This window comes from Asterias rubens, chromosome 7, assembly GCF_902459465.1.
Source record: "Asterias rubens chromosome 7, eAstRub1.3, whole genome shotgun sequence".
NCBI classification, from domain to species: domain Eukaryota; kingdom Metazoa; phylum Echinodermata; class Asteroidea; order Forcipulatida; family Asteriidae; genus Asterias; species Asterias rubens.
Window position 1 is genome coordinate 14,755,880 of NC_047068.1, and position 135,313 is coordinate 14,891,192.

A 135,313-nucleotide genomic window follows, 5' to 3' on the forward strand; every position below is an offset into this window, starting at 1 on the left:
TAAAATTAATACACACCCAATATGTTGCATTGTGGAAAAACATGGCTGCCAAGAAGACGAGTCAAATAATGAGACAAACAGAGTTAAATAACATCAGCATTTATTCTTGCACACATAAAATAACACTCAAAATTTGATTGATGCAAATGTAAGCCTATAGCCTTGATGCATTTTATGGCAAAGTTTGATGAATACGCTAACCTATAATAGCCTTGTTGCATTTTGAGGCAAAATTTGATGAATACGCTAACCTATAATAGCCTTGTTGCATTTTGAGGCAAAACTTGATGAATACGCAAGCCTATAGTCTTGATGCATTTTATGGCAAAGTTTGATGAATACGCTAACCTATAATAGCCTTGTTGCATTTTGAGGCAAAATTTGATGAATACGCAAGCCTATAGCCTTGGTGCATTTTGAGGTAAAATTTGATGAAAACGCCGCAAGCCTATAGCCTTGTTATATTTTGAGGCAAAATTTGATGAATACGCAAGCCTATAGCCTTGTTGCATTTTGAGGCAACATTTGATGAATACGCAAGCCTATAGCCTTGTTACATTTTGAGGCAACATTTTGATGAATACGCAAGCCTATAGCCTTGTTGCATTTTGAGGCAAAATTTGATGAATACGCAAGCCTATAGCCTTGATGCATTTTATGGCAAAGTTTGATGAATACGCTAACCTATAATAGCCTTGTTGCATTTTGAGGCAAAATTTGATGAGTACGCAAGCCTATAGCCTTGGTGCATTTTGAGGTAAAATTTGATGAAAACGCCGCAAGCCTATAGCCTTGTTATATTTTGAGTCAAAATTTGATGAATACGCTAACCTATATTAGCCTTGTTGCATTTTGAGGCAAAATTTGATGAATACGCAAGCCTATAGCCTTGATGCATTTTATGGCAAAGTTTGATGAATACGCTAACCTATAATAGCCTTGTTACATTTTGAGGCGAAATTTGATGAATACGCAAGCCTATAAGCCTTGGTGCATTTTGAGGTAAAATTTGATGAAAACGCCGCAAGCCTATAGCCTTGTTGCATTTTGAGGCAAAATTTGATGAATACGCTAACCTATAATAGCCTTGTTGCATTTTGAGGCAAAATTTGATGAATACCCAAGCCTATAGCCTTGGTGCATTTTGAGGTAAAATTTGATGAATACGCAAGCCTATAGCCTTGTTGCATTTTGAGGCAAAGTTTGATGAATACGCAAGCCTATAGCCTTGATGCATTTTATGGCAAAGTTTGATGAATACGCTAACCTATAATAGCCTTGTTGCATTTTGAGGCAAAGTTTGATGAATACGCAAGCCTATAGCCTTGTTGCATTTTGAGGCAACATTTGATGAATACGCAAGCCTATAGCCTTGTTATATTTTGAGGCAAAATTTGATTAATACGCAAGCCTATAGCCTTGTTGCATTTTGAGGCAAAATTTGATGAATACGCAAGCCTATAGCCTTGTTACATTTTGAGGCAAAATTTGATGAATACGCAAGCCTATAGCCTCGTTGCATTTTGAGGCCAAATTTGATGAATACGCAAGCCTATAGCCTTGATGCATTTTACGGCAAAGTTTGATGAATACGCTAACCTATAATAGCCTTGTTACATTTTGAGGCAAAATTTGATGAATACGCAAGCCTATAGCCTTGTTACATTTTGAGGCAACATTTGATGAATACGCAAGCCTTTAGCCTTGTTACATTTTGAGGCGAAATTTGATGAATACGCAAGCCTATAGCCTTGTTGCATTTTATGGCAAAGTTTGATGAAAACGCAAGCCTATAGCCTTGTTGCATTTTGAGGCAAAATTTGATGAATACGCAAGCCTATAGCCTTGATGCATTTTATGGCAAAGTTTGATGAATACGCTAACCTATAATAGCCTTGTTGCATTTTGAGGCAAAATTTGATGAATACGCAAGCCTATAGCCTTGATGCATTTTATGGCAAAGTTTGATGAATACGCTAACCTATAATAGCCTTGTTGCATTTTGAGGCAAAATTTGATGAATACGCAAGCCTATAGCCTTGGTGCATTTTAAGGCAAAATTTGATGAATACGCAAGCCTATAGCCTTGTTATATTTTGAGGCAAAGTTTGATGAATACGCAAGCCTATAGCCTTGATGCATTTTAAGGCAAAATTTGATGAATACGCAAGCCTATAGCCTTGTTACATTTTAAGGCAATATTTGATGAATACGCAAGCCTATAGCCTTGTTACATTTTGAGGCAACATTTGATGAATACGCAAGCCTATAGCCTTGTTGCATTTTGAGGCAAAATTTGATGAATACGCAAGCCTATAGCCTTGATGCATTTTATGGCAAAGTTTGATGAATACGCTAACCTATAATAGCCTTGTTGCATTTTGAGGCAAAATTTGATGAATACGCAAGCCTATAGCCTTGGTGCATTTTGAGGTAAAATTTGATGAAAACGCTGCAAGCCTATAGCCTTGTTATATTTTGAGGCAAAATTTGATGAATACGCAAGCCTATAGGCTTGTTGCATTTTGAGGCAAAATTTGATGAATACTCAAGCCTATAGCCTTGTTGCATTTTGAGGCAAAATTTGATGAAAACGCCGCAAGCCTATAGCCTTGTTATATTTTGAGGCAAAATTTGATGAATACGCAAGCCTATAGCCTTGTTGCATTTTGAGGCAAAATTTGATGAATACGCAAGCCTATAGCCTTGTTACATTTTGAGGCAAAATTTGATGAATACGCAAGCCTATAGCCTCGTTGCATTTTGAGGCCAAATTTGATGAATACGCAAGCCTATAGCCTTGATGCATTTTACGGCAAAGTTTGATGAATACGCTAACCTATAATAGCCTTGTTACATTTTGAGGCAAAATTTGATGAATACGCAAGCCTATAGCCTTGTTACATTTTGAGGCAACATTTGATGAATACGCAAGCCTTTAGCCTTGTTACATTTTGAGGCGAAATTTGATGAATACGCAAGCCTATAGCCTTGTTGCATTTTATGGCAAAGTTTGATGAAAACGCAAGCCTATAGCCTTGTTGCATTTTGAGGCAAAATTTGATGAATACGCAAGCCTATAGCCTTGATGCATTTTATGGCAAAGTTTGATGAATACGCTAACCTATAATAGCCTTGTTGCATTTTGAGGCAAAATTTGATGAATACGCAAGCCTATAGCCTTGATGCATTTTATGGCAAAGTTTGATGAATACGCTAACCTATAATAGCCTTGTTGCATTTTGAGGCAAAATTTGATGAATACGCAAGCCTATAGCCTTGGTGCATTTTAAGGCAAAATTTGTTGAATACGCAAGCCTATAGCCTTGTTATATTTTGAGGCAAAGTTTGATGAATACGCAAGCCTATAGCCTTGATGCATTTTAAGGCAAAATTTGATGAATACGCAAGCCTATAGCCTTGTTACATTTTAAGGCAATATTTGATGAATACGCAAGCCTATAGCCTTGTTACATTTTGAGGCAACATTTGATGAATACGCAAGCCTATAGCCTTGTTGCATTTTGAGGCAAAATTTGATGAATACGCAAGCCTATAGCCTTGATGCATTTTATGGCAAAGTTTTATGAATACGCTAACCTATAATAGCCTTGTTGCATTTTGAGGCAAAATTTGATGAATACGCAAGCCTATAGCCTTGGGGCATTTTAAGGCAAAATTTGATGAATACGCAAGCCTATAGCCTTGTTATATTTTGAGGCAAAGTTTGATGAATACGCAAGCCTATAGCCTTGATGCATTTTAAGGCAAAATTTGATGAATACGCAAGCCTATAGCCTTGTTACATTTTAAGGCAAAATTTGATGAATACGCAAGCCTATAGCCTTGGTGCATTTTAAGGCAAAATTTGATGAATACGCAAGCCTATAGCCTTATTACATTTTAAGGCAAAATTTGATGAATACGCAAGCCTATAGCCTTGATGCATTTTATGGCAAAGTTTGATGAATATGCTAACCTTTAATAGCCTTGTTGCATTTTGAGGCAACATTTTATGAATACGCAAGCCTATAATAGCCTTGTTGCATTTTGAGGCAAAGTTTGATGAATACGCAAGCCGCCTTGTTGCATTTTGAGGCAAAATTTGATGAATACGTAAGCCTATAGCCTTGATGCATTTTATGGCAAAGTTTGATGAATATGCTAACCTATAATAGCCTTGTTGCATTTTGAGGCAACATTTTATGAATACGCAAGCCTATAATAGCCTTGTTGCATTTTGAGGCAAAGTTTGATGAATACGCAAGCCTATAGCCTTGGTGCATTTTGAGGCAAAATTTGATGAATACGCAAGCCTATAATAGCCTTGTTGCATTTTGAGGCAAAATTTGATGACAATGCAAGCCTATAGCCTTGTTGCATTTTATGGTAAAGGTTTATGAATACTTAAGCCTTGTTGCATTTTGAGGCAACATTTGATGAATACGCAAGCCTATAGTCTTGTTATTTTGAGGCAAAATATAGCCTTGTTACATTTTGAGGCAAAATTTGATGAATACCAAGCCTATAATAGCCTTGTTGCATTTTGAGGCAAAATTTGATGAATACGCAAGCCTTTAGCCTTGTTGCATTTTATGCCAAAGTTTGATGAATACTTAAGCCTTGTTGCATTTTGAGGCAACATTTGATGAATTTGTTACATTTTGAGGCAAAATTTTGTGAATACGCAAGCCTACAGCCTAATTGCAATTTAGGGCAAAATTTGATAAATTCGCAAGCCTTGGATAAATATGCTAGGCTAAAGCCTTGTTGCATTTCCGTGCAAAATTTGAGCAACATCGATAAATATGCAAGCCTTGTTGCACTTTGAGGCAAAATGTGAGAAAACTGGATAAATTTTGAGGCAAAATGTGAGAAAATTTGATAAATATGCAAAAGCCTTGTTGCATTTTGAGGCAAAATGTGAGAAAATTTGATAAATATGCAAAAGCCTTGTTGCATTTTCGTGCAAAGTGTGAAAAACATTCGAAAAACATTTAGAAGAAAAATTGTGAGAAAAATTTGATAAATATGCAAGGCTAAATGCCTTGTCGCATTTTCATGAAAAATTTGAGCAACATTCGATAAATACGCAAAGCCTTGTTGCATTTTCGTGCAAAGTGTGAAATACATTCGAAAAGCATGCAAGGCTAAAAACCTTGTTGCATTTTGAGGAAAAATTGTGAGAAAAATTTGATAAATATGCATTGCTATAGCCTTGTTGCATTTTCATGAAAAATTTGAGCAAAATTCGATAAATATGCAAGGCTAAAGCCTTGTTGCATTTTCGTGCGAAAATTGAGCAAGATTCCTTAAATAAAGCCTTGTTGCATTTTGAGGCAAAATGTGAGAAAAATTTGATAAACATGCAAAGCTAAAGCCTAGTTGCGTTTTGAGGCAAAATGTGATAAATTTGGATAAATATGCAAGGCTTTGTTTATTTTCGTGCAAATTTTGAGCAAACATTTGATTATATGCAAGGCTAAAGCCTTGTTGCATTTTGAAGCAAATTTGAAAAAAAAATTATAAATATGTAAGGCCTTGTTACATTTTTCGTGCAAAATTTGAGCAACATTTGATGAATACACAAGGCCTTGTTTTATTTTGAGGCAAAATGTGAGAAAAATTAGATAAACATGCAAGGTTAAAGCCTTGTTGCGTTTTGAGGAAAAATTGTTAGAAAAATTTGATAAATATGTTGCATTTTGAGGCAAAATAAGAGAAAATTTTGATAAACATGCAAGGCTAATACCTTGCTGCATTTTGAGACAAAATGTGAGTAAATTTAATAAATATGCAAGGCTAAAAAAGCCTTGTTGCATTTTTCGTGCAAAACTTGAGCAACATTCGATGAATATGCAAGGCCTTGATGCATTTTGAGGCAAAATGTGAGAAAAATTTGGTAAATATGTAATGCTATAGCCTTGTTGCTTTTTCATGCAAAATTTTAGCAACATTTGATAAATACGCAAGGCCTTGTTGCATTTTGAAGCAAAATGTGAGAAAAATTCGATAAATATGCAAGGCTAAAGCATTGATGCATTTTGAGGCAAAATGTGAGTAAATTTAACAAATACGCAAGGCTAAAAAAGCCTTGTTGCATTTTTCGTGCAAAACTTGAGCAACATTCGATGAATACGCAAGGCCTTGTTGCATTTTGAAGCAAAATGTGAGAAAAATTCGATAAATATGCAAGGCTAAAGCATTGATGCATTTTGAGGCAAAATGTGAGAAAGTTTGATAATTAATATGCAAGTCTAAAGCCTTATTGCATTTTCGGACAAAATTTGGGTAAAATTTGATAAATACGCATTGCTATGAACCCTTGTTACATAACATCAGTTATGTTCATGTTCAACACCATCTTCACATTTGCTTCACATGTTGATAGTTCCAAGGCTGCAACAGGTGTCAGCCCTCCATTAAGTACAGCTTGAATCTCCCTGGGTTCGTTCATTCAGGCCTTGCTTCGTTCATTCAGGCCTTGCTTATGAACTGACACTGTTAACTTTGGTGCTGCTTCGTGGGTGACAATCGGTCCTTAGGAGATGCAGTTGTTAATACCACCTCGCAGTTGGTTCATATGTAAAATAAAGCAATTATTCTTGCATTAGGCTTGTTTTAATAATCTGATCAATTCAACAAACTTGTGTTTGATGGTTTTTCACAGCATACACTACATGAGGAAAAAATAAACAAAACCGTAGTCAATGGTGTTTATGATTGGTAAAAAGACATTTTTGTTCATTTGGGGGCGGGGGACTCTGATGAGCAACGGGCCAGGGCTCCGCTTAAGCGCTTGAATACAAAGGGGCAAAGACATGTCGGGGGGGGGGGGGGGCTTTCAATGTATCAAACCTCACATTCTACATTGTTCAACCTCATAGAGAAAGGGTTTTAAGCAAGAGTTGGCTCCTACTTAATACTAAAATTAAACACAATGTAAATTATGCTAACTATGCATCAGAATGCTATGAGGGACTTAATATCCCAGCCCTTATACAGGCTCATCACAGCTAAATTTCTTAGTTGTTGTATAAACTCACCTGTACAGTACATGATGGACACATCGAGTTGTCGGTGCCAGCGGTTTTCTTGATAAATGGAAAGATTGGAGCTGTCAGCAAAAGGTACACGTCTGAGAGGAATAAAAATAAGTTAACAAGTTAAAGTTTATTTCAACAAAATTTTGTTCCCTTAGCAGCACTTGACACTATTGGTAATAGTACTCAAAATAATTGCTAGCATAAAAACTTAATTGGTATAAACGACCAATGGAGAGCTGTTGATAGTATAAAACATTAAGAGAAATGGCTCCCTCTGAAGGAACAAAGTATTTGAGACAGAAGTAATTTCTCACTAAAATTGAATTCAAGACCTCAGCTGAGGTCTCAAAATAGCATCCCCAAAGCACACAACTTTGCGACAAGGGCGTTTTTCTTCCACTATTGTCTCACACTTTCGATGACCAAATGAGTTCAAATTTTCACAGGTTTGTTCATTTATGCATATGTTGAGATACACCACATGGGAATTCAAGACTGGTCTTTGACAATTACCAAAGGTGTCCAAAGCCTTTAAGCATCTAAGAGTGAAGCGTTGCTAAGAGAAGCCAACATGGCATCGCTTACTATTAACAATGCATGAATCCATTGATCAGTCCAGTCACTGCTGAGAAATCTCGCTCCTTTGACCAAATGCTGCCCCCCCCCCCATCCGTGCATATTTTAAATCTATTAAAATAGTTTGCTGCTAAAACCTAGGATTCAAACTGTACTAGGGCAATTTCAATGGTCTGTAGCTGTGTTTGAACCCCACCTGAGTAATATGCCTTTTGATTTTTTCCACCTGAGTGCCAGCACACATTTGTATAGGTCAAACTAAAATAATATTCTTCCCAATGGAAAGTTAACACTTTAGCATATAGAATGTTGTTTAAATTGTACCTTTATTTTGTTACTTACCTGTAGATAAAATGGATCAGTCCTTATTTTAACTTACCTTTTTACAAACTTAGTGGAACAGTCTTATTAGCATAACTCAAACTAGTTTTACATACACTCAGCACAGGGAGTGGATTGCCTCATGCACTGTAACCATGTGGTATGTTTCTTTGGTTGAAATTAGCTTTTGTTGCACACACATTACTTGTTGTTGCACCATTCGTTACTTTTTTCATATGGTGGAATGTTTCTTTAAACCTTTAAAGTAGGGTTTCATAAGGCTTAATGTAGCACGTAGAAGTAAAAATAAATTTGAAAACTTGTTATTACAGACCTAATATGGACGAATATTCCCTATCATAGAAAACTCTTTGTGTTTACCTTTTCTTTTAGACCTCATCTTGATTATAACTTGATTGCACATCCCAAGGCAGTAACATGCTTAGTAGAAATGCACCTGTTCTGTAGCACAGTTCTCCTCACTATAAAACACAAACAAGTAAGAAATAAATATGGTAAATTTATCTTCCTCCCAAAGAAATAAACTTTAAGGTCTTCAAATGTTGGTTGGAGTAGACCTTGGGAGTATGCAGCCTGCGAACGCCCCCACCCCCCCCCCCAAATTCCCCCTAAAAAAGGAAACAAAAGTCCACCCCCAAATAGAAACACACCAAAATAAAACTTTAAAAAACAAAAAAATCTGCCCCCCCCCCCTCAAAAAACACAATTTTGTTTTGTTTTCAATAATTAAAAAAAGGCTGCCCCCTCAAACAAAACCCACAAAACATTACAAGATACAATCTGCCCCCCCCCCTAAGAAAAGAACCCCCCCCCCATTTGCCACATATAATGCATGGGCACACTTTTGCGCAACAGCAAACAGCGAAAGTGATGGTGCCCTCTGTTGCCCAGTCATCATATTAAGGAAGTGAGACTTTCAACATGCTTTTTTAATGGGGATATCAATATCATGTTAGGAGGGGGCGATGTTGTCTGCAAATACATTTTGGAAAATGAAGAAGAAAAAACCTATAAACATTAAACAAGTAAATGAAGCCATTAGCACCCCCACAGTACAACAATGAACAAATGAAACTGGGAACATTTTCCCCATGTCGCCACCAATTCATCCGCCCTTAATTAGCTCCAATTCCACTGAATTTTTATAATCTGATTTGAGTAAATTAAATAAGTGTTGGTAGGGTACAGACATTTTTCAAACCCTGTTTGCAATCACTATGTAACTAAAAATAATACAATATTAAATTTCCTAAACATGTCCTTATAATAATATACAGCAAATGTTAAACATGTCGGTCACGTGTGTGTTTCGAAACTGCCGCCGTGTCGAACGGCAAGGACCGCAAGGTCTATTGTTTGGCTTACCCATTGTTTGCCTTATTTTTACCGTTTCAGAAACTCATAAAGAAACGAAAGAAGTATTCTACGAATGCTATAAAGCATACTCTACTCACCTCTTTCATTGTTGTAGTTATTGTGTCGACTTAATTACATGTAAATTGTGAAAGAACATGAGAGAAAATTCTTGAGCATTCAGCCATTTTGTCTTGCAAGCGGGCGAAGTGACGCGCGCGCGCATACACCCACGCACATCACGTGAGTAATTTGCATATCACGAAGGTCCCTGGGATATTACGGTGATACCAAAACAAATTAGACGTTATGAGAGAACTTTATTTTCTTGATAATGAAGGGACGATGTAGAATTAATAATAATCATTTATATATATTATGAACTTTGATAGTTTAGCTAACAGTGGATTTTTGAAACTGTTTTGGAGAGTTTAGGAGCAAGTATTAGGGAAGAAGGAGCTTTGAGATGTTTCAACCCTAAATGAACACCCCTATATTTAATAATAGAACATGCAAGCCATTTCGGTAAGTCCTGGATCCAGGCTAGGGGCGGGGGAAAGGGTGGGGTGGCGGGCAGTAGTAGATTTGATATACACAGTCTAGCCTTTTTGAATTTTAGGGCAAAATTTTCTAAACGCGCAAGGCCTTGTTGCATTTGATAAATAAGCAATGTAGCTTTGTAGCAAAATTTGAGAAGTATGCATTCAAGGTTTATAGCTTTTCAAGATGACTGATATATTATTCCAACACCCCAACCTTCTGATGCAGAAGGCTGTACTGATGATTTCTAATGTAACTTGACCTGCGAAAGCCCCTATTAGCTTTATTTTGAAAAATATAGATACCTGAAAAATTGCCACCCCCCCAAAAAAAAAAGTATCATAAGGGGTTTTTCCCCCTTCAAATTAGGCCAATAGGGCCCTAGTTTTAAGCTCCCATTGTATGATCGAAATTGATGCAGTAGGCTCTAATTGTGCCTTTGAATGTAACTTGACCTTGGATATATACTTTAATTCTTTTACTTCATATGGGGTATAAGTCAAGCATTTTTCTCAAATTTGGGCCGTTTGTTTTATGTTCCGATTTAATGCTAAAAAAAAGATGCAGTAGGCTCTACCTATCGATTGTTCCAATTATTAGTTACTGCTTAAACACCATTTCTTATCTCTTTTTTTATTATTATAAACCTTGTACACTCAATGTAGTTTTGCCATTTGCAACTAAATTTGATGCTTTTTAAAGACAGTGGACACTATTGGTAATTGTCAAAGACTAGTCTTCACAGTTCGTGTACCTCAACATATGCATAAAATAACAAACCTGTGAAAATTTGAGCTCAATCAGTCGTCGAAGTTGCGAGATAATAATGACAGAAAAAACACCCTCGTCATACGAAGTTGTGTGCTTTCTGATGCTTGATTTTGAGACCTCAAATTCTAAACTTGAGGTCTCGAAATCAAATTTGTGGAAAACTACTTCTTTCTCAAAAACTACGTCACTTCAGAGAGAGCCACATCTCACAATGTTTTATACTATCAACCTCTCCCCATTACTGGTAATCAAGAAAGGTTTTATGATGATAATTATTCTGAGATATTACCATTAGTGTCCACTGCCTTTAGTAATTGATGAACAATGAGTGTGACAATAACAGACCATATTGGTGGTTTATTTATATCAATTTCTTTATTTCTGACTCTGATTAAGCAAACACAACACAACAATGATGTGTTTATTACAACTGTTGAGGTAAAACAAGCTGAACCATTCAAAATAAATTTAGTTTTTAACCCTCTACTCCCAAGGGTGTACAAATCTTTTCCTTTCTAACAACCAAGTCCAACATCCATAACATTACAGTACGCCTGCCAACATATTTTTATCAAGCATGATATTTGTTCCTAGGGAAAAAGTAGGAACCTTTTTATTGAGTACAAGGGCTAACCTACATATACGCATGGTGTAGGCTCTAATAGGCCATTTAATCCCATTTTTTCCCTACATTTTCCAAGGAGAAAAAAATGGAAGTCAGACTTAAGTAGAAAAAATATCATGCCTGTTTTATATAAACATTTGAAGACTGCAAATTTGTTGTCACCTGGCTAATTTATCCATTTCTGAGTGTTCGTCTGAATCCCTATTCATCTCCAAAGTTCTCTCATTTGATATCTCTTTATCTTGTCTTAAAGACACCTCTTGAGATGGTGCTTCAGGGCACCATTTTGGGTCCCTTTCTGGAGTGAAGGGATCAGCAGCAGTTACATCGACCACTTCTGCCTTGGTTGGTATGGTTAGTCTCTGGGAGTGCAACATCATGCGGTAAGGTTTGACGTCCTTACGGAAGCTGTACGTGAAGTCCCCAACGACTGGGTGTCCGATACTCCAGCAGTGCACACGCAGTTGATGCCTTCGTCCTACACAGTGATCAATAAAAATTATAAGAACTCCTGTAGAGAAAGGCTTGGAAGAGAAGACTTTACAATGTCTGCCAGGTGGTACTAAAATATTGCAGCCTACACAAATACAACCCAAAAAGTATTCACACACCCCCAACTAGAACACTAGTGCCCATGGAACACTATGACCTATGAAACACCTGCACTTAGGGCCCATGAGACACTGGTGCCTATAGCTTTTGAAGCACTGCTACTTGGAGCCTACAGAACACTGGTGCTTTTAAATTAGGGCCTATGGAACACTGGCACCTAGGGCCTACAAAACATTGGTGCTTAGGGCCTATAGAACAATGGAACTTAGGGCTTTGCAGGACACTGGTGCCTAGGGCCTGTGAAACACTGGTGGTTAGGGCCAATGAAGTACTGCCACTTAGGGCCTACAGAACACTGGTACTTAGGGCCCATGAAGCACTGGCACCTAGGGCCTATGAAACACTGGTGCTTAGGGCATATGAAACAATGGCACTTAGGGCTTACAGAACACTGGTGCCTAGGGCCTAAGAAATACTGGTGCTTAGGGCCCATGAAGCACTGGCACTTAGGGCCCACAGAAACATGGGTGTTTAGGGCCTATGACCACATGACCACTGGAACTAAGGGCACTACAGAACACTGGTGCCTAGGGTCTATGAAACACTGGTGCTTAGGGCCTATAATACACTGATGCTTATGGCACTAAAAAACATAATGCTTATGGCCTATTAAACGCTGGTGCTTAGGCTAATGAAACACTAGCGCTAAGGGCCTATTAAACACTAGTGCTTAGGGCCAACAGAACATTGGTGCCTATTGCCTATGGAACACCACCTGTGCCCATGAAACAGTGATACCTAGGACCCATGAAACACTAGGTCACATCAAATATTGTTGGCTAAGCCCCTTAGTCAGCCCCTACTAGTTACCTGTGACTGGTTTCAGGAGTACTTTACTTGCAGGACTGCCATCATACATCCCTCTCTGTATGACAGACAATTCAGTCATGGCTGACAAGATCTTGACCTCAGATTGACCTCGGGGGAGGTCATTGTCCGCAACACACATCATGTGGGTGAATCCCTCTGCTGGGTTGGGATATACCGGCTTGTCTATCAACAAGAAGTCTGGTTGTACATGACCTCTGACCTTTTTAAAGCACATGGAAAACCATGGTGTTAGAATAAATGTGAGTTTCTATGAAAAATTACTACAACCCAACACTTAGCAGCTGACTCTCTGTTTACAAAAGTACAATGAGCCATTGTAAAAAAGATTGTAAAAGTGTTATTAATTTTAGAGGAGATTCTAAGGACTCATGATTGTCTCACTCATTTACTATGACTCGATCATACTCAATTCATTTGTAAATCTGAAATAGATGACACTATTCGGCAAAAGTGAAACCGTGGGGTGAAAATCAACTGGGACCTCCCCAGGGCTGTTTTCCATGGGGATATTAGAGATTCAGAGTGAAATCAGTTGTTCTGCTATGCAACAAAGGGTGATGTAGCAATACAAATCACTATGGCGATGTTGTCAACTAGACGAATCTTAGCGATTTTTGTAATTTGTTTTAAATTCTAAGTTTTGTGGTTCACTTGAACTATTGTACCATGTATAAAAGGTTAGACTCAGGAAAGATCAAAGCTTGAAAAGGTTGTGGTGGTCATTCAGTGCACATTATTAATAACTTCTTCCTGCTGATGAAATGTAAGTTTTCCTCACTGCTTACTCACCAGAGCATAGTAGCATTTGTTGACCTCACGTTTCTTGAACTGTTTCGTGACATTGGCAGATGCTCTTTTGTTTAATGCAACACAAATAGTGCCACTGGTAGAATAATCCAATCGGTGAACAAACCTGGAAGATGTAATATAAAACAAATAATAAAATTTGTGATAAAATGAACTTTCTTTCTTGGGGTTTGAAACTTGGATGTAGATCCAACCTTGCAGAGCCTCCCCTCAAACTGGTAAGAAATGTCCTTATTTCAGCACATGAAACACTGAATGAAAAATCTCACCTAAATTGGTGACAAATGCTTGCATCCACAAGCTCTGGAAACCGATGAGCAAGTTGAGTGGCCAGCGTTATCTCATCCTGAGGGTCGTTACTATTGATCTTGACATCGTAGTGTTTGTTCACAACGATGTAGTTATTGCTCTTGTAGAGAACTTCTACATCATCGAGGGTGGCAGCCTTGTTCATACCGAGTAGTCTTCTATGCAGCCATACATTCATCAGGTGTAACTTTGCTACAATACTTTGTAGGTACTGACGCATCTTCTTGGTTACAGTGCATCACTTGAATACAGGAAAATAAATAAGTGAATACAAAAAATGGTCAACTTCCTTTTCTTCACTCTTGTCATTTTTAAGCATCTTTTCATTCAAAACAGTTAAAGGCACTGGACACTATTGGTAATTACTCAAAATTAGCATAAAACCTTACTTAGTTTTTAGTAAGCTATACAGTCATTTGACCAGTTCGGGATCATTGACCGGTTCGGGATCACTTCAACTTTGCAATAACCAAATAATTATATCACTTCGCATTATTACCAATTTCTGTTGATAAATGTGAAGATTAACAACCATAAAACCAACAAACCCAAAATAAGATGCCAAACATCATCAGCAAATAAATTACGGCCGTTTTCTTGAAGGTTGTCTGCGAAATTGATCATTTTTTTTTTTTTAAATGTTGGTTGAAAAACACTGTTAAAACTTCTTACCTTTAGAATTGGAGTGCCAGGGCAAAAAATATTAATGTAAAATGATAAGAATGTGTCAAAAAAAAATTCCTGTAAATACTGTGCAGTCATTTTACTTTTTTGAGGAGACGAAGTTACCAAAATCTTCTTTGGGGGGGGGGGGGGGGGGGGGGTCACTCAACATCTCATTGCGTCAAATGGTGCCGCAGTAACTTACTAAGTAAGATAAAATCATACTGCTGCAGTAGAAAGTTTATTGAGTTGATTTTGAGAAACATTACTTCAACAAATTCTTGTAGATTTTTTAAACTTGGAGGGGTCAATAATGCTTTTTAGGTTCGCTTCACTTTTTTATTTGCCTTTGCTGTTGTTTTGTGGTTTTGTCGCTGGGTTTTTGCGCTGCTATTGAAGACACTTGCACGACATTCACTAAAGGAAGGAAGTCCAAGAACATGCCAACACACCCCTGAAGTTTTGTGTCCTTGAGAAACAGTTTTATGAATGGGAGTATCGGTTTGCAATTAAAGTGCACTCTACTGATTCAGAATAGATTGAACTGATCTTGAACTGGTCAAACAGGTGACGATACTTTTCTCAAAGCCTCTTTGAAAGAACTAATATTTTTTTTGTCAGTGAATACTTAGTGAGTTTTATGTCATGTTTAGGTAAACTGATAAACTTTTTTGTTTAAGATATCAAAGAGATTGCAACAAAAAACAATGTGAATTCAAAAAGTGATCCAGAACTGGTCAAACGATTGTACTTGTAATTATGTTGAGCTGTAATTGTAAATGGCTCTCTTTTTATCGGTCTCAGACCCTCATCACACCCGACTGTAGTGTATTGAGACCGATGTTAAAATGCCATATTCTTTTTTCATAGTGTTCTGCTTCAGTGCTTGTAGTTGTTTAATGGTCTATTAATTAAAGAATAAGAATTAACAAGCTCAACAAGAACAAGGACCAATGTGGGCTAGTTTGTTGTCATGGTTCTTGTCGTCTTGGTTGTGCAGGCAAGTTAACCTTTAATGTTTACCTTGTCAATGACAATGACCCAACCCAACATGCCCAATGTCCCACCTTGTAAATATAAAATTAAAATTTGAGTAGGAGGGTCTGCACGTTTATAAATTATAGCCCAGTGGCGGCGGTTTGTGCAATAAAGACAAGACAAGACAATATTCAATGACAGACATGTCATGCCTGTCACTGTCAGTGTGGTGGGGTTTCTACAATAACAAATGCGCTTAAAAAACTGCCAGAATCGATAGTTCTGAAGTGTAAAACTATGACCCTTTTGAGCACATTTTACAGGTTTTAAACTTACTTAGATCATAACGCACTGCAATACTTGACTCTGCAGCTGTCGAAAGAGACCCCGAAAGAGAGTTTCAAACTTTTGGCCATGGAGGCTGCCATCTTGAATTTGACCTATCCATAGAGGGCGCTACACAAATTGTTTAGAGTAGGGGCGGGGTTTGGCTGGTTTTGAAGGGGGAGGGGTTCAGTGAAAAGTGACAACTGCTAAATAAAAGGTTGTTCTTATAATCCCCCACCCTTTTTGGGTGACGTACAGTACAAATAATTTGTCCGCTTTTTCTGTTGAACATGAGAGAAGATAATTGGGGCTATACTACTTTTTTTTATTAGTGGTGGAGGCAATTCGTGCAACATTTAAAAAGTTTGTGATTATTGAAATCAAACTTAAACATGAATTAACTAAACTAATATTGGGGAACTAAATTATGCTGATAAACAAGGAGATAGACGAAGAGCATAATCCTATTTGGTAAAGGTCAACCATCCGATTTCACAAAGCAATAAAATTCATCGCAAGACAATTTTTCAGAATCACCATAGTAATTTGTATTGTGACATCACCATTTTCATAGCAACTACGATTGATTTGCAGTTAAGATCAATCTTAGATCTTTGTGAAATCGACCCCAGGACATTAAATATCTTGTTGCACTTAACCATGAAAGAGGAACATTAACCATGGAAGAGGAACATTCTAAAAGAATAGGAAAATACACATGGCTTTCCACCAGCTGTAGATTAAAGCAAAAACCAACACTCTATTTCGGAACATATAGATTAATTTATTCAGGATATAAATAATTGTAAATATCACATAAATGAATGGAATCAGATAGATTTGTATTCATTGCATTACTTTTCATTACATATTTACACAACTTTCTTGAATCTGACTGGAAGGTGGAATATGACAAGATAATTATTAAACAATTCTAAACTAATACAAATATTCTAATTTAATTGCAAGTAAAACAAAGTTGTCAGTACTGTTTTGTTAAAAGAAGAAAATTGGGTTAGATATAATATGCAGTACTGTAGAGCTTAGTTCCCCCCCCCCCAAAATAACTTAAATATTTATCTTACAAATACAGCTACCACTGTAATAAAAACTAGTGCTTAATAACCGCAGGAATGCAGGGTAGTAAGAGATAAAACAGTTGTCACAAGTTTTGATTTGATTTATTAGAAACATTTTCTTACAGAAGTACCGTTTACAAAGAAACTTTGTACATGTATTATAACTGTTTGGCAACTTTACCATGCTGGGGATCTGGGGCCAAAATGCCAGCAATTTTTGAGAGCAACATTTAACGGGAAACCCAGATGTTCTGGGCCCAATTTCATGGCTCTGCTTACCGTAAGCAAAGAATCACCTCTTACAGGGAAGCAGGGAGTTCCACGCTTCTACGCCAAGCATATTGCACAGGTTATCCGGGAATTTAGGCTCGTGCAGCTTTGTACATTTTGTGCATGCCAATCTTTCTACACTAAAAAGAAGTCCATGTAGGTCCCATAGACCTTATCGCAAATACCAATGCGCAAGCGCAGACTGTTGAATGAGGTGCATTGTGGGATAGATATGGATCAAATTTGGATACCAGCTGGACCACAATGCACCTAATTCCAAGCTTTACGCGCGCGCCCCGGTATTTGCGAAAAGGTCTATGTCACCAGATAGACAAAATAGTTTGATTCTCTATACCTAAACGAGTGTGAGGGTAACAATGAAGATACCCAGGCGTTGTTTCCACTTTGCTTTCTTTTTGGAGTTAAAGATAAAGCAGAGTTTGTCGACAGGCATGTAAATGAAGTTTGTTAAAAACACAGGATCATGCCACTCACAGCAAAGGCACAACGCTGAAGACCCCCAAAGCGAGGAAATCGACTGAAAAGTTGCATGCCGGAAATCAACACGATACACTAAGAGACCACTATTTTACACCAAAACATTCAGACTTAAACAAACTAAGGCATGCTCTAAACATTCAAATTGGCCCAATTTTGTTCTTCTAAATCTAGTTGGTTGCTAAATGTAACCAGCATGAAACGATTCTAGAATCGTCAAACAACTCATTGGTTCAGTTTCACAAAAAATGCAAGATTCATGGTCAGGCCTGATACTTTACAGAGGCAACGAAGGTGATTGCCTCCGTGCCCCCCGATCAATGCCTTGGTGCCCTGGAAATGCTTCAGTAGAAATTTACAATTTTCTCATGAGGTGCCCTTTACTAAGGAGAAAATGCCTTGGTGCCCTTGCCCTTTTAAGAATACAGGCCTGCATGGCACATATTTCGGATCAAGCTTTTAGGTAGTTAAGTAAGGGATGGTGTGTATGGTACAATGATAACAGGGTTTGCTCATCTGGAGGTTGCAATTAAAAAGGCTTGACATAGCAACTTTGCCTATAGTCCGAGGAATTGAAATGTAAGTGGTAACTTGTGCCTAGGCAAGTCAATGTACAAGACTTAATTTAAGTCGCACGTGGCTTATTCAGACATGGCTGAAAGGCACTGGACATTATTGGTAATTACTAAAATAATTGTTAGCATAAAAACTTACTCGGAAACAAGCATTGGTAGAGCTGTTGATAGTATAAAATGTGGCTCCCTCTGAAGTAACGTAGTTTTTGAGAAAGAGGTAATTCTTCAATCCAATACTAAAAGACTTCAGGCCTGAATCCTTTCAAGGCCTGAAGCATTGTAGGCATCTGAAAGCCCACAAGTGTGTGCAACAAAGATATTTTTTCTTTCATTATTCTCTTGCAACTTCAATGTGTCAAAATTTCCACAGCTTTAATATTTTATGCATATGTTGGGATACACCAAGTGAGAATACCGTCTTTGACCAAACGTGTCCAGTGCCTTTAAAGGAACACGTTGCCTTGGATCGGTCGAGTTGGTCTATAAAAGGCGTTTGTAACTGTTTGTTATAAAATGTATATGGTTAGAAAGATGTTGTAAAAGTAGAATACAATGATCTATATATACTATATAATATAATATGCCTCGAAATTGCGTGGTTTTCCTTTTATTTTGCAAACTAACACGGTCGGCCATTTATCCATAAATGGCCGACCGTGTTAGTTTGCAAAATAAAAGGAAAACCACGAAACTTCGAGGCAAATTTGTGTGGATCATTATATTCTACTTTTAAATTATCTATCTTACCATTTCCATTTTATAACAAATGGTTTCAAACGCTTTTCAATGACCAACTCGTCCGATCCAAGGCAACGTGTTCCTTTAAGGGTGGCTTATTGATTAAAACGGAGCTACATTCAGCTTGCAGGTGAGATGAGATCTTCCTCCGCCTCGAGAACAGCATCGACCTCCTCCTCCTCGTCCTCCTCATCATCATCGTTGAACTGATCACTAGTGTCGTAGTTGATGGTGGTGCGCAGGAGATCAACCTCGATGGGGAAGATCTCGGCGACTTTCATCTGCTTGTGGCAGTCTTGAAGATAGGTCGCCATGGCCGAAACGAGTCTCTGGAGTTGAAACACAATATCTTGCACTAAAAGAGAAAAGAGAAGTAATATGAAATGAGAAGTGGATAAATTTGAAACCCAGCATGACAGAAGGATTTTAATGAACTAAACATCATAAATCTAGATTATTGTTTCATGACAATTTCCTGAGATGTCAGCGAAAGTACCCAAAACATATTCAATACAATGAATTTATGAACAGTTACTCGGCGGTAAACATCCACATTCCAAAATTTTCAAAGTATCAAATCATCCTTCTAAGCCTAAACAAACAATACTATAGGAAGGAAGACGTGCGAGTATACTGTTCAAAATGCCGCGACCAAACCTGCTCTTCTCAGAGCCAACACTTGCACAAAAGAGATTTACACATGGTTGGACCCGCACGCTTACGATTTATTTATAGTTTCTTCCTATTTCTCCACACCATGCAAAGCTTCAAACAATACTTAAACAATACTATTTTTGTGCGGGAAAACAAATGATATGTGGGATTTGAGGTATTGCATGGTGACCAAAAGGTGAATAGGACGTAGGGGTTTGTCTGGTTTATCGATCTTTCAAATGATGTTAAAAAGTTACTTTATTCGTATCTACTGATCACTAAAAATCAATAGAGAAAAAAAAAAAAAACAATAACTTACCATGTTTCTGGTCTAGCAGTTCTAGTTTGACCATGACGTCAGATCGCAACTTGGCAAATTTAGCTCGGGCAAGTTGACGGCATCTCAAGATTAACCTGAAGAAGAAAGATTAATCTGTTAGAAAAGTATCTAATCTCCCAAGCGATATAAAAAAAACGTGACCATCTTTTGAAATTAAATTGTCAAATGTTAGTTGTAATCAAACGGTTCCAATAACCATTGATATACTTTGCCTTTGAAATGGACTTCACCATGTACACAGGAAATCAAATTTCACATGACTATGTCAAGACAAAAAAAACAATTTATTTTCTGATCACTACCAATCCAATATTTTGTGTTTCATACAGAGCAAATTTTTCTGCAGACAGGTCTACATAAAACCTATCAGCATATTATTAGTTTCTTACCTGTATTCATAGTTTCCTGTTTCTACTCTGTAGAGTGGTTCCCCTAGTGTTGCATAAGCGTACTCCTCATCATCCATTTCTTTCACTTTCAAACAATATGACTGGAGGGGAGCAATACACGAAAAAAAAATGTTCAACAAGATTTCTTAATTTAGAGTTGACTTTAAAGGCAGTGGACACTATTGGAAATCTCACAATAATTATTGGCATAAAACCTTACTTGGTAACGAGTACTGGGGAGAGGTTGATAGTATAAAACATGGTGAAAAACTGCTCCCTCTGTAGTGACGTGGTCTTGGAGAAAGAAATAATTTTCCACGAATTTGATTTGGAGATCTCAAGTTTAGAACTTGAGGTCTCCAAATCAAGCATCTGAAAGCACACAACTCCGTGTGACAAGGGTGTTTTATAGTTTCATAGTTATCTCGCAACTCCGACGACCGATCGAGCTCAAATTTTCACAGGTTTGTTATTTTATGCATATGTTTAGATACACTAAGTGAGAAGACTGGTCTTTGACAATTACCGATAGTGTACACTGTCTTTAAGACAAATTTAAAAAAAAAAAGGCATTTCTCAAACCGCGTCTTGGGCTCTGGCTCCATGCGCAAACTGATGTTTAAACCACCATCGCGTGCAAAATACACGCTACTCAAAAAATAAGCTTGAAATGCAGTGCTGCGTTTCCACTGTGTTAGCAACGCAGGGAGCCCAAGTTGGAGATTGAACCCAAACCTGTGACCTCCAGACGTACATTTTTAGTGATTGGTCAGCATGACCAGTCAGCATGACCAGTCAGCATGACCAGTCAGTTTGTCATATCACTAGTCCATACATGTACTTCGAAAGAAATAAGGATGCTTTTCAACACTGATGAACCAGCCGGACCACTTGAAGAGAATTTGTACTGGTCCTCGTTAGGGCTCAATTTAATGGCTCTGTTTACCGCCGAATTCTGTGTTTAAGATCATGAAATGCTTGACATAAGTGCGGAACTCCCTGCTTCTGCAACATCCGATTCTTTGCTTACGGTATTGTAAGCAGAGCCATGAAATTGGACCCAGGTGTTTTAATTAGCATTTGGCCAGTGGACCATTGTTAGGGGGAAAAGTCTGCTAAACAACTTGGTCACGACACTCCACACATTTATTCATGCACTAGATCTTAAAAACCAGCAGTAAAAAACAAAAAAAACAAAAAAAAAGATTTACTAAATAAGAGAAGGTTGTACAAACCAGATATTCAAACTTGGCATCGGCGTACTTCTTGATTGTGAGGCGGGTATCTGGAATAGCTTTGGTGAGGAATGTACCCAAGTCTGTCAGCATCTGGAGAATGATAAAATAGTATTTGGGATTAGAGGCATTGCATGGCGAGGTATCAATATACATATGGTTTACGGTAACACCATGTGTGTATCTACTTGCTGGATAAATTATGTCCTTTTCAGAAACTTGTCTTGCTCTGTATTCTACTACCGCGTAGTAGGTTTGCGAAATAAGGGAGACTTTACAGTTCTAAAAAGACCTGTCCTGTTTTTTAACATCTACCTGGGCAGAAGGTAGAAATCAGCCGGGACTACTTCTTTTGCTTTAGTGGATCTAGGGGACTTCTCGTTATTAACTTCACTGCCGCAGAGTGAGTTCTTAAAATAGTCAAAATACTGGAAATCTGAAAGTCTATAGGAACACTTTTTAAGGAGCACCAAGGCCAAGACCAGGGGCAGCAGAGGCCATTGTAGCCATTTCTGTGTAAATCCAAGCCTGTTAAGCAGAGCTCTATGAACTGGGCCCATTCTCTGTGATGTTCAGACTCACTGGTTTGACTGTTCTCAACAGACGGATGCCAAACTTCTCCATATTCCGGTGGGCTTCAGCAAACACTGTAAACGCCTCGCTAGCCTTTGGCTGAGGTTCTCTAGCTCCGATAACAGAAAAGACTTCTCCAAAGGCTAGAAGTGAAACACAGAAACACTCATGAGGAATAACTAAAGATTCAAAATATAGCACATCACTGTACGTGGTTTTTGAAAGAGTAATTTCGTTTTAAAGTTGTAGTTTTCGAGAGACCAATTACAAAAAGGAAAAACTGTTGTTGACAGGATTTATTTTTGTTTCTGTACAAGTCATAATACAAGTCTAACTGATTTTAATTTTGGATTGAACAAAGACAAGTTTACTAGAGGGGGACTTTCGGATTAACGTGCAAGAACTCTTTGAAATGAGTTATCGAACTCTTGTGTCTCCCCATTTTGTCAATATCTTTGTTCCGGGGTGCCAGTCAGAATTAAGCCATACAACCTGTAAATGCACATGGCCACGGATCATATCAAAGTTTAAGAACCTGGGAAGCGACAGCAGAGGGATCAATTTAAAAGGGAATGCCACTTTTTATTTCAAATATCAAGGGAAATTATGTGCATTTTGAACAAGTATTTCTCAATTTGAAAAGAAACCAAACTTACATTTGTGTGTCTGAGAGAGGTCATAGAACGCCTTAAGCATCTTCTTAGCATGTTCCATAAGACCCTTGTACATCACTGATGTTCCTTGGAGTTCATCCATCTTTTTTATCAACACGTCTGCAACAAGTTAGAGAAACATAACAATTTAATGACTAAGTAAGGAAGGGGTCTATATCAGAAGTGCAGAATCCATTGTATGGTCAGTAACAACTCAACTTTAAACCCCCTAAATCTGGGTGTTTCTACTTTCGCAGCTTTCGAAACAAAGGTGGTATTAACATGGGGGTTTAACAGCATTAAAGCATAGAAATGCTTTTTTCAAAACTCTTTAAAATATTTGCTCTCCTTGCACTTACCATAACACTTAGGTCTATTATAGCATTTTCAAATACCTTTTAGCTATTTGGTTAATTTAGGTTTTACCCATATACACCGATGTCTGTCAGTACTTTCCCAAGTCCTTTTCTTTGTATAAACTTCTTTGTTTCGGTTTCTTTTCCTCTCCAGCGCCTCAGATTAGTTTTCTAGATAGATGGCGCTATATAACTGCTTATTATTATTTATATTATTATTAATCTGTGAACAAATCACCTGTACGCATATTCCTTGGTGGGATTCAAAACCACAACCTTTGCAATTCTAGAGCAGTGTCTTACTAACTAGACCACTGAACTTGTCTGGGTTGCTAGAGGCAGTTTGAATCATTTTAGCATCGGGTACCGCAACGCTTTAATAGATTGATATTTGCATTGGGGATAAGAAATGTTGTTGGTGTTACCCATATACACCGTCGTGTGCTAGCACTGTATACTCAGTACCTTCCTGAGCTCAGTGAAAAAAATCTATAAAAGCTATTTTGTTCTTCCTTACCATTGCACAAGATGGCTCTGCTAAGACCCAGGGCGTCGGCGGTAGATGAGCTCATATTCTCCACCATACGATGCTTGGCCTTCTTCAAGACGATGTCCAAACTTTTGCCCTGTTTAGGATCTGCATGCAGCTTGTTATAGTTGATTATCACTTCAGACTTTGGAGAAGAAAATGAAGAAAAAAAACCGGAAAAACTAAGAAAATCATGATCAAATGATTCTAAAATTACTCCATAATGGGGAGATTGCGTAATTCCAAAGAGCTGCGTATTATGCAGAACATATTTTGTGGCAGTTTTCTGCAAAGGCCAAACAAAATTTATGTTTGTGCTTATGGTAACGGTCTGAGAAAAAAATCAAGGTATGTCGAAGGGAAACAATTTTATTTTGCTCATTACTAAGGACCCAAATAGAAATAAGTCTGAGTTATTGGCTTTTTGAGTTATCCTTGGATAAGTTTGTGCAGTATTTCTATCTTGTGTTCTATTTTGGTTTATCTTATTTCATTGTCTTTTTTCCTGTTGTATTTTTGGCATGTTCTTGCTGTATTTTTATCCTAATAAAATCAATCAATCAATCAACCAATCATTTTTTAAGTCAGTATAAGTCGTTGAGCAAGGTGATGCAAAGCTCCTCCTAGAACCACGAGTAGACTTGGTCAGACAATAGGCCTAACAGGTAATGGAAGAATTAGAACAACAGTTTGCCACCATTTTATCTGAAAATGGAATTATAAAACTATTCAAACCGGGCTTGATACTTGGCCCTTGGAGAAAAGTAGGAAATCTAAAAAAATGACAACCCACTTTTGTTGTAGCCTGAGCGACACCGACTTGTGAAAACCTCTTTGGAATTATTCGCTCTTAAAATAATTATTAAGATCAATAAGATGTTTGTCATACACATTTTAAATATTTGTTTTTGCTTAAAAATTAACTGATGCTTTTAAATAAAAACCAATTTACATGTAGCGGCAAATAGACAAACGGAAATCTACCAGGGCGATAAGAAGAGGTGTTACATAATGCACTTTTTCGTGCCGTTATATGACAGCTTGAACAAATTAGTGATCAGCACACAGTGGAAGGACGCTTGTCCTTCCTCATCAAGTATATCAAGTTTGATCATTTCAGATTGTAATATTGTACCTGGTTTCAGCTACGACTGAGGTGCCAATTTACAACCACATCATCACTGCCTGAACAAAGACGCGTCTTCTCTGAGGTTGTGGTGCTCAGTCTGATGACAAACAAACAGGACGCCGCGGTGCATGTGGATGCATTCACTGGACTTAGACATTTCAGTTAGACAGTCTTACACCACAAGAAGCTTTGATTGAGCTATCCTCACGACATGCAGTCTCACTTGTGAGGGATAATTTTACCATTTGGGTTTGACAAGAACTATGGTTGTAGTGAAATGGAAACATTAGAAGAGAGACTTTCCACTTGCAGTGGAGCAAAATAGGCTCGACATACATTCAGTTGAGGTTAATGCATTGAACAGAGCTAAAAACCCTACATAGTACCACAAAGAGCTTGATTGATTGTTATTCGGTTGTAGTTATTTTTTAACTCCACCATGAATTCGACCGAATGCAGTATACAGGATACACTGAACATCACTGAAGAGGAAGTGTCTCAATGGCTTTATAGTTCTATGGAAACAGCCATAATAACCGTTATTCTGCCAATTGATTTGGGTCTGTGTACACTCTTTAACTTAATCTTTCTCTTTGTAGTTTTCCGTGTTCCTGAGACGCGATCAGACACGACTATATACTTGATACACGTGGCATGGGCTGACTTTTTATTCAACGTCAGTTCTGTGTGTTTCTACTTATCCACATTTATACAATCTCCTGTGAAAGGTGATCAATCAATCAGCCATCCAGTGCAGTGTTGGCTATTAGCTTTGTCTATATTGACTGGATATGTTACATCTATTGCATTGGTAACTATGATGTCATTTGAGAGATATCTCGCCCTCTGTCATCCTTTGAAACATCTTAAAATTCGTGGTCGTCGACGAACCCTGAAAATAGCTGGGTTCTGCTGGCTGACTGGGTTAGCCTGCGCCGTGTTGGAAATACCCGCAACTGCGGTTCGTCAAAGACGATGTGTACGTTGGCCCGATGAAGTTACCTACCAGATGCTACCATCATCTTTAAGTTATTGTTCACCTATAAGCCCACAGGTGTATCAATACACCCAACTCCTCATACTTCTTCCGTGGTTCCTATCAATGTTTAGCAGTGTTTACATGTACGCACGCATCATACAGGTACTCAGCAAACGCAGGGAATTCAATGGTAGACGGGAGACAGACAGGAAAGCCGTGCAAATCCGCAACCAGGTCGCCAAAATGTTGATTGCCAACGGTGTGGTTTTCTTCATTTGTCACGCTCCGTACATTGTGTTGGTGTTCACGATCTGGTTCTGTCGTACGGCTCAAATTGACAATCCATTAGAAGGTTTTGTACTCACTGGAGGCACTTGGTTCATGCTCCTGCCTCAGTATGTTAACACCATTGTCAATCCTGTGATCTACGGACTGACAAACAGGGAATACCGAACTGCCTTCTTTCAAGCCTTCCACCTTAAGAAAGCCTCTTGTACGATCAGTCCATGCCAGAAGTAATCCACCAACTGGTGCTATACAGCCAGATGGTCAGCAACAAGTCTTACCATCAGTCCATGCAGTGATTAATCCACCACCTACTGATGAGCCAAATGCTACAACTGAGGAAGGCGACAATGACAATGCACCCATGCAAGGAACCAGACTATGATTTGACAGTGAACCATAACGTTCCGAAACTGATTCATTGTAAACAGTAAACACCATCTTCAATGACTAAAGGACATATGAATGTTTATCACTTCATGGGATTTAGTTGTATTTGCAGTGCTTAAAAGTAAGGTATTTTGTTCTTATGCGTAAATCAGACTGGAACTCAATGTTATCCGTAACATGTCCCAATGTACTGTTATTTTTAACACAAAAATTACACTTTTATCTTAATTTGACTGCCTGTACATTGTAGGTTGTTTTTGTGTATCTTAACAAAAAATAGCTGTGTTAGCCTTATAGATAAAACAAAGAAGGAAATGGTAGCACTTAAAGACTCACTAGCTACATAAAAACTGCATTCATGAGCTTTTGCAGCAACTACATAATTATCTTTCCAAAGTATTTGTTGCCACGAAAGCATATGCAGATTTGATGTAATTAGTTAGGCTTTAAGTGCTACCACTACCTTCCATGTAAGACAAACACATTTAAAATATTTTGCTTAAATAAATAAGCTGTTACTTATGCCCCTAAGGATGATTTGCATTACCTTGATAGCTTGTATCATGCGAGCTACTTCCACTTTAGTTCTCCCTTTAACTGATTTGCCGTTAACTCCAACTATCTCGTCCCCTGATGCCAAAGTACCATCCTTGGTGGCAGGCGTGTTATCAAATACCTGAAGCAACCAAAACAAATAACAGTGCATTATTTTGTCTTTTAGAAGTACCTTCACTCTTAAAGGGTCTGTATACATTTGGTAATGACTCTAAAAATTGATGGCAATAAAAAACTACTTGAAAAAATCACAACATCTTTCGATAATTTAATGTATTTTGAGAAACTTTTCACTTCCATGTACTGCGGTGTATTAATATGGAAAAAGATATCACGTTTGATCTAATAACAATATTGAGTCTGGTGCTCTTAACCACTTGACCAAGACACTTTGCTGCGTGTCGTGGCCGAGCCTTTGTCGAGCGATCCAAGTCACTGTCCAAATCCAAGCTGTGATGTTGTCAGCAGCAGAGTGCTGGTTCGAATCCTGATCTTGACTCTTGTGCCTTTGAGCAAGGCACTTAAAGGAACACGTTGCCTTGGATTGGACGAGGTGGTCTATAAAAAGTGTTTGTAACAGTTTGTTATAAAATGTATATGATTGGAAAGAGTTTTCAAAAGTAGAATACAATGATCCACACAAGTTTGCTTCGAAATTTCATGGTTTTCCTTTTACTGTGCAAACTGACACCATCGGCCATTTATGGGAGTCAAAAATTTGACTCCCATAAATGGCCGCCCGTGTTATACGACGAGGTAAAAGGAAAACCGTGCAATTTCGAGGCATGTTTGTGTGGGTCATTGTATTCTACTTTTACAACATCTGTCTAACCATATGCATTTTATAACAAACGGTTTCAAACGCTTTTTATAGACCAACTCATCCGATCCAAGGCAACATGTTCCTTTAACCACAATTGTTAAATAAAGAGTTGGGAAGGTAGTGCATTTTGCTCTACCGGGCCATGCTACTTGATACCATTCATCCTAACTGACTGTGAAGGGGTAACCCCGTTTCAGACGTAGGAGTAGGTGACAACATGCCCCTGGTTAATGCCTGAAATAGGCTTGCCGTAAGCACAGAGTTCCCTGCTTCATTATGCACAGATTTTACGCTTACAGTAAGCAGAGCCATGAAATTGGGCCCCGTACCCACCTGTACAATGTAGAGGCATGGACACAATGGCGCACCTCCTCCTATGCTGATGCCAATCAGGTTCTGCTTGTCCTTGATGAGGCTCACATTGCCTGGAATTGCATCCATACCCCTAAAGTAAAAAAAGATAAACAAAATCAGACTCTTAAAATATTCTGGAAGATACTTTGCAAAAGCGCACAGCTACAATCATGGCTTCATGGGTACACTTTTTGTTATAAAGACACCAAATAAGCAAAAGATAAACATGGACCTATTGCACATGATGTCATACTCGTATCAGTATGGCGCCTCCACCTGTAGGTAAACAACGGCCATTAATTGGCAAAACCTGAGCGCTGCACATACAAATCTGTGCATTTTGATTGTTTCATCATCATTTTACCTCTAAGAAAGCAGCTGGATGACGTCAATGCATAAGGTTTAGTGGGCAACGGTTGTCCGACGAAACAGCTTGCCATTAGCAGGACTACAAGTATTACACTTGGAATGTTTCGTCGCAAGAAACAGTCACCTTGAATTGGTACACAATGTACATTACATGTACCTTGCTTGAGTAGCATCAGCAAAAGGATTGCGGATAGGGGTTGTAACTGTACATTTCAACCAGATGCTTCTTTACCGTACCAGAGGTAAATATTATGTAGGGCTAATGTTACACACCTTTGTTATTTTTTTGTTATACTTGAGAAGCAATTTTGTTGCTGGTTTACCACGCAATTCATGGCTGACACTACAAAATGCAGAATTCAATATGCCTCAACAAAGACTAAGGTCATTAGGGTTGGTGGTGACAACTAAACAAACAATGCAGAATTGTTTACATTTTTTATGTATTTTGAAGCAGTAAGATTATTCTGTTAATAATAATATAATAATAATAATTCATTTCAATAATTCAATAGGCATAAAATCCTTAACAAAAACTATTAAGGTCATTAGGGTTGGTGTATTCAGACAACTAATCGTACATTATGCAGAAAGTTACACACATTTTTCTACTTTGAAGCAGTAAGGTAAAATCTGTTGCTACTCTGCAATTCATCGCTCCACACCACTCCGCACGCAGAATTCAGTACAGGCCCACAATCCTCCTGGCAAAGGTTGTCAGGCTCCTCCATTCTTCAAGTTCCCAGATCTCAACTCTCTTGGGGTGACTGCAGTTTTGCTCATATTGGGCCTACTATCTGGAACAGTCTCCCACTTGCCATTCAACAAGCCCATCGGCAAGGTCTTCCAAATAAACTCAAAACCCATTCGTTCACACTCTATTTCAAATTGTATGCTTTGCACGTTTTTGTTGTGCACTATAAAAAAGCTCCACTATTTATTTATACAATAACAAAAGCTCCACTATTTTTGTATACAACATAGGACAAACCATGTAGCTACCAAACATACCTAAAAGTGTAGTGAATTGCTAGACTGAACTATACGCATGGATAGTTTCTGTAACTGTGTTCGGGTTTGGGTATGGTATATATGTACAGCAATTCCGTTAACCCTGATAAACTGACCTGCTTTCCCCTAAGTATTACATGACGATGGAGCTCAAAGGAACATTTTTCATAATGGCCTAACTGGGATATTTTGTACTTCTTTGGAATACAGCTTTATGATTTGACCGTGTGTATTTGGTTTGATGGTTTATTCAGGATTGTACCAAAGCTAAACTCATAATGCTTTGCAACTGCATGGCTACTAATTAATTTAATAATATCTAGTTCTTTTTATAGTGCATTAATAAATACCTCGGACAGTTTCGCTATTCCTATTGGTGGAGAACGCGTCACGTGGGTGTGTATAATCCTTTGTTTATGACCGGTAAGAAATGTTGAAACATGGGCGTGACACGCGAGCTTGCACTTGTGCTTATAAGACAGTTTCTTCATTCCTATTGGTTGAGAGTATCGGCTGAAACAGTTGTGCCACATCACAGGATACGCGCGACGCGCACATCATTCCCTTATAAGGAGTTGTTTACCCGAGAGCGGCGGAGGGCCTTACCATTTCATAGCTGGAGGGGTGTTGTGTTAAAAGATATCATTGAACAATTATAATTTTTGCATTTGTTTTACTTTTTGACAAAAACTGTTGATGTTTTTTGACCAAAAACCTATTTATGAATGGGAATCAAAGTGTGTTGAATCGGTTTTCAACAAGTGGTTTAAACCCGCCGAGGCCTGGTTCTTGATAATTTACCTCGACTTCGTCTGGGTAAAATTATCAGGAACCAGGCCTCGTTGGGATTAAACCACTAGTTGAAAACCTCTTCACCACACATTGATTCCCTTATTTTATAATAACGTGTGAATGTGCTTTATATTAGTGCCCTGGTCATTGGGCCAATAACAAACCTGTAATCTTTCTCAGCTCCCTTCGGAAGCATACCAAAACAGTCAAATGGTTGTGGCGTTGAGTTGCAGTGTCTTAACCATGCACTGATTTGCACTTTTGAGTGGAAGACCCTAATACTAGTAGTAAAGACACGTAGACGATTACACCATGGGGAAGAGGATATTGTACTTCATATTACTAAGCCATAATATCTACTCACATGCGATCTTCCAACGCTGAAAAACCATCCCTATCACTAATCAAGTCCAGACTCATGCTTTTCTCCGATACACAATAATCACCTGCTCAAAACTAATCTCATCTTGAGAAAAAAACTTTGACAAAATGAGTTTCGTCCTCCTCACAAACAACCAAGGCAGAAATCATCACATCGGCCATTGGGTCGTCCAGCATGCATTCAGCTCAAACTTGTTGCATCTCCATCATATGGGAAAGTCCAAAGTCGAAATGAAGTCTTCTGATTCTATAAAGTTATCTAGTGGGTAGCTTTACAAGACAATAGCAATTTCATCATTACACTCTAAAAGTCCATGTTCTACATATGTAGCTGATCTTCCCCATCATGGGGACAAATGCACCGAAACACCCCACGGGTTTCCCCTGGTATTGGGTACCTTAGACCAGTAGACCAAACCTGATGCAGCTGCACAGTACACAGCTCTGATAACCTTCAGATACATGTAGCAACACCACTAAACAGCAAGCTTTAACAATAAAATGGCCAACAATGTAAAAAGTAGATTCACTATTGATCTGAAACTGGCCAGGCTGGACACAATCAATCCATGGCAGCCATGTGAATTCCTGTGACTGGTATGTGGAGCTTTTGTCTGTATTGAGTTAATCTGCATTAGCTGCTGATGGATCAATGCTTTACTGAAGGTATCAGTCTCTACCGTGGACTATTGATTGATTCTTCTTTTTTTTGCACCTGCAAAACATGATAAAACCTACAAACTGTGCATGACAAAATGAATGTAGTTTACTGGTGAAAGTGGTGAAAGTAACACTGTACTGGTACTTACAAGTGTCAAGATACTTTGTTCAAAAGTAAATTTTAAAAAAAATCAAGAGTGTGGAACAATTATAAATCAAAGATTGAATGTTAGGAACTTTTGTACTCAATGTCAATAAAAGAAATGACATAGGCCTATATAAAAATGAACATAATCGGTATAAACATAAATTAGTTACAAATCAGAAATTCATTTCAAACGAATGCATTTCAAAAGACTTCATTTACATACAAAAACTACTTTTCCTTCAATAAAAATCATAAATTTATTAGTTAAATCACTTAGTTTAATTAATTAACTAACCAAATAAATTTATAATATAACATTAATTAGACATGACATTAGAAACTGTGCTCTTACCAAAAACATATGTTTTTCTTATTTATTTATTTTCTTTTATATGGGGGGGGGGTGGTGGGTGACCAAGGTGAGGGTATTGTCAGCCATTTAAAACAACATTCTTGAATCTGAACATATACTCAAATTTTTCATTTCATGTTAAAGGATTTGGGTACTTTTTGTGACACAAAACATAATGTCCACAAATTAACATTAAACTTACACCATTTGAAGATAATGATATTAGAAAGCTTGCCTCAAAATATTACTTGCTGAGGTGTTGTACAGTTTTTGAGAAATGAGTAAAACAATGTCATGAAAATACGTTTTTACATGCTAAAATAATTTTCGTCTCATGATCACTGAGGCGAAAATTATTTTCATGACATTGTTTTGTATCTTCCAGTTTGCGCTACTCCACCAATCAGAAGCTCGAACTACTAGGGGGATAAAAACAAATAAATGCTACGACCTCTGTTTTATATCCTACTTCCTATGTTTTTATTACACAGTCCGTATTGTGAATTGTCATTTTGTCACGCTCCGAATACGGACAGTGCAGAAATAACGCTCTGAAATTACTAATTTTGCGCGTTGCAAGTGAGACTGGAAGATAAATTCGTGATCACACGCGCACTCATGAATTACGAAAAAATATAGCTCGCTGCGTCCCATATCCAACTCAGCCTTCATCCTCGTTGGATATGGGACGCAGAAGCGCTATATTTTGTTGTATTCCACTCGCGCTTGTGTGATAACTTATAATACTCATTTCTTAAAAACTCAGCAAGTAATGTTTTCAAGGAAGCTTTCTTTTATTATTTTCAAACTGTTTTAAGTTTAATGTAAATCTGTGGACATTTTTGTCCTACAAAAAGTACATAAATATAGACCCTTTAGGTGACGAGAGAAATTTGGGAGTCATACTTTGCAATTTCCAGCCAATGTTTTAAATCAAGGCACTGGACACTATTGGTGATTACTCAAAATAATAGTAACTAGCGGGATGCGGCGCTTTGCGCGGCATCCCGCTAGATGAGGAGGATTCTAGTATTACAAATGTTGTAAAAGGTAATGTGAGGTAAGGGAGGTGTTCTTACAGGTACTACTCATTTCGTAGGATTGGATTAGAAATTGTATTAGTATGGAAATTGTCATAAATGTTGTATTTTGATAAATGTTGAGCATGCACAACACAGTGTGAAACGTCGCCTCCCCTCCTCACTTGCGTTCTCCAACTAAAGGAATTGGTGTTTGTTTCTGGAATTGAGCTTTAATATTGGGGAAGGGTTTACTTGGCAATGATCGTACTTGGCATGATATGTGGGGGTTTTCGTGAAATTTTAATGTGATCGAGCGGGCCAACGCATTTTTCGTATGAATGTGGATTCTTTTTCGCCTCTTTTACGCATATTTTAATTTAGTCGGCTTTTGTCATTGTATCAATTTTATTCACTGCACTGAGTGTTTCCCAGCTAAGATGACTATAAGGGTAATAACGCGTTGTCGACTAAAAATATAGCACGTACACTGGTATAATGACTCACTTATTTTATTGTGTTGAGCACATTGGGTTTAATTCAATTACCTTTGGCAACATGTACATCCCGAGTTCTGCCGAAACTGCTTTCATAGTTACGAACTGTGTGAAACATTTGCCTTGTTATTTTGAGGGTTTGTAATGTACGTCCAGTTAGACAAATTGTATAAAACGATGAATTTGGAATCAGCATTGGTATTTGGTTCCCTCCGCACAAATCCAAAGTCACCGACAGCCACTGATTTGAGTGGTCTAGGTCTGGTGTCCCCCCTCCCTAACAATAATCACCGCTGCTAATAGAAGACAAGATACCCGACTAAAAAGGCTTATATGAAAGTGGTACCCTTCTTTAAAACAAACTCCTAATAGTTTATCTGACTGAAAATGAAGAAGTTCTGGTAAACAGCAGATAATCTTTGTTTTTTTAATTGAATTCCACAAGGATGCCACTGGACCTTCTAATTTCAATCCAAGATGGCGCGGTTTACGGCTTTAATAGTATAGATTGGCATAAAAACTTAATAACGACCAATAAAGAGCTGTTGGTAGTTGGTACAGTTTTTTAGTATAATACGAAAGTAACACCCAAAGCACATTGCAGCAATTGCCGTGGTGCCCTATGCTTTTGCTGGGGTGCCCTTTGCAAAGTTCCAACTTAAAAAAAGTAACATTTTCCCAAATGCTCCTAATGAATATTTAGAATTACATTACTACAATGTAGCATGCCTCTTGAAGGGCAACTGCATGTTTCCTCTGGTAAAGGGCAAGTCTATGGGAAGTGAAACCAGTTGGCAAATAAAACCACTGAGCCAACTTGTCCTCTTTTTGTGTCACTGACACAGAAAGAGCATCGGGTTGGCTCAGTGGCTTTTTTCTCTGCCTTCACTTCTGTGGACCCGGTTAAAATTGTCCCTCAGACTTGTATGCTAATTGAGTTTTCAGTCCCTACCCAATTGTGTGTGTTTTTTTCCTTGGGGTTTTCCTCCCACCCACAGCTAAAACTGCTAAAAAGAATTAGAAAACTTAAAAAACAAACAAGTGGAAGTTATTAGTAAAAAATCTTCATTTGCTAGCTGGGGTGTGCCGACTATCATTTATTTAACAAAATATACCTAAATGTCAGACCTAGAATTTGATCTTTGAAAGGGTAAGATCATTTTATTTTGCAATGGGTACTTCCATTGAAAAATCTGAATTTTATTTTGAAACTTCTGAAAAGGCACCAAGGCAAAGACAAGGGCTTGCAACAGGGGCAGTTGACCCCATGTAATCCCAGGGGCCGATTTCACAAAGATCTAAGATTGATCGTAACTGCAAATCAATCGTAGTTGCTTAGTAAAACGTGATGTCACAATACAAATCACTATGGTGAGACTGAAAATTTGTCTTGTGATGAATTTTATTGCTTTGTGAAATCGGCCCCAGGCCTACATGTACATGAGCTAACTGTAAGTAATAGATACCTGAATAAAGGAATAAAGGATAAAAAAACTGAGACAAAATCATAAAAATAAAAAGAAATACAATATTGGGCGCCTTTTTTTACAAGAATGGATAATAGTTGTTGAAGTCAATTATACTTTTTTAGGCCAGTAAAACAAAGACCAGTAACACCATCCTTCAAGTGACACTCAAGTTTTATATCAACAACCATAACAGCAAGGCTCTGTCCTTACTCTTACCCAACTTGCTCTTACCTACTCTATGAAACAGGGCATCGGGCGCATTATGTACCATTGAAATGAATTGGGTCAACTAACCGGTCGTACTAAACACCGTCACTTAATTAACTTATGACTTATGTTGGTTATTCTTTTAAAGTGCATTTAAAATTTGTCGTCAGGGGTTGTGAGTTGTTGGTATATAGTGCGTCCCCTATCTAACATGTCTAATGCTAATGCTAGTCAATAATCAGTGCTGGTTGTTCGGTCAGCAGACTCAGCGAACATGCTCAGTGACGTGTGTATCCTACACCGACGTGTAGGCGACCTTATCGAGTATCGTGATTCCTGTCTGTCTGATTTTGCTAAATTGCAAAAGCAAAAGGTATCTTAACTAAAATTTAATAAAGGCTTCCTCCATAAGATTTATCGCGATTCAGAACCGCAATGCGTTGTGGGAAGGCATATGGTATGGGGCAGTTTGCTATGCCGTGCATGTTGTCATGCACGACTCACGCACGCATCGCCTACATCTTTATTTATGTGGGTTCAACAGCGCCCTCTCTTGATATTTTGCTATTCGCGATTAACCTTCAATGAACCAGAGGAAAACGATATGTAAATCATAAAACAAAATGCTATTTTTACCTTCACTTATTAGTCCTTTTTTTATGAGTATGACTTTTTTTTATGTTGTTGGAAAAAAAAAAATAGGTAAACACCGACCGAATTACAATTTTAATCATTATTAAAAGGCCTAATTATAATACACCGATCATTGGTTTATCATGAAAAATTACTTACATCTTATCTTCTTCCATCTCGTAGTCCATTGTCAATGTGAACAAATTTGTTTGGCTGTAAAACAAGATTATTCGCAACAATATGACACAGAAATTGTTCAGGACGAGACTTTAGGCTGCAGCCATATTTAATCTGAAAGGGCGCCCTCCTTTGACTGTATTAAAGAAGCTCGATCTCAATGCATGTTGTGTGATGATGATGGTTATGAAACGTGTAATTAATAACCAGTGTGTGGTAGACGTAGCGATGATTATTATCATCATTATATAATTATGGGTAGCACCGATATGAATTCGTCGTCTGCTCTAAATGTCGCTGTTGTCGGGGGAGGTTTGGTATGTACTATAGCTGATTGTAAATGACAATACATAACAATATTTCGATCACTTTTTTATATTAGGGAATTTAGGCTTTTCTATTAATTTTATTCTTGACTCTTGTTTGCTGAAAAGTTGATGGATGATTGGTGATGTTGAATGCACACAGAGAGAAAGGTATGTATGAGCTAGACCCAGTGACTGGGCCTGGGGCGCTAGATTCCTTTTTTCGAAATTTTGACATTATCGGTCAGTCTAAATGACCGATAATGTCAAAACATCGAAAAAAGGAAGTGCCCCAGTCACTGGGTCTATGAGCATCGGAGGTACACCAATGTTACATGCCGGTGTCATGATAGGGAAATCTGTCACCCGGAGATTCAAATCAGAGGTTTGTGAAAAGCCTATATTCGCAATTGCAGCTGCGCATGTCTGTTAGTGTTACTACTGACAACGCAATTTGTTTCTCTCCCGTGACTCGTGAGTGACCTTTTTACAATACCCGCTGGTATTGTCAAAATGTCACGAGAAATATACTGTTCCCCTGCTCCTCCTACCTAGAACTATGGTTCGTTCGGCTATCGTACGATAGCCGAACGAATAGTGCTAGGAGTACTGTTCCCCATGCCCATGCATAGATTGGTGGGGGGGGGGGGGGGTATTGAGCTGTAAATAGCTCTCTTTAAACCATTGGTAGACTGTCATGAGACTGTATAAAAAGAAAGCTATTAACAGCTCAACAAGGTGAGCTGGGGGGGGGGGGAGAGAGAGAATCACTGGGATGGGGGAGGGGTAAAAAATCTCCTGCCACACGTGGAGATCTCATGTCTGTATCACTTCCATACGTGCCAGTGAGTGTCAACGCTTGTGTGTCACTGTCTCTGTAGTGTTGACTGTGCAATGGGGCCGCACCGTCTGTGGTAGCCCCACCCCTCCCCCCCCCCTAGCCCTACTTCTACTTAGTTCTACTCTAGTCACTAGACACAAGCCTAAGCCTACAAGGCTCCCCGTGAGCAGAGCAGAGCAGAGGGAGCCTTTATAGTTTCTGGAACTTTTTAGGGAAAACTTTCTGTATCCTGACAGTGCCACCACTTTTTACCTCATTTTTACTCATTTTTACTCTCATTTAAGTAAATGGGATTCATCACTATTTTATTTTATAACAAACGAAAAAGAAGTATCCCCCCCCCCCCTCCTCTCTATACTAATGTCTGAGCATCAATCTTGAAAAAAATTCCTAAACCACCATCCAAATGGGCCTATTTCAAGTTGGAAGTCATGGCCGAGTGGTTAAGAGCGCCGGATTCAAGCTCTGGTGTTTGACCAGCAGAGTGTGGGTTCGAATCCCGGTTGTGACACTTGCTATGTAAAATTAGGGAGGTAGTGCTTTCTATGCTACCGGCCAGGCTTCGGACTGATGATACCCAAGCCTACATCTGTATGGACTGTAAAAGGGGTAAACCTGTTTCAGCCTTAGGAGTAGGTGGCAATGGCCTCTGGAAAAAAAAAATTGTAGCCCACATCTTGAAGTGGCCTTCAGGCCTTGTGTGTCTGGCGACAGGCATACAAAAAAAAGAATTAAAAAAAAAACACGGGTCACGTTTTAGGCTAGCCCTGGTAGGACGTCAGTCAGTGCCACTCCGTCGCGTTACATGCAACAAAGGAGTCCAACCTGGGCTAATTTTAGGCAAAATATTTACACTGTGCCCCTTTCATTTTGCTCTCAAATCTATCCAGTATAGAATATTTTGAGAGGCCAACAACATATTCATGACACCGATGCTCTGTTTTCTCCCAATTAAATAGAGTAACCCTTGGATAACTTTGTGAGAAAAAAAAACAAAAATCCACTATTTTAAAAATGTGTATAAGGGTCAACAGAGGTGCAGAAAAGGGATGTTACTTCCCAATTAAACAGACTGTTTTTAGACCTTGGAAACAGCCTGACTGTTGCATTTTTATTTTGTTCATTTATTCATAAAGGCCTATAATTGGTATCATACAAAACCATTCATTGATTGTAATTGTAATTTAATTGTTTAATTTATTTGTTATTTCATTTGCATTAACATTTTCATTTTATTTATCTATTTTTATTATAATTTCCTGACAGGTTGGATCTCTTGAAGCTATTCTGTTGGCAAAGCGTGGATTCAATGTGGAGCTGTATGAAGCAAGAGAAGGTATATTACTATAACAGGGTCAAAACAATCCTATGTGTTCCACAACACACTGAATAAGACTGTTGTGGCAACAGTGGGCGATGCTGTGTGGCCTGGGTAAAAATTTCCAGCACTCACAATTTTTACCCAGCACTCTGAGTAAAGCACATTGTTCTTTTGTTTGCTAGCTCCATTAAATTGTTATAATAGGGAGAACTGTAGCTGTGAAACATAGGCCTACTTAAAAAGTTAAAAGTCAGGACATGTCTTTTCAGAAATGAGAAGTCTCTCGAATACCCAACAAATCTACTCCACGGAAGTAGAAAGTAAAGCAAGAAAAGTTCTCAAAAGAACATAATCTACCTGGCAGTTAGATATATACATGGTGTTACCACAAACCAAATAAATATTGATACATCACCATGCAACTGCCTAAATCTCATTGTCTTACTGTTGTTTGGATGAATTTGCATGCTTCATCAGATATTCGCACTTTGGAACATGTGAGTGGACGAAGCATTAACCTGGCACTGTCTGTCAGAGGGAGAGCTGCATTGCAATTGGTTGGATTGGAAGAGCAGGTATGAATATCTATTAAGACAAATTTACATAGATTTACAATAATGACAAGTTTATAAATTAATTAAATTTTGATTTTTACCCATATACACCGCTGTGTGTTAGCACTGTGTACTCGGTACTTTCCCGAGTACTTTCCACTTAAACCCATGACCTTTGCATTTTTAGAGCAGTGTCTGTGAAAAACTGGACTACCGAGATTGCCCGGTAGCTAGAGGCATTTTGAATCCTAGGTAAGACCTAGCTAAGACTAGGAAACCTGTTGGTGAGACACTGCTCTAGAATTGCAAAGGTCATAGGTTCGAATCCATCCTGAGTAATATATCTGTGATTGTTGTCTTACAGAGCTCGGGAAAGTACCAAGTGAATAGTGCTTACATATTAATATTTTTTATTTCTGCTGCAAATTTCCATCTATTAAATCAGCGCGGTACCCGCTGCTAAAATATGGGATTTGAACTGCCTCTAGCTACCGAGCAAGTTTCTAAACGTTATGAAAATTGTAAAACAAAAACAATGTTTGTTTTCTTAACAGACTGTGCGTGATGGAATACCAATGAATGCCCGGTTAATCCACAGTTTGTCTGGCAAACTTTCATCTCAACCCTATGGCAAAGAGGGCCAGGTTAGAACAATGGAGAAGTTTTTGCCCAATTATAGTGCTTTGTTTTCTCTAGACAACTAGGAAACAATACCATCTCGTTTGTTAATTCAAGTGTGCCTGCAAAGGAAACATATCTAAAGGAACGAAGTATTTTTTTACTATTTCCTATTAGTTTCTGGTTTCTTCCAACCATATTCAAACCAATATGTTATAGACTTACCCCTTGACTCGGGCACTAACCTACATGCAGTCGGATGAATATCATGGTGTGTGTCACACAGAGCGATAAAGTTGTTATTCACCAATTATGGTTTGGTAACGTCAAAGACCAGTATTCTAACTTGGTGTATCCCAATATATGCATAAAATAACAAATCTAATAACAATAGTTTTAGTTGTTTTATTTATTTGTTTCAACAAAACCTTCAAAAAGGGAGAAGATAAAAACACATTACATTTACAATAAGAGGTGTATACATAAACACTTGTTTAAGGAAACAGGATCACCCTGACACTCATGGGCGACCCCAGACCATCTTGACAAAGTGTTAAACAAAAAGATTGTCAGAATTTATACCATAGGCCATTTTGGTTTGTATGCAGTTTGCAACAGTTTCTATATTTGTCATGATTTTTTTTTTAATCAAGTTGAGAGCAGTTACTGTTTTCAGGATTTTTCCTTTCAATACAGTTCATCTTGTCTGTGGATCGGCGGCTCTTAAATGAAACACTTCTAACAGGTTTGACATTTTTCTTCCTATTTATTTTGTACATGATGTTCAGATATACAAACTCTTTTGAAAAATTACTAAAAACCACAATTTCAAATCTGTTCAAAATGCAAATTTATTCTCTGTTTGATTATTTTTGTGTTTTTTTATTTAGAGGCTGAAAAGTATCCCAACATTCAACTCCACTTCTCCCACAAGCTACTCCAGGCTAATTTGGACAAAGGAACGCTTGTGTTCAAGAAGTAATTGTTTGTTTTTTCTTTGTTTGCCCCAGTGAAATACAAAACATTGTTTTTGATGCCATGTGAGAGCCCTATTTCTGCTAAAGGTGGCTTCAAAGTTGAATTCTGTATTGTGTTTGATAATCACTCTTAAAATTTATGGCAATGAAAACTTTTAGTTTGTAGCCTACAGCAGCTTTGGATAGTATAAAGCATTTTGAGAAACATGTCACTTCGAAGTAGTGTAGTTATGGAGAAAATATCATCTTTTATACCCCCAAAATATGAAACCTAGAAGCATTACCGGAGTAAAGCTTCTCATGTTGTGAATTTCTTCAGATTGTGGATTATTCTTCCTGCATGGACTAATTTGCTCCGGATTTTTCGGAGATGTCTTCAAAAGACTACCACCTTTTGAAATTAAATTTGTACAGTTAGTGTGATTGTATACATCTACATTCATACGGTTCTTGCCTTAAAGGGTGGTAGTGGTTTTCGAGTATTCTAACATTTTAGCAAGTGAACAAAATTAGGTATCATTAACAATGTTAATGGGCAAACGGCCAGTCAGGGTTGTTTTCCTAAGATAAGACTTAAAGCTATACATGTGGAAAATACCAAGTTAGCAAGATTTGCGGTGACAGAAAGTAAACATCTCTTTTGTAAGTAGTAGTGGCTTTAAGCCGGTTTGTATAGTTAGAGCAGTACACACCGGCTCTTCTCAGAGCCACCACTACTCTCAAAAGAGATTTTTACACGGTGTCATCCTAAACCGTACTTGGTTATTCTCATACCTCTGTTTGTGTATCACATCTCTAGAGAGGATGGGTCCGAGATGACAGTGCAGCCAGATTTGATCATCGGCTGTGATGGCGCTTACTCCGCCATCCGGAAACAGATGATTCGACTTGGACGTATGAGTTATAGCCAAGAATACATACCCCATGGGTATATGGAGCTGTGTATACCACCCAAAGAAGGCAAGGTAAACTAAGAAAACCTCATTGAAATGTCAATTACAGGTCAACTTGGTTGAATAGTTCGCAGTGACTTTATGCTATTAAATTTGTTTCCTGGTGTGTAACAATACCTTGCTTCATCAGACATTTTTCAAGCAATAATTTCTGCTTAAAAGCATATCTGTGAAAATGGAGCCCCCGTTCGCTGATAATGTTTTTGCTTAGCTGATCACTTTCTGCTAAAATATAGAATATAGATTCAAACTGCCTCTGGCTACCGGACAATCTCAGTTGTCTAGTTGGTCAAACACTTATCTCGAGTTCAAAGGTCGCATGCTTGAATCCCACCCGAGTAACATGCCTGTGATTTTTGTTCACAGAACTCGGGAAAGTACCGAGTATACAGTGCTTGCACACATTTGTGTAAGGGAAAAACCAAAATAAATATCACTCGCTGCTAAGCAGTTTTTAGAACTTTGATCTTATGCTGTGTTCAGATTAGTCTTCTCTTTGCTCTCTCTGTTAATAGTTTGCCACCAGAATAAACTACCTTCATATCTGGCCGAGGGATGAATTCATGATGATAGCACTGCCCAACATGGATGCCTCGTTCACATGCACGCTGTTCATGCCATTCGCACAGTTCGATCAGATCAAGAACGAAGGAGAGACGGCTGGGTTAGATTTCTTTAGAAAGTATTTTCCTGATGCCATCCCCCTCATAGGAGAAGAGGAGATACAAGAAACCTTTCTGAAGAATCGTGGGTTACCGATGGTGTCGATCAAAGTGAGCACTTATCAATGTCTCGGAGAACCTAAGACATAACAGTAATCATAATAATATTGTAGTCTTACATGTATAAGAACACAGAGACACACTTTTACAGACAGGTTTTGAAGTTAATGAATTATGAAACCCATTTGGGGGCTTAGGGCGCACTCGGCAGCCACTGCCAGAAACAATTTGGAAAAAAATCTTCACTTGGCAATACGTGTTTTAATGGGTTCTTTTATAGACGATGTGACCTCTGACGTCACACGAAAACCATAACATGATTCGCGCGCATACCGCCGGGGAAAACCTTTGTGTTGTGGCAGTCAGCTAGAAAGAGCGTGCAATCTTATGTCTTTTTGCTCAGCGAAACATGACGTATACAGTGTTTTTTCAACAGAGGGCAGTTTTTATGTAAACATAGGTCACATCGTCTATACACACAACACACAGGACACACAGGGCTTCATGTCCCATTTGAAGAAAAGAAGCAATAAAACGAAAAGAAATAGTGTGAACAAACTTCGCACAAAGTTTACTCTCTTTTTTTTTTTTTTAACAAAGTTGCACATCTACCTTCTTGTACTTGGACATTCAAATAAATAAATAAATTACTTCACTCGGATTTATTTAATGGATTAACTCTTCTTTACCTTCTTAACAGTGTTCCCATTATAACTACAAGGACAGAGTTCTGATAATGGGAGATGCAGCCCACGCTATGGTGCCCTTTTATGGACAAGGAATGAACTGTGTAAGTTTTGAAACTCAAAGAAATTTTAATATTTGGGTTGTTTTTTAAAAACTTGTGTGAGCAATGCAATTTTTTTCTTTTGGAGATCAATAAAGTTTTCTTATGTCTTATGTCTTCCTATGTGATTCTGTTGGCGATTACAATCTACCTTTTATATTGCTGTCTTCTTTCTTTTTCTTTTTTGTACATTTAAAACTAATGTCCACCAATTAAAGTTTTGCTTATCTGTTTTTGTGGATCAGGGATTCGAGGACTGCGTTGTACTGGAAGAGTTGTTGGAGAAATATAACAACGATTTTGGTAAGGAAGTAACTTTTTCCTCTTTTTAGAGTCATGGATTTGGCCATTTACACAATTCCTTATAGCTCCATGCTTAGATCAGATCACCTCCCTTGGGAGTAAACAGCCTAAGCTTATGCTGCCAAGCTAATATAGAAACCATTCTCTGTACTCACAGGTACCATTTGATCTCGGTTGAGGGGTAGCTTTGATATCAAGGCTATATGCGATAGTTTTGCTTGCTAAACATAGCCCCAGTAGAAGCCCGAACCATGCACCATGCTAGCTCCTCGAGCCCTCCATATATAGGGCTCATAACAAGTATATCATGCTCATTACCATAACTACAAGAGGTGGAGGAATGCAAGATCATACCGTCTGTTAGCCGTTACAGACTGAAGTGCAACAGCCCACACGCCGATGACTAAAGCCACCAGAACTTGATTTATTGATTTCTCTGCACACCATATTTAAAACCACCTGTCTCATTTTCCCCCCAGCTAAAGTACTCCCTGCATTCAGTGAACAAAGAGCTCCTGACGCTCAAGCCATGTGTGATCTAGCCATGTATAATTATGTTGAGGTAAGGCGAGTAAACATCAAACTTTTTATGAACCACCAAAGACTTTTTCAATTTGCGATTCTTTTTTTTGTCTTTAAAATTTTTCCAAACATTGATTGCATCTTGTCTGGTTGACCTTGTGAGGAGAAAAACACATTCCTATTGAAAAGAACCACAATATGTAATTTAACTTTTGTTTCATTTTATTTCCGTCCCCTTCAAAATTTGATAAGGTGCAATTGTATTTCACAGGTTAGCAGAAAAATCAGGCAACCATATTGCGCTTTCACCAACGGTTTGCATTGTGACTCATGTCTTTTTGTGCAGTAAGCACCAGACAGGAGGTTAGCACGCCTCTCTGTGCTTACGGGTTTACAGCGCTATGCAATGGAAATGGTATAGTAAGCACAAAAAGAACAATTACTAATGATATGAACTTCCCTTTCTGCATTTACAGATGAGATCCCTCGTGAACTCCAGGTGGTTCCTGTACAAGAAGAAAGTGGATAAATTTTTAAACTGGCTGATGCCGAAGAAGTACATTCCATTATACACTATGGTGACATTCAGTCGCATACGATATCATTCTGTCATACAACAGTGGAAAAGACAAGATAAGGTAAAGTTTTTGAACTTTATAGAGTGGCCCATCCATAAAGCCTTTTTGAGATATGACGGACACAATGCTACAACCCTATTAGGCTTGGATAAATGCATGCACACCCAAACCAAACAGTGCACTCCTATTGACCCATATCACCCGATTTATCAGCAGAAAAATCTTAAATGCGCCATACTGGTGGGCAATTTCACTGTGCGTTTTCATATATAACTCTATGCTGGGCGTTATGCAGTAAAGTGTGCATTTTAGGCGACGCTGCGTTAATACACGTAAACCTAACTGCCCACAAACATGGTGAGCGAGGCTATTGGGGTCAATAGTGTCCACCATTTCTCAAAAAGGCTAATGGCAAAACGGAAACTCAAAACAATATTGTTTTTTTTTTGTATATTGAAATTTCTGGGTAAACTGAGAGTATTTTTTCCATTTCAAAAATTCTAAGGCATACTATGTATAAATGTGAATGTAACATGTCCGAATTCAGCCTCTTTTGACACTTTCATCCTTTTTTATGGGAGGGGTAAATTCTGCCTACATAGTACTCAATGTTGGGGTTTGTTTTTGCTTTTTAATTTCGGATTGGCTGAATGGATCAGACAAAATATCTTGGATGTGTGAAGAACTGTGTTCTGTAGTCTCTAAAATCTTATATTGTAGGACTTGGATTTGGTTGTGAATTTCATAATTTGGTTGCTCTAAGACAGTCTCTAATTGGAATGTCCCAGTTATCAATTTAATGATTTTTACCCATATACACCAATGTTTGTTAGCACTGTATACTCAGTACTTTCCAAAGTCCTGTTGAAAACATCACAGGCATATTACTCGGATGGGATTCGAACCCACGACCCTTGTAACTCTAGGGCAGTGTCTTACCAACTAGACTATCGAGATTGCCCGGTAGCTAGAGGCAGTTCGAACCCTATGTTTTGGCAGCGGGTACCGCAATGATATAATGTCCCAGTTGCCAGATCTGTTGTTGCAAATTATTGTTTGTCTTCTTATAATTTCTGTTTGTCTTTGTCTTAAAGGGGCTCTAGTTTAAATTTTACCATTTTTATTGCCCTCCACAGTTTGTTGAGAAAACATTGTTTTACCTGATGTGCGTTCCAGCTGCCAGCATCGGAGTCTTCATGTTGAGTTACTTCAAACCAAGCACATTCAGCTGGTTAAGAAAATGAGTACTTCTTGGAATCATGTTGAGGTGATTATAAAAGAGGCTGATACAATAAATCTGGCATGCTACTTCTCAGCTAAATGCCTTGTTGAAAACTGAACAAGAGTTAATACTATTTGTATCCACAATGTGGAGTTTCTGACAATAAATGGCAAAGAAATGGTTGAAGCCCTTTCCACATGGTATATGATTCTCTTAATTCTGTGGAATACATCCCTGGGGATGTTGCAGGAGTTTTTGGGGTTGTTTTGATGATCAATTGAGTCAAACATTTCTCAGGTTTGTTTTTGTATGCATATGGTTGGGATACACCAAGTGATATTAATGGTCTTTGACAATTACTGAAGGTGTCCAGTGCCGTTACACACTGATTAAAAAGAAGCAAAAAGGGCAACACAATTATGTTGATTGGAGTTTGTAAATACAGATGTTTATTACTTTACTGCCTACATAAGAACAACAGTAAAGAAACTTTCTTGGGAAAATGGGTTTCCTTGTGTGTGCCTTATAATTAATTAGAAGGAATGACCATGGCAACTGGATCTCACTCCAGCCAATCAGGGCCCAGTTTCATAAAGCTTGTAAGTATAAAAACTTGCTAAGCACAGACAAGTACTGCTCAACAGAAACTGGATACCCAAGTTGCAACTGGGGCCCCAGTCTCTTTATGCTTAGCAAAGAAATTTGCCAAGCAGTCTTTTCAGCTATGTAGGCTGGAGTGCCTTAAAGGGTATGGGTACTTTTTGTAACACAAAACACAATGTCCACAGATTTGCATTAAACTTAAACCGTTTGAAGGTAAAGATAGGAGAAAGCGTACCTTAAAATATTAGTTGCTGAGGTGCTGTAGTTTTTGAGAAATGAGTAAAACAATGTTATGAAAATACGTTTTTACATGCTAAAATAATTTTCGTCTCATGATCACTGAGACGAAAATTATTTTCATGACATTGTTTTACTCATTTCTCAAAAAGTACAGCACCTCAGCAAGTAATATTTTCAGGGATGCTGAAAGTATAAGTTTAGTGTAAATCTGTGGACATTGTGTTTTTTGTCCTACAAAAGTACATAGACCCTTTGAGGAGAACACAGGGGTCGATTTCACAAAGATAGTCCTAACTTAGGACTAGTCCTAGGACTCTTTAGGGGTTAGGGGTTATTAAGAACCTAAGGCTAGTCCTAACTCGTCCTAACTCGAGATAAGACTAGTCTCAACTCTTTGTGAAAGCCACCCCTAAAGGATTGCCACATGCAAATACTTGAGAGATGAAAATGGGAACTTGTAAACATGTATTTCTTTTTGTGTGTGTGAAGGGGGGTATTTTTTAGCTCCTGTTAAGGTGTCTCTTAGAGGGGCACTACAGACCTTTATCATGGTAAGGCCATCTTGATTTTCTTCCAGTGGTTCAACACCTAATCATGTAAGGAATTTAAATAAACCACTGTGTCTCCCTCCATGGTGCTACATGCATAACGCATACCAATAGCTGTGTGCTCAAAATTGATGTGTGATCGTCCATAAATATGGCCAACATAACACTGTCCGATGTCAATTGGGAACTGTGTTTTTTTAAATTATATACACGTATTCACTTTTATTTGCAAAAGTATTACCCAAGTACTATTTATTACTTTCAGCTGCTGGTGTGAAATGTGCAGCCCGTAATAAAAATACTTGTATTCAGATTTCTGCCTCTTAAAAGTTTCTTAAGTTATAGAATAGTGCTGAAAGGTTGTGAGTTTTTTACAGTGGATGGTTGGGTTTGTTGTGACTGCTATTTTTCATTTAATTTTTAATTTTTGTTACTCCGAATTAAATTTTACAATTTGTTAATTATTTTGTGAACACCATGTTACTATCTCTATTGTTGTGTTGGCAACTGATGATGACATGTAAACAAGAACAAAGATACTTGAATAAGTCCAAAGATTTATTAATGTTTAATTCCACCATGTTAAGAAGAAGTCATACAATTTTCTCTTATGATGTGTAGATCTTATTTTGAAAGTTGTTAATAGTTTGCTTTGTTCAACCTTGCCGGTTTTGCATCAATATTTTTGTATACATATTTTTGTTAATAATTTCTTTACAACTTTTCCTTTGCGAAAGAAAAAGGGGAAGCAGAATCAGAATACCCATGAGTACAGGGTACACTACAGGGTACTATTACCTAAACGTTTGAAACAATCAAACAATTACGGAAAATGTTACTTAGCAGAGTTTAGGTTACCAATAAGTAATGGCCACAGGATACTATTCTGAAATGTAGGTCAAAAGTTGCTTAGCACAAGTACCAATAAGTATTGGCCACAGGATACTATTCTGAAATGTAGGTCAAAAGTTGCTTAGCACAAGAAAATGTTGCTTAGCAGAAACAGGTTATCAATGAGTACAGGCTACAGGGTACTATTCTGAAATGTAGGTCAAAAGTTGCTTAGCACAAGAAAATGTTGCTTAGCAGAAACAGGTTATCAATAAGTAATGGCCGTAGGGTACTATTCTGAAATGTAGGTCAAAAGTTGCTTAGCACAAGAAAATGTTGCTTAGCAGGTTGCGAAACAGGTTATCAATAAGTAATGGCCATAGTCTACTATTCTGCAATGTAGGTCAAAAGTTGCTTAGCACAAGAAAATGTTGCTTAGAAGAGTTAGGTTACCAATGAGTATGGGCTACAGAGTACTATTCCAAAAATAAAATATTAAATGACAAAAAATTGCTACTACAAGAAAATGTTGAGCAGAGTCGGGTTACCAATGAGTACAGGCTAGCAATATTACCTAAATGGTAAATGGTCAGCAAATGCTAAGCACTTGAAAATATTGCTTAGCAGTGACAGGTTTTCAACCAAGAATACTGATAATGTCTATCGTTTGTGACTCTGGTTCTCTGCAGCTCCTATAATATATATATATATATATTTTTTTTTTAAATACATTTTCCTAACAGATGAAAGAAGTGTTAACAATACTTTCTGCCCAGAATCTCTATGAAATTTAAACTTTGTTTTAGTTTTATATGAAGGGTATGTTTCTGTACTATCACTTAATTGTAAACGGTCAAAAACTTGTGTTTGATTAACCTGCTGTGTTTATTTATATTAATTTATTTTAACGCACATTTACATCCATCCCAAACAAGGATAAAAAGCCACTCGTGGTATGGGGCTGCAATTATGCATAGAGATGCAAGCTTCTTAAGTTCATACTTTCTTTTTCTTTAAAAACACACTTTCTTTTAGATACAATATTTTTTTCATTGAAATAAAATAATGTGAAATCTAACAAGAATCAGTTGAATTGACTTTGACTTTAATGAAAGCACACTGTGAAAAAAAAGTGTCCACCCATTATGTCTGGATTTATTCAAGCGCCTTCTCAAAACTCACTTGTTAAAGTCTATATAATTTTGTTTGTTTTTCTTTTGTGACTTTGTACAGCGCATTGTGTATTGCGCTTTATAAGAACGGTTTATGATTATTATGTAAATCAGCATAGTTTTTGAGGAAAAGGTAATTTCTAAAATGGTTTGACAACTCACAAATGGAAACCAGTTTTGTCTTTACGGACCATCCTTGCTGTAGAAACCTGCATAAATGTAGGTAGTTCAAACCCATGGGTGAAGAGAAGTTATTAACTTTCATTTGGTTTCTTTCAAGAGTATGACTCAAACATTTGAAACCCGAATTTTACAGTAGAAAAAAACAACATCTTGATTCTTTCAGGACAAGATGTTTCATTTTGGAGAACAATTTTTTGAAGGGGAGGACTTCTAGCTAGTCTAGTGGTTTCCACCAACTTTCTGTAAACAAAACAAAAGTAATTGGTAGACAGGTTCTTTGAGGTCCTGGCGTGGGTTTATTGTGGTTTTCGCCTAGTCACTGTTCCTTAAAGCATGGGCTGTAGAAAGTCACTACCGTTTATCGATCGATGACAGCTGAAATTTGACTCTCTGGTCTTTTGACATCGTTTTATCATTCTTCGGCATAATCTTTGGCCCTCTGGCCAACACCCTGCTGGTGCATTGGTGTTGCTGTTCCCATGGTAAGTACAGTATGGTAACTTCAGTGACAAATTGATAGTTTTCTTTTTTGGTTTTTAACTGATCAACTCTTCTTATTTTGTAACTTGTGCCTCGCTGTCTTATTCCTCCATGATTATACATAACATGGAGGTAAGAGACATCCATGGCTTAACAATCATTCAGTACAAAGAAATACAACATTACCCAACTGAGACTGAGAGTGTCTACGTGGTAAAGGAGATGCCTTCCCTCCTCTCAGAATCAACCGATGTGATGCAATTGTGTACGCTGTCGGATCCCCCAAAATGCAAACTATACAAAGTAGGCTGCGACAGTGGCAATTGTTGTACAGAAAGAAAAAAAAATAGGCCTGCTACAGAGATAGCAGTAAAAAGAGGAGGGTCCATGTGACCGCACCCATTGCAACTTTGACCCGGCCATTGGAGTTTTAGTATATATTTTTTTATTTAGAAAAATTATAAGTTGGTTAAAATAAGTACAGAGCCCCAGTTAGCAGTTACTTGGTTTGCAAAGTGTAATAAACTTTGCACTTTGTAATTTGACCGGTACTTCTTGGAGTTTAAATCAAATTATAAATTATTTGTTTCATATTTCAATACTCTGATGAAAACATGACATTGGACTTAGATTTGAGCAAGAAAAATATAGTTTTCTGAATCTTTTTGCAACTTATTGCTGTTGGTTTAAATAAAATTAAAATGCCATTTTTACAGAGGGTTGCTTGTTGGGTCATTAATTTAATTTTTTTCTTGGAAAGAGCAAAAAACATCCAACTGCCAACCTACTATTTTTGACTTTTTCTCCAATTGAATGACCGATTGATTGAAAAAAAAAAATTTGCTTAAAAAATAACATATTTGCCTCTGTACATCATCAGCAGATCGCAGTTTAAAAGTTGTAGACAAATTTGTAACAGGAAATTCTGAGGTAGATTTTTGTTCAAAAATTCCTGGAATATTTAACACATAGTTTGAACTGGGACGGTGTGAATGATTAATAAGAAAAATTACTATATTTTAAATTTATTATGTCCTGAAACTGAACAAATTGGTATATATAGCCACTTACTTTTAAAATGTTTAAATTTATTAAATGAACCTTTTTTGAAGACCCCCAAAACTCATTTGAGATTTTTCAATAGAATATTAATTTCATAAATTGCATTAAAAAAGTAAAATAATTAAAATAACAATGAATTTAAGAAATAAAAAGAGTCTCATAATCACAAGACAGAAGAGAACAGAAAATACTTGAACTGGTATGATATTCTTTCTACTCCACTGATTATGTTATGATGGTTTGGAAAAATCAGCAGAAATTGTAATAAAAAGACTGAAGCTGCTGACAAAATTATCTCAGCCCTTGTTCTTAAAAATAACCTTTTTCTAAGGGACAAATATCATGCCTGTTAAAAAGACCATAATAAAACCAACCCTACAACCACATTAAAACTACTATAAAATTTCATTTCAAAACCAAATCATGATCCCCAAGAAAAAAACTAAATCATATACCAAAATCAGTAGTTTTTACAAATCAAAAATTTTGAAACAAGATAATTGAGAATTCAGTTTTGGAGCTATATTGTAAACAAATGCCCCCGTTACTTTGAACTCTCTCATAACTTTGAAGTACTTTCGGTTGACATCTTTATGACGTGTTTGCTCACAAAGCCGTGACAACTAATAACAAAACAAAAAACCTTCAGATTTTGAAACGCTGCTCCTACGTCATGGCCTTTGTCCTTGTTTGTATACGGATCTACAACAATTATGATATGTGTGGGCCAACCTCTGTCAACCACCAAGCAGGGGCGAAGTGACATGTTCCCCTTAAGTTTTATTGGTGCCCTGTAGTTCATGTGCATCCAACTGTAACATCTCAACAAACGACACACTATTATACAGCCATGACATGAGCAAACTTTTATGTGTGCCTTGACTTAAGTGCTGGATCTATTGTGATAGCAGTATATGCGTGAACTTGAGTCTAGCCAGGTTTATTTGCTGAAAAGGTGTGGATATCATTAACGCTTGTGATTACTAAGGCAGAGTTGTTTAAACATTCAGACGTATTAGTATACACTAGAGTAGAAGCAGGGGTGTGGCTGTGTCGGTTTAAACAGGATTTGTTGGAAGGTAAGCTAATTTTTATATGACAAACTGAAAGAAATTTCAAAATATGACAAACTGAAAGAAGTTTCAAAATTTGGTTATAAAATCAGTGTGAAGCAAAACGCTTATTGTTGGATGATCATGACTACTCTGTTCAATTACACTGGAACTTTTTCAATCTTGGTTCACAAAGTTCACCCAAAAACAAGAATTTATGCAACAATTGTGTCTAGTATAGTGTCTTTTTCACTTTACTCGCGCTCATTGTTTACACATTGTTATAAAAGCCAGCATTGAAAGATTTTGTGTTTCTGTCCCCTAAAAATGTGTGAAAATGTCTTCTTTTTCAGTTTCGCATTTAACATTGGTTAATTGATTTTTTCTTTAACTTCTGTAACCCCTTGCTTCAGGTAAAAACAGACGAACAATAAGGGAATTGAGTCAAGACCCTGCAGACGGAATTACTGAGTTAGTTCACAATTGAATGATTTTAAAATGGAGCAGATGACATCTGCAGTAACTGCCTTGTTGGTGTTGGTTCTTATTTGTATTGAGCCAGTTGCTGCTCAAGCCAGTGGTAAGTACTTTAATTAAAAAGGGACAGAAAACAGTGAGGAGTAAAAAATTTATGTAAATATTCATTTAATTGACCATTCTTGATCATATACAATACGGAGTAAGAAGCTAAAAAATTTGCGCTGCTAGTCTATGACTGAGGGACTCCATAAACCAGGGTCTTGGGTACTTAATGCAATCAAGATGTGTGGCTTCTAAGGTCACAAGGGTCAGAGTTTAGCAATCAGTCTTATAATAATTTATGGTCTTGGTGTTTCTCATTCCTATAGGTGGTATATCCGGTGTAGCGATTGGTCTTATCGTGGCTGGAGTGGTTGCTGTTGTTGTCATCGTTGTGTGTATTATTATTGGCTGCATGATCTACAAGAGGAAACAGTAAGTCAAGACGATTCTTTATAGACCTTTATCAAGCTGCCACCATCTTGGGCATGTACCCTGTATCCAATAAGAGTACTGAAGGCTAATTTACATTAAACAAAAAGGGACCAGGCTGTTCTCCTTCCAGCCTCATCAGTTTGATTACATTTATTTTAATGGGGAGAAAATCAAGATGGCTGCATTTTTTAGTTTTTCACAGCTCGCTATAAAACTTGAAAACACAGTAGGCCTACCCAAAGTCTTGCTGTGCCTGCTGGAACTTTCCTTTTGTCCTTTTCTTTAATTTTGGCTAACTGCAGTTGTCTTGCCTTTATGTTTATAGCTTACAAACTTCTAACTTTACTGGACATTGTGTATGAATGCTTTGAATACTAATAGAAAAATATCAAACTGCTCAATTGGACACAGGACACATTTTCATTGAGCTGTTCAAGCAGCAGAAAGTGCTTAACAAATTTCCGCTTTCTTTAGCAAAAGTAAGCATAAAACCAACCACAACTGGTACATTTGACAAAGTAGTATTTTGGCCAGTAACATTATTATGATCAGCAAAATTTGTTTGTGCTCCACGTTACTTTTGTGCTTAAGCAACTCTTTATGAAACTGGGTCCTGTAGTGTTTTTTACAGTGTGCCACTTGAACTTTAGAATTGTACGGCAAGTCAAAATAAATTTACACAATTACCTTATCTGAAATCTAGTTTTACTGCGATTGTTCCTTAAAAAATGTGCACACACAAAACTTGAGTTTAGTACTCTTATCTTAGCCGATACAACACAATACTATACATCCTTATTATTTGTTCAATTTTGACTAACCCAGGGTTTTACTTCAAAAACCTTCACCAAAAGATTTTGATTGTATTTATATTTTTAGTATTTCAAATATTTCATTTTGTTGTGTTAAGTTTTCTTTTGTTTTTTTCTGGACTGTAAACTATAAAAAAAAAATTACTGTGTCAAAATTACACAACTTCATGCTGAAACAACAGTTGGAAAACTCAAAGTAAAAACAGTCTACCAACTAAAGATTATTTAATTTATACATTAGGGTCAACTTGTTATCTGCCCATTTATTTATTAATTACCAAATATAAATTGTGATCATCGTTATGAAAATTGTCTCTCTCATTTTCCTTGATCACAGTCTTGGTCGTCTAGAATTAGAACATCCTGAATTTGAACGTACGGGGGAGCCCTACTACAAGGCGTCAGTAACTAATGAAACCATAATCCCTAGTGCTACTCAGGCCCGATATGACACAACAGATTCCAATGCCTCATTGGATAGGACGGCAACTGCGGATTCAGGTACTTTAAATGAACATCTTGTCCAAAATATGTGAAGAGCTATACCCGTAGTGAGGTGTTGTCCCTTTTTCTCTTGAAATTTCGACATATTCGTTCGTATCTATATAGTGTCCCTCACAACGCAGTCAGCAATTTGCTATGATTTTCACCACACCAAGGCACAAACATACCCCCAAAATGACAAAAAGACCCAACTAAATAGCCTAACACCGCATACTGGCAACTCAATATGTATAAGATGCAACATTAGACATGTGCCCCAGACCAGACCAGTCAACACCGGGCCAATTTGGAATACAGTACCCCAGCAGTTACCGAGTCTAGTAATGAGCCATTTTTGCAATAAAAATCATACTTTATTTTCTCCTCTGAAGAACGTTTATATTTAAGTTGTAAATATTAGTTATTAGGGAAAAGTTTCCGTATGGCGCCACCACTTTTTCATTCGATATTAAATGATATAATATCTAATTTACCTCAATGAGATATCCCTTTTTGTTAAAATGAGTGAACAAGTGATGGCGCCATACGGAAAGTTATCTGTTATTTAGGCCTACCTGCATTTTACTGAAGAGTCTCTGTGGAGCAAAGTGCGGCCTAAGCTTCTTGGCAGGGTTGAATCTTCTCTTGAGGTTTGCCGTGTTGTTTGTGTTTGTAATTACAAGAGTTATAGAAAAGCCATGTAGTTTTACAGCTGACTATTGCCAATGCTGTAGTAGGTAGTGTGTACTGTCCACCACAATGCAGAAGAATAAGTCACCAGTGATGTAGAATCGCTCAAGTGTGGAAGGCTACACAATAGAAGACTGGTCAGTCCACACTGGGATGTATTCAAGGAAATTTTTATTCAATTCAATTTTATATTTTATTTTTATTAGGCATGCTCAAAAGTACATGAAGTTCCTTTTCCTTGTGTGAAAAAGATAAAATTTACCACTCTAATTAACAATTAAAAATGTTAATAAAAATAAAAATAAATTAATTCTTGTATATTTAATTGACCCAAAAATTTAGATTTCAATTTTAAATAGTTAGTTTTTTAGAAATTAAAATTACAAACTTTTTATTTATGGTACTACACACAATAAACAATGGTTGTAGTGTAAGTAATTAAATCTAAAAATCAGTTACTGGTAGTGTCAGGATGCCAATTTTATTTCACATCCATCTTAATAATTGTATGATGTAATTTGTTCATTGTATCTGTCAAAATTCAGTCAGAGAAAAAAAACTTTCAAAAAACAAAAACAAATAATTGCTGATAATTGATTGGGCCATGCAACCTTGAGGGTAAATTCTGGGGGAAAGTGCCATCCTACTAGTGTGCTGAATTTAATCAAGTAGCTGATCACAAAAACATCAGAATAAAGGTTACCAGCCAAAATACCAGATCACACGTACCGTTTTATAGTTTTGCTGAAAGATTTTAAGCAGAATGTTAAGCAGAATTTTATGCCTGTGCAGATCTATAAAGGTGGGCCCTCTTGACTTCTCTTCCTCCAAGCACAGAGGGAGCTGAAGCTCAAAAAGTAGCTAAGCACAATTTTGCTTACCAGAATAACAGCAAAGATACTGACTTTGATGGAATTCCTGCTTAGTTTTTAGCAGAAAGTTTTTAAGCGGAATGTTAAGCGGAATTTTATGACGTTGGGCCCAGCACTTCACTTTTGTCTTCTCTTTTTCCAAGCACAGATGGAGACGCAGTATCAGTTGATGATGGTATGTCGTCAAGGACTGAGAGAAGAGAGAAGTTTGAACTGGAGTTGATGGAGTTACAACCTTATGCCAGCACCTTCAACGAAATGTCCAAAGATGTACAAGAACGAATCAAGAATGCCAAGCATGGCAACCCCAGGGTGAATGGATACAAGTAAGTCTCTAGTTAGATCAGTGTCGTCTTTTTGTTTAGTTACAATGTATACTTTGCGTGGTTATTTTCCCCAATCAACAGTTTTTAATTTCTTGTATTGTTGACAAGGATGCAACTTAAAAAACCTAGGTATTTCATTATTATACTCTAAAATTGTTTTCAGTCAATTATCAGTAGCTTTTAAAGGCACTGCATGTCCAAAGACTAGTAAAATTTGAAGTCAAATACTCGCTTAAAGTTATAAATTGAAATTCACTCTAATCTAAACTAGTGACAACTGCAGATGATTTTGTCCCTAGTTTCAATCAAAAAGAGTGAATTTCAATATTGATCAATAAATGGAATAGTCAAGTTAATCTTGCACAAACATTTTCTCTGAGAAACCCATGTTATACAATCCCTTTAAAAAGAGCTTTCCTCTTTTAATCTTTCCCTAGGGCTGTATCCAGAGATCTGAGTCGGGTACAGCATTTACTGAGTAAGAGGAATTCCTCTGGGTTTAAGATTCCTCCAGATGGGGCCGAGCTCTTATCATGGGCCTTGGAGACCAGAACAAAATATGTGGAACTACAACGGGTAAGTGTCTCGGTCTTCTCCAGCAGATAGTCAGAGAACACTGACCAAAACATCGAGCAGATCAAGCCGGCTCTTTTCAGAGCCACCACTACTCACAAAAGAGATTTTGACATGGTGTCATCGCAAATCTTAAATACTTGGTGCGTCAGTACATCTTGAATCCTGTCTCCCTTGGAATTCATCCCTCTAGCTTGTGCCGAGTTTGATGGATTCAAATCAAAACAGAGACTATCAAACAAGAAACTCTGTTCTGGAAAGGGGTAGGCTAAGAGGCATCATTATGTATGTCTGAATCTCTTCTTAAATGCACAGCAGAGAAAAGATATGGAGGCAACCGTTTTTTGTCTTGCCATTTAGTATCATCCAGTTATCATTATTTAATGATTGATACAATGCCAGCCTGCATCTGGGCCCTAATTATATGGCACCATGCTCTAGGTGGCTATGTGCCTCATGACTCCCAGCCAAGGCCATAATTATGTGAGAAGAGTTCATTAGTTCTCTCTTGTGCCACTAGGGTTTTTCTCCGGGCTCTCAAGTTTTTCTCCCTCCGTTAAAAACAAACACTTTTGATCTCAGGCTGTGCTCCTTTGTTATATATGGGTCGCTGTGCCTGGCCAATCAATGTGTACTCTACTGTGATGCTTGTTTTTAGTGCTGTTGCTTTTTATTGGATATTTTTGTACTGAAGTTTTTCACTTAGAAAGCTTTTATTTTTTCTCTTTGCAGTACAAGTCGCTTAAAGACAGCGGTGATTCTTCCGAGCCTCCAGAGATGGCTTCCATCATGTGGATCCAATCTAAAGATGATTCTCTCTTTGAGGATAAGTCATCTTTCGATGAGAGCGCCGTCATATGATCGAGGTATCTAATTGTGCCTTAGTAGACTAAGATGCCGTCATATGCATCAATTTCCCCCGTCTCACGCAACTATTGCGACTGCAAACTAAGTTTTTTTAAACGGGTCCAAACAATTTCTTGTCACCCTATGAAGAAAAAGTGTCACCAAAGAAAAAGTTGTGTGTCAAAGACAGTGAAATGAATCTTTACCTTGGTATAATCATCCACTTTTCCTCCCTGATGAGGTGGTCCCACAGAGATGCAACTTTCCCCATTACAAATGGGAAAAAAATCAAATTTCAAAATCAAAATTGTTATCTCCTCCAAAAAACACATGTAGTTGTATTACAGAAAGTTTATCTCCACCAAATCACCGACAAATGGGTCCCCTGCCTACCGCCCCCCCCCCCCCCATCCCCCAGATGAAAGACCATCCCCTGTGGCCCCTGTCCCCAACCCGCTCACTGAACAAAAACCCTGGCTATACTGCTGTCCCTTACTAATCAATGTAATGTGATTTTACTGTTTGTTTCCGTTTGTAAATTTAATGCACATTATTTGAAAGTCTGTGCTCTTCTAAAAATTCTAAATTCTGATGTATTTTTTGGGAGTTTTTGCATGCAATTTTAGCTCAAATGCTAGACACTAGAGTCATGGCAATTTAGATTATAAAATACTACTTTAATGAGCTTGTTACTGTCTGGCCATTTTGATATAAATTTTTACTGTTGTGAAACAAAATGATTGAATGAGATACTGCTTGAGCGCTTATCTCAATAATTTATTCTTAAATATTAGTGTTTTCTTTAACCAAGAGCATAAGATCTAGACAAATATTGAACCTGTGCGATCTAGCCAATTTGAAATTATTTTTACAGCAGAGCAACACAATAATTGAACAAGATACTGCTAAAGTGCTATATAATATATATTAAAACAGGTCATTCTTGGACATTTCTGTAAGAAAATAACATCTAGGTAAAATTTCAGGTTACCTTTAGTGATTCTAAGACTTTTAAAACACAGGACACTGCAGAAGAAAAGACATTTACTTTGCAAAGTTCACACATGTTTCTTGGGGATCGAATGAAGACAATGTTGTGAAGAATGACCCCTGTGCTACTTAAGTGGTCTTGTACTATGCGCACTGCAGTTGGTTCAGTGGAGTTGGTTGCCTCAAAGTTTTCTGTACTAAGGCCATTAAATGCAGTATTCCATGGCAAGCAACAATTAACACATTAAAATTGAATTCAGAACTTGTCGCTCTCAACCAAGCACGGTTCAAGATTTTGCACAGATTTGCCAGACAGCCAAAAGACTTTTTTTCTTCATACTATTAATTTATTAGTTTTACAATTCGATGGACACTTTGCATTTCAATCTGAAGACCAGTCAGATGAATTTTAAGATAAATTTAGATAAAGATTTTTAATTTACAGAGTACTTTGTATTGATTATTACATGTGTAAATAACGTAGTACTTAACTTCTTAAAGATAAATACATTAAGCTTTTTATAGTAAAATGTTAGTAAATTAATTCGGTGAACTGAAATGTTTATAAATTCCATTTATACTTTGTACTATAAGAAAAGACCAAACCCCTGATCCAAACCAGGCATTTGGCTAGTTTTTGCTGGGTATGGAGTGGGGGCCTTGTTGGGCGATCTCTAACCTAATTCAGATATTTACCAGTGACAGTAGCAGTTGTACAACAAAACGTCTACCAAAGTGCTGGCCAGCTTTTGTTACTAAACTTGTCACTCTTAATTAGTCATGCAAGTCAAAGTAGGTCTATACTACGATATATTTGAAATAATGTCCAGTAAATGCATGTAAATACCAAACACAAAACGAATGAAAGTTGAAAATCAACATATCAGACTTTCAATTTTAAATGTAACTCTTAAATAGTACAAACTGCAGCTTTGCAAAAGGTGCTATGGTTTTACATGAACAAAATTAGTACACATTTTTCTTAGTAGTTTCATGTACTATTATATCATAAATCTTGGCAATCACACACAAAAAATCATTCTATTTCACCATGTTTAAAAAGAGCGGTCTTGATATAAAAGGAGCAATAAATTGCACAGAAAGTATACCATGCACTTCGTTTCCAGAAGAAATTGAAATATGGACCCAATTTTTAAAGATAATTAAAGCTGCAATAATTATTTATCTTTCAGCATTTTGAGTCTAGCGGCAATATAAACGTAGTTAAAGTTCGCTAATAATTAGATAATAAAAATGTGTTTATTAGTTTTTCGTCCCATTCTATGCAGTATACAGGAATTGCTTAAAGACACTGGACACTATTGGTATTTGTCAAAGACCAGTCTTCTCACTTGGTGTATCTGAACATATGCATAAAATAACACTACCTGTGAACATTTGAGCTCAATTGGTCGTCGAAGTTGCGAGATAATTAAAACAAAATTAAAAACCTTGTCACACGAAGTTGAGTGCTTTCAGAAACTTGATTTCGAGACCTCAAATTCTAAATCTAAGATCTCAAAATTTAATTTGTGGAAAACTACTTCTTTCTCGAAAACTATGTCACTTCAGAGGGAGCCGTTTCTCACAAGGTGTTATACTATCTTCCCATTACTCATTACAACGTAAGGTTTTATGTTAATAACTATTTTGAGTAATTAACAATAGTGTCCACTGCCTTTAAGTTACCAAATATCACATTTTTATACGGGCAAAAATGTTAGTAACATTTTAGGTGCTTTACTAAATGAGTTGTTTTTAAATTAGGCGGCTGAGTATTTTGCTTATATTAATATTAAAGTTATGAAATAGTTACTTGAGGGAAACAAAGAATATAATTTTGGTTTTATCACACATTGTTGCCAAGATCAAAACCAAAATAATATTCTGTATTAATATTGTTATAATCAGCACATTTTTATTGAGCCTTTATTTCGAGTAGGTTTTATTACACAAGTGTTTATATTGCTGTGATTGTGAACGTTTATGGATTTTCATTTTTGATGATCCGTTGTCAGTTTTCTGTGTGCCAAATAAACGAAATAATAAAACAAGTGGAAATTAAAAGATGCATCTGTGTTTAATAAATCTCTCTGCTTTGTATAGTTTGGTCAGGAAAAAAACTGTTAAGCTTCTAGCAGAGAAACAAAATTGTTGTTTGATGAGGAAAGAGACATATCATGTTGTGTCAAGCACTTTTAAAAACTAAATATTAAACAAGAAAAATATAACTTTTTAGAAATCTTTTAGGATGAGGCAGGTAATCTGTGTTAGATATCTTGAAATTAGAAAACCTCAAGAGCCTCCTCTTATGACCACTTATCTGATATTTTGACATATGCAAATTTTGATTGATCAGAGTGACATCTACATTTTTAAGAAGTTGGGAAGGGGAGTTCCGGAGCCGACTAAAAATATCACAGTAAAGGTAAATGAGTGCATAATGAATACATGTACTTGGTTAGAACCCAATCAGAATTTTCCCATAACATAAAACCATGTTCATCGCTGGGCTAAAAAAAGGCACAGAGTTTCATGAAAAAGCCCCCAAGCGCCTAGCCCTATTTAGGACTCTTCCTCTGTAGTATACTACGAAAGGCTGCCAGGGCCACCAAGCACCTAGAATTCAAAACAGCACTGTGACGTCACACTACGCACTCAATTCAAACAAGACAATGTGCTTTTATAACAAGTTTTACTTTTTGTTGGCTAATTACTTTATACATGTAGTTGGCCAACTACCATACGTTTGGGTCATTTTGATAATTCATGGGCCAAAAGAGTGGTAGCCTCACCTCCAGTTGTGATTCTTCATCGAAGGGTTTTCTGGGCATCTGCAAGTGGTCCCTAAAACGGTGAGAATTTCTCACGATGACAACAACTTTTATCTTGACTGACCCAAGTGCTTGATTAACCTCAGCATGGTGAATTACCTGCTCTACTTTGATTTCTGCCGGTGTTAAAACTCCTTCAGAAGTTGTCACGATTGGATTTATGTGTGGCCTAACACGTGTCAGTATCACCAAACGATATGTACCGCCTATATGATTTTGGTCTGGTTTTAACCGGTAACTAATTTCCCATTTCTTAGATTTTGCGTTGAAGCATTTTGATCCAGTAAGTGACCACATACAAGACTCGTCTGATAAGGTGTCATAAGCAGACACACTAGTAACAAGTAAACTCAACGCTTTGGTTTTTTTTCTGACAAACTCAGATGCTGATAGTTACTACTGACAGGCCCCGAGATGCAAATACGAGGTTCAACACAATGTTTTTTAGATAAGGTGCTTTTTGTGTCACATGGAAGAAGACTTAATTCTTTTTCCTCAGATACAAGAGCTTTCCACTCAAAAGCGTCATGAATTGAATCTTGAAGACCTGAATCATTCAGTGAACTTTGGATCTGCAGTGACCTATCAGACATAACAGCGGGAGCTGTAATTCCTCTTTTAAGTGAACAGAGATCTAAGGAGGACATATGGGTAAAGTGAATCTTGGAGATGACTTCCTTAGTGTACTTATCATAGTCATGACCACCTGTGTAAAGCCAATCAACAGCTTGATTGAAAAGATGCCTTTCACTTAGCACAACCAGGTCGGAGCTCTCCAACATCTTAAGAAACAAACTCGGACCCATCTTTTGTAAAGAGGAATCGGATAGGTGAAAAAAGTTTGTTTCAAGGAACTTGAAACAGTGATCATACATCTTGGTAAATCCAAACTCTTCAGCATCTGTAAGTGTTTGGAGGGCTATAGTGTCATTGGAAACCTCTCCTATAAGAAATTCCTCACACAGCTCACAAATCTCATCGACTTCATACTTCTTAGAAAGCTTGATAAAGGAATAGACAGTATCTTTACTGATCTCAATTGTCTCTGTATACATGAACTTTAAAAAGTCAGAGAAGATCACCTCATATTCTTGATCGTCCTCCAAGACATGTGGCTCGTCTGAGTTTGACCTCTTGAGTAACATCTCCTTGAATACTGGACTCCATGAAGATAAGATCAGTTTATGGGCATGGAAGATGCTTGACCCAACCATCAAAGTGATGTCACTTAGACTGCCGCTGTCAAAGAATGGCGAAAGTTTGAGCAGAAGATGATCACTGGGTTGAGTTTCGTCTTGGTCTTGAGATGGGTCATCAAACTGCTTGTGTTAAAAAAAGTTGGATAAAAGTGTGTTGTAAACGCATTGAGGTATGACATTAGTAGTTAATGATCCGTGTTGTTACTTTACTTAAACTACCAATTGCTCACACTGTTTTATCGTGTTCTATAATTTTTTTCTTTAAGTAAAAAAGATTACAAACTTTGCACATTACTCCCTTTAATGAAGACTGGTTACACTGTTGCGTTTTGTGTGTGTTAGAGTTAACAGTGTGTGACCTGTGAAATTAAGGATATTTAGGACAACCAATGAGAGAATTAGGCTTTAGGCCTACGTAAGTTTGGTTTGGCTTGCTAGTGATTTAAAAACAAGGCTGACCAATAAGGTTTGGTCTGCAAATGAGTGGCTGAAAGTTAGGCGGAAGCATATTTATTGTCACAGTTTATTTCTGGTAAGGACATTAATTTTGTCCAATTTCATCAAGTCTGTTGAAAGGTCCATAAATTAGTTTATAAATTAATTGGTTTTAGTTTACAACAACAATATTAATTGATGAAATGAAAGTTCAGATAGGAAATTTCAGATAGGACATAACAAGCCCAAATGCCACCCTCACACTGAAGTCAATGGAGACATACCATTGGCGGTGAGTTGTGAACAGTACATACTTGCATGCATGTTTCCAAAGTTAGCATAGACAATGGCAACTTATGCTAAGGGTCGGTTACTGATCTAACTTGGTTTTTAAAGTCAAAGAACAGGGTTGGTATGTACACTCATGTAGTCATACACAGTTAATATTTCTCATTTCATTTCATTAATTCTGGGGACTTTCATTAAAAAGTGAACATGCAACAGCAATAACAGCCCCATGCAAAAATGACAAAGAAGGGTTTCAGTTTCTAATGTGGGAAAAATGCTTTGATTCTACTTACTTAAAAACAGAATTTTGTGAAGTTCAGCCACCAGCAAAGTCACCCAACCTGATTCATCTCCAGAATGGTTGTAGAAGAGAAATAACTCAGGATACAAATTCTGTCAACCCTCAGCAGGAACAAGAGACTTGTCAAAAAATTTGCTAGCTGAATTTCAGACACACAGTTTGTTCATATTACCAACTCATACCAACTTTACGAGCTTGCAATATCATACAAGGAACCCAATGCCAAACTATGCTGAAAAATCATTATTATGGTACACTGAACACACCCACAACGGACAATGGAAATCACAACACAATCATTATTTGTTTACTCGTCAGTAAAAAAATTCTCAAAATTGGAATTCCTCGGGATGTGCAATGTCCCACAATCCCTTGGGCATAGTTAGTTATTGACCTGAAGACCAGATAACTTTGATGAACTTTGATATTTACAGAGCTGTGGATTCCAAGCAAAGATAATTCAGAAACTGTTTAGTGTGAACTCAAGTTGTACTCTAATCGCTATAAAAAAAAGTAAATAAACTCAATTTTTAAAGTTATTTAAAGCTGCAATAATGTCTAGTCTAGTGGGAATAATTACAAACATAGTTACTATCAGAGTTTGCTAATACATGTAAGTTGCAAGACAACAAGACTTTAAGGTTTCATTAAAAACTCAATGAGATTTTTGTATTATAAGGAAGACATGTTTTTGCTCATATTAGTGATGTAATAGGCCTAATTCATGAATGGATTTAACTGATTTGACCAGTTTCCTAGGAACTGTACAAAATGTTTTACTGTGAAACATGGACCCTAACTCAAAAGTCTCTAGACGGTTGATACACAGGGGCCCAATTTCATAGAGATGCAAGCAGAAAATATTGCTCAACATTTTTCTACTCAGCAGAAATGAGCACGATACCAGTCAAAACTTTTGACATGGTGGTTTGGCTTGTAACCTTATTGTGGTTAGTGTAATTTTGTTATGCTTAGCTACAAAATTTGTGCTCAAGCAGCTCTATGAAATCCGGCAGCAGAATCAATGCTGATGAAAACAAGAATCTCTTAGTGAATTACCGAGCAGTCAACAATAATGTTTTGTACACGTTTTAATTTCAATCGCTTCATGCATACATTATTTTGTTTAAATAGCTCTTCAATGAAGGAAACATATGTCTGGTAACATTCCAGCTTTAGTGACATTCACAATAACCCATGAGTCTAGCAAGTGTCTTTTTGAGTCTTTTAAGGTCTATAAAAAACTCACTGTAGGTGTTTTAAAAATCTTGACAAACTTTAACCTAAGGCAAATCAATTATGATAAACAGCTTGCCAAGTTGATCAATATTTTATTTTCTAAAAATCTTGTTGCTGTGATGCATGTGCGATTAGGTTTACATTTTATATCTTCTCTACAATTGTCAAAATCAAACACTTTTTTGTTGGAGACATCAGTACTAGAACGAGGGAGTCTTGAGTTCTGAACTTAGTGGAGGGCAGTAAGTAGCACATAATGCAAAATTTCCACAAAAGGGTCGAGCTTTAAAGGTTAAAGGCACTGGTACAAACACTTTAGGTAATTTTCAAAGAATAGTTTTCTCCCTTGTTGTATCCAAATATAAAATAGCAAACCTGTGAAAATTTTGGCTCAATTGGTCATCGAATTTGCAAGAGAAGTCTTTTACTATCTGAGTGATTTTTTTTAAACCTCTTTCTGAAAAACTACCTTGCTTCAGAGGAAGCCGTTTCTCACAATGTTTTACACTACCAACAGCTCTCCGTCGCATGTTACCAAGTAAGTTTTTATGCTTAAAATTACTTTGAGTAATTACCACAAGTGCTCCGCAGTACCAACATGAACATTGGTCACAGAGTGAGAGCCCAAGAACAATGTGGATGTTGTGTAGTCATGGCGTTGGATCCTTATGGCACACCAAACAGCTATCCATTTGATTCTTTCCTAATAGATTTGTGTCCTGAGTGAGTTTCAACTAAACGTTTTACACGTTTCACATAAAAAAAAAAAAATAATGTTAATAGTACCCCCCAAACCCCCTTTAGGCACACACAACTGAAAAAAAAGTTGTCTACTTCTTTACCCAACTCTTATCACAACCCGAAATAAAAATTGCCACTTTTATCCAAAGGTGTTGAGGGCTACAATCTAGAGCCTCCCAAGGTACATCCAGCTCTAGTTTCTTCCCAACATCTCCTTTAGCCACAGAGGAAATACAGTCAATGTACGTTTGGTCTTTCCTAATGAGCAATGCCATGACAAAGCTTCGTCCAATATCCTCAAAATGTGGTAGTACTCTGAACTTTATGCTCCACCTAGCTGCGTCATCTTCTTTGACAGCGCGACCACCGACTTTCCACATGTCTTCGTTAATGAGGTACACATTCCCCTGTTCTCCCTGACGCGCCACAGGACAAAACAACTTGAACTTTTCAAAATGTTCAAATTCTTTATCCTCTTCCTCCTTTTCAAGAGTAAGCCGTCTGAAGGGTGATGATTCCACCTGATGCTGACACACAGGGTTGGATATTCTTACGCAGAACTCTGGCTCCATGTAGACACGAGGGTCGGAAAATCTAGCCATGCTGGTGTATGAGCCCTCCCCTGCAAATGCCCTGTACTTGAATGCCTCAAACACACACTCCTTCAGCATCGGCTGGAGTATTAGAGACTGTTCCAGAAATGACAGCTTTTCCAAATCTCTTGCCGGGATGTGCTCATAACGAATCAGTGACAAAACTTGCTTAATCAGTCCTTCCAATTCCACACGGTTCTTGCTGAGCCAAGCTTTTGCCCTACGAAGCACAAACTTCTCATTAGGAACGACTAGGCCCGATCTACCCAGTAAAGCAAGAAAAACATCAGGCCGTAGGTTGTTACTCTCTGGTATTGCATAAAAGTTGTTTTCCATGAGACTGTAGCACTTTTCCTGGATCCTAGTAAGCCCCTCTGTTGCCGTTGTCATAGCCTGTACAGCATCAACCCAAGGTGTTGTTGTTGATTCTAATACTTGCATTAGATACGCTTCACAAATCTCATGAAGATCACTGACCATATACTTGTCAGCCAATAGCAGCATAGGGTGTACAGTCTCTTTGGTCAGCTCCAGTTCTTCTGTGTACATGAATTTCAGGAAGTGTTCAAAGCAGTCAGCACAGTCTTCTGGCTCATTCAGTGTCTGGGTGCGGACACTGTCGCCACTTGGTTTTGGTGCCCATTTCTTATCAAAAAGCATCGTCTTGAAGATTTCACTCCAAGTACCGAGTATGAGTGAATGGGCGTGGTAGGAACGCGTGCCAACTTTCAGAGTTGTGACATCACACTACGGACTCAATTTTAACAAGACAACATGCTTTTATAACAAGTTTTTCTTTACTTTATAGTTGGCCAACTACCAGTACCATGGATTTAGAACTAATCCCGGGTCATTTTCATAACTCATGGGCCAAAAGTCTGATAGCCTCACCTCCAGTTCTTCTACATATATGGGTTCTTTGGGCATCTGCAAGTGGTCCCAAAAACGGTGAGAATTTCTCACCATGACAACAACTTTTATCTCGACTGACCCAAGTTCTCGATCAACCTCAGCATGGTGAAGAACCTGCTCTACTTTGACTTCTGTTTCTGTTACAACTCCTTCAGAAGTTGTCACGATTGGATTCATGTGTGGCCTAACACGTGTCAGTATCACCAAACGATATGTACCGCCTATATGATTTTGGTCTGGTTTTAACCGGTAACTAATTTCCCATTTCTCAGATTTTGCGTTGAAGCATTTTGATCCAGTAAGTGACCACATACAAGACTCGTCTGATAAGGTGTCATAAGCAGACACACTAGTAACAAGTAAACTCAACGCTTTGGGGTTTTTTTCTGACAAACTCAGATGCTGATAGTTACTACTGACAGGCCCCGAGATGCAAATACGAGGTTCAACACAATGTTTTTTAGATAAGGTGCTTTTTGTGTCACATGGAAGAAGACTTAATTCTTTTTCCTCAGATACAAGAGCTTTCCACTCAAAAGCGTCATGAATTGAATCTTGAAGACCTGAATCATTCAGTGAACTTTGGATCTGCAGTGACCTATCAGACATAACAGCGGGAGCTGTAATTCCTCTTTTAAGTGAACAGAGATCTAAGGAGGACATATGGGTAAAGTGAATCTTGGAGATGACTTCCTTAGTGTACTTATCATAGTCATGACCACCTGTGTAAAGCCAATCAACAGCTTGATTGAAAAGATGCCTTTCACTTAGCACAACCAGGTCGGAGCTCTCCAACATCTTAAGAAACAAACTCGGACCCATCTTTTGTAAAGAGGAATCGGATAGGTGAAAAAAGTTTGTTTCAAGGAACTTGAAACAGTGATCATACATCTTGGTAAATCCAAACTCTTCAGCATCTGTAAGTGTTTGGAGGGCTATAGTGTCATTGGAAACCTCTCCTATAAGAAATTCCTCACACAGCTCACAAATCTCATCGACTTCATACTTCTTAGAAAGCTTGATAAAGGAATAGACAGTATCTTTACTGATCTCAATTGTCTCTGTATACATGAACTTTAAAAAGTCAGAGAAGATCACCTCATATTCTTGATCGTCCTCCAAGACATGTGGCTCGTCTGAGTTTGACCTCTTGAGTAACATCTCCTTGAATACTGGACTCCATGAAGATAAGATCAGTTTATGGGCATGGAAGATGCTTGACCCAACCATCAAAGTGATGTCACTTAGACTGCCGCTGTCAAAGAATGGCGAAAGTTTGAGCAGAAGATGATCACTGGGTTGAGTTTCGTCTTGGTCTTGAGATGGGTCATCAAACTGCTTGTGTTAAAAAAAGTTGGATAAAAGTGTGTTGTAAACGCATTGAGGTATGACATTAGTAGTTAATGATCCGTGTTGTTACTTTACTTAAACTACCAATTGCTCACACTGTTTTATCGTGTTCTATAATTTTTTTCTTTAAGTAAAAAAGATTACAAACTTTGCACATTACTCCCTTTAATGAAGACTGGTTACACTGTTGCGTTTTGTGTGTGTTAGAGTTAACAGTGTGTGACCTGTGAAATTAAGGATATTTAGGACAACCAATGAGAGAATTAGGCTTTAGGCCTACGTAAGTTTGGTTTGGCTTGCTAGTGATTTAAAAACAAGGCTGACCAATAAGGTTTGGTCTGCAAATGAGTGGCTGAAAGTTAGGCGGAAGCATATTTATTGTCACAGTTTATTTCTGGTAAGGACATTAATTTTGTCCAATTTCATCAAGTCTGTTGAAAGGTCCACAGACACAAGGCTCTACTCACAAACAAAACGCTCTACTCACAATGATTTTGTATAGTATTTTTCAATTTTGAATGGTAAAACCGAGATTAAAAAAAGAGGAAATCAGCTGATCTGAGGAACAGTCACACGATTGTACAGACTCATATACACGAGGGACCTCTCCTTATTCGGGAGTTATCATTCACAAGATATCTTGTGCTATATCACATGGGACAGTTTACAGGCAAACTGTCACATTAATTTCTACAGAGTATGGGTATGTACTGTAACAAAATCACTGTAGAAATCTGTATGGTATTTTATAAACACCCGTTTAAATTTGAGAGGATGGTCTAAAAGTGCAAAATGAATCAAAGTAAATATACCAACCTGTTCTGTATCTTCTATTTGATGTTCTTGCAAAGCAGCAAGAAAAGCCATGTGTGATGCCATTCCACGAATAAAATCTCCACTATCTATTAAATCCATTGCGATTGTGAAACTACATTTGGATCTGAAAATTTGAACGAAAAAAAGAAGTTTGGGGGCGATTGTCAGAAAAAAAATACATGTATCGTGAAAGATATTCCTGATGAACAGAGATTGACAGATCAGAGAGAACATCAATATGGGGCTCAGTTGGTAAACTCAACTGGAGTTTGCAGTTCAAATCCTGCTCTATAGGCATTTTTATACTCGTTCACCCCTTCCCCTGTAATTTTTGTTTGCTTTTTTGTTTCCGAACATCAGAATTATATAATCTTAAAACACACATGCATTTGGTTCAACGGGTGATACGTAGAGAGCACCAGGAAAAAGCCTAGGCTTATACAGGGCCTGGGGTGGATTTCACAAATAGTTAGGACTAGTCTTATCTCAAGTTAGGACCAGTTACTCGTCCTAACTTAGGACTATCCATGCAATTTGTATATCTCCCAGGACTAGTCATAAGTTAGGACTAGTCCTAACTCTTTGTGAAATCGACCCCTGATCCCTTTAGTTTATAAATTAATTGGTTTTAGTTTACAACAACAATATTAATTGATGAAATGAAAGTTCAGATAGGAAATTTCAGATAGGACATAACAAGCCCAAATGCCACCCTCACACTGAAGTCAATGGAGACATACCATTGGCGGTGAGTTGTGAACAGTACATACTTGCATGCATGTTTCCAAAGTTAGCATAGACAATGGCAACTTATGCTAAGGGTCGGTTACTGATCTAACTTGGTTTTTAAAGTCAAAGAACAGGGTTGGTATGTACACTCATGTAGTCATACACAGTTAATATTTCTCATTTCATTTCATTAATTCTGGGGACTTTCATTAAAAAGTGAACATGCAACAGCAATAACAGCCCCATGCAAAAATGACAAAGAAGGGTTTCAGTTTCTAATGTGGGAAAAATGCTTTGATTCTACTTACTTAAAAACAGAATTTTGTGAAGTTCAGCCACCAGCAAAGTCACCCAACCTGATTCATCTCCAGAATGGTTGTAGAAGAGAAATAACTCAGGATACAAATTCTGTCAACCCTCAGCAGGAACAAGAGACTTGTCAAAAAATTTGCTAGCTGAATTTCAGACACACAGTTTGTTCATATTACCAACTCATACCAACTTTACGAGCTTGCAATATCATACAAGGAACCCAATGCCAAACTATGCTGAAAAATCATTATTATGGTACACTGAACACACCCACAACGGACAATGGAAATCACAACACAATCATTATTTGTTTACTCGTCAGTAAAAAAATTCTCAAAATTGGAATTCCTCGGGATGTGCAATGTCCCACAATCCCTTGGGCATAGTTAGTTATTGACCTGAAGACCAGATAACTTTGATGAACTTTGATATTTACAGAGCTGTGGATTCCAAGCAAAGATAATTCAGAAACTGTTTAGTGTGAACTCAAGTTGTACTCTAATCGCTATAAAAAAAGTAAATAAACTCAATTTTTAAAGTTATTTAAAGCTGCAATAATGTCTAGTCTAGTGGGAATAATTACAAACATAGTTACTATCAGAGTTTGCTAATACATGTAAGTTGCAAGACAACAAGACTTTAAGGTTTCATTAAAAACTCAATGAGATTTTTGTATTATAAGGAAGACATGTTTTTGCTCATATTAGTGATGTAATAGGCCTAATTCATGAATGGATTTAACTGATTTGACCAGTTTCCTAGGAACTGTACAAAATGTTTTACTGTGAAACATGGACCCTAACTCAAAAGTCTCTAGACGGTTGATACACAGGGGCCCAATTTCATAGAGATGCAAGCAGAAAATATTGCTCAACATTTTTCTACTCAGCAGAAATGAGCACGATACCAGTCAAAACTTTTGACATGGTGGTTTGGCTTGTAACCTTATTGTGGTTAGTGTAATTTTGTTATGCTTAGCTACAAAATTTGTGCTCAAGCAGCTCTATGAAATCCGGCAGCAGAATCAATGCTGATGAAAACAAGAATCTCTTAGTGAATTACCGAGCAGTCAACAATAATGTTTTGTACACGTTTTAATTTCAATCGCTTCATGCATACATTATTTTGTTTAAATAGCTCTTCAATGAAGGAAACATATGTCTGGTAACATTCCAGCTTTAGTGACATTCACAATAACCCATGAGTCTAGCAAGTGTCTTTTTGAGTCTTTTAAGGTCTATAAAAAACTCACTGTAGGTGTTTTAAAAATCTTGACAAACTTTAACCTAAGGCAAATCAATTATGATAAACAGCTTGCCAAGTTGATCAATATTTTATTTTCTAAAAATCTTGTTGCTGTGATGCATGTGCGATTAGGTTTACATTTTATATCTTCTCTACAATTGTCAAAATCAAACACTTTTTTGTTGGAGACATCAGTACTAGAACGAGGGAGTCTTGAGTTCTGAACTTAGTGGAGGGCAGTAAGTAGCACATAATGCAAAATTTCCACAAAAGGGTCGAGCTTTAAAGGTTAAAGGCACTGGTACAAACACTTTAGGTAATTTTCAAAGAATAGTTTTCTCCCTTGTTGTATCCAAATATAAAATAGCAAACCTGTGAAAATTTTGGCTCAATTGGTCATCGAATTTGCAAGAGAAGTCTTTTACTATCTGAGTGATTTTTTTTAAACCTCTTTCTGAAAAACTACCTTGCTTCAGAGGAAGCCGTTTCTCACAATGTTTTACACTACCAACAGCTCTCCGTCGCATGTTACCAAGTAAGTTTTTATGCTTAAAATTACTTTGAGTAATTACCACAAGTGCTCCGCAGTACCAACATGAACATTGGTCACAGAGTGAGAGCCCAAGAACAATGTGGATGTTGTGTAGTCATGGCGTTGGATCCTTATGGCACACCAAACAGCTATCCATTTGATTCTTTCCTAATAGATTTGTGTCCTGAGTGAGTTTCAACTAAACGTTTTACACGTTTCACATAAAAAAAATAAAAATAATGTTAATAGTACCCCCCAAACCCCCTTTAGGCACACACAACTGAAAAAAAAGTTGTCTACTTCTTTACCCAACTCTTATCACAACCCGAAATAAAAATTGCCACTTTTATCCAAAGGTGTTGAGGGCTACAATCTAGAGCCTCCCAAGGTACATCCAGCTCTAGTTTCTTCCCAACATCTCCTTTAGCCACAGAGGAAATACAGTCAATGTACGTTTGGTCTTTGCTAATGAGCAATGCCATGACAAAGCTTCGTCCAATATCCTCAAAATGTGGTAGTACTCTGAACTTTATGCTCCACCTAGCTGCGTCATCTTCTTTGACAGCGCGACCACCGACTTTCCACATGTCTTCGTTAATGAGGTACACATTCCCCTGTTCTCCCTGACGCGCCACAGGACAAAACAACTTGAACTTTTCAAAATGTTCAAATTCTTTATCCTCTTCCTCCTTTTCAAGAGTAAGCCGTCTGAAGGGTGATGATTCCACCTGATGCTGACACACAGGGTTGGATATTCTTACGCAGAACTCTGGCTCCATGTAGACACGAGGGTCGGAAAATCTAGCCATGCTGGTGTATGAGCCCTCCCCTGCAAATGCCCTGTACTTGAATGCCTCAAACACACACTCCTTCAGCATCGGCTGGAGTATTAGAGACTGTTCCAGAAATGACAGCTTTTCCAAATCTCTTGCCGGGATGTGCTCATAACGAATCAGTGACAAAACTTGCTTAATCAGTCCTTCCAATTCCACACGGTTCTTGCTGAGCCAAGCTTTTGCCCTACGAAGCACAAACTTCTCATTAGGAACGACTAGGCCCGATCTACCCAGTAAAGCAAGAAAAACATCAGGCCGTAGGTTGTTACTCTCTGGTATTGCATAAAAGTTGTTTTCCATGAGACTGTAGCACTTTTCCTGGATCCTAGTAAGCCCCTCTGTTGCCGTTGTCATAGCCTGTACAGCATCAACCCAAGGTGTTGTTGTTGATTCTAATACTTGCATTAGATACGCTTCACAAATCTCATGAAGATCACTGACCATATACTTGTCAGCCAATAGCAGCATAGGGTGTACAGTCTCTTTGGTCAGCTCCAGTTCTTCTGTGTACATGAATTTCAGGAAGTGTTCAAAGCAGTCAGCACAGTCTTCTGGCTCATTCAGTGTCTGGGTGCGGACACTGTCGCCACTTGGTTTTGGTGCCCATTTCTTATCAAAAAGCATCGTCTTGAAGATTTCACTCCAAGTACCGAGTATGAGTGAATGGGCGTGGTAGGAACGCGTGCCAACTTTCAGAGTTGTGACATCACACTACGGACTCAATTTTAACAAGACAACATGCTTTTATAACAAGTTTTTCTTTACTTTATAGTTGGCCAACTACCAGTACCATGGATTTAGAACTAATCCCGGGTCATTTTCATAACTCATGGGCCAAAAGTCTGATAGCCTCACCTCCAGTTCTTCTACATATATGGGTTCTTTGGGCATCTGCAAGTGGTCCCAAAAACGGTGAGAATTTCTCACCATGACAACAACTTTTATCTCGACTGACCCAAGTTCTCGATCAACCTCAGCATGGTGAAGAACCTGCTCTACTTTGACTTCTGTTTCTGTTACAACTCCTTCAGAAGTTGTCACGATTGGATTCATGTGTGGCCTAACACGTGTCAGTATCACCAAACGATATGTACCGCCTATATGATTTTGGTCTGGTTTTAACCGGTAACTAATTTCCCATTTCTCAGATTTTGCGTTGAAGCATTTTGATCCAGTAAGTGACCACATACAAGACTCGTCTGATAAGGTGTCATAAGCAGACACACTAGTAACAAGTAAACTCAACGCTTTGGGTTTTTTTTCCTGACAAACTCAGATGCTGATAGTTACTACTGACAGGCCCCGAGATGCAAATACGAGGTTCAACACAATGTTTTTTAGATAAGGTGCTTTTTGTGTCACATGGAAGAAGACTTAATTCTTTTTCCTCAGATACAAGAGCTTTCCACTCAAAAGCGTCATGAATTGAATCTTGAAGACCTGAATCATTCAGTGAACTTTGGATCTGCAGTGACCTATCAGACATAACAGCGGGAGCTGTAATTCCTCTTTTAAGTGAACAGAGATCTAAGGAGGACATATGGGTAAAGTGAATCTTGGAGATGACTTCCTTAGTGTACTTATCATAGTCATGACCACCTGTGTAAAGCCAATCAACAGCTTGATTGAAAAGATGCCTTTCACTTAGCACAACCAGGTCGGAGCTCTCCAACATCTTAAGAAACAAACTCGGACCCATCTTTTGTAAAGAGGAATCGGATAGGTGAAAAAAGTTTGTTTCAAGGAACTTGAAACAGTGATCATACATCTTGGTAAATCCAAACTCTTCAGCATCTGTAAGTGTTTGGAGGGCTATAGTGTCATTGGAAACCTCTCCTATAAGAAATTCCTCACACAGCTCACAAATCTCATCGACTTCATACTTCTTAGAAAGCTTGATAAAGGAATAGACAGTATCTTTACTGATCTCAATTGTCTCTGTATACATGAACTTTAAAAAGTCAGAGAAGATCACCTCATATTCTTGATCGTCCTCCAAGACATGTGGCTCGTCTGAGTTTGACCTCTTGAGTAACATCTCCTTGAATACTGGACTCCATGAAGATAAGATCAGTTTATGGGCATGGAAGATGCTTGACCCAACCATCAAAGTGATGTCACTTAGACTGCCGCTGTCAAAGAATGGCGAAAGTTTGAGCAGAAGATGATCACTGGGTTGAGTTTCGTCTTGGTCTTGAGATGGGTCATCAAACTGCTTGTGTTAAAAAAAGTTGGATAAAAGTGTGTTGTAAACGCATTGAGGTATGACATTAGTAGTTAATGATCCGTGTTGTTACTTTACTTAAACTACCAATTGCTCACACTGTTTTATCGTGTTCTATAATTTTTTTCTTTAAGTAAAAAAGATTACAAACTTTGCACATTACTCCCTTTAATGAAGACTGGTTACACTGTTGCGTTTTGTGTGTGTTAGAGTTAACAGTGTGTGACCTGTGAAATTAAGGATATTTAGGACAACCAATGAGAGAATTAGGCTTTAGGCCTACGTAAGTTTGGTTTGGCTTGCTAGTGATTTAAAAACAAGGCTGACCAATAAGGTTTGGTCTGCAAATGAGTGGCTGAAAGTTAGGCGGAAGCATATTTATTGTCACAGTTTATTTCTGGTAAGGACATTAATTTTGTCCAATTTCATCAAGTCTGTTGAAAGGTCCACAGACACAAGGCTCTACTCACAAACAAAACGCTCTACTCACAATGATTTTGTATAGTATTTTTCAATTTTGAATGGTAAAACCGAGATTAAAAAAAGAGGAAATCAGCTGATCTGAGGAACAGTCACACGATTGTACAGACTCATATACACGAGGGACCTCTTCTTATTCGGGAGTTATCATTCACAAGATATCTTGTGCTATATCACATGGGACAGTTTACAGGCAAACTGTCACATTAATTTCTACAGAGTATGGGTATGTACTGTAACAAAATCACTGTAGAAATCTGTATGGTATTTTATAAACACCCGTTTAAATTTGAGAGGATGGTCTAAAAGTGCAAAATGAATCAAAGTAAATATACCAACCTGTTCTGTATCTTCTATTTGATGTTCTTGCAAAGCAGCAAGAAAAGCCATGTGTGATGCCATTCCACGAATAAAATCTCCACTATCTATTAAATCCATTGCGATTGTGAAACTACATTTGGATCTGAAAATTTGAAATAAAAAAAGAAGTTTGGGGGCGATTGTCAGAAAAAAAATACATGTATCGTGAAAGATATTCCTGATGAACAGAGATTGACAGATCAGAGAGAACATCAATATGGGGCTCAGTTGGTAAACTCAACTGGAGTTTGCAGTTCAAATCCTGCTCTATAGGCATTTTTATCCTCGTTCACCCCTTCCCCTGTAATTTTTGTTTGCTTTTTTGTTTCCGAACATCAGAATTATATAATCTTAAAACACACATGCATTTGGTTCAACGGGTGATACGTAGAGAGCACCAGGAAAAAGCCTAGGCTTATACAGGGCCTGGGGTGGATTTCACAAATAGTTAGGACTAGTCTTATCTCAAGTTAGGACCAGTTACTCGTCCTTACTTAGGACTATCCATGCAATTTGTATATCTCCCAGGACTAGTCATAAGTTAGGACTAGTCCTAACTCTTTGTGAAATCGACCCCTGATCCCTTTAGTTTATAAATTAATTGGTTTTAGTTTACAACAACAATATTAATTGATGAAATGAAAGTTCAGATAGGAAATTTCAGATAGGACATAACAAGCCCAAATGGCACCATCACACTGAAGTCAATGGAGACATACCATTGGCGGTGAGTTGTGAACAGTACATACTTGCATGCATGTTTCCAAAGTTAGCATAGACAATGGCAACTTATGCTAAGGGTCGGTTACTGATCTAACTTGGTTTTTAAAGTCAAAGAACAGGGTTGGTATGTACACTCATGTAGTCATACACAGTTAATATTTCTCATTTCATTTCATTAATTCTGGGGACTTTCATAAAAAAGTGAACATGCAACAGCAATAACAGCCCCATGCAAAAATGACAAAGAAGGGTTTCAGTTTCTAATGTGGAAAAAAGTGCTTCGATTCTACTTACTTAAAAACAGAATTTTGTGAAGTTCAGCCACCAGCAAAGTCACCCAACCTGATTCATCTCCAGAATGGTTGTAGAAGAGAAATAACTTAGGATACAAATTCCGCCAACCCTCAGCAGGAACCAGAGACTTGTCAAAAAATTTGCTAGCCGAATTTCAGACACACAGTTTGTTCATATTACCAACTTTACGAGTTTGCAATATCATACAAGGAAACAAAGTCCAAACTATGTTGAAAAATCTTTCTTATGGTACACTGAACATACCCACAATGGACAATGGAAATCATAACACAATCATTATTTGTTTACTCACCCGTGCAAAATTTCTCAAAATTGGAATTCCCCGGGATGTGCAATGTCCCACAATCCCTTGGGCATAGTTATTGACCTGAAGACCAGATAATGTTGATGAACTTTGATATTTACAGAGCTGTGGATTCCAAGCAAAGAGGATTCAGAAACTGTTGCTAGACAATATATTTTTGTGAACTGAAAACAAGTGGTCATCAAATATCTATAAAAAAGAGCAAGCGCAATTTTGTTATGCTTCTTTTTTTAAGCTTCTTTTTGTACCTACACGCAGCTCTATGAATATGATATTAGGCTACAGAATCCATGCCGATGGAACATTGAATTCCTTAGTGAATTACCAGGCAACCAACAATGATGTTTTGTACATGTTTTAATTTCAATCACTTCATGCAAACATTTGTACTTGACGTTCACAATAAACCACGAGTCTAGCTAATGTCAAGTGTATATATTTTAACATATTTTGTACGAAGAACATCCACACAAACTTTTAAGGTCTATAAATTGATGGATTCGATCATTTCCCACTCATTTTCTTTTTCTTTGTTTTAAACACGCTGTAGGTGTTTTTAAAATGTTGACAAACTTTAACCTAAAAGGCAAATCAATTATGAGAAACAACTTGCCATTGCCAAGTTGACCAATATTTTATTTTCCAACAATCATGTAGTTGTGTTAATATTTTTTATCTTCTCCACAATCGTCAAAATCAAACACTTTCTTGTTGGAGACATCTGTTTTTGAACATGGGAGTATTGAGTTCCGAACTCAATGCAGAAACAGTTGGAGGGCTGGGGGCAGTAGCACATCAAATGTAAAGATGCCCCATAAGGGTCGAGTTTAAAGGGTTAAAGGCACTGGACACGTTTGGTTTTGTCAAAGACCAGTATTCTCACTTGGTGTGTCCCAACATGCATAAAATACAAACCTGTGAAAAGTTGGGCTCAATTGGTCATCGATTTGCAAGAGAATAACATGAATAAGAAAGAAAAAAATCTTGTTGCACTACTTTGTGTGCTTTCAGATGCATAGTAAAAGGCTTCAGCTGAAGTCTTGTATTATTTGAGTGAGATATTACCTCTTTCTCAAAAACTATATTACTTTTGTGTCTCACAATGTTTTATACTATCAACAGCTCTCCGTCGCTCGTTACCAAATAAGTTTTTATGCTAAAAATTATTTTAAGTAATTACCACTTGTGTCCATACTGCTCTTTGAGCTATAAAGTGCGTACTGCACCCCAAAGCCATTCCTGCTGTGCAGTTTCAACATGAACATTGGTCAGAGTGAGAGTTCAATAATGTGTAACCATGGTGTTGGATCCTTATGACACACCAAACATCTATCCATTTGATTCTTTCATAATAGATTTGTGTCCTGAGTGAGTTTCACTGGAAAAATGTACACATTTCACTTGAAAACAAAAAAATAATATTAATACTACCCTCGAGATAACTTCTTAAACTCTACCCCGTAGGCACACAAGACTGACAAAAAAGTTGTCTACTTCTTTACCCAACTCTTATCACAACCCGAAACAAAAATTGCCACTTTTATCCAAAGGTGTTGAGGGCTACAATCTAGAGCCTCCCAAGGTACATCCAGCTCTAGTTTCTTCCCAACATCTCCTTTAGCCACAGAGGAAATACAGTCAATGTACGTTTGGTCTTTGCTAATGAGCAATGCCATGACAAAGCTTCGTCCAATATCCTCAAAATGTGGTAGTACTCTGAACTTTATGCTCCACCTAGCTGCGTCATCTTCTTTGACAGCGCGACCACCGACTTTCCACATGTCTTCGTTAATGAGGTACACATTCCCCTGTTCTCCCTGACGCGCCACAGGACAAAACAACTTGAACTTTTCAAAATGTTCAAATTCTTTATCCTCTTCCTCCTTTTCAAGAGTAAGCCGTCTGAAGGGTGATGATTCCACCTGATGCTGACACACAGGGTTGGATATTCTTACGCAGAACTCTGGCTCCATGTAGACACGAGGGTCGGAAAATCTAGCCATGCTGGTGTATGAGCCCTCCCCTGCAAATGCCCTGTACTTGAATGCCTCAAACACACACTCCTTCAGCATCGGCTGGAGTATTAGAGACTGTTCCAGAAATGACAGCTTTTCCAAATCTCTTGCCGGGATGTGCTCATAACGAATCAGTGACAAAACTTGCTTAATCAGTCCTTCCAATTCCACACGGTTCTTGCTGAGCCAAGCTTTTGCCCTACGAAACACAAACTTCTCATTAGGAACGACTAGGCCCGATCTACCCAGTAAAGCAAGAAAAACATCAGGCCCTAGGTTGTTACTCTCTGGTATTGCATAAAAGTTGTTTTCCATGAGACTGTAGCACTTTTCCTGGATCCTAGTAAGCCCCTCTGTTGCCGTTGTCATAGCCTGTACAGCATCAATCCAAGGTGTTGTTGTTGATTCTAATACTTGCATTAGATACGCTTCACAAATCTCATGAAGATCACTGACCATATACTTGTCAGCCAATAGCAGCATAGGGTGTACAGTCTCTTTGGTCAGCTCCAGTTCTTCAGTGTACATGAATTTCAGAAAGTGTTCAAAGCAGTCAGCACAGTCTTCTGGCTCATTCAGTGTCTGGGTGCGGACACTGTCGCCACTTGGTTTTGGTGCCCATTTCTTATCAAAAAGCATCGTCTTGAAGATTTCACTCCAAGTACCGAGTATGAGCGAGTGGGCGTGGTAGGAACGCGTGCCAACTTTCAGAGTTACGTCACTCAACCTGGGGTTGTCGAAAAGTGTTGACAAACACTGTACGAGCAAAACGGGAGGATGTAATTCCGTTATTCGCATTCTCATCTCATGCTGTTTTTGCAGGCCTTCTTTCTGTAAGAGAAACAAGAGATTTTTCTTTTCAATTTATTAATGTGGATGGGACTTAAGTTGGGTCTTTTTGAAATTATGAACTCCACAGTTGCACCACCCCCCCCCCCCAATCTTTAAAGACACTGGACACTATTGGTAATAGTCAAAGACCAGTTTTCTCACTTAATGTATCTCAACATATGCATAAAATTACAAACCTGTGAAAGTTTGAGCTCAATCGGCCATCGCCGTTGCGAGATAATAATGAAAGAAAAACACCCTTGTCACACAAAGTTGTGTGCTTTCAAATGTTTGATTTCGAGACCTCAGATTAATTCTTAATCTAATTCTTAATCTGAGGTCTCGAAATCAAATTTGTGGAAAATTACTTCTTTCTCCAAAACTACGTTACTTCAGAGGGAGCCTCTCCCCATTACTCGTTACTGAGTAAGGCTTTTTGCTAATAATTGAGTAATTCTGCGCCTTGAACACCCAGCAGGGTGGATACGTGCGCATTACAAGTCTTATTATTATTATTATTAATTTAATAGTGTCCACTGCCTTTGAGTGATCATGCTTACCAAAGTTCTTGTTCTTCTGAGCTGACGATCAAAATTTTCTTTGTTCTTTGCTCTTTCCCTTCTTGTTTCATCAGACAAAGCATTCAGTATGCCCTCCTCGTAGTCGTAGTCCATTTCAAAGTTGTTTCCTTTACATTGGAGTAAACATTGCAAAAATCCAGATTTATATAGGTACGGTGTAAATTTTTTATAACACAAATTGGCTGACCACTTTCAGTTTTGCTCATGCTATGGTTAAGTTAAAAAAATGACAACAAAAAGGTGTTTCAGACAGCACTCTTTGGTAATTCTAGGTGCGATAATCGTTTTGATTATTCCTACTATGGTACTTCTAGACCCAGTAACTTACTAGGGCGCTGATGTTGACATTTTCAGTCATACGTCTAGCTAGTCTTGGTTCCAAGAGATCATGGTGAGATACAGATATCAGAGAAAAAGAGCACCCGCTAACGTTCGTTCATTACAATCATGTACAGTTTTTGCTGTGCGTAGATCGGAACGTTGGACCGCGCAACACCAATGGTCTTGGAAAGACTAGCATCTAGCATACTCCTGGATTCCTGGAACTATGAGGTTCATTCGGCTATCATCTCCACTTGGAGACGATAGCAGGACAAACTTCATAAATCTAGGAGTGGTACTAGACTACTACTACTACTACTACTACTACTAGTAATAATAAGAACTACTACCTCTAGCGCAGTTAAAAAAAAATTAAAAAAATTAAACCGAGTGCAGCAGCCTAGTTGCGTCTATTCTAATTATAATTTCCATGGGTGAATGACCCTCGGCTCAGAATAATTGATTTAATTATAATTATATCATACGATGCCATAGTTGCGTGAAGAACCAAGTGCGCACTTGCAAACTCACAAACACCAGGTCGCCCATTGTTTGTTTGTATATATATTTTAAGGTATGTGGGTGATAATATGAGGTGTCGTTAAATGATCGCGGTACCACGGGTTCAGCTTTTGAAGTCCCTTCTTTCGAACTCCATTCTCTTCCTTCCTCTTCCTTCCTTAATTATATAATTATATCCATACGACGCCATAGTTGTGTGAAGAACCAAGTGCGCACTCGCAAACTCACAGACACCAGGTCGCCCATTGTTTGTTTGTATATATATTTTAAGGTATGTGGGTGATAATACGAGGTGTCGTTAAATGATCGCGGTACCACGGGTTCAGCTTTTGAAGTCCCTTCTTTTGAACTCCATTCTCTTCCTTCCTCCTCCTGTCCATGCATAGCCCCACTTGTGTGGCCAAGGCTAGCTGAATCCTTAGCCTTGGCCACACAAGTGGGGCTAGTCCATGCATAGGTTTATCGCGAACAGCAAAATATCAAGAGAGGGTGCTGGTGAACCCACACAAAGGTATAGGCATTGCGTGCGCGAGTCGTAGAAACTGCATAGAAAACCGCCCCCCATTCCTTACTTGCGTTTCTAAATCGCGATAAACCTAATGATGGTCATCTTACCTAGTATACTACAGTAGTTGCGATAACGTAACCCTCTTGCGTCGGCCGGAGGGTTACGTTATAACAACTGGTTCTACAGTAGAAAGGCAGACAACTCAAACTGTGAGCATGGTGAGAATGGACACCGTGAGAATACAATAAAAGCGTAAATTTCTTATTTATTTAATAATTTTAATTTAATTGTTGTCAAGAGCTGCATTATTTCATGAAAATGACGGATTAGTGGGGGAAAATGATGACTAAAACCCATCATCGCAGAAAATGTATGCTGCAACTGCAAGCATTGGACTTGGAGTGTGAATCTGTTGAATTTAAATTAAATGAATAAATAATAAATGAGTGGCTGCAGAAGTTCAGGATGAAATATGGGATGACCTACTGGAAAAGTTTCCGCATGGCGCCACCACTTTTTCATTCGATATGAAATAATATAGTATCTAATTTACCTCATTGATATATCCCTTTTTGTAAAAATGAGTGAAAAAGTGGTGGCGCCATACGGAAAGTTATCCGACCTACTTACTATCCATCATATGTTCCGGAATCCTCTGTATATTCGTCGTTATGTTATGTTATCAAAATAATTATCAAGTCCTCTTAAAACTTTTATTAGAGCCGATTCCGCCTGTCTTCTCCCTTGCACGATTGGCGCGCCGGAGAAACTACGAAACTACTCAAACGACGCACGCCCTCAAGAGTGAACTTGCACACAACTTGTGGTGAGTCGATGGGCGGGGAGAGTGTGAGTAATGGAGGGGGGGGGAGTGAGTGCCCAAAATAAACCTACCAGAAATAAACCAAAGTCCAATAAAAGGCCTAAATCACGTTTCATTAACGAAAATATGAAGCATAATAAATGTTTTTACACGTTTTGTATTGACTGAATAATTAATAGACCATTTATAGTTTGAAGGGTGTTCCTAGAGACATCCCATGCTAAGGTGCTCCATGGGGATACCGACTGTAGGTTTTTGGATTGGAACGATAACCTCTAAACGGAATCGAAGACCCTCAAAAGAGTCTTTGTTAAATGTTACTGAATTATTTGTGTGATTTTTACAAATAGTTGGGAGTCTTTTTACTCCATATTCAAGTTAAGAGAAGAAAACAAATAATTGTTCAGACTGTTAAATAGAATCAATCACTATTATCTCTTATTTTGTTCAATCTGTGAGAAAACACAACAACGCTTTAAATACCAACAAAGGCAAAAGTCATTCATTTGCACGTGCAATTCAAGCTGTTTATTTTAATGTAACTATGACAATACAAAAGTACTTACTGGACAATTCCAATCGTAAAACATAATGTAACAACTGTAAATACAGCAATGTTAAAGGGGGAAAATAACTTTGGTATTTACTCAATATTTGTTACTTAAAATCTTACTTGAAGGTAAGCACTGCAGCTGTCGATAATGAATAGCATTTTGAGAGAAGATCCCCTTCAATATTTAATCTGAGAAACATTTCATGCAGACAAATTCCTCACCTTACTTCAGAGGGACTGCACGCCAACAGCAGCATCTGAGGCGATTTGTGCAGTAAAAATATCAAGATCAAGAGGGTGCTGTGTATTTATTGTTTAGTTAAAATCATTGCTGACAAAAAGGTCTGAAACGAAGATCAATATTTTGGGAATGGGAGGTGTGTTGAAATAATGCCATATCTCCATATTTTAGTAAAACCTGCCGTCGATTTCACAAAACTCTTCCTAACTTAAGACTAATCTTAGGACTTAGGACGAGTCCCAACCCTGCACTGTAGCATGCAGACCTTAAGATTAATCCTGAGTTAGGAAGAGTTACTCGTCCTAACTCAAGATAAGACGAGTCCTAACTCTTTGTGAAATCGACGGCTGGAGTTACAAATTTCAAGGAGCTTTTGTGAACAGTATCATCGGTTAAAGATGCTATGTCAGATTTTGGGCCGATTTGACCCAAAAGGTATTTTGATGGGGGTCGAGAAAGTTACAAGCTTTCATTTGAGCCATTGCTCGAAAAAGTCCGCCAATTATTACTGGTAGTAGCAGTGAAATAAAGTGCTCAAAATTATTTTTTGCCGGGATCCCGACAACATATCACGTGACCAATTCTTATGTGTTTTATAAGAAATGTTTTAAATTTTTGTCATGGTTCCTGACCATTAAAAGTCAAAGTTAAACTTTTTTTCGTTAGCGCATGTGGTACTCTTTGAAATACCATTCACTCAAAAAAATATATTTTTTAATGTTTGGGGCCAAAAATCTGACATAGCATCTTTAAACAAAAAGAGCACCACTAGATCAAAGAACATCAGTTATTCATATCAGATTTAAACCATGCACTCCTTAAAAGCAGTGGAAACCATTGGTAATTACTCAAAATAATTTTTAGCATAAAACTTTACTTGGTAATGAGTAATGGGGAGACGTTGATAGTATAAAACATTGTGAGAAACGGCTCCCTCTGAAGTAACGTACTTTTCGAGAAAGAAGTAATTTTCCAGAAATTTTATTTTGAGACCTAAGATTTAGAATTTGAGGTCTCGAAATCAAGCATCTGAAAGCACACAACTTCGTGTGACAAGGGTGTTTTCTCTTTCATTTTTATCTCGCAACTTCGACGACCGATTGAGCTCAAATTTCACAAGTTTGTTATTTTATGTATATGTTGAGATACTCCAAGTGAGATCCAGTGTCTTTGAACAAAATCTTAATTCAGAGAGGCTCATCCCTGTATATCAATCATAAAGAAACAGACATTATTAGTTACAGACTTGGAGTAAGCAGGATCTTGAAAAAAGGGTCAACAACATGGTTAAGGGGCAAGAACTATTTTAAGAAAGATGTTTGCACCGATTCAGTTATGATACCAGTCTAATCTGAAGGCATCTTTATTTGAGTTTACCCTCAAAATATTTTTCCTTTGAACAAAGAAAAAAAATACCAGATCGGGACTTTAACCTGTGCCCTTTGGGATTAATGTACCTGTGCTCTACCAATGGACCGATACGGCCTATCAATCAAACTGTGCGCGCTCACCCATTTGACCAATCACAGCAATGATTGTGGTCGGACAAACTCGATCATGCGTGCGCGTATATTTGGCACGCGCGGCATCGTGCAGAATGTCATTGGGAGTGTTTGCACGTGTCTTGCTCACCTGCGCGGTGGGCGGAGCTTAGTGGAATGCCGGAACAGTCCATTGAGCAGTCTAGCAGTTACTGGCTGAATGGCTTCTGACTGGCTTCTGATAGGTCAAAGTCTTACATTGTAATTTTGTTTTGTTCAACCCCAAATTATTTATAAATTTACCTATTAATTTTTCCTTGTGGTTAATTACTTGATACTCAATAAATGTGTAGGAGGTCAGTTTTCTCTTAATTAAATTGAAAGCTGATATGTAGGATTTGAAACTTTGCATGAAGTAGATACAATCCCATGTCATTTCATTGTCTTAGCTCTTCTAATATGTCCCAATAGAAATGTCCTTTTATTGGGAGAAAATGCCTTGGTGCCATTGTACTTTCCTAAACAAAGCATCAGTGCATTCCACTATGCCAATCGTATCTGGGTCCAATTTCATGGAGCTGCTTTAAAAGCAGAAAATGGTGCTTAAAAATGTTCTGCTAAGCCGAAATGAGCAGGATACCAGTCAGAAATAGTACTTGTGACATGGTGGCTTGGCTTGGAATCTCATTCTTGTAAGCATAATTTGGTTGGGCTACGCTAGATTTTGTGCTCAAACAGCGCTATGAACTTAGGTCATGAAGTACCAATAGACCTTATGCATTGACATCATGATCCAGCAGCCATCTTAGTGGAAAAACGGTGACGAAACAATCGAAACGCACAGATGTGTACGCGCAGTGCAGGATTGGCCAATGAACAACCTCCTTTTGACCTCTAGGTGAGGGCGCCCTACTGAAATGACGTCATGTGCATAAGTTCTATAGAGAGAAGGATAGTGGAGGATTGAGGCTGTCTGTGGGCAACTGGGTTTTTGGTGATAAGGCGTTAATCAACATACACTGCTTCCCTTGTGTAAACATATTCGGGTTTCTTCTCGAAGGTGAACGGTGTAAACAACATAAAACCATCAGCTGCCCCTCGAGCTCCCCCTTTAGCAACCACCCCACTAAACACAATAATGATCGGATCCAGCACATCTTCCTTAATCTTGATGCTCAGAGCCAACTTGATCTTCTTATTAATGTGGTCCTTGGATGGCAACACAAGAAACTGTAGTCTCCATAGGCTACCTTTGTTCTCCTGTGCAGAGCGTACCCTCACCTCCCAGCTCTCTCGGTCCTCTTGCTGGTAAATGCCTTTCTTGGCTCGCCACACAGTCGCCCGGTGGTCTGAATAGGCGGTCAAAGAGTTACTACACCGAATGCGGGTATACAGGTCTGTTGAATCTCTCTTGCTTGATAGCTTGCTCGATAGCTTTCCCCCAGGGGAGACGTACTTCAGGTACAGACGGGGAGGGACAAAGCATTGCTCAGACACCTCCAAGAAGTCAGTCTCCTCGGATGCTAGGGCGCGGGCTTGGAGGGCATCTATGATGACCTCCGGGTGCTTGGTGGAGATGAGAAGGCCGAGTTTTGTTTTCTTGATTTGCTTCAGCTGCCAGATTGTCATGTTAGAGAAGCGGATATGGGGAAGAATCTTCTCAAGATTCTCCAAGATATGTTCCTCTTTACCTCCCCTACAATCAATCCATGTATCAATCTGAAATTCAATCAAGAGATAATCAAATTAAAAAAATGGCTGAAAAATATAGCACCAAGACCAGGACAAGGGCAACAGTGGTCATGGCCTCTGCTCCCTGTCAAACTAGGCCTGAGAAAAAAATATTATATGAAAATATCAGGTTTTTAAAACAAAAGTTCTAAAGACAAATGATTGTACTTTTTTCTTTACCAACATACTTGTTGAAGTCCTAAAGAAAACCAAGATAAAAGTGAGCAATTCTATACAAAATGGGTCAAAAGATACATGTGAAAATTAAATTTCAAAAGGTAGTTGCGTTTATCGCCGAAAATCCGCAGTAAATATGTCTGCGACCAGGTAGGAAGAATAATCCCTAATAATAGGAATCACAATCTCAGAAAAACTACTAATGCATCTTTTGGGGCATCAAAACTGAAATTTTTTACTTAACCAAACTACTTGTTTTGAAATGTTTCTCACAATACTTTATACTATGGAAAGTTGCTGTAGGCTTCTGATTAAAAGTTTGTAATTATTTTTAAGAGTGATACAAAACATAGACCTGCCCTTTAATAACCAGAAAGAATCAACATCAACAATGATCATCAAACTTTTGTATTATTGAACATGAAGTCTCTTTCTTATTGGCCATTTTGACACATTGCTAGCTTAGTTTTCAGATGCAATAAAGTAAACCAAGATTCTAAAAAATAAATTTTCCATCTTAAAACTTACCCTCGAAAAGAGAGCATATTCATCTTCCACCACAACTTCTGAGCTTTCAATAATGCTAATCATTTGATCAAGGCGTAGTACTTGCCAGGAAACATCCGGAATGTACTGGAAGTACGCACGCAGCACCTTCATACAGTTCTCCTGGAGTAGAACGAGGCGTTTCTTCTCTGCCTCTGCAAGCCACTCCAAGGCTTTATCCACACTGTGCTGGCCGATCTCTTTCCCGATAAACTGCTCACACAACTCCTGCAGTGGTTGGATCTTGTATTCCTGTGCCAAGTTCATGATCACCTTGACTGTAGTTTCAGTCAGATCGGCCTTTCCGGAGTACAGGAAGCTGAAAAATGTTGAGAGGCCGCCGTTGATATCAGTATTGCCACCGCTGTCTACTGAGATACCAGGGTCAACGTCTATGACAAGTAGCTCCTTACAGTCGCCCCCCTTTGCTGGTTTGCTTCCTTTGGCAAGTCTCTCTTCAAACACAGGACTCCATGCACTGAGGATCAGTCTGTGTGATCTGTACTGAATGTAACCACACCGGATTAAGACATCGCTGAGCTCGGGCTGGTTGAAGAAACTCTTCATGTGGTTAGCAAGGGCACCAAACTTCCTGCAGGTCTTCCGTCCGGATTTCTTACCCTCTCCCTCAGCATCATCATTTGACCCCTCCATCTAAAATAAAACAAATGTGAAAAAAAAAAAAAAATTAGTTAAATTAGTTCCTTTTATCTAAAAGACTAGAACAGAACAGGAATATCTTTTTGAACATCTGCAAAACTCAAAAGTTTGAATGAATTGGTGTCTACAGCTTTCGCTGAAGTTTTTGCATCATAATGCGTTGAAGTACAGGACATATTTAGCAACACCCTTAGCAAAGGTCATAACTGTAGCTGCCATATCCAATTCAGTCTTAAAGTTAACTCATGTCAATCGCCATTTTTTTCTGTACAGCAGATGATGTAAAAATGGACCAATCAGAGAAGACTGCCCGTAAAACAGTTTTGGATCCTTTTTCCTCTCACTGGCCACTTGTTCTGATGTCTTTTTGTTTTTGTTTACTCACTTTTGGTGTCTTTATCGAAACTCCTGGCTGCCAGTCCATATCCGATGCCATCAGTTTGCTTAAGAAATAAAAACCAAGAGAAGAAATTTAGTAGTAGAATGGGTTTGGCCAGTTACAAGTTGAGCCAAGAATAAAAAACAGAACTGAAGTAATTTGAACTGGAGTGATAAAAAATAAAAAAACATCTAAAAAAAAAAAAAAAAACTAAACATATGAAAGTTACAAAAATATAAAATAAAATCAATTAATTAACAAAATAAATAAACTTTGGTAGTGCTGTAGTAGTGGATATGATTATTGCAGGCACCTTTTACTTGAACACTTAGGGCCTATAAGCAGGTTTACAGTACAACACCGTCTTTGGCGTTGTTTGCATGAATTTGCATACATGTCAGGTAAAGTAAAATACCCCATCTGTGCTTTGTGTAGAAACATATATGGACACGCGTCTGGGAACTACAAAGAATAGTTCCCAGACGCGTGTCCATATGTTTGTACACAAAGCACGGATCGGGTTTATTTTCTTTCAGGACGAACGTGTGCAGATAATTCTCCACGTTTGTCCTGGAAAAAAAATATGCGCACGGTCGAGGACAATCGGCATTAGTAGTGTAGCGGTAAAAGAGCGGTAGTTGAGAAAATTCACACTAAAAATTAATTCGGTTTTTACTGAAAACCTGTGATATATGTGACCCGCTACGTGAAAATGAGTCAGATGTCGCCCAATGCATTATTAAGTAATGGACAGTTTAATGTGAAAAAAATTTTTTTTAAAATCTATATTTGGATGTTTAACCGTTAGAACACTTCCTTTTAGGCAATAAAGCTTTGAAAACAACCATTTTGTGATCCTACTTATGTCTTATTTGTATCCTTTTGCACGAAATGGTAGTTTAAAACATCACGCTACTTGTAATTCGTTTTTCAGACACACTGATGTGTTGGCTCATTTCAAACGGAACTAACTCCGCAACGCGATACACCCCAAGACATATACCAAATTACTGCTGTTGGTGTGGTCTTTCCATGCATATAACTCAATCCTTTAAATTGTCAACATCTGACTCATTTTCACATAGTGGGTCACATATTTGAACAATTCCAAGTGTAGGGCTATCTCATCTGCAACTTCTGAAGCATTTAGATCGGTAAGTTACATGATGCAGATCGTTGCACTTGCAGATGGTTTTTCAAGAAAGCGAAAGATTTTGATATCAGACGTGATGGGGCCAAGGATAAGGAGTGGATTGGACCGATTTATGGGGCTAGTAGGCTATATAAGCAGAGTTTTGCTAAAGGCAATTTAACGGAGCGTGATTTGCCGGTTCATGGGGTGGTTGGTGGCCGAGAGGACTTTTTGGGGTTGTTCTAAAACCCCCTGGACCCACGACCCCCTCGACCCCTCGACTTTTGTGCGATTTTTTTTTCTGTACACTGAAATTGCCACAGTTCACAACCTCAGCCAATCACGCACACAATTTTGTATGCTGACGTCGACTACCATGCCTTGCTCATCACAACACAGCGTACGAGACAGACCATACACACGTAGTATGCACGAAGCAAACTTCACGTGTTTGGCTGCTGTGATCGGGCCTGTGGCAATTGTGATGTACATGTGTACAGATAAAGAAAACGCGGCATTTCCACGCGTATTTCTTGGCAGATCCGAGATTATTATCCCAACTGGGAACCTGCGTTTACCGCCCGAGTACGATTACGGCCAACTCATTACGTGATGATCAGGCGGACCCATTTCCGGCCGATTGCTCCCGTCCTGTGCTGTGTACTTCCATGGTACTGAAGCGGAGCTCAAGGTTGTAGACCCGACCGATCAAATTGCCCACACGTGTTTTGGGGTCCCCAATCGTTGTGCATGTGACGTGCGGAAGCGGAGAGTAAATACTCCCAATTCTGTGTGTGGCTCTGTGTGTGTGACTTGAAATCAAGCCTAGTCGTGGAAGGAAAATTGCGTCGCGGATCACACACTTCTAAATCGGGGACTTAAATTAAATTCTTACTCAGCCGTAAAGCGACATTTCATAAATTCGGAATTGGGACATTCTTCGAACACGGGGATGACGTCGAGGGGTCGTGGGTCGTGGGGGTCGAGGGGGTTTTAGAACAACCCGACTTTTTGCCCGATCCGATGCACTTACTTTTTAACGTTTTTTTAGTGAGATGTTTAATTACTTTATAAATTAGATGAAATTGAAAGAAACAATCCTAAACTAGACATTAAGTGTTTGTGAACAAACACGAAGCTGTTCCTTGTTGTTTTGCTTGGATAAAGAAACAATCCTAAAAAAAAACAACTATTACTAAGCATCGACTTAAAAACACTTACCTTAAATTCCTTTGCGTAATCTACAAATCTTTAATGCGCCTTTAAGTGTCATAAGGTCGACCTCACACACCAAAAAAAGACAAATTATTGACTTGGTTGAAGCATAGAGACTTACTCTATCTATGGTTGAAGTTGTTGCGCGGTGTTGCAAGAAAACGGGGATTTTTTTAGCACGAAATATAAGTTTAGAAAATAGCGCCACCATGTGTATTGCTGATGCCATGGTAAGGAAAGCCCAAGGAACAAAACACACAAATTTCACCACCTCCGGATTGCTTCACAACCGCTGCCAGATGGAGTGGAGTAATCTGCTACAGTTTTACAGGGTTTTAACGCGGTTTTAATTTATCAAGTTTTCAGTCCATTTTTTAGGCCACTAAAATGGTTGTTATGGAACATGACCAGCAAAAACTACTATATTTGTATAGGAACAGAGTACGTTTTGTTTGCATCATTTGTTACATTTTTGGGGCTCCATAAGTTTTCTACAACTAGGCCCTTTTCGAAACCACGGCTTCGGCTCCAGATTAGGCTTAGGCTTGGCCCCGCGGTACGTGCTCAGCAGGCTTGGCTTCAGATGAGATAACGGAGACTGAAGCCGAATCCAAAGCCAAAACCGTATGTTCGAAAAGGCCTGTCACAGTCGTGCATTAATTTGCAAGAAATGCTGGCGGTAGTGTCGGCTGCATGGAGTGTTAATCGACCTGTTTGACAGCAATAACACTCATTTATTCCAACAAGCAGTACTCTTCTCTTTCTGATATCTCCAGTCATTCAACAACTAAGGACGAATTCAGTACGTGAGAATAAAAAATAATTGGTCTAATCATGGATGGAGGTGGTAGGGCCTAGACATTTTAAATTTTTAATTCTCTACCTCCGCTCCATCATCCATGAATGAATGAATGATTTGATTTTGATGAGTTGATGGTCTGAATGATTTTGATTATGATCCTAAGTTTACACCATGTTGTTATTTTTGGTAATTGTATTGTAATGTTTATAGTATTTTTGGATAATCTTCCGCACGTCGCCACCAATTTATCCGCGGTTAATTAACTCCAAAACCACAGAATTTTTTCCTTACCTGGCTGAGAAGAAGGGTTACCGCATGTCTAGTAATAATTATAATTTATTCAAATCAAAGTCAAATGAAGTTTTTAAAAAAGGGACATTTTCAACATTCCTTTTGTTGGAAAGGTTTCCGTATGGCGCCACCACTTTTTCATTCGAAATAAAATAATATAGTATCTAATTTACCTGATTGATATATCCATTTTTGTAAAAATGAGTGAAAAAGTGGTGGCGCCATACGGAAAGTTATCCCTTTTGTTTGGTAAAATGTGAGTGAAAAATAGACCCAGTAACTGGGGGCGCTGGGGCGCTGTACTCCTTTTTCGAAATTTTGACATTCTCCGAGAATGTCAGAATGTCAAAACTTCGAAAAAAGGAGTACAGCGCCCCAGTTACTGGGTCTAAGTGAAAAAGTGGTGGCAGGATACGGAAATCTTTCTCGCTGGATTGCAGAGTATACTGTTCAATTCAAACGTTGCGATCCAAACTGACGTGGACCAATTTCATAGAGCTGCTAAGCACAAAAATTTGCTTAGCATGAAATGTTTAGCCTTGATAAAAACAGGATTACCAACCCAATTCCCACGTGATTTTCAGGATAAGCAAACAACATCTGAATACCAATAACAAGCAGTATGCAACAAATAAAAAATTTGTTGTTAATCCTGTTTTTATAAAGGAAGAAATGTCATGCTAAGCAAATTTTTGTGCTTAGCAGCTCTATGAAATTGGGCCCTGAGCTTGATAGTAGAACTATAAGTTTTAGAACCAACACTCCACAAACAAAAGAGATTTTACACGTGGTTGTACAGTGTACAAGCAGGTTTCCTTATAACAGATAATTCTTACTCCGAGAACTATGAGGTTTGTGGAATCGTATATCGATAACGAAGCGAACCTCAAATTTCTAAAGAAATTTCTAGGATTATGCTAATTTTGTCAAAACAATTATTATTATTTTTATTCTCTTGACCTTTCTAGTAAGTAAAGATGATGTTTGACGACTATGACGTGGATTATGATGATGATGACATCGATGATGAGTTTCTGTACGATGCTGGCTCGGACGACGACGAATATTTCATGACTAGGAACGGAGAGCTGGTTTATGCTGGCGATGTCTATGAAGACTACTATGAATATGCCAATCATTTCGCAAAGAGCTCTCACTATTCGAAAAATGATTACTACAAAATGGAGGAGGCAAAAGTGAGATTATTCGCCAAATTTGTGTTAATGATATTGGTCAAACCTTGCTTGCATGCTTCAGGGCTCGAATTTGGGGTTAAAAACCACAAGAACGCAGGGCTTTGTACGTAGAGCCCTTTAAAATGTTTACTAGACCAGAATTTCATTTAACAAGACCGAACTTAAAAGGAGTTGAACTAGGACAAGATCTTGATACATGTAGATCTTAATTGTTTATGAAAGCGTACTTTGAATTGATATTCAAGAGAACTGAAGATATCAGATTGTTTTCAAAAAGTTTTCACAATGAGGTAGCCCATTATTTATTATTGAACGGAAACAGTAAGACCACCTGGCTTGACAGGTCGGGAGTTTGAGTTCACTGGCCCGACGCTAAAATCTCTTGCCTCTGGCCTGAGGTCCAGTGTTAATTTTCAGCCCATGCTTCATTTTTGAAAGGGCACCACAGGCATTTTCTCCTTTGTGTCAAAGGGCACCCTGTGAGGAAATAGTAAATTTCTACTGGAGCAATTGAAGGACACCAATGCAATGACCAGGGGGCATGGAGGCAATCGCCTTTGCTGCCTTTATGGTGACGTATCAGGCCTGACCTTTAAAGGCAGTGGACACATTTGGTAATTGTCAAAGACAAGTCTTCTCACTTGGTGCATCTCAACGTATGCATAAAATAACAAACCTGTGAAAATTTGAGCTCAATTGGTCATCGAAGTTGTGGGATAATAGTGAATGAAAAACACCCTTGTCACACGAAGTTGTGTGCTTTCAGATAATTGATTTCAAGACCACAAATTCTAAACTTGAGGTGTTGAAACCAAATTCGTGGAAATTTACTTCTTTCTCGAAAACTATGGCACTCCAGAGGGAGCCGTTTCTCACAATGTTTTGTATTATCAACAGCTCCCCATTACTCATGACCACAGTAAGGTTTTATGCTAATAATTATTTTGAGTAATTACCAATAGTGTCCACTGCCTTTAAGAAGACCCATCCAATTAAAATCCAACGGTATGATTAAATGTTTGGTTATGTAAGAGGATTGCACTTGTAAACTAAACTTTTAAATAAAAAACCTTAACATTGAAGTTATTACGTCCTGACTGCTGATAAAGTTTTCCATTTATGAAACAATGTTGTCCTATTCCTGATAGCAAATTGTAGTTGGGTCTTAAATCTTAATTTCTGCTGCCTTGCATTAAATAAAACAAAACAATGTCTGCTATTTCCCAAAACAAAACGATGTCTGCTGTTTCCTCAAGATCTTCCTCAAATCAAGGACAATTTTAGTTTTAGAAAAGGAACATCTGTTGCTTCAACTCTTATTTACACTCGTAATTTCTTTTCAATTTGCAGAATGAACTTGAGACCAACAATAAGCTTCTGGTCGGTGATCGCATGGCACGTTTTCTTAACAACCCTAAGCACAGTGACGTGACGCTAAAAGTTGGCCGTACTGTTTATCACGCCCATAAGATAATCCTTTGTTCCTGGAGCGAGGTGTTTCGGAAAATGTTCATCGATCCTTTGTGGTCCAGTCCAAGGAAAGGTGAAACCAACAGGCCGGGGCCTCAACAGCAGGTGCTTGTCGAGCCAGATGAATGCGTCAAGGTCTTCAAGGACTTCTTGAAGTTCATGTACACAGAGACGGTAGAGTTGAGCGCAGAGAGAGTGTATCCCATCCTCACACTGGCTGATAAGTACATGGTTCAAGATTTGCGTGATGCCTGCGAAGACTTTCTTCTAGAAGAAGTTGCTCACATCAGTGGGGAGGAAGCCTTGAAATTGTACGCAGAAGCGGAGAGACTTGGATTGGAAAGAGTCCAAGACCAATCAATCAAGGTTTTAGAAGCTAATATCGGCTACCTACCAGAGAGCTGCATACAGAGCATGAATGCTGATCTCCTCATCAGGTTACTTCAGAGTTCAAAGCTGCTAGTTGAAGACGAGCATGCCGTGTGTGAGCTTGCTGTGCAGTGGCTTAGCGTCGAGGGAGAACAAGCGGAGCGAAAGGTACACGCAGTGGAAATCTTATCGCTTATCCGCTTTCCTCACATGCCATCTAAAAAACTCAAGAGCATTCTTGATTCATCACTACCACAGGATATGGAGAATGCCTACAACTCCAAGTTGACGGAAATGATTTACAAAGCATTTGAATGGCGGGCCCTAGTCGCAGAGGAGGCGCACACAGCCATGGAAGATGATTTCGTGGAGCCGCGCATATATCTGAATCAAGCCTTTTCACTTCACAACAAGGGTTTCTCAAGCATGACCCAAAGTGATGGTGAAAAGTTTCGGAAACTGACACTCTACACCGAAGAACAAGACGATTACTACCACTCTAAACTCACCTTCCGTGCTTCCTCAGCAACCGACAAAAACATCTACAAGTTTGGTAAAAGTTCCTGGGAGGTGAGCGCCTATTCCTCCAAGGAATGCGATGCCTGGAACATTAACTACACCATCCGAACGAGTCAAGAGCTTGGACAGCCGTACAGAGTAGCAGTCTTAACTCGCCTGACTGATGAAGGCCAGGACCCCATAGTAACCATACACGATGGAAACACTAAGGAGAAGTTCACGCTTAGTGTTTCCTCAGCTCTGCTTAAACTCAACGAGATGCCCATCAAAGTGTGGACCAAGATGGCAATTTTTATAGGGAGGAAGAAGAGTGATCCAAACGCACACATACACGTGGACTGAAGGTCCATATTATCAGAGTTCTTAAACTCCTTTTCAAATAGTTGGATTGAGGCAACAATACATGTCTACGGTCGTGTGCGAAATGACGGCTTCGGCTACAGCTACGTCGCACACTTCTGCCTATGCATCACTGGCAGATGCGCTGGTCTAGCCATAACTGAAGCCGAAGTCGCTGTTTCAGACACAGTCTAAGTTGTTTTCTTTCTGATTATGCCATGAAGTTAAATGGAATGTCCATGCCGTACATTTATGACGAAAAAGATGTGTTTGTTTATGTTTGGGGGGGGGGGGGGGGGTGATGTTGGACTTAATGTAATAATCTCAAAGCATCATCATAATTAGGTTCTTTTGGATCGTAAAAAAAAAAGATTTTTCAAAGTTTACCTTCAATCTACTAACTGGTATGAAGAAATAAAATGTACATTAAAGAACCTATTAAATCAATTGGAGGTATTCTTGAGGATTTTTGGGGAAATGGTAAACACATAATTTGGTCATTTAAAATGTTCTGGGCAGAAACAGGGTATCAACCAAAATAGCATTGAAAAAAGTAGTGTTTGTGGCAGGTTCGTGGCTCATTTTTGCTAGTCACATCCATTTGCGCAAATTTATTTCTTGCTAAGGATTTCTTTGTAACTTGCTGCCACCAGACACTGACATAACAACCCCCCCCCCCCTCCTTGTATTTTTAGGGCCATGTCACATGAGCTAATTTAAAGGCAACCAGTTCAAAGCAATCTCTATAAAGACAAGTTGTTTCAATTCCATCTTCATATAAGTTTCTTGGGAATAGGTAAGATATTGTTACATGTAGAAGACTAACTCATTTTCCTTTTGCATGCAGTGTAATTGGTTACCTCTAAAGTTGCCAGGGGTTGATTTCACACAGATAGTGCTAACTTAAGACTAGTCCTAGGAGATATTAAAAAACTTAAGGGTAGCCCTAAGTTAGGACGAGTAACTTGTTCTAACTTGAGATAAGAATACTCCATACTCTGTGTGAAATCCACCCCTGTAAAAGCAAAGTGCCTTGTGTGACAAGACCTATACAGTACAGGCTTCAAAGTTCATTTAAAGTTCAAACTATAAATGTATCAACTTTTCACATGATAGTTAGGAATGTTCTTCACATTCGTTTTCTATTGAAGATATAAAAGTGAAGATCGCCAGAGTGTTGGTAATGTTAACTTTAATCCAGTATACTGTACACATTTGTAATTTGTAAGTATACATATATGTGGGTCCATAGAAGACCAGATGAAAAGAGAGTTCAAGAAGTTTAAATCATTAAAAAACTGCTTTATTGATCAGGTTTCATTTCACATTCTTTTAAGTCAAAAATTGTGTAAAGTTCAGGAAAACTTAAATTGTAAAAGATTTTTGGTTTCAGAGCGTTGTAAAAGCCATTGGACACTTTCGGTACAGAATTTTTTTTTAAAGTTCACAGATTTACAAAAGATTTACAGGGTTTACTTTTTTAGAAAACATTAAAACAATATCAATTCTTGATATCGAGAATTTCGGATTTTTTTTTAAACACATGTCATGACACGGCGAAACATGCGGAAACAAGGGTGGATTTTGCGTGATTTTCTCCTTGTGGGCCTTGGACATTACTGTTAACCGAAAGTGTCCAATGGCTTTAAAGACTATTTGCATAAATATGTATCAAGTCTCAGCTACCCCCCCCCCCCAAATAACGAGGTTTAAAAAAAAAAAGGCAGTTGTACTTGGTGTATACAAACTTCTATGCCCGCAGATAAAGCGCTGTAAACAAAAAAACTAAATCTTCATCTTCTTTTTCATATTAACATTTCATTTCATTTGATATGATTTTGATATGATTGATATCTTGTTTTATTCCAGAAGGACGGACCCCCTCCCCCCCCCCACATTACCCTTGGGAAGAGTAACAACAATGCTTAAAATAATACATACTGCGGTTTTATTGTGATGGAAGAGTTAGTAAAAAGCACCCATGTTAATTTCATTTTAAAGGCAGTTGGACACTATTGGTAATTACTCAAAATAATTATTAGCATAAAACCTTACTTGATAACGAGTTATGGAGAGCTGTTGATAGTATAAAACATTGTGAGAAACGGCTCCCTCTGAAGTAACGTTGGTTTGATTTCGTTACCTCAGAATTAGATTTTGAGGTCTCGAAATCAAGCATCTGAAAAGCACACAACTTCGTGTGACAAGGGTGTTTTTTCTTTCATTATTATCTCGCAACTTTGACGACCAATTGAGCTCAAATTATCACAGGTTGTTGTTTTATGCATATATGAGCAGACTGGTCTTTGACAATTACCAAATTACCAATAGGGTCTGAGTGTCTTTAACTCGGATCAATTATTATAAGAGTGGATACCGTTTGATTTGGCTGTATACAGACAATTTACACAAACCTTCAGTGTCATTGTTTAGTTTTCTGTCGCCATCTCAAAACTACTTATTCATGATGAGTTTGAATTCATCTTTACAATGTTAATGTATCTTTAAACTTTTATTAAATGGGATCATGGTATTATAATACGATGTCTGTCACCTTATGATTTGCTTGTGTTTCTGGTTGAAGTTGAATAAAAGCTCAAATTGTAGCCCAATACTGATGGCCTCTTCTGTGTTTTTAAATGTGTTTTCAAATGTTTTGGGTTTTTGTCCCATTTGCGAAACAGAAAAACCAAAAGCAACTCCACAACACAGGCCAACATGGACAAAGGACAAACAAAACGAAAGGACAAGTGAAGATTAGAGCCTATTATACAGTTTTCTCTACTCTTATCAAACGCTAGTCCTGCATAAAAAATAAAAAATATTTTTTTAAAACTGTTTTCCAAAAGTCTAATTTTGTTCAACCAGAAAATTATAAAACAACAGTTTAGGATGTCACCTAAGTTGATACCTTACATATTTTAGACCTTTGACTGAGAGATGCTAAGCCTCATTCTTACTTATATTAAACCTAATAGTTTGAGGTTTAATTTGATGCATGAAATTTTTGCCTTGATAAAAAAAAGGATTGCAACCAATGATTTTCAAGATTAGCAAACATCAGCTGAATTCCAGTAATAAGCACAAATCAACAAATGGAAATTTGGTTGGTAATCTTGTCATAATCAAGGAAGAAATTTCATGCTAAGCAAATTTTTGTGATTAGCAGATCTATTGGTGTTCATTTCATGCACAATGCATTGTGTATTAATATTCGGTCAACATAGTGAGCTGCTTGTTGTCAATGGAGGGCGCAGTTCAAAATTACCGGTTGTTGACGATCGACTCGACTGGACTCGCGCCACCGTCGATTGATCGCGTGCAGATCGCGGGATTTACAATTTACAACAGCGGGAAGGTATGATTCTGTGTACTGTTTTACTGATTTTACACTTCACAACATTATGCCCCCCCCCCCCATGAATCGGTCCAATCCACTCGTTACTGCAACCTTGTTGATGATCAGATGATACGGAGTGGATTGGCCCTTTGCGTGGACCGCCGATATTTGTAACCCTCCATCGCAACTAGAGAATGGTTGGTAGCCCGAATGTAAGGTTAGCTAGGTTGGGCCATTTTATTCAAATAGACCATGGAGCAATAAACTAGAATAGACTGAATTCCGTTGATTTAACCTATTTTATAGTATAAATTCGTCACTCGTTCGTACCACGAAGATGAAGTGACCTGTCAAAAATCACAATTTTTCGCAATATTTTAATTTTAAATTAATATATCGTAGGAGGTCCTGTTTTCGAGGTGTCCCTAAAATCGTGGCAAATCTTTTACCTCTCTGTGCGCGATGTAAACAGTCCCTAGATAAAAATTGTGTGGTTTTATTTGCCAAGCAAAGAGTCTCCTCTCCCTTGACCAAAACTTAGAAACACGTAAGGCTCCACTAGTCATTTGCACTTGTAAATGCAAAAAGTTTGGTATTTTAGGCATTTCTACAAGGTACAAAAATATGTCATAATGTTGAGGCCATATAAAAATATTTACCCACCGAAGAAGTTTCATCAAACGCTATTTCAATTCACAATTCATGATGATCAAAATCATGTGACTGAATGTTTTGCTGAGCATTCTTGAAAAAAAAATACCGAGGCTTAAAGAAGCCATATGTGCCTTATATCATTTTCTAATATTTTTTGAGATTTTTATTTTGTAACCCTGGTATCAATACTATTATTAATATTAAAATTTAAACATCAGCTCGTTGATTCAATTATCACTGTTTATTTATACGCTTTATGATAAATATTAAGAAAAAAACATATAAAAAAAAAATATAAAAATCAGATTTGGAAGCCAGTAATTATTCACACTTTTTATATATATTTTTTATTTTTTTTATTTTTTGCAAGTTACCATGGAAATTAAAAAAATTTAATAACAAAATATTTTGAATAAAATGAAGGCAACTGCTGGCTATACAGTCATACATAGAGTCTCAAAGAACACTTGTAGTCACTGCAGATGTTTCTTTCATGTATGGCTTCACCGGGAAACCATACTTTCTTGTTTGCCGTGAAAACAGGAAAAACTCAAAACAAATGGGGCCAGTTGAAGTCATTGAAGATCGGTGTGTGGTGTGAACATTTCAATGTCCATCAAGTTTTAATACATGTTTGCATACTTTATATTAACATGAAGATAATTAGGGCATCGGTTGATATATGGCATCATTATTTTTTTCCCAATTCAAAGAAAAAGGCATAATAGCGTGAAAACTGGTAAGCAGAGGATAAACATTTCTCATTGTCAAATCAAACTCTCCTAGTGCTAATGTTTACCATGATATGATTAAAAATAAACACAAAAACAAGGTAGACCCAGTAGCTGAGGCACAGTGTTAGAGGTTGCGTTCGGCTATCGTACGGCAGCTATACTCTATAGCCGAACCCCACTTGTGTGGCCAAGGCTAGCTGAATCATTACAGCTAGCCTTGGCCACACAAGTGGGGCTAGGCTCTGTACTCCTTTTTGGACTAGCAATAATGACAAAAATTGAATAAAGGAGCACATCGCCCCAGTTACTGGGTCTAGTACAAAAGTAGTATGACCAATAATGACAACATTTGTTTTCAAAAAACATGAGTGCAGTGCCCCAGTTACTTGGTCTAATAACAAAGCTAACTAAAATGCATTCAGTTACCGTAATCACCTCCAAATCAAGCTTATTGGTGGAATGGTTGGGTTGTTCATTTACAACTTAAAGAGAGGAAACTTTTAATGTAGGAAATCTGTTTTTGTTTTGCAGATATTTTGCTTCCAGTCTCAGCTGCCATATCCGTCAGTGCCAAAGAGTGTAAGACGCTTTATTAAACGATGGAAGAGAAGCACAGAGGAACCCAGAATGGTAGAGCTGGCTCAGTAACATTAGATTTCTCCTCCACAAATCTATCTTCTTTCGAGATAAGCAAGTCAGATTTGGCCTCTTGCACAACTCTCATTCTGAATTACAATGAAATCTGTGAGCTGCCAGCTGATATTGGAGATACCCTTCACAGTCTTAGCAGTCTGTTACTCATTGGTAATCAGTTAAAGGAGCTGCCTGAATCACTTGGTAAACTTGTGAGTCTCAAGGAGCTCAACCTGTCTGAAAACGGCCTGATATCCCTACCCAAGACACTGGGTTTCCTTACGCATCTAGCAATCCTCAAGTTGGTCGGAAATGAGTTGAAGAATCTCCCGGAGGGATTTGGAGGACTCGAGTCTCTGAGAAGTCTAGAACTTGATGAAAACTTTCTGACGTCGCTGCCGGAATCGTTTGGACTCGTGGAGAGTTTAGAGGTTCTGGAGGCCTGCGACAATGCCCTGGTGGAGCTCCCAGCAAGCTTTGGAAATCTAAGACATTTACAGGTACTTAACCTGAGCAATAATCGTCTGGAGACCCTGCCTGATTCATTTGGGTCATTGCAGTGCCTTAAAATGGTGGATTTATCTGGGAACAAAATTAAGGCTCTAATGCCCGAGTTTAAGTCTTGCCACTGTCTTAAGAAGCTCTATCTCACAGGGAACAGATTAACCGTTCTTCCTGTTTGGATCGGGGAGCTTCCTAAACTACAGGAATTGAGTCTAAGAGATAACCAGTTGGAGCACAAAGCTTTACCGGAATCATTTGGGGAGACGAGCAGAAACACCCTTAGACACCTGGACATTTCAGGGAATTTTCAGACTGAACTTCCATCGACGCTAGGGCTTCTTGTCCACCTGGATTTCTTGCACATGGGCAGCGTGATCGGAGAACTGGAGCGTCAAAACTTTCAGAATGGAAACTGGATCGCAAGGTTCCCGGAAAACTTCGGAAACCTGCATCTATTGCGGGAACTTCATGCCGAGGAAAATCAGTTGAACTGCCTTCCAGAGAATTTTGGAGACCTTGCGTCTTTAGAGTTCCTAGACTTGGGCCAGAACATGCTGAGGCAGCTTCCAGAGTCTTTCTGCGAGCTGAAAAGTCTACAAGTTTGCCTGCTCTCCAAGAATCACATAGAGTGCCTTCCAAAGGAGTTTGGAAAACTGGGTGGACTTCAAGTTATCCGACTCGACTGTAATAAAGTATGGTGACTACTTACCTAGTTTCATAACTCATTCAAACTTGAAGTACATACACAATGTCAAGATGGGATGGCATTGTCACACATGTTCATCATTTACCATTTATAATCATCTATAAATAAAAAGTAGGCCTACAAATGAGAATTATTGAGCGCATAATGCTGAGCCAACCTTACGCAACTTACACTATTAAAACATCTCAACGAATATAAAGAAACTTAATTTCAAAAGGCTCACAAAGCACAGAAAACACTTATCTACAAGGGGTTTATATTTTTTTAATATTTAAAAAGCAACACGTGTTTATAATTTTACTCTTCACAGCTGACTGATTTACCAGAATCGTTTATGAAGTTGACCAACATCGAACTGCTGGATCTGTTTGATAATCGGCTGACAAGGATACCCTCGGTGCTAAAGTATCTGACGAAACTAACAAGGCTGGACCTTGATTTGGTGAGTGAAATAATTAAAACACAATCGCACCTTCTACAAAAATGTTTTGGTCAGGTGTCAGGTGTGTGTGATCATTGAAACCAAGGACTTAATAGCCAAGTATACTTTTTATTTGTTTAAACATTTGATTGTTTCAAATGATGATGTATAAAACTTGCAAAAGGTAGTCCGGAGAGGATATGTTCAGGCAGGAAGAATTTATAATCCCTGCTAGGAGTACACAATCTTAGCAGCGTTACTGACAGTAAAGCTCGGTTCATTCTTCCTGCGAATGCTTCATGCGATGCGAATTTCATTGCGTCACAAAGGGAAATGGAGCGCGTACCGATTGTTGCGTCACCCAAATTCGCTTCGCATTCGCAGGAAGTATGAACCGGGCTTTACTCTTCTCAGATTCACATTTCGAGGCCTAACAACATATATCTTTTTGTATAGAACCACATTACTTTGATGTGAATTTTTCTCCCAAGATATTATTTGAAACTAAGCCAGGTTTACGGGTCGCTTCTATGTGTGTGGTTTCAAAATGAATACCCAGAGAGGTTTCCAAATTATTTATATGGTTATCTACTTCAAACAGAATAAATTTGACATGCCAGCACTGTCGGTGCCTAACTTAACCAGACCCAACCAGTACCCATCAGGAAAGTCGGCTACCAGCGATAACTGGAGAACCAGGGCACGAGCCGATGAAGTTGCCATCGCTGAACAACAATTAGCCGAGGTAATGGTTTTCTATAAAGACTTTGATTGAAACCTATTAACTTTGTAAATGTTGGGCATGAGATTTTCAATTGGAGAAACTAACTCATGAACCCTACATTGGGTTGATGGTTAAATGTCGTCGTAATTTCATTTATTTATAATTTCATGACATCTTGTTTTTGTAGTTGACACCAACTGAATGTCTATTTTTTTAATGTTGTTCTTCATCAGGTGGTTTTGGATGAAATGAGTTCCCAGAACTCGATTAACACAGTACTCAATAACAGCATCATCTCGCAAGCCTTGCGTAATAAAGCATCTATCTGGCAGTCACACGAGGGCACTAAAATCAGGGAATCTCGCACGGACACCATACTGCTTGAAAAACGGATGTCCAGACGCCATCAAAAGTACTCCTACAGTTCTGATGCCAATTCAGAGGACCCAAATGGTAAGTAGTGGGACATCATCAATCGCTATGTTTAAATAAGCCGTTTGCAAGTTCGATTTGAATAATGTCTGGTACAATGACTTGCTTAGTCACAAAGTGCCGCTTACATTTGAATTCCTCAGACTATAGAGACAACTGCTATGTCAAACGATTGGCAAGCCATTGTATAGCAACCTCCAGATTAGCAAGCCCTGGTTACGGTACTTACCTAGTACGCAAAAGCTTGCCCCTAATCATGTGACATAGCAACTGTCTCGATAGTCTGAGGAATTCAAATTTAAGTGGTAGCTTGTGATCAAGCACATCACTGTACCAGACAATAATCTTTCTACCACGCAAATGGCTTATTGTTTTATTGGCTTATTGGCTCATCATCATCATTATCTTTCCCCATTCTACATGTATCTTGTCTTGTGCTTATCTCCGGATCACTAGTGAAGAAAGCAGAACATCCTGTGACACTAAACTTGCGATGTACTCTGTGTACAGTAAGCGCTGATGAACTTGGCCCAATTTCATAAAGAGACCAAACTTTCCTTCCAATAGTGTACCTTCACAGAACTCGGGAAAGTTCTGAGTATACAATGCTTAACACACACCAGTGTATGGGTAAACATGAATAAGGCAGAAGAGATCAAAATTTCATTCCAACATGGTATGTTTACTTTTTTGCTTGGATTCCATTTGCAGAGCTGGATGATTGCAGTAGTGATGGCAGCCACGATGAGCAAGGAACTGGTAGCAACATCGTCACCCAAGAGGAGATAGAAAAGGCTGAGGAAAACTGGGATGAAGATCTGATTGATATCTCGTGTTTCGGTGAGTAGGTAAACACATTCAAACATTCAAACACATGGAAAACCTATAACACAAGAGGACAATAGAGTCCACATGTTCGGGAAAGGTCCACAGTTAAAAACGTGTACAAAACCAGTGGGAGATGTTGCAAAAAAGTTAAGAGTATAAACAAAAGAGGGACACAAGGAGGTCCACGGTTGCAGGTGTATACAAGCTTGGGTGAGTTGGATCAGAGGACAAGGAAGATTAATTGTGTATCACATATCAAGAAATAGAATATTTTTAACACCAAATATGTAATATTTTAGCTTTGAGGGCGAGTGCTGCAAAACGGTCTGAAACTTGGACCTAATTATGTAGCGTCTTATAAGGGTTTACAAGATGCTGCGGTGCACTCGGGAGTGACTGCCAGACGAACCGGGGCAAACCCCTTCTCTTTTAATAGCGATGGGCGTAATTGGGTTCTTTTAAATGCATTACACAATACAAGGACCCACAGCTTTACATCCCAGTCGAAAGACGAAGCAATAATGGTTAAGTGTCTTGCTTAAGGACACAAGTGGCAACACTTGGACTCGAACCCACGCTCTGTCCAACAGAAACACCAGAGCTTAAGTATCCTTGGGTGGATTTCACAAAGAGTTAGGACTAGTCTTATCTCAAGTAAGGAAGAGTTACTCGTCCTAACTTAGGACTAGCTGTATGTTTTTGATATCTTTTAGGACTAGTCCTAAGTTAGGACTAGTCCTGACTCTTTGTGAAATAGACCCCTGGACCGCTTGTACACAACACACCACATAATGCATGCTGGCATAGTGTATTTATCAGTCAAAATCATGCGAATGAAACTAAGCGCTACAACAACACATGTAGGATGATAAAGAGACTATATAGCTATCATTTCTTTTCTCTTTTTTTTAAGGGTCTGACAGGCTTTACCGTCATCCCCAAGACATGGACAAGACAGTAGATGCAGACTCTTGTTTTGTCTTCACACCCTCTGATGAGCATGTCCCAAACCTCCCTAATGCCTCCATCAACGACGACGCTGAGGATGGACAGTTTGATGATGCAGATTAAACTCTTATCCAGGAAGTTGTGTGACTCGGTAGGATAGGGACTGTGGGTGTCGTAGACCTTTTCGCAATACCCATTGCGCAAGCTCTAAAAACTGAGGTGCACTTGATCACTAGGAAGACCAGCATGCACCTCGTTCCCCGCCTAATGCATGCACACCTAGTATTTGCTGTAAGGTCTGTAGGGAAATCTGAATCCGGAGATTCTGTCCCCAAATATGGGAAATTAACATGGGCTGGTGAAGGAGGAGATATCAGAAGTAGTTTGTACACAGTTCCAAAGTATGGGGGGCAGAATCTCTGGGGGAAGGGAAACAAGGTCTCCTGCCATACCAGACCAAACCACAATCATTGGGCCAGACACAACCTCATTCAAGTCAAAACACGTGTGTATTGGGTTAGCATAGGGTGAAGTATTATGGAAGATTGTGGAGGATCCCAAGCCAAAGTTACATTATAGTAAATGGAATTATATTTGCTGCTGCATTAAGCTATGAAAAATGTAAGTATGGGGCCCACTTTCATAAAGCTGTTAAGCTGAAAGTATTGCTTAATAGCAAGTTTCGTTGCTGAGCTAAAAATGAGTGAGGCAACAATGTAAACTGGCATTTTGGCTGGTAACCTGTTTCTGTTTAGCAACACTTTTCTGTGATAAGCAAGTTTTTGTGCTTACAGGTTATATGAAATTGGGCCCTTGTATACTTATTCTTGAAAAGTTGTTAAGTGTATTAATATTATATTTTTATTAACTTCTCAGGCCGTCATATTATTGAATTAATTTTAAATGATTTTGACTTTGTTCTAGATTAGACCTTTGGGTGCGACTAGCAAAAGTTCCTTCATACATCTTATCATAGAGCTGCTTCAAAAGCAAACAAAGTAGCTAAGTTCATAACTATGTTGCTCACCAGAATAAATTGACCAGCCTATACATACTATGCATGGCTATGTCTGATTTAGAGACTGTGGCTACGGCTGCACCTTGAAGGCCATTGGAACAAGCGTCCAGATATAGGATGCCCCAACAGCCACAGCCATGTTTTCCAAATCTAGGTATCTGACTATTTATATTTGTTCAAGATTAGTCATAAAAAAGCCCTTCTGTTTCATCATGCATTTTTATCTATAAATATCGTTGTCGAATGTCAATTTAAGGAATGATATTTGAGCACTAAAATATACCTGATGTTTTTGCACCAGAATGAAAGCCATGACAAAGCTGATTCCTGATTGAAAATAAACACCAAATATGTTTGTTTTCTCTATTTTCTTTCAACATTTTTTTTTCTTTTTTCTTTTATTCTTTTCAACAAAGACGCACTGACAATCAGTTGGAGCCAGCATTTGAATTTTTTGCTTTTGTAATTTGTCAAGTTATGGGCAGTTACCTCTGAGTTCTTTTATGAGTTCTCATTTTGAGCTATCATTTGAGTTCTTATTTGAGCTCTTTTATGAGACTTTAACATGTATAAAAAGTGTTCATAGGATGCCCCTTAAGAAAAAAGCTACCAATCAACTCTTAAAGAATGCTTTATTGAGTTGTATTTTTTGGTAGAGTTATTTTTGTAATTTTTAAAATACTAACTACTGTGCTTTTGTTGACTGCCAAGTAGCAAAATGTCAGATATTTGATAAATTGTTTACTAATTTTCTAATAAAGTTTGTTACATAAACAATTTTACCTGTTGTCATCATTTGATATTTCTTCTCTAAAAAAAATCAAGCACCCCCGAACAAAGATATTGACAAAATAGGAATACTGCCAACATAGGGCTTGATAGCTCAGTTAGAGACACGCTAATCCGGAGGTCGTAGGTTCTAGTCAATTCTTTGTTCAACCCAAAAATCATTAAAAAAATAAGCATTACATAAATGTGGACCACCTGAGATCCGCACAGTGTATGGACTTCGAACACTCTGTGGGCTTACACACACCCATAGTTTTTTGTTTTTACAGTTTTTAATAATATGATTTTTCGTCACTGAGTATGCAACACAGTGCTGTGTGCGTCCGCTCTGAGCTTTGGGAAATTGATTCCAACTTTCAACACCCCTTAGAGTGTTTTCCTAACCCTAGTGTGTACCATCAGGGGCTGTCGGAACCTGGGTGTTTGGAATATATAGCAGTCACCCTTTCAATAATAGGGATTTGAGTGGTATGACAGACCAAGGAACTCCTCAGTTTGACTTTATAATAATAATTTGAGATAATAATTATAATAAATTTGTATATACAAATGTAGCGCTTTATCACAGCTCGAACTAGGGCGTATCAAAGCGCTTCTGACATAATTACCCCTGGTAACCGGGCTATATACATTTCATTCTTTCAACCATCTCAGCTCCCTGGGGAGTTTACAGCCGGTGCTGCAGGTTACCGCGCTCCAAGCTAATCATTCACATAAACATCTCTGCCCTCACAGGTACCCATTTTACCACTGGTTGGAGAGAAGCTTTTACTCAAGGACACAGGTTCACGACCGGGATTCGAACCCACAAACCGATGACTAAACCACCAGAACTTGAGTCCGAAGCTCTTATCTGCTCGACTAGACACCCCATAAAAACCAACAAGGAAAACATTATAAAACCAATGTGGAGGTCATTTTAACAAAAGGGAGAGTCAAGTGAAGTACCCAACAAATGTGTATTAACATTCACTAACTATACAGATAGAGACCAAAGACAATAGGGATGAAAGGTCAACACAGAGGAGTTCTATACAGATGCGGATAACTTCCACAAGGAATTTTGTGTACAAATTATAATGGGAGTATGGTACAACGAAAAGTAGAGACACAACCATATCTCAACAGGAACAAAAGTTAAAATGTTTGTTGGTGTGTTTTTAAATTAAAAATCACATAACTGGGTTAGGAAGATTAATCTGTGAAGTTAAGAATGTTTGTTTCCTTTTCCTGCTCATTTCTGCCAAATTGTTAACCAATAATAATGGCTTACATCTCATGACTTAGTATACATCAATTATGACTTGAGTGCAAGTCATAATTGGATGCACCGTACATTAATTAATCTCTCCCGATTGTGACTACAATAATTGTGACTTACTACAAGGCAACATATGAATTGTAACCTCAGAATTATGATTCCACGACTTTATTACATGATTTGTAGAGCCTCATAATTATTACTTAGTACAATTCATAACTATGAGTATGAATGATAATAATCATTACTTAGTACAAGTTATTATTATGAATTAATACAGTCTCAGAATTATTACTTTCTTTTGAGAAAGAAAGAAAACGGACAGAAGAGAATTCAAAATGTACCTGTAACGAGCTAATTAATTAAGCTAATAGTACCCAAGCATTAATTAATGATAACCTCAGAATTGTGATTCTCAATTACTTTGTTACATGATTTGTAGAGACTCAAAACTATTATGAATGATAATAATCGTTACTTAATACAAGTTATCATTATATGAATTAGGCTACATAAAAACAGTCTCAGAATTATGACTGTCTTTTGAGAAAAAAAAAGAAAACTGACAGAAAAAAATTCAAAATGTACCTGTAATGAGCTAATTAATTAGGCAGATAGTTCCTTAGAATTAATGCCTAAATTAGAACCAGCTAAAATAAGCAATTCCACTGCAACTTTAAACTTACGCGAAACAGCAAGTTGAACAGTCCAGTCGCTATCTCTTAGTGCAGACACCGTGCATATGGGGACATTTCTACGTGAAGCTTTTACACGCACACAACGGCGTCGTCTGCTTCAGAGAATTTGCTGTTTTTGAGCCTCCTCGATACAACGACACTGTCTCCTGACGAACACACTTTGTGTACATTCTCTATGGGAGTGTGTGTCCGCGGTTTGTACGCGCAAAACCGACCTTATGTGGACATTATCTGCCGTAGGTAATCTGCACAGTTGTATGGCACTCAGTCGGTCATGGAATCCCTCCATTTCTGGGGTTCACCACTTGTCGGCGTGCAGTTTTGAAATGGCGTGTTTTGAAATGGAGGCGTATGCGGTCGGGGTTTGCCCCGTCCGGTACTCGAATTATGGCATTGTGGCGGTTCTCTCCGACTCGGAATGGGCATCGGGTCTCCAATACGACTGGAGTAATTTTCGTCTGCAGTTCCGGAACGAAAAAACATGCGAATGAGGAGGCAATTCCTGTAGTTTCCAAAATGCGCACATTGACAGAGTTGCCTCTCAAAGACGGGACGGGGTCGGTCTGCGGAATTTCCGTGTGGATCCTTACAATATGGGGGTATTTTAGCAGCTACCCCACTCGTTCGTTCGGTTCCGTGTGTTCGTTCATTCAGTTTGAAAACGGGGTTGAAAAATTGGTGTATACGGAAATCTTTCCAGCAAAAAAAATTTATGTCTAAATTTCGAAATAATTTTGTCAAATTTCTCCTTTTCAATACATATTATTTTATTCGCTCTTCATCCCCGGTGGTTTGTTTTTCTCTTCTCTTTATAAACAAAAAATAACACACCCCAAGTGCACACACATCACCAATTCGTGTTGTTGGTTGGATCATGGAGGTAGAAATAGGGACCACGGGGGTTTGGATTGGGTCCATTTATTTTATTATTCGGCCTCAAACCGGATCGATCAGCCAGTTTGAGGGATCGAAAAAGATATCCCGTTTTCGTTCCCATAAACCTCGTTTCTGGCCACTTTCCAAAGCCGTTCATTTCGATCACAAACAATGATAATAGCGTTCTGTGGTGGACCTCGTATATAGCCAAAATCATCGGCTGCCAGCTAAACAAGTGAAGCCGAGGGAGCGGTGTGGATAAAGTAGACAAATTTACCTACCTTCTTTGTGCGGCTTGTGGTGGCCTAGTGGCACCGTTGAAACGGATGATTTTTTAGAGCAACCATTGATGCCTCTTTGTGAACTGGACCATGTAGAAAATGTCTCAACAAATGCACATACATCGCGGTGAAGTCCCGAACACATTGACCGCATTGGCGGCATTAGGTTTGTACGTTGTTGACGGTCGTCTGGCGACGGGACCTACATCGTTGTGAACCCAAGATATGGCTACATTTTAAGAGATTGACCGAGTGAAGAAAGTCAGTCATTCATGAACCGACGCTAAATGCCCTTCGTTCTCTAGATATAAGGAACATTTACGTGAGATGGAAAGGGTCATTCATTGTTGTTGTTTACCGTTTACTCAGGATCATGTTCTTGTTGTTAAATGTTTCCTATTATAATACTAATGAGGTAATAAAATGTAAACACGAATGAGAGAATGAATTATCTATGACAAGTAGTGTATGTATGTTCGCATGGCTCTTGCAGCATTGAGTTGCAGTTTGAATTTCGCATACAATTTAGATCGGGTGATTTTCCAGTTAGTTCATTATTTTATTATTTATAATTATGGCGATTTATTTTCAGGCACTGGACACTATTTATATAAAAAGCATTGAGTTGCAGTTTGAATTTCGCATACAATTTTAATAGATCGGTTGATTTTCCAGTAAGTTCATTATTTTATTATTTATAATTATGGCGATTTATTTTTAGGCACTGGACACTATTTATATAAAAACTTTTTTGCATAAAAACGTTTAACTTGGTAACGAGCAATGGAGAGAGAGAGAGAGAGAGAGCTGTGTTCCCTGTGAAAAACGGCTCCCCGTAAGCACAAATTGTGCAACAATGGCGTTTTTTTCCCCTTATTCTCTTGCTGACCAGTTGAGTCAAAATTTTCACAGATTTGTTACTTTATGCGTAAGGGATACACACACCAAGTCAGAATACAGGTACTGGTATTTGAAAATTCAGTATACCTAACGAATAGATTGATGCAAAAGTGTTAAAGGCCCTCTTTTACTTCCTGGAGACAGGATTTGTGGCTGTGAATTCATTCCAGAATCTAAATAAACAGCGCCACCAATTCTCAGACAGTTCAATAATTAATTATTCATGACCCACAAAGTTACCGCAGTTAAACTTAGGACTATGATTGTCACAAAGTTAACAATGGGGTCCACGTTTTTATCAGGACAAAGAGTTGAAAAAGGAGGGTCCACAATTGGAAGTCGTTACAATCACCTGTGTGCTTACTGGAGAGCCCTTGTGGGGTCTTTGCACAATGGACCGTAAAGGGAATTGTTTATGCAACCTGGACCCCACAATAATATATATTTTGTATAGGAAATAATAGAACAAAATTAAGAACCGTGTAGCTGTGTAGGGGAAAATAAGTCTGGCTGATAATGTGGGAAGTTACCATAGACGGCATTGTGAACTAATTTGATTAAACCCATCTTAATTTCAAAAACACAACATCAGTTTAGAAGTCCGAGGGTCAGCTTGAAGTGTAAAGGCAGTGTGACACTACTGGTAATTATTCAAAATAATTATAAGCATAATTTTTTTGTTTAATTACCAAAGGTGTCCAGTGTCTTGAATGCGCCCCATTTTCTTTTGCAGTTTAATTTGATTATCTTTAATTAAGGTTGGCATTACAATTTGACCAATTTGACCCAATACAGCTCTGGTAAATTTTAGACAAGCTTATATTATTCACAACGGGAAACCCAACCACAGTTAACCATAAATAGCTTCTTTTAAACAAAATGTCAAACTACTGAAATTAATCCTCACAGCCAGTTATTTGTTTGTATTTATATACTGGTTTATTATAGCGTTATTGTGCAGTTACATTTTAATTATCGATGCACTATACTGTTAAATACTGACAAACTATAAAAACCCATATTTTTTTTAAATTCAATTGCTGTATTTTCAAGGCGAATTAAGAAACAAAAAAGCAAAAACCAAAAACAACAAACATATCCTCCGAAACGGAAGTCGATAATATTAAACATACATCAGGTTTGTTCTTAAATACAAAGTAAACATAAATAATATTCGATTCTGGTATCGAGGGATAGTCGGCCTTACACTTTCGTGTTATACTACAGTGACTCTTTATCTGTGTACAGAGGGAGAGTTCTATCTAGGGCTAGTGCCGAGGGCATCCAATCCGAGTAAGCCGACCCCACCTGCGTCCAATTTCAAGGCTAATGCTTGCTTACCGCGAAAATCTGCACTTTAAGAGCCATGTTATAAAACACACCATTCTTTAATGGGATAGTGCAGAATTCCAGGCAGAGCCATGACATTCGACCCTGATTTGCTGGGATTTCGATAGGAAAGCACTGGTCAATTAAAAAATTAATCAACGTAAACATTAGCTCACATTTCTTTCGTAGGTACAAGTAAATTTTGATCTTGTCCAAATCATTGGTTCACATTCTCAAAAAACACCCTTAATATTATTATTATTCACACGGCCAAAAAAACCTTCCCAAATAAGTCTAAGTCATTTTCTTTTAGTAAACACAAGATATCTAGAAAGTAAACATTATATACACGTCATAAACAAATACAGCTAATTGTAACGAGAGAGTAGCCCCCATCCATAATCTCCATTATCAAAGTTTTGGACAAAGTTGCGTATAAAGACTGCCGATTGGAAGAAAACTTGGTTAGAAATTACCGCGCATGCGTCATAGGCCTTAATAAGCAACGAACAGTTAGTTGTGGTGTCACCAAATCAAATTGGGGTTCTTTATGAAAGATTTTGTCAGAAAACCACCATGGTTATACTCTCACAAATCTAAGTTGTTCAATATTTGTTTTACCCCTCCGTTTCTCTGACAAGTACGGGTCTTTCGCCAAATACACTCATATCGATAACCAAAACCAGGGACTGTGCACCATTAAATGAAACATTAAGTACAACATAATTAACTAGACATAAAGTTACCACCAATGTTAGGCGCACCGAGTATAAAAGTCACCGTCAAACGAAATCCAAGTACAGAAGCGTTTTAAAGACTCTTAATTTTTTTTATATAAAACGAAAAGTATACCTTGTCATCTTTTATTAATATTTTGTTATTAAATATTACTCGTATTTTTTTCCGGATGAAATACTTTCCTCGATGAGTCTAAATAATGCTTAGTTAACCCCACATATGCGTTTACAAACAATTTGTGCAACGCCTGACCATGAATGTAATACTTTCGTATGAAAACAAGCAATCTGAAAGCACATTAATTAATTTTTACTCACTCGATATTATGGAATGTGGTGTTGCCTCTTATAATATGAGAAAATTTGGTCTCTCATCTCCAGATGGGAAGATGGTTGGATATCAAATGAGCTGTGAATAAGCGACTTTTGATGAGGAGGTTATACCACCGAGTAGCGCGCCGGCAAGACGGCCTAAGGGGTGTCCTCCCGTTGCGGTGGTTTATGTTACACCATGGTTACACCGCCATAGAGTCAGCGTGTGAAACTCATTTTCATGTCATCGCGACCTCATCACTCACAGTACGTGTGAATGCGAGAATGGTGCATGAACAACGATGACGCTGTCATTGAGCTCAATATTGAAAATTCCCGTTTCAAAGGGCAACAAGCTCATTGAGAGGTTGGTAAAATTTACCTTTTTATAAAAATGCATAGTTCTCCTGATTTGGTAAACACAAATACTGAACTTGTCAGCACTTGTGTGACTTTGTATGTTAAGCCAATAAGCTTTCATTTCTGCTTATATAGTCACAGACAGAGCTACTTAAGAATAATTTAAGTACAATTTCTCTTTTGTTTTCTTAACTATAAGCTGAAACAATTTATCTTCACAAAACCCCTTTATGGAAATTTCACTACAAAATATTTCCTTTTCTTGGAATAATGAGGCAATTTGTGAAAATTTCTTCAAGTTTGCAAGTATAGAAAAAACAAAAACAGCTTTTTAAATGTTTATACATTAATTGTTTGGTTGTAGAAAAGGCTTATGATAAGAAACGCTCTAGAATTCCCAGAGGGTGCTTTTGTTTGCTTCGACCCCTGTTGCACGCATTTCTCCGTGTTGTTTGCCCTCTAGGAGTCGACCGTTGGAAGCACGGATAAGGAACTTTGATCGCTCTAAGAACTCCAAGGTGAACTTCTCTGGTGCACCTTCACTCAACGTGTAGTTGCCGTCACCGTCGGCTGTCCACGCCTTGGTTTCGTCACGACCTGTACCCAAATACACGGAAAAAACTGTTATTGCTTCACGCATGTCAATAGTTGTACTCTAGACCTACTTAAATTTCTGCCGTTTAAATTGAATGGAATATTGAAGAATTTTTGTTTTCATTCGAGAGGAACTTGGATTGTGACTCATCCCTTGGTTATAGATAGCGCCCTCTATCAGCAGTAAGTCTTTCTTTGAAAACAAAACAAAAAACACAATGGCTTGACGTTTCGACACGGGAGTCCTAGTTAAAATCTGAACCGACATTGAACAGAAAAGTCTTACCTCTGAAGATGTAAGTTCCATCATTCTCATATGATACTTGGATGATCTCATTGTCCGCTGTTGTTCGGTTGCACTCGAGCATCTTCCTCAGGCCGACGAAGCCATGTTCCCCCTTCAGTACCAGGTTGGGTCGGTTGCTCAGCTTGAAGCGGAACTTCTCGGTGTTTGTGACTTCGGAGCCGGATGCCACCAGGGGGCCGCTGCTCTTGATGCCGACGAATTTGCCGTTGGAGACGGCACGAAGCGATACGGTGCCCTCATCGCCGTAGACGAGCTCGAACAGGCAGGCTTCTTTTCTAGAAGATTTGAAAAGGGGAAGGCGAAGTTTTACAAGGAGCAAGGCACATTGAGTGGATTTCGTTTTCCAATAATCTTCTGACATTATCAACATCACACACTATCACATTCCACATAATAGTTTTAGGCCTTAAAACATTTAAACGTCTTGAAGTAAAGAAAACAAATGTAGGACGTACAACCAAACAAAAATAAACACAAGCTTAATTCAGAAGATACCAATCCGTCTTGTCTTTGTAATTCGGCTTTCTATTTTGTTAAATCTATCCCTGTCTTTTAAGATTCGAGTGAGAAATTACCTCTTTCTCAAAAACTCTAGTTGCTTCAGAGAAAGCCGTTTCCCACAATTCTCTATACTATCAACAGCTCTCCATTGCTCGTTACCAATTATAAGTTTGTAAGCTAACAATTATTTTGAGTAGTAACCATAATAGTGTCAATCCATTGACTCTAAGTTCTGATATTGTTCTTGAGAATGGACCAGTCACTAACCTGGATAATCCCTTGTTGAGGATATCCTGCTTGCCAGCATCCATGGCCCAGTACTTGCCATTGGAGCTGCGGATGGCCCACTCGTTCTTCTTGCCAACGGCGCATTCCAGCTGGAAGGTCTCGGTGTCTGATTCTTCATGCTGATTGGCGGACACGTGGATATCTGCAAAATGGCGGGAATATAAAAAGTATTTGGTGTTCAATTGTTGGCATGGTTGAAACGTGCGTTTTAAATAACATTGTGCGTGATATCAATTGGACGCAGGCATGAAATTACCTCCGTTGTCCCATTTATTCCTAATTATTGGGCGAAAAGAAAATGAAGTTTGTTAAATTAGACTACTGTCTAACAATACATTTAACAATCCACTTGAAAATGTATACTTTTATGTTATGTGAGAAAACGTTACTGGAACACCTGTCGTAATAACTTTTTAAAGGCAGTGGACACTATTGGTAATTACTCAAAATAATTATTAGCATAAAACCTTACTTTGTAATGAGTAATGGGGAGAGGTTGATGGTATAAAACATTGTGAGAAACGGCTCCCTCTGAAGTGACATAGTTTTCGAGAAAGAAGTATTTTTCAACGAATTTGATTTCGAGACCTCAAGTTTAGAATTTGAGGTCTCGAAATCAACCATCTAAAAGCACATAACTTCGTGTGACAAGGGTGTTTTTCTTTCATTGTTATCTCGCAACTTCGATGACCGATTGAGCTCAAATTTTCACAGGTTTTTTATTTTATGTATATGTTGAGATACACCAAGTGAGAAGACTGGTCTTTGACAATTACCAATAGTGTCCACTGTCTTTAAGGGAAAGTTTACATTGTATTAATTTGGTAATCCACTCTCAAAATTAATGGCAAAAAAAACCTTTGGTTTATCCCTAGCTCTATAGTTTGTCAAAGCGAAAGTCTACCCTAGTATTCGATTCAACTTCGAAGTAATGAGGTTTATATATAAAACAGTGTAAAAGAAATCAGTTATAATATTATTCACCAACATTTGAATATGAGAAGCGTTACTGTTAGCAACGCTTCTCATATGGTGTATTCCTATTTGGGATTAGTCTTCTTTGCGTAGAAATAATATTCGCTGCGGATTTTCAGCGATGTTTGCCAACACTACAAAATCTGTCTTCAGCATAATAAACCAACACCACGCAATCACACAATGGTAGTACACCTTTTAACCTGAGCCCCAAACCTATTAGGCACAGCTGCGATCGAGCCCCCGCATGCAGCCTACAATACTGGTATTGTCACCATTTATATCACCTTATCTTGCACCTTGACGCTTTGCGACCCCCAGCGTCATCACCGATTGCTGATTGCATTTGACGCCCAGGAAAAGCTCACAATTCCTACCCATTACACCTTGTTTCGTTTCCTTTAGAATCGCAATCTTCCGCAATCAGTCCCATGTCAAAAACATGAATGGCCGACAATTAACGTTAACAAACAACTTGAGTTGTTTTCATATTGGTAAATGTTAATCAGTGTATAATAGTTGGAGCATAGAAAACCAGTGCTCAAACAAACAACATAATATCATTTCCTGCAAAGGCCGTCTTTGGTCATTGATTGCTTAGTTCTCAAATTGTAAACGGTTTTAGGGCAATTTACTTCTTGTAGCTGTAGGCCTTTTCCAAATAATAAATAATGACGTCATTTTGGCGAGCCAACTAGCGGCCAAGTACCAGTGATCAAGAAGCCTCAGGGTTCTTTACGCAGGAGGGTCGACCCTGGTGCGCCGCAGACACCAAAATGTAAACACAATAGCGCCTCTCATCAGCTGGCCAAGAATAACATTCCTCAACTCTGCCGTCAGACACTCTCAAATTTTCCCACAATCACACCCTTTGTTCGGAGTGGAAGTATCCTTGTCTGAGATATTATTATTACTTCTTCGGTAGAACCATAGAACAAGGACACAAACATCTCTGTGGTGGGGTAGACCAGGCCCTCCAAATATTGTGGAAACCTTGCATTATCTTTATAAGAGCATGGTTGTTGATTTTTGTGGGCCAAGTGGAGATTTCCCTGAGGGGTAATGCACGTTAACCATGAACCCAGAGCCAATGACATTTTGTTTGTAAATTGAAAATACCAATTAATTTCCGATGAAATACACTTTAACTTCTTTGAATGGGAAATTTTTAATCGGCAATCAAATGAACAATGTTTGGAGTAAACTAAATTTTGGAGAGACTCTTTTTTTTCTATCGAGGTGTGTGCATACATGGGACACGCCATCTGGTTTTTCCTCCCACTCATAATATCAATGAAACCAAACAGAGGTCTGACTATATGTGGTGTGAATAACCGTTCATTCTGTTAAAGACGAGAGGAAAATGGCGGCAAATTCAATTAACCCACATAAAAATCCAACACCACAGACCCAACCCAAACTGCTGGACTCTGATTAGGGTGGTCTGTCTGGTCTGATGCGTAAAGATATTAGGGACTTTTCGTTTTCGACAACGGATGGTTCTGCGACGGTAAAGATGACATTTCGCGTCATCTGCGCATGCGTCGGCTTTGAGGACGGTCGTCCCTCAATTTCTACGACAGTACTTGGGATGAATCTTCGTTGTGCTGAAAACGACAACGTTTAGCTGAACAACCGTCGCAGAACCATCCGTCGTCGAAAACGAAAAGTCCCTACTATTAGTTCGGGAGATCCTTTACCATCTCGCCACGTGCGCTATAGGGAGGCTTCCTCCATGATATAACCAAGAACACTTTCGTAAGAAAAAGTACAACATTTTCTGATGGTGACTCTGGTGTTCACAAATACCAAATCAGCCAAAACATGCAGTTTGATCATGAAATATTCAGGATGCAAGGGTTAAGGAACGAGGAAAAACAATCACAGCTTTCTCGATCAGATAACGCACTTGTCACTGAAGTAGGTCAGAGCTTGACCCCAACACCTCCTTTACAAAACTGCTAAGCCAGAACCATTTATGACAAATACAAACCATATGAAAATGAGCCACATCTTTAACTGAAACAGGTTAAAAACCTTCCTCCATGGTTTAACCAAAAACTGGACGGCATAGCACCACGTAACAGTTAGTACGGTAATATTCCTACATGAGAACACCATGATGGATCAACGAAATACAAAAGCACAAAAACACAACCAAGGACAAACAGACAATCAAAAAAATCTCTTCATGGTAACCCAGGTATGGTAAGCCGGAACAAGGATTCACTCTGCTTTATCATCACCTTTATTACGGCCATGAATTGACTCATCCATAAAAACAAAATGATGAATACGAACACGGCAGGGCCGCCTCAACTTGTTCAGTGACTACAGCCAGCGTTTCACTGGTCCATCAGCGTTGTCACTGGTTCACATTCTTCAAACAGTCCAAATGTTAGAATGTCAAATGGGTTAACTTTAATTTGAAATCATGCATAGGCTTGGGTTAACAGGTAGGTCTTTAGCCAGCCAGACTACTTGGACCATGGAGGGTTCTACCTCAATGCTTGGACAGAATATTGTAACTGGTCCTCGTATCAGCCGTTACCAGCAGACCATTGCTGAAGGACACAATGCATTTACTTAGTATCTTGGTCATGTTCCTCGTATCGACTAACAGTAACGAATGATAATAATCATTTTGCAAAAAGGAACCAGACTATTTTTTTTCAGCTTCGGTTTGACATTGATATAAATGGGAAAAAATCAACATGGCTGCACCGTGACAAAAGTCTATTGTTGTTACAGTTGACGGTTTCAACCTGTACATTTTACAAAGTAAACTTAAACTAAAGGCCTATAATAAGCGCAATTTTAACACATTTTTGTGTGAACATTTTAACACATTTTTGTGTGAACTATTTGCAAAAATTTAGACTTACTCTCCCAATCCACGCTAAAACGTAAGCTTGCCAGGGATCGCATGCTCCACTATCAACATTATAATAAGTTTTGTACAGTCTTGCACATGAACTCTACCGTAGTCACCCCTAATTCAGTGGCGACTCCTTGCTGTGTCACACACGCCAATCCGAGGGCCAGGCAGACGGCATGCCTGATCGAATATCAACATGGACCGCTTAAAAATTAATGACCCAGCATCAAGTATTCAGGATTTCAGGATCGCATTACATACAATAATCTACATCTTTCCAACAATCTTTGGCATTGCCTCAGATGCATATTATTCTACATCGAAATGACTACACTGGAAAAAACGAACAAAGAAAGCAGGCAAGAAAAATATTCAGAGATTGTAAGAGAATCCATCGACCATTATCAATGTGTGGATGGATCCAGGCTTTCAAATTTCTACCTGCTGGGTACGATAATCACTTCGTTGGCGCGAAATCAAAAGTCATCACGATGACTTTTGTGAGTGCTCGCAGTCATATCAGTTCTGTCATTGCTTATTTAGAGTGTACAATTTCAACTCCTTGCTGCTTTTAAAAAGTCTAATCTTAGAAGTATTCATTCACGAAAAAATATGATACAAGTTATTGCTATGCTGCTCGACGCAGCGCAGTATATATTTGATTCGAAATTATTAACGCATCCATGCAAGCAAGGCAGGCCTTACGTGTATTTCAAACCACAGTCAGTTTTGACAGATGCTCTTCAACATAAGACAGCTGCCAAATGTGATTTCACAATTTGGATGAAAACCAAAAATGTATGTTGTCGTAAAACGTCTTTGGCTGAAGTTGTAAAAGAAAAAAAAATGCCATTTCAAGCCCAAATACTTGTCCATTGTTTTGTATAATATGCATGAATTAGGTTGTGTCGGCTCTCTCCAGACTATGCTCGTTAACACCTTTATACATCAAGTATACGGACCTAAAAGGTGGCTAAAAAGACACCCAACCACAATTTGTTAATTTGGATGCACGTCCGGTGTCCTTGGACCGTAATCTGAAGCACCCCACCCCACCCCACCAGCAAGCCAAGGAAATCCCGGTAAAGGGACCGGAATACTACCCTGGTACAGCCGGTAGGGGAAGTGCCAATTTACCTCAAGTCCCAAACTGTGAGGATGAGTGGCAAACCACCAGGGTTTTTAGAGAACATTGGGAACCATCTCACTGAATCTCCACAAAAGTAATGGCATACAATACATAAATGTTCACAACATTTCCTTGATTAAATTACCAGAGAGTTTTGATTACAACAAAAACTTGTCCTGTGTAAGAGCAGGGCCCAAATTCATAGAGCTGCTAAGCACACAAATTTGCTTCGCATAACATTTCTTCCTTGATTAAAACAGGATTACCAACTAAATTTCCACTTGGTTTTCAGGATTTGGCAAACAACAGATGAATACAAGTAACAAGCAATGTGCAACAAATGGAAATTTGGTTGGTAATCCTGTTTATCAAGGATGAAATTTCATGCTAAGCAAATTGTTGTGGTTAGCAGCTCTATGAAATTGGGCCCAGGTATACTGCTGTCAGATGATGATGTCTGCAAAACTCCCCAGATTGGTTTACCAATAAATGCAAGTTTTTGTTTTTCAGACCATACTTATTCAATCCAACATGATACATTTTTATACCTGAAAGAAAATTAATTGTTATTCTTCCTTATTATTGGAGACTCTCAAACTACATTTGAAAACATTTACTTATCATTTACTGTTCTGTCAAGTTGAACAATCAACATATTTTATTACTAAAAACACAAGACAATGGATATCTTATGTGTTAGTGATCGTGTTCTATCCTATATATATATAATTGAAAACAAAACACTGCTCAAGAAACCATTTTTCAAATATCTGTACTGCTGAAGACTCAATTCTCGTCTATTAAAAAAAAGAAGGTGTGTTACGATATTTCCTTCATTTAGAATAGACACTAAACTGTATCTTATTTAGAATGGGGGTCTATTGTTTAATTACTGATGAGAAGACTGGAAATACACGATTATTGTTCTCACACATACTGAAACAATCAACAATCACACAATCTCCAAAATGACACATAGTGTCAAAGGTCAGCAGGCAAAAGATGTGCACGACCTCCCCACACATAACACACCATTTCTGCAGAATTGAATTTTACTGGGAATGTGGTTCTTTCAAATGTATTAGTTTTTTTTTAAGGCAGTGGACACTATTGGTAATTACTCAAAATAATTATCATCATAAAACCTTTCTTGGTTACAAGTAATTGGGAGAGGTTGATTGTATAAAACATTGTGAGAAACGGCTCCCTCTGAAGTGACGTAGTTTTTGAGAAAGAAGTACTTTTCCATGAATTTGATTTCGAGACCTCAGATTTAGAACTTGAGGTCTCGAAATCAACCATCTAAACGCACACAACTTCGTGTGACAAGGGTGTTTTTTCTTTCATTATTATCTCGCAAGTTCGACGACCGATTTAGCTCAAATTTTCACAGGTTTGTTATTTTATGCATATGTTGAGATACACCAACTGTGAAGGCTAGTCTTTGACAATTACCAATAGTGTCCACTGCCTTTAAAGTCAAGTAAATCAAGTAATAAACCACAAGGGGAATCTGACTGAGTAAATTTAACGGGCACTATGGCTTGAAGCACTAATTAAATTGAATTAAAACGTTATTTTGGTCAAATTTGATTATTATGCAGAAACTGGTGGGAAAATGCACTTATTTATGCATACACCCCATAGAGCTTTCCACTTGAACATTTCAAGAGTCCACAAGGTTATTCTTCTTGCACATAACAAAACTGACACCTACACCTCAAATTGAATCAGACAAGGCAGCATTATAAAAACAACCCCATGTTATAGCTCCATGGTTAAACCATAGAGAAAGGACAATTGGTTTAAACATAGGTAGGGCTTGTATAGGTCTCGTAACTCGACAGAAATCACACACGATAACCCTGTATTGACCCGTTCACAGTTTACCGTGGTGTGTTTCATTCGGCAAGCAAAACCTGCAACCCTATTCAGAGCTATGAATACAAGCCCAGACAAGGTTATCCAAATTAAATCTATTATACTGCAACATCGAACCATCGATAGAAATCACACGCTGTTTTGTTATTGCGACATTTTGTTTATTGCAGTGTTTTTAATTTAAAGAGAATATGATATCATGCATGCGGCATATTGAAGGGGGTGGGTGTGGTGGTGAGGCAGAATTTGCATGATACTGTTATAGTGTCAACTGTCATATTCCAATGTTCACCGTTCGATAATATTTCTGTACACAATCAAAGTGAAGAAGTATAAAGGAACCAACCCCATTGCACAGTGGGCGTCTGCTCCGCTCAAACCACAAATAGAATTGAAACACCATGTCCATCACGATTTGCTCGAGTTGGAGGAAAATGGTTTAGATCATCAGAATAAGAATTATGACACGAATCTCAGATTGGCTTCTCACTTTAGAGTCTCCATGCACAAAATCAACAAATAATGTCATATTTTTATGTCCAAATGCCAGATAAAACGGACTAGTGACGTGTAGGATCCCCTCAACGTGGTCCTGTACGGCATACGCAGGGTGTTAGCAAGGATTAGGTAAAAGTATTTCCAAATTTGCATGAAATTTTAAAAAGTGATGTATCGATTGTGCACAAATACATAACGCCTACATTTACACGTGATGACATATAAGACAGGGTTTCACACCATGTACACTCTGAAAACACCTTGTTCAGAATTGAACCGCATTCCGGGTCACAGGAAACCTGCTAAAAACTGGTATTAGTAAAACAAAATTGAACTCTGACCCTGATGCTGCATCCTTTCTTTTTTGACCAATGTCTGTGTCATTTTGATACAGATTCAATGTCACTCCTGACACAGCAAATGGGTCAGGACCCACGGAACCCCGATCTGGGTCAAGTCGACCCGGTAGTTCTGAGACTCATAAAATGGCAAGCTTAACCTGTCATGCTGCATTCACTGAAAACACGTTAAAGAACAAACTCCAACGTCATCATAGATAAACCCATTCATTAAACACATGCACTATTGGTTCAGCAGAACTCCATCACACCATAAACCTCGTTTCATCAGTCAATCACAACATTGTTGAATGAATTCACATTCTTTGCGTTGCCCGGATATAAAGATAAAATTAATGTGCAGTTATAATAGGAGTGGTCACTATAAAATGTTAATTTGACATGGACCCTATCTAAAGGTCCCTATATATATATTAATATGACAATTTATTATCAATAATAAGCTTCAGATCGTGTACAGTGACGTCATACAGGATGTAAAGGATGATGGTAAAGCAACTCCGGGGATATACATGTTGTATTTATCTCTGATTTATTTACTCAAGACAAATCCTATACTCCCATGGCATTCTGGCTGTACATGTATCACAGATTCAGGAACTCATTGAACGGCTTTAACTCTACCTACGTACCCTTCTTCGCATCAGCAGCGCCAATGTGGGCGGTGCCCATTTGCAGAAATAAATTTTCAGGGGAGTCGTATAGAAAACATTACTAAATTGCAAGGAAACGAAAGTTTCATTGCAAAAATGGGTAATTCTACATTTTAAAAATAATTAGTTTTGGTATTGTATTTTACTATTAGCATAATACTTTATATCTCAAAACTTTCCTAAATATAACTGTTTGCAGCAGTTCTACTTTTCATTACATTAATTGAGAAACTGACGCTGGGATCAGATAACGCGTTCTTTTCTTCTCATGTAATGCAATATCCTGTTTCCTCACTTTTCAAAGCCATCGAAGTCCATCGACTTAAAGCCACCATCAAGTACATGTTAGGTCTCGAAACAACCCATGTATAACCCACAGCCATTGCTGCGCTGGGACAATGCTCTTTTGCTGTGGTGCCAGTCAAGCTTAAATACAAATTTACATTTTCCCCAAGTGTCCCTTACCAACAATGGAGCTCAGCTATAAAACCGCTGCGCCCCTTCAAGAGCGACGTGCAAGGCATGTATACATGTACATGTCCATGATTTTCAAACATTTTGAAGACGTTCCTATAGCGACGCAATATACCTTGACCCCATGACCTAAGAGCAAGAGTCTGGGAAAAGCAATGAATTTTGCACTTGGCGAGACACAGAATGACCGGTTATCGCTTAATTTCCAAATGATTTTCGTTTCCTGTTGTGACTGAAATCATTCTAACGCAGGAACCTTGCTCTCTTTCAATACATTATAATAATGTTTTGCCTCATCTTCTTCAGTAGGGCTCTATTGCCTTCATCTGCACCTGAAAGCACACAACTTGTGCAAAAAGGGTGTTTTCTTTCATTTCATTATTTTCTTGCAACTCCGATGACCAATTGAGCCCGAATGTTTACAGGTCTGTTATTTTATGCATAATTTGGCATACACCAAGTGAGAATATTGGTCTTTTGGCAACTACCAAACGTCAAAGCCAAACAATTTGCAGTCTACGTCGTTTTGTAGAACAGCGGGCCCGGAGCCAAACTGAACCGCACATTATATAACCATTTACTGTTATCTCGTACGTTTACACTAAGGATACAATGGCAAATAGAGTTATCTGATTCGAATTGGCTATCCGGTTGAAGTTGAAGTGGTTCCAACAGAGTAGGGTCAAACTTTCCAGGTTTCCTGTGTGCGGGTAAATCCAAGATGGATTCCGTGTTCTAGATTTACGATATCACATGTACAAGTATATCTCTCTAAAGTTATACATACTCGATCCAATGTTGAACTTCAAAAAACTTAAAAAATAAAATTGTTGCTACAATGATAGGTCAATTACATTAGAGTCAATAACAAATGAATGTTTAAATACGTGGTATTTACTAATTTATCAAAAGTGTACTGCATGCAAAGTGCCATTACACAGTTGAATGTTCTGCCAACCTAGCCATTTTCCTATTTTATAACTTTGAGCATTGTGCGATCAATTCTTTTGTGGGAATTAGGGCAGGGGCCTTCCCAAAAAGGAACATTACGAGAATCTGTTTTATTTTGGCTATTTGTACCAGGCGATTAACACTGCCATGCTGCCAACTCTAGAATATTCCATTCATAACACAAAACCAACATTGTCAAATTGTTCACGTCTATGTAAATTGCAGACAGATGTTAAACTGTTAATCGTATCATTCTAAATTAAATGTACCACCATCTACCCTTATAAATAACCCGGTAGGTCTACCACTTTAATGGGTTGTACATCTTAAATCCAGACGTATGATGATTCATGTAGCTGGAATCTAATTGCTTTCAAGTATACACGCGTCATAAACTTGACATTGGCTTCATACAGCAGCGTCATGAATTCCTTATTTTATTATGAATATATGAAATCTTATTAGAAAGTACAGCATGCTATACAAAGGCAAACCCCGGCTGTGCAATGTCAAGTGTATAACTTGCCTGGTAACTGAGTTATGTACACTGATATTTATAGACAAAATCTGTCGTTGACGGTACCGGTCAAGTACACAGCGTGCATAATATCGACTGGGTAAACAGTAGCTTATACACTTCAAAGTAAAGTGCTCTTCAAAATGCTGTCACTGTGACTGTGTCATTTTAAAACATACAATTTGGATTTCAGTTTTAACAAATATGAGAAGAGAGACTTTACCATGGATGTTTATTAATGTGTTTCTTTTATCAGTAAGACAAATACTTAATGTGACACCTATACTCCGGTGTGCTGCGTCCGGAGGAGAACATGTATTCATTTCAAATCCGGAACATTGTCCTGATACATGCATTTTAAAGTAGACTAACCCAGCTCTAATTCAGTGGCATTTCAACCTAATTAAAACAGTAATGTAAGATAATTACAACTAATTAAAAAAAGTAACGGATGTCTTTATACGTGCACATGCTCTGCCAATTAGTATTCATAATGACATTAGTTTGTAAAAAATATGACTGAGAGAATGAAATATAGAAGAGTTTGCGGTAACACCATGTAATGACTATCTCTATAAGTGAGTTGGGTGGTGCTGAAAAGAATCGTTGGTTTAACCATAGAGATAAAGAATATTAATTTTTGGTTTTACCCATATACACCGATGTGTGTAGCACTGTATACTCAGTACTGTATACCCGAGTAAAATGCCTGGATTTTTTTCACAGGACTCGGGGAAAGTACTGAGTATACAGTGCTACACACATCGGTGTATATGGGTAAAACCAAAAATTAATAACCATAGAGACTTGACGTTTCGAAAGAAAGTAATTCGAGGAGCATAGACCTACATAGACTGAACTACATACACTGAACTGCAAAGGGTTTTTTTTCGGGGGGTAGAATCCCAACAAACCAAAGAGCACCTTTTTGTTTGTTTTAATTGATTGGCCGGGTCATAGAGTAATGGCCGGGTTGTGCAGCAGAAAATGTGTTTGATTACGTCCTTTATCATAACTATGGAAACAATTGGACACGTGGAGCATAATGACATTGGTACCGAACCCCGATTGTGCAGGTCTGTGAGTGATGGGGGGGGGGGGGGCGTGGTCGTTAACACGTTCCCAATCTCGATGTACCAAAATATTAGCACTAATGATACCTCCAAATGTAATTCACGCATTCTCGCACAATTCTCTATGCTCAATCAACCTCACTGTCGATATTCCGGGAAATAATCGACAATCCTGACTACGATTAGCAAATGAGTCACAATTGCTACAGACACTATAAACCACATAGGCCTATTGTAGGCCTACGTGAAGATTCAGTTGGCTGCACATGGCTGCCACTCCTTTGGGAATTCTCATACGAACAGTCATCCAAATCCGAGCATTGAGGGTGACACAACACAAGTCCTTTGAAATTCCCTGTTTACTCATGGTTTACAAAACTGTATTTTTTCACCCAAGCCTGAAGGACAATGCCAGACGTGACGTAATGGTTTGCTTTTATCATCGCATTTTGGAATATCGCAGTCCAAATATGGTTAGAAAATGCCCTGAACTGGAACCGTGTGTAAGATTTAGATGTTAACCCATGCACTCGGTATTTTAGAGAGTTCACAACTTCTTCGATACAAAATGACATCATCTGATGACTAGTGTCTAAAACGTTCAGTGTAAAGCATAAAGGATTTAGGACGACCTGTCTTTTGTCTTTGAAGAAGGTGGTCTTTAAAGTTTCACTTAATTTCCAAACACTCTTTTGACCCGACTTTTCAACCGTTCATCGACCAGAGTTACCAACCATCCTAGATCTCAAACTTCCTTGAAAGTATTGTCGGTGTTTTATGAAAAAGGAAGTGGACCCAGGTGTTTATCAAATTGGCCTACTATGGGATTTCATTATTTTACGACCTTCGAACATCAGTGGGCGTGTCCGTGTGATATCATTTTCAAAGTTCCTGTCAATGTCCATTATACTTTTACAAATAATTTCAAAACAAAGTGATATCATAATTGTAACAAGAATTCATTCATACATTCAAAATTATCCAGCAAACCGTAAATATTGAATTATAATGCTGCCAGACATGCCAGAGTGCTATACCAATGATGTACAGAAAGTTCACACAATCTCACAAGTTCAAAGTATAGTTTCAACTTCACGCGTGCATAATTCCTCTATCTTTATGTAATGAAATGCATTTTTAGGAGAAAGTTTCAGACAGAAAATAAATTGCACATAGAAAAGAAGACTCAGAAGAAAAAGTAACTGAAAAGTTTTGAATCAACTCACCTTGTTTCATAGAAACAATCTTATTGTTGCCCAATGAGAAGAACACACCCTGTGGGGCACTGTCTTCAAGTCGGAACAGAGCCTCATTCCCAACAGTGGCTTTCCTCGTCTTCAACTCCCCATCTCGACCACCGACTGAAAGATACTTTCCTCCGTTCTTGAAGGCGATACTCTCCCCGTGGAACTCCAGTGCAAACAGGGCCTCAGCGGCCATGTCTTTGGAGAGCGAACCATCAGCATTCACATAGCGATCATCAGAGGCTTGGATGAGATATTGGCTTGCTTTCGCATCCCAGATGAGGGTGATAACTGCGTCCCCACCCCACGGGATATCCTCGTTGAAAAGGACCATCTCCCTCTCGGAGTCTAGATGGGCAAATTGGTGACGCTGGACGCTGAAGATATTCACTTGTGGATGAATGGCTAGCTGGATGCTCCACATCTCCGAAGGCCCGGGTGTTTTGGCCTTGCATGTGGGGTTTTCACCAGAACCACTTAGGTAGTCTAGTGTCTCTGCTTTGATGGCGAACTTACCATCCCCAATCGGCTCGATCAGAAACTTCTGCATGAGGTCCGGACTGGTATCCTCATCCATCTTCTCCGCGGTAACCTTACCGTACTTATCGTACGTCAGACGGTAGCTGGTCATCAGCCCCATCTTGGCCACCTTGTTGGTCAGGAAGAATAGTTTGCCGTCTGGGCTGGCAGGGTTGAGGGTCCAAACCTGCTTGATCTTGAGGGCCGTTCCATTGACGTTCACATTTCCCAGCTCAGTTGTGAGGTACTTCTTGGTTGAAGCATTTATCAATCCTACGTCGAACTGGAGGACATCCCCTCTTGTTGTACCGTTTGCTGACATGATGATTTAAGGCTCCACAGAGTGATACAGTTCACCTCAAAACAAAATATTACAAGTTGAAGTTGAAGTAATGTGAGTTGACACTGCCCACTTTGATAAACCAGTATTGAGCTGATACGACGGGAGTAAAGGTTGTTCTGATGACTCCTGTGCTATAAATTACAATCCTACTGCACTGTTATGGTATTCCGTTTTTACCGACTGCTCAGTACACTCTGATCCTACGCAATGCGTGGTTGCCGTGGTATGTATGCACATCCGCCGTCCGTGTGTTATAATGCTAGGCAGGATTCGTCACTGGTCGAACCCCCCCTTTACTCTACACGCAGGAAATAGTTTGCTGACTACTGTTTCATGGGGCGTTGGTTAATACCACCACGTGACTAGTACTTTGTGTCACACAGAGTTCCCTGTTGTTTGGGTGCATGGGCGCGTGCAGTTTGCTCAGTGAGGGGGCCCTACCATGTTGCTTGCTGTAGAATGTGCTTAGCTACTGCTGTTACGTGTGTAGTAGAGTCGCCACATGTAACAGTAACTACCTGCCGACCCCTGTCATGCTAATCTGGGGTCATGGAGGCTCTGCTGCGTCACCAGGTGGTTAGTGTGGTGGTGGACGAATGCCTGATTGTGATTAGCATACCAAAGAACTGGATAACGATTATCTATATTTGGATTAAAGATCGTTTGAAATTGTGAAACATAAATATAACTCCCCAGGTATAATAGAAAGTGGGTGACTAATGCAAGTTTGGTTACTGTGTTGTTGTAATATACATATATTCAAATTGCTCATGCCAAAAAATCCACTCAGGCAACAAAATGGGTAATAAAAAACACAACTTCAGTCTAAACATAGATCGATACTGTTATTGGTAATACACGTATTGATTACTGCTGGTCTGGTTGGTGTATTTAAATTGCTCAACACATGAATAGCACCTGTCCAACAATACCATAACATTATATTAAAAATGCATGGCCTAATTTTTGTTTAAAGTTAATTTACTTTCTTGTTCTCTCTTAACAATTTATGCCGATAAAACGAAAAACATTCCATGGGCCCATGCGAATAAATTGTCAATACATGCTGTTCGTACATAGCTGATTAATGTGAGATCCCGACTTTTTCTTTGCAGCTATATGGTTTAAGGAGTAATAAAGCAATAATTATCACACATCAGCAGGCAAGCTGGTTGTAGTGAGATTCTGAATAAATATGGTGATAATAAAATCGTGATTCAGTGGGGAAGAATTCAGTGGGTCAGGAACGTCATAGAGGAAGTAATCCTCCTCTATAAGGTAAAGCACAATTATCATAATAACTTAACACGGAAGCCAAATTTTTAAATATAAAATAGCGAACATTATTTTTGTCTTCAAGCAGCATAAAACAAATCAGCAGTTTCAAAGATTTTTTTAGCCAGCACTCAGTACTTACCAGAACTAAAGTATAAATAGCTACACATTATCCAACAGCCAACTTCTTTTAAGACCAAAACTGATGAATGTATACCCAATAATTTAGAAATGGTAAATTCTCGCAATTGCCATTCATGGCGTAAAAAAACCAAGATTGTCCAATTTAACCGTTTGCTATCACGATTGAAAAACGAGATATCACAAAACAGAGATAAGATATGAATCCCTAGAGATATGGCATTGTTGCGTTGCCATGGTAACATGGTGACAGTGACTGCAGTGTGCGTGTATGTGTATCAATTAACGTCAACAGGTATAACATTCTTGGTATAATGATGCCATTTAGCTTTTTGTGATTACCCGAGATACGATGCTATAAATGTTAAGTGTCAACCTATAATAAACATCTTATGGTTTGTTCAGTGGGATTCGAACCCGGATCAACATAGTTGAAAGACGGGAATTAACCATTAAAAAGTCAAAACGAACATATATATAACAAAATGAGCATTGTATTTTGGCTTGTAACCTATATCTGGTAAGCGTAATGTTGCTGTGCTTAGCTACTATTTGTGCTTCAGCAACTCTATGAATTTGGGCCCAGACCCAGCAACGAAGCAAACATTGTTATACGGTGAAGTGCCCTGGGAACGATTACTAGACCTATTTACCATTATACGAAAGCTATATAGTTATTATTAATGTATAATGGTGATAATGAACGGCTGGCTGTGATAGCACCAAAGTCAAAACTCCCCCAGATGACATCACATTTATCACTGACTCACTGAAGCATGTGTTCCCGACGGCTGTCACAATCCCATCATTGTTGATGTATTATTTTTTTCATATAAATTATGATAAACGTACGGAATTGTATTGCTGCCACACATGAAGAAATCTGTTTTTCTTATCGTGTATTATACGTACACAATAAGTTATCATTTACGTACACGATAAGTTTGGATTGTCGTTTACGTAAACACGATAAGACGTTCACGATTTTGTTTTTCAATGTAGCGGCAACACAATTCCGCAATTATAAACAAAATTATATATAGTTAGTCCGAGGGTGGTCGGGTCGGTGTAGTGGTATCTGTGATTCTCCTCTAGGACCGCGGTTCGAATCAGGCCGGGGCACTATAGTCTAAAGGGATTCGGTTTTCACTCCCTCTTGACGCCCGTGGGTTTTTACTGGAATATTACTTCTCAAATGCTGTCTTGATTGAGAATAAATTCCAAATAGGCCTTCTGTCCAGTTTGTAGTTTCACATTTCCAACAAAAGCCTGGTAGCGTTTTTGAGATATCACCGAAAATCCAGAATGGTGATGTCTATTAATGAAAAACCTAAGAAACGTTTCCGACTGTAGCGTTTTTCAGGGTAAAGTTTCGGCGAAATACTTGACACAATCGAAAGTTGCTGTACTTTCAAACTTAATTGCCATTAATTTTAGGAGTGATTACAAAACGAATACCTTCCCTTTAAAGATGTTGATATTTTTTTTGATGACCCGTGAAAATGACTGTCACCTCTGTCCGTCATCATGAGGCGTCATAGCGACATTACACCAGAAGTTGAGAACTCATTACACCAAAAGGTACTTGCTATTTAAATAGTATACAGACAATTTATAAACTCCACCCTTTTTAAAATTGCTGCACTTTTAAATTACTGTCCTTCGCAAGTTGTAATTCCAAAGCGAATGTCAACAGGGTGGTGCGATTTTAGTCTTAAAAAGGTCTGCTCCAAAATAAAACCATTGTTGGTAAAAATGACGTCCTATACCAAGACGGGGAACCAAGCTATTTGAAAAGTATCTTCATTTTCGCCTTATAAATTGGGTGTTGAAACCGACTGAAACCATACGAGCATATTTGCTTTCGTTTGAATCTCCCTCTTTCCTCTTTACTCTTTCCTAACAAAAATGTTTTCAAACAAAATGTTTGTATCTTTAAAGCGTTTTCAAACAAATTGTTTGTATCTTTAAAGGGACTGTAAACGTTTGCAATGACTCTGAGAATTAAAGGCAATAACAACAACTCATCTTGGTAAGAAGTACGGCAGCGTTGGCAGTATAATGTATTTTGAGAAACTACACTTAGAAGTATACTGCGGTATATTGAAATATAGAATCACCTTTTTTCCCCCAAATTTGATTCTGAGAAGCGTTACTTGCAGTATCGTTTCTCAGAACGTGTATTCCAGTTGTAGGATATCATACCTGCGCGTCCAGATAATTAGCAATATTATCTCAATAACGCTACCACCTTTTAAAATGAAATTAACACAGGTTAGTTTTTCGGTATATATCTTCAACACAGATTGAAATAAACAATAGGCTCAAGTTACCAAACATATACCACCCCTTTAAACTATCATTTACAATAATCTTTCATAAAAGAAATTGCAATCCATTTTGGCAATTATGAACTCTCTATCGACACTCACGAACCAGATGCTACCATCACCTGCTGGCGTCAGGTTTTATTTTTAGATCTCTCTCTCTCTCTCTCAAAAAAAAACATCCAACACTTGGCCAAGGTTCACTTCTCTGATATATTATTTGTGGACGCAGATATTTTGCACTCCGGAAATAAGTCAAGTGTTGGAGGAGGATAACAAAGATCAAATGATGATTGGATAGAACTAGTGGTGCTGTCCCATCCAGTGACGCTGTATCAGTTGACTTGTAATTGTACAATTCCAAAATGGGAACCGTGCTGTGCTTTTTCCTCTTTAGTTATTTTAACAGAGGGGTGTTGGGGCAATAGTCCAACCGAGAAAGTGTGAATTTTTCACCTTTTAGTTTTATTGTGGACCTATACAAAGCATTTATATGCATAAGGGTAGAACAATCGAACGATTCCAAAATCTAAAGGTATACTTTGCATTTAAGCAGACAATTTTGCTTTATCAGAATACCAGTCAAATATGGTGCACAGACATGTAGTTTGGCTAGTAACCTCATTCTGGTTAGCATAACTTGTTGTGCTTAGCTACATTTTTGTGCTGATAAGCAGCTCTATGAAATGGCCCTGGTCTTTGGTAGCTGTGAAAATAGAAACTCTTTTTTTTTGTCAAGTTAAAACAAATATTCATGACTGTCAGAATATAAACTAATGCTTTCAAGCATGAACGTGTTATATGCCTAAACCCATTGAATCCGACTTCTTGTTATGTCATTCTATCTGAAAATGATGCTCGAAATCTCTGGAGGTTTAGGATGATCGTAATTGCTTCAATTGTCTACAAAGAGCTATCGACCAGAAAGTAAAATGCGTGGTTTTAACGCCCGACAGACATCAAGCCGTTAAGTGGCAGGTATATTAGGCGCATCATTGAATACATCACTATGGAAACTGCTAGGGTGTTTTCTACTCAAGCAGTCAACTGAATATTTTAAAATCCTAGGTTCAACAACAAGAAATATTCAGGTGAGGTTTGTGGTTGCTCCATGTGTAATCTCTTTTGAGTAGTGTTGGTTCTGAGAAGAACCGGTGGTTGACAACTCAACGTTTCGATCATTAGGGCCTGTTGAGTTGAGTTTTCAACCAGTTCTCAGAGCATACTAATCGAAACATTGAGTTGTCAACTACTTGGTACTTCTCAGAACTATACTCAAAAAAGAAATGTACACATGGTGCTACCGCAAGACTCCCATATTGCTAAGTTTAAAATCCTAGCGAGAAATATAATGGATGACATACAAAACATGTTTATTTAGCAAATTCAGAGTCAGCAAATACAAGAAACAGGGTCACTCAGGTGTCATAAGATGACACTGCCCTATCTTCTAGCATAAGAGGATATGCCTAAAGCTCCTTTGTCTTCTTGCGTTCGTGTTTCTCTTTTCCTTCATAGCCTGTTGTTCCTCCGAGTTTCTACAATAAACCCTTTCTAATGAAACACCACTCCCTATCTCTCAGCCAGCTTAGTTGAGGAGAAAAAACACATCTTGTTCCGAATTGAAATTGCCCCAGGGTATATGGACTGATTGTTCCTGACATGACTTGTCATTCTTCTTCATGCTAATTGGGTATCTCGGCTATAGCAGTACAAACATCTTCCAGGCGATGGAAATGATATCCTAATGCGTGGGATTTGCATCTTCGTTCTTCAGAGCATGCTCTGATCATTTGGGTCAAATAACTGTGTTTTTGAAGCCAAGACGGATGTTAGCTTACAGTGTGGCAAAAATTAATACTATACAGTGTTTGCCATTCGCTACCTTATGGGGACCAGAGGAGAAACAAGAAAAGAAAAAAAAGGTCTCCATATTATATGGGGATTCTCAAGACGGGGGTCCTCCATATAGGTCTAAGGTATTTTGTGTCAAAAGAAAATGGGAGGACTACAGTGGCAAAGGAAAGAACAAAATATATCTCCTTAGCCTAAAGCAGTATGTGGTTATGTAAAAAAGCTTTAAGATTATGCAAACAATTTTAAATCTGAGAA

The 135,313-nt window shown here is 38.2% G+C and overlaps 13 protein-coding genes and 1 long non-coding RNA gene across 22 annotated transcripts; 5 read left to right on the plus strand and 9 right to left on the minus strand.

The window, feature by feature from the left end:
* Positions 1-5,225: 5,225 nt before the first annotated feature.
* On the minus strand, positions 5,226-9,531 carry LOC117292900. Its single transcript, XR_004519330.1, has 4 exons — positions 9,419-9,531; positions 8,325-8,425; positions 7,047-7,138; positions 5,226-6,567 (listed from the first exon to the last, which is right to left on the minus strand). It is a non-coding gene; the product is annotated as an uncharacterized LOC117292900 (long non-coding RNA).
* Positions 9,532-10,977: 1,446 nt separating this feature from the next.
* On the minus strand, positions 10,978-15,877 carry LOC117292722 (RNA pseudouridylate synthase domain-containing protein 1-like). The gene is made up of 5 exons (XM_033774868.1): positions 15,790-15,877; positions 13,773-14,053; positions 13,486-13,609; positions 12,676-12,895; positions 10,978-11,731 (listed from the first exon to the last, which is right to left on the minus strand). The coding sequence occupies exons 2-5, from the start codon at positions 14,030-14,032 to the stop codon at positions 11,412-11,414; spliced, it is 924 nt and encodes a 307-aa protein (XP_033630759.1). The 5' UTR covers positions 14,033-14,053; positions 15,790-15,877; the 3' UTR covers positions 10,978-11,411.
* A 3,089-nt stretch (positions 15,878-18,966) lies between these two features.
* Positions 18,967-36,009, minus strand: LOC117292941 (PRKCA-binding protein-like). Of its 4 annotated transcripts, none has more exons than XM_033775121.1 (10): positions 35,882-36,009; positions 28,164-28,275; positions 27,000-27,128; positions 23,658-23,814; positions 22,788-22,904; positions 22,141-22,274; positions 21,559-21,651; positions 20,324-20,424; positions 19,914-20,008; positions 18,967-19,295 (listed from the first exon to the last, which is right to left on the minus strand). In XM_033775121.1, exons 1-10 carry the CDS (start codon positions 35,908-35,910, stop codon positions 19,060-19,062), a joined length of 1,203 nt encoding a protein of 400 aa, XP_033631012.1. In that variant the 5' UTR covers positions 35,911-36,009; the 3' UTR covers positions 18,967-19,059. The 4 variants fall into 4 exon arrangements, with proteins under 4 accessions (XP_033631012.1, XP_033631013.1, XP_033631010.1 ...); XM_033775122.1 differs by lacking the exon at positions 35,882-36,009 and adding an exon at positions 31,136-31,214; XM_033775119.1 differs by lacking the exon at positions 35,882-36,009 and adding an exon at positions 30,721-31,116.
* LOC117292942 (pineal opsin-like) lies at positions 24,662-26,797 on the plus strand. The gene has a single exon (XM_033775123.1). The coding sequence runs from the start codon at positions 25,238-25,240 to the stop codon at positions 26,294-26,296; it is 1,059 nt and encodes a 352-aa protein (XP_033631014.1). The 5' UTR covers positions 24,662-25,237; the 3' UTR covers positions 26,297-26,797.
* A 51-nt stretch (positions 36,010-36,060) lies between the features above and the next one.
* Positions 36,061-46,479, plus strand: LOC117292944 (kynurenine 3-monooxygenase-like). The gene is made up of 13 exons (XM_033775124.1): positions 36,061-36,216; positions 38,312-38,381; positions 38,844-38,941; positions 39,475-39,564; positions 40,235-40,283; positions 40,429-40,516; positions 41,315-41,480; positions 41,984-42,241; positions 42,891-42,980; positions 43,223-43,280; positions 43,760-43,842; positions 44,279-44,440; positions 45,517-46,479. The coding sequence occupies exons 1-13, from the start codon at positions 36,154-36,156 to the stop codon at positions 45,622-45,624; spliced, it is 1,383 nt and encodes a 460-aa protein (XP_033631015.1). The 5' UTR covers positions 36,061-36,153; the 3' UTR covers positions 45,625-46,479.
* A 2,994-nt stretch (positions 46,480-49,473) lies between these two features.
* LOC117292945 lies at positions 49,474-57,739 on the plus strand. 2 transcript variants are annotated; one of them, XM_033775126.1, is made up of 7 exons: positions 49,474-49,661; positions 52,187-52,353; positions 52,622-52,727; positions 53,877-54,040; positions 55,733-55,910; positions 56,348-56,486; positions 57,216-57,739. In XM_033775126.1, exons 2-7 carry the CDS (start codon positions 52,272-52,274, stop codon positions 57,342-57,344), a joined length of 798 nt encoding a protein of 265 aa, XP_033631017.1. In that variant the 5' UTR covers positions 49,474-49,661; positions 52,187-52,271; the 3' UTR covers positions 57,345-57,739. The 2 variants fall into 2 exon arrangements, with proteins under 2 accessions (XP_033631017.1, XP_033631016.1); XM_033775125.1 differs by lacking the exon at positions 49,474-49,661 and adding an exon at positions 51,298-51,800.
* Positions 57,740-61,503: 3,764 nt separating this feature from the next.
* On the minus strand, positions 61,504-63,425 carry LOC117292439 (kelch-like ECH-associated protein 1). The gene is made up of 2 exons (XM_033774475.1): positions 63,417-63,425; positions 61,504-62,472 (listed from the first exon to the last, which is right to left on the minus strand). The coding sequence occupies exons 1-2, from the start codon at positions 63,423-63,425 to the stop codon at positions 61,504-61,506; spliced, it is 978 nt and encodes a 325-aa protein (XP_033630366.1).
* A 2,020-nt stretch (positions 63,426-65,445) lies between these two features.
* LOC117292441 (BTB/POZ domain-containing protein 17-like) lies at positions 65,446-70,119 on the minus strand. The gene is made up of 3 exons (XM_033774476.1): positions 70,065-70,119; positions 69,028-69,151; positions 65,446-68,196 (listed from the first exon to the last, which is right to left on the minus strand). Exon 3 carries the CDS (start codon positions 66,607-66,609, stop codon positions 65,446-65,448), a length of 1,164 nt encoding a protein of 387 aa, XP_033630367.1. The 5' UTR covers positions 66,610-68,196; positions 69,028-69,151; positions 70,065-70,119.
* Positions 70,120-73,889: 3,770 nt separating this feature from the next.
* On the minus strand, positions 73,890-76,929 carry LOC117292161 (BTB/POZ domain-containing protein 19-like). The gene is made up of 3 exons (XM_033774099.1): positions 76,763-76,929; positions 75,725-75,848; positions 73,890-74,893 (listed from the first exon to the last, which is right to left on the minus strand). Exons 2-3 carry the CDS (start codon positions 75,821-75,823, stop codon positions 73,907-73,909), a joined length of 1,086 nt encoding a protein of 361 aa, XP_033629990.1. The 5' UTR covers positions 75,824-75,848; positions 76,763-76,929; the 3' UTR covers positions 73,890-73,906.
* A 1,264-nt stretch (positions 76,930-78,193) lies between these two features.
* On the minus strand, positions 78,194-82,617 carry LOC117292745 (BTB/POZ domain-containing protein 17-like). 2 transcript variants are annotated; one of them, XM_033774895.1, is made up of 3 exons: positions 82,496-82,617; positions 80,494-80,621; positions 78,194-79,933 (listed from the first exon to the last, which is right to left on the minus strand). In XM_033774895.1, exons 1-3 carry the CDS (start codon positions 82,503-82,505, stop codon positions 78,578-78,580), a joined length of 1,494 nt encoding a protein of 497 aa, XP_033630786.1. In that variant the 5' UTR covers positions 82,506-82,617; the 3' UTR covers positions 78,194-78,577. The 2 variants fall into 2 exon arrangements, with proteins under 2 accessions (XP_033630786.1, XP_033630787.1); XM_033774896.1 differs by having other exon boundaries at positions 82,492-82,617.
* A 3,206-nt stretch (positions 82,618-85,823) lies between these two features.
* Positions 85,824-110,745, minus strand: LOC117292291 (kelch repeat and BTB domain-containing protein 12-like). Of its 2 annotated transcripts, none has more exons than XM_033774296.1 (4): positions 110,637-110,745; positions 88,463-88,520; positions 87,400-88,071; positions 85,824-86,682 (listed from the first exon to the last, which is right to left on the minus strand). In XM_033774296.1, exons 2-4 carry the CDS (start codon positions 88,511-88,513, stop codon positions 85,969-85,971), a joined length of 1,437 nt encoding a protein of 478 aa, XP_033630187.1. In that variant the 5' UTR covers positions 88,514-88,520; positions 110,637-110,745; the 3' UTR covers positions 85,824-85,968. The 2 variants fall into 2 exon arrangements, with proteins under 2 accessions (XP_033630187.1, XP_033630186.1); XM_033774295.1 differs by lacking the exon at positions 110,637-110,745 and adding an exon at positions 90,810-90,978.
* Positions 91,486-96,734, plus strand: LOC117292289 (BTB/POZ domain-containing protein 17-like). Its single transcript, XM_033774294.1, has 3 exons — positions 91,486-91,609; positions 92,865-93,092; positions 94,443-96,734. The coding sequence occupies exons 2-3, from the start codon at positions 92,874-92,876 to the stop codon at positions 95,790-95,792; spliced, it is 1,569 nt and encodes a 522-aa protein (XP_033630185.1). The 5' UTR covers positions 91,486-91,609; positions 92,865-92,873; the 3' UTR covers positions 95,793-96,734.
* Positions 99,070-107,450, plus strand: LOC117292288 (leucine-rich repeat-containing protein 40-like). Of its 3 annotated transcripts, none has more exons than XM_033774290.1 (7): positions 99,070-99,147; positions 101,049-102,346; positions 102,671-102,802; positions 103,383-103,526; positions 103,739-103,958; positions 104,649-104,777; positions 105,679-107,450. In XM_033774290.1, exons 2-7 carry the CDS (start codon positions 101,117-101,119, stop codon positions 105,834-105,836), a joined length of 2,013 nt encoding a protein of 670 aa, XP_033630181.1. In that variant the 5' UTR covers positions 99,070-99,147; positions 101,049-101,116; the 3' UTR covers positions 105,837-107,450. The 3 variants fall into 3 exon arrangements, with proteins under 3 accessions (XP_033630181.1, XP_033630182.1, XP_033630183.1); XM_033774291.1 differs by having other exon boundaries at positions 105,689-105,810; XM_033774292.1 differs by having other exon boundaries at positions 104,649-104,785; positions 105,679-105,729.
* A 1,763-nt stretch (positions 110,746-112,508) lies between the features above and the next one.
* LOC117292551 (fascin-like) lies at positions 112,509-129,761 on the minus strand. Its single transcript, XM_033774643.1, has 4 exons — positions 128,579-129,761; positions 115,944-116,106; positions 115,155-115,450; positions 112,509-114,871 (listed from the first exon to the last, which is right to left on the minus strand). Exons 1-4 carry the CDS (start codon positions 129,435-129,437, stop codon positions 114,663-114,665), a joined length of 1,527 nt encoding a protein of 508 aa, XP_033630534.1. The 5' UTR covers positions 129,438-129,761; the 3' UTR covers positions 112,509-114,662.
* Between the last annotated feature and the right edge of the window lie 5,552 nt (positions 129,762-135,313).

What these genes read in the sequence shown, in the direction of transcription:
- LOC117292722 (XM_033774868.1), bottom strand. Translation starts at nt 14,032, where the DNA reads ATGCGTCAGTACCTACAAAGTATTGTAGCAAAGTTACACCTGATGAAT. An exon ending in ACAAATGCTACTATGCTCTG is followed by an intron (nt 12,896 to 13,485) that starts GTGAGTAAGCAG and finishes TGCTTTAAAAAG; the next exon opens with GTCAGAGGTCATGTACAACC. An exon ending in ACTCCTGAAACCAGTCACAG is followed by an intron (nt 11,732 to 12,675) that starts GTAACTAGTAGG and finishes ATCACTGTGTAG; the next exon opens with GACGAAGGCATCAACTGCGT.
- LOC117292942 (XM_033775123.1), top strand. Translation starts at nt 25,238, where the DNA reads ATGAATTCGACCGAATGCAGTATACAGGATACACTGAACATCACTGAA.
- LOC117292941 (XM_033775119.1), bottom strand. Translation starts at nt 30,776, where the DNA reads ATGAGTCTGGACTTGATTAGTGATAGGGATGGTTTTTCAGCGTTGGAA. An exon ending in GCATGATACAAGCTATCAAG is followed by an intron (nt 23,815 to 26,999) that starts GTAATGCAAATC and finishes TCTTCTCCAAAG; the next exon opens with TCTGAAGTGATAATCAACTA. An exon ending in CAGAGCCATCTTGTGCAATG is followed by an intron (nt 22,905 to 23,657) that starts GTAAGGAAGAAC and finishes AACTTGTTGCAG; the next exon opens with ACGTGTTGATAAAAAAGATG.
- LOC117292944 (XM_033775124.1), top strand. Translation starts at nt 36,154, where the DNA reads ATGGGTAGCACCGATATGAATTCGTCGTCTGCTCTAAATGTCGCTGTT. An exon ending in AAATGAAACACTTCTAACAG is followed by an intron (nt 40,284 to 40,428) that starts GTTTGACATTTT and finishes TTTTTTATTTAG; the next exon opens with AGGCTGAAAAGTATCCCAAC. An exon ending in TACCGATGGTGTCGATCAAA is followed by an intron (nt 42,242 to 42,890) that starts GTGAGCACTTAT and finishes CCTTCTTAACAG; the next exon opens with TGTTCCCATTATAACTACAA.
- LOC117292945 (XM_033775126.1), top strand. Translation starts at nt 52,272, where the DNA reads ATGGAGCAGATGACATCTGCAGTAACTGCCTTGTTGGTGTTGGTTCTT. An exon ending in ATGATCTACAAGAGGAAACA is followed by an intron (nt 52,728 to 53,876) that starts GTAAGTCAAGAC and finishes CCTTGATCACAG; the next exon opens with TCTTGGTCGTCTAGAATTAG. An exon ending in AATATGTGGAACTACAACGG is followed by an intron (nt 56,487 to 57,215) that starts GTAAGTGTCTCG and finishes TTCTCTTTGCAG; the next exon opens with TACAAGTCGCTTAAAGACAG.
- LOC117292441 (XM_033774476.1), bottom strand. Translation starts at nt 66,609, where the DNA reads ATGCTTTTTGATAAGAAATGGGCACCAAAACCAAGTGGCGACAGTGTC.
- LOC117292161 (XM_033774099.1), bottom strand. Translation starts at nt 75,823, where the DNA reads ATGGATTTAATAGATAGTGGAGATTTTATTCGTGGAATGGCATCACAC. An exon ending in AAATAGAAGATACAGAACAG is followed by an intron (nt 74,894 to 75,724) that starts GTTGGTATATTT and finishes TAACACAAGCAG; the next exon opens with TTTGATGACCCATCTCAAGA.
- LOC117292745 (XM_033774895.1), bottom strand. An exon ending in TCAGAAGAACAAGAACTTTG is followed by an intron (nt 79,934 to 80,493) that starts GTAAGCATGATC and finishes TTTCTCTTACAG; the next exon opens with AAAGAAGGCCTGCAAAAACA.
- LOC117292291 (XM_033774296.1), bottom strand. Translation starts at nt 88,513, where the DNA reads ATGGCATCGGATATGGACTGGCAGCCAGGAGTTTCGATAAAGACACCA. An exon ending in TTTCGATAAAGACACCAAAA is followed by an intron (nt 88,072 to 88,462) that starts GTGAGTAAACAA and finishes GTTTTATTTTAG; the next exon opens with ATGGAGGGGTCAAATGATGA. An exon ending in AATATGCTCTCTTTTCGAGG is followed by an intron (nt 86,683 to 87,399) that starts GTAAGTTTTAAG and finishes ATTGAATTTCAG; the next exon opens with ATTGATACATGGATTGATTG.
- LOC117292289 (XM_033774294.1), top strand. Translation starts at nt 92,874, where the DNA reads ATGATGTTTGACGACTATGACGTGGATTATGATGATGATGACATCGAT. An exon ending in ACAAAATGGAGGAGGCAAAA is followed by an intron (nt 93,093 to 94,442) that starts GTGAGATTATTC and finishes TTCAATTTGCAG; the next exon opens with AATGAACTTGAGACCAACAA.
- LOC117292288 (XM_033774290.1), top strand. Translation starts at nt 101,117, where the DNA reads ATGGAAGAGAAGCACAGAGGAACCCAGAATGGTAGAGCTGGCTCAGTA. An exon ending in CAAGGCTGGACCTTGATTTG is followed by an intron (nt 102,803 to 103,382) that starts GTGAGTGAAATA and finishes TACTTCAAACAG; the next exon opens with AATAAATTTGACATGCCAGC. An exon ending in CTGAACAACAATTAGCCGAG is followed by an intron (nt 103,527 to 103,738) that starts GTAATGGTTTTC and finishes GTTCTTCATCAG; the next exon opens with GTGGTTTTGGATGAAATGAG.
- LOC117292551 (XM_033774643.1), bottom strand. Translation starts at nt 129,437, where the DNA reads ATGTCAGCAAACGGTACAACAAGAGGGGATGTCCTCCAGTTCGACGTA. An exon ending in GATTGTTTCTATGAAACAAG is followed by an intron (nt 116,107 to 128,578) that starts GTGAGTTGATTC and finishes GCCATTTTGCAG; the next exon opens with ATATCCACGTGTCCGCCAAT. An exon ending in TGGAACTTACATCTTCAGAG is followed by an intron (nt 114,872 to 115,154) that starts GTAAGACTTTTC and finishes ATTTGGGTACAG; the next exon opens with GTCGTGACGAAACCAAGGCG.